Source organism: Tauraco erythrolophus, chromosome 12, assembly GCF_009769465.1.
Source record: "Tauraco erythrolophus isolate bTauEry1 chromosome 12, bTauEry1.pri, whole genome shotgun sequence".
Lineage (NCBI taxonomy): Eukaryota > Metazoa > Chordata > Aves > Musophagiformes > Musophagidae > Tauraco > Tauraco erythrolophus.
In genome coordinates this window covers 823,075-956,883 of record NC_141476.1, presented here as the reverse complement: position 1 = coordinate 956,883, position 133,809 = coordinate 823,075, and the positions used below count along the sequence as shown (strand labels likewise).

The window sequence follows — 133,809 nt, the reverse complement described above, 5'->3', positions numbered from 1 at the left end:
GTGCCATGCCATGCCAGCCGTGCCGTGCCTGGCACGGGGCAGGCAGCCGTCTGGTGCAGTATCAGGTGTGCTGGGTGGTAGCTGGGAGCACTGGCACAGGGAGCAGCCCCGCTGCCCGCAGACACGCGGCGGCACAGCTTCGGCAGCACTTCCTTAGCCGGTCCCGGTGGCACGACGCCTCGTTCCCCGTGGTGAGTAACTGGCAATTAAGATGCCAGTCTCGTGGTCCCACGTGTTCCCCTCCAGCCAGCGCTGCCGGGCCAGTGGGGCCGTCAGCAGCCACTGCCTGTGGCGCTCCGTGGGTGGGACAGGGAGAGAAAACCCCAGTGGGTGCTCTGGTGAGGCTGGGGACGGTTTGATGCCGTACCTGGGGATTATTCAGTGAGTAACGGAGTTTGGGGGGAGCAGGATTTACCTGCGAGCTGTGAAACCAGTTTATTGTTATTCTGAGGGAAAAAGATGTCTGGCATGTACCGGAGGAAATAACACCTCTAATTTACAGCAGAGCTGCCACCAATTTACTTGGTCTCATCACCAGCAAATATTAGTGCCAGGCCGGCCGAGCCGCAGGGCGGGCAGGGAGAGGAGAACTGGCTCCATGGAAAAGCCCAGGTGGCTGCAGCCCACGGAGCTGGTGCCGACCCATCGCCCGGCGCTGCCATGGGATGGTGGCACTTACATGGTGCCCAAGCCCTGCACGTGCTCTGGGACACGCCGTGTCTGACGGCGATACGTGTACGAGGGGACTCGGGGGGTGGCTCGGGGCAGATTTTCGTTTAAGCAGTGCCCAGGTGCCCGGGCAGGATTGGGCACACTCGCCAGGTGCCAGCAGCGCAGCCCCTGTGCACCCCAGTCCCTGTGCTGGGGAGGGAGCTCCCTTCAAACGCAGCCCCCCCGGCTGCTCGGGGCATGTTTGGGGCTCGGGGCCCCGCCGTGCCCCAGTCCCCATGGGACGGGACGCCGGGCTCCCCCCGCACTGCTGCTCCGAGAGCCGCTTGGATCGATGCTTGGGGGGTGATGTCACCGGAATCGCAGAGAGGAAAAGGCCAAATAAGGCAGCATTTTAGTAAAAATATGTCCTAAAATGGGAGTTTTACTGATGATTAGCAAGCCCAAAACGCAGATATGATATAACCATGTTGAGAGCCCAGAGCTGGAAAAACCGCTGCAGCCCCAAGGCAGAGCAGCGTTCTGCAGCAGAGTGGGCGGTGGCAGGAGGTCGGCGTGTGAAGGGTCCCAGTGCTAAGACAGACGGACAGATCAATGCAGGGAGAACTGCTTTTCCTGGGAAGATATTGTTTTTTGAAGAGTTCCTTCAGTGTGCTTTCGACTTTTCAACTTAAAGCAACGAACCTTCTCTAGCGGATTGAATAAATGTTATTTTAAAGGTGCTAGAAGCAAAAACACACGGGGGGGGGCTGAGCTGAGCAAGAAGCAGGGAATGGGAGCACACAGCTCCTTCCCCCCTGGATCCCACGCTGCTGCCTGCAGCTCCCACAGCCGGACCAGGCACCGGTGGCCCTGGTGGCCTCAGGGGACCTGGGCAGGACAGGGGGGGCTGGCTGGGACCCGGTAGCTTCCGTCCCAGACTTCACCCCTCCTGGCACAGAGCAGGTGTTTGGGTTATCCCGGTGTGCTTGGGGCTCTGGGGGAGGATGGAGATGCGGAGAGGGGCTGGAGGGAAGGGGGCCATGGGGGGAGCCCTGCCAAACCTGCCGGGAATCCATCATCCTGCCTTCTGCCAGGGCGGCGTGAGCTGAAAGCATGGCCTCTGCGACCAATTTATCACATTGATTGGACAAAATTGCATTTAGGGGCTGTTGTGGCAGAAGATGGGACTTGTTTGATGAACCCTCAAAGACTTGGGGAGTGAGGGGGGGCCTCTGGACTCACCCAGCAGAGTGTGCTCCCATCACAGCCGCTGAAAGAACGGTCAGTTTTAGCAAACCTCCAGCTGTGCCAGAGCTGCAGCCCACATCCACGGCGTGCGTAACCCGGGCGGCTGCGTGGGCACACGGGGGGATGCTCGGGGCAGGGTTGGGGGAATCCTGGGCAGCAAGTCCATAAAGAGACACCGAGAGACTCGCCAAGGCCCTGAACATCCCTGGTTATGGGGCTGGGGAACACGAGGGAGAGAGATGGCAGAAAATGGCCACGCTCAGGTACCGTCCCCAACAGCATCTCTGAGGGTCCCGCCAGGCCAGGGAGCCCCCGTGCCCACCCAAGGGCCTCACAGAGCATCACTGTCTCTGACACAGCTTAAGGAGCTCAGCAGCGTCCCGTTGCTTTCCTGGTTCCCATGCAGCGTTAATAACAAACATAGTGATGCCGTTATTAATAACAGCAATGACCAGTCCTCCCTGCTGGCGAGGGCGTCGAGCACGGGCGGGCAGGCGGAGCGGGAGCGCAGCGCTCCGCTTCCCTTCGCCCCGGGGAGCCGAGCCGTCACCCCGGGGATTTTACAGTTTCCTGTGAAAGAGGTCCTGCTCATTCATCAGGCACTGAGAAGTGTGCTCGAGCCAGGAATGTATTTATTTTTGATCTAAATATAGTTGAAGTTCTATTAAAAAACTCGCCAGGAATGGCAGGAGTCCCACGCCCAGGCTGTCCCGGGGGCGGTGGCACCCGGCGCTGGGTGTCAGCGCCCGTTCCCACCTGTGCCTTCAGCCAGGGATGCTCGTCCCACCGGTTTGGCAGAGGGACAGAAGCCCGGGTCGTGCCCCTGGCTGCTCCCGCTGACCCCCATCCCGTGCCCAGGGAAGATGCTGGTGGCCGCAGCATTCCCCGGGCGCGGGGAGCGGGCAGTGCCGACAGCCCCATGGTCCCTCCCGCAGCCGGTGCCCCCGGCCCCGGGGCAGGGTGGGCACAGGGGTGCCGCGGGCAGGGGGTCCCGCTGCTTGTCACTGCCGTTGGGGCCATTTGGCCCTTGCCAGCCGCGGCGCAGGGGATGGAGCCCGTCTGGGGCTGCACGGGGGACTCGCAGAGAGCCCGGCGGGGCTCGTGTTTGTTTCTGAGCCGCCACCAGCGACTGCGCAGCCCCGCGGGAATCCGGCCAAGGATGATTTAGGCTGCTCGGAGCGATTCCAAAGCTTATCCAAACTGTCTGGGCCCTCTCTGTTGGTGGCTCAGAAGACAAACACCTGCCTGCCTTTCCGCTGCGCCGGCACGGTGCTGTGTGGGATCTTCCGTGGGAAGGGGGTCCCCACGGCCCCCGGCCCAGCCCTCCACAAAGGATGGGCTCCTGCCTGGGGGGGGAGCTGCTGGTCGCAGTTCACTGCTAGCCTGGGCACCGGGCTTCTAGCCAGCGGCCGCTCTGAGCCCCACACTCCCGTGTCCGTGGGGCTGAGCACCCCACCCCTCCCCCATCTCCCCCCCAGCCCTGACTGCCGGACATACGGGAGCTGTTTCCAGCTCCCCACGTGCTCTCTTTCCTTGTTGTTCTCAAGATTGGAGCACCTCTGCTCTGGAGACAGGGTGGCAGAGTTGGGGCTGTTCAGCCTGGAGAAGAGAAGGCTCCAGGGAGACCTTCCAGCACCTTCCAGTACCTAAAGGGGCTACAAGAAAGCTGGAGAGGGGCTTTGGACAAGGGGCATTGGCTTTAAACAAAAAGAGGGTCCATTTTGATTAGATCTAAGGAGGAAACTCTTCCCTCTGAGGGTGCTGAGGCACTGGCACAGGTTGCCCAGAGAAGCTGTGGCTGCCCCATCCCTGGAAGTGTTCCAGGCCAGGTTGGATGGGGCTTTGGGCAACCTGGTGTAGTGGAGGGTGACCCTGCCCATGGCAGGGGGGTTGGAACTAGATGACCTTTGAGGTCCCTTCCAACCCAAACCATTCTAGGATTCTGTGATTTACCTTCTGTTCTTAATTTACCTCCTGCTTCACACCAAGTCAGTCCCATTTCTATGCTGATACACGGCTCCAGGGGTGCTGGAGCAGGGATGGGAGGAGGCGGTGACAGCTCAGCTCTCGCCCAGGTTTAACCCTTCAGAGAAGAGAAAACTAACCCCAGAGACTGCAGCGGAGCTCCGGCACGGCAGCTCTGCACAGCCACGGCCAGCGGCTCCTCGAGTCCTGCAGCTCTTCCCAAGTGACCCCAGCACCCACCCGCCCAGTGCTGCAGGGGCCACCTGGTACGGTGAGCCGTGGGACCAGCCCCTCGGGCCATTTTTCAGCCTTACACAGATCAGGGACTGGTTTAACCCCAGTAAGGCCAGACTAAAACTGCATAAGATGCATCTGCCAAAAACAATCTGTCACTGCCAGGCTCGATTTATGTGCCCCACTGCTCTGCTCCACTGCGCCTGGCTGCAGAAAATGCATCTCTATCTATAGGTAAGTACACACACACTCTTCTGTGCACATATGGGAAGGAACAACTCTGCACGTGCATCCTGCAGTGCTGTCGAGGGAAACCTGCTCTTACCCTCTCTGTGCGTGGGAGCCTCGACGCTCTGAAGGGTTTGCTGAAAAGAGGCAGTGACAGCTTCACGGGTTTTTTTAAAAGTTGAACAAACTTTTGTTAGGAACAGTTTGGGTGTTGTTCTAGGGCACACGTACATGGGCATGCACAGGGTAAAGAGCCACTCCAGCATCAGCCACCAAAAACCCCCTTTAAATGTGCGGTTTGACAAGGCAGTGGTTCAGGGCTGTGTTCCCTGTGGCTGCAGTGCGCTCGACAGCACCAGGGAGCATCACCCTGTGCCAGGGCCGGCACTGGGGAGCATCACCCTGTGCTGGGCTGACACCACGGAGCATCACCCTGTGCTGGGCTGACACCACGGAGCATCACCCTGTGCTGGGCTGACACCATGGAGCATCACTCTGTGCCAGGCTGACACCATTGAGCATCACCCTGTGCCAAGGCCAACTCCGGGGAGCATCACCCTGTGCCAGGACAGCGTCTGGTGCCCATGTCTCTCCTCCCATGACAAAACCAGGAAAGCTCCTCATTCCCTCCCATCCTCTTGGCTTACACATTAGCAGAAACCACGTGAGTTCTTTCATTTCAGAAACAGCATCGGAAAACACTTCGTTTACAAAGTAATTTTCAAATCACTTGTTTAGAATTTGTTGGCTGCTAAATGTACTTCCCTAGTCGCTTTTTCCTTACTCTCACCCCTCACAGTCCCCGTTCAAGCCAAAGTAGGACTCTTCATCCTTTAAAACTTTCCCAGCCCCCTGAGCTGTGTTTCTCCCACGTGGATTTTGCTGCGATAACCCCCCAGCTCCTGACACTTCTCCGACAGGAGTGCCAGGCTGCAGGCAAGCACAGCCCCGTTGGGTGTAGCGTTCTGCTGGGGGCTGCCAGTGCCACCCTGCAAAACCCCTCTGCCAGGCCCCAGGCAGCACAAGAACCAGGTGAAAATTCACAGGGGAGGAGAGGAGACTGATTTGGTTTGGTTTGAAATAGGAGTGTTGGTGCCTTTCTGTTTGCTTGCACATTTCTGAACTTTTTAGAGTCTGTTTGCTTCGTCTCCTCAAGCTCTACAGAGCAAACACCAGTGTTTGCACTTAAATTAAATTAGCCCTAAACCCAAAGTGAGCCCAGGTTCTCCTGCCAGTGCTTCCGAGATAAACGTTGTGAGATTGGTGATAAAAAAGAGGAGGAGGAGGAGGAGATGGCAGAGCTGCCTCCTGCACTTGAGCCAATGCCCCTTGTCTGGCTGGGGCACAGGAGCAGGTGCTGTCCCGAGGGCAGAGCTTGTCCCCCCCCAGCATAGGGGCACAGGGGTGACGCCACATCCCCCCCTCCCCATCCCTGCAGCAGCGAGGGCTTCGCACGCTGCACGAACTGCACGAGCCTTTTATTCTTAGACAATAATTTTCATGTTGGTAAAACCACCCTTCCACTGGTGTTACTGGGTGCTTCAAAATGAAATCCTGTAAAGTTCCATTTGCTGATTGGATAGACTGTGAAACATATCGTTAGAGATTGTGCAGTAACTCAGGAAAACTGGCGAGGCAAGGCAGGCACCGGTCAGAAACCGCAGAGCTGCACCGAGAATGCAGCAATTCCTGCCTTTCCTTGCACCACCCACACCCACCTTTGGGGAGTTTTTGGTCTGTGATCAGCCACGACTGCCGCCCGCTCCAGCCCAGCATCACGCTCCAGCCCCTCGGGGGCTCAGTGGGATGGGCTGGGATGGGAGCAGGAAGGGAGCAGCGCAGAGCCCTGCAGCTGCTCAGGTCTCCAGAGCAGCCGGTGCAGCCCCGGCAGCAGCCCCGCACGGAGCCGAGGGGCAGGTGCCCCCCAGGGCTGGGGCTGCAGCCCCCCAAGCCCCAGAGGGTACCCATGGCCCTGCTATTTACCCCCAGTGTCACGAGAAGCCAGAATAGCATCAGCCAAGCAAAGAAGAAGAGTTTTCACCCCCAGCTTTCTCCAAAAGATGCCGATTATTAAGCGGAAGAACTTCAGCCAACGACAAATTCAATGGTGGGGAACACGCTGGCAGAAGGCAGCCAGGATGGGCATAAATGCCACGTGGTGCCCGGGGTTGGCAGGCCGGGGGTTTTCAGCACCTGCTCTCCCATGCAGCTAGAGGATGCTTTGGCTGCTGCGCAGCACTCGAGTGAACAAACTGCCTTTGAAGCTGAGACGTGGAAATTACAGGCTGGAATTCAGTTGGAAGGCAGAAACTTGCCAAAGAGCTGGTTTTGACAGCCCACATGGAAAATCAAAGCATCTCCCTCTTAAGTTTATTTTGGTCTTTCAGTTTACTTGCATTTTTAATGTGAAACCTTCCCTTTCCTGTGGGTGAAAAGACAGTATGTTCTAGCTAAACTTTTGCATTTGCAATCACATTTATAACAGCGACAACAGCGATTACAACACTCTAGCGAGAATCAGATGGAGTGGAGTCCTAATGTTTATTCAAAATTAGCTTCAAAGACAAAAATAGTGGTAATAAATAGTGCTTGCCAGGGCTTTGAAAAGGTGAAAGGAACAATAATAACCCACAGTTGCCTACATCTTTCAATAAATTTCTGAAAAATTATTTCCCTGGTATTTCACCCGATAATTAAGATTTCTTTGATGATTAGAATTTATTTTTCATTTCCTAAAGATCACCTCTAAATAAAAAATGAAATTGCTTGCTATTCTCAACATCTTACTGTGTCTAACCAAGCTCAATCAACCATCAGCAGCTGAGTCCCCAGGCTGGTGGATGTGCAGGTGGCTCTGCTCTGTGTTCCCCATTACCTGCCGGAGGACGCGGCACACGCGGCACACGCGGCACCGTGCTCCACGATGGCTCGCTGCCAGGGCAGGGAGATCTCGGCATCGGGAGCGTTGATGATGGGGTACACCTGCAAGAAATAAACCCAATCACGCAGAAGAGAGACCCTATTTGTCTGGCACAAACATACTCATTTCACCTGTTACTGGCCCGTGCAAGGAAAGACCTGGGCATAGAATGGAAAAATACAGAATAAATACTGAGCTCAAAGTCCCCGCTGGCAGTCTGGTTACGAACGGGCACTGGGTGGGTCTGTGACTCTGTGCCCCACCAGGATTCACTGGCGCCTTTGTCCAGCAGCGCAGCACGGTTCAATCTGGAAGGTTTTTTAAAGCCTCCCTGCTTTCCCCAGCACGTGGACAATTAACGGAAGAATTACCGGGCTGGTGGGCAGCGCAGAACTAGCTGTGAGCACAGCCAGGAGCAGCAGCCGTTCTTGGGAGGCCCGCGGGCTTTAACGCGCCCGGGACGTCAGATGGGAAGCACTGGTTGGGGGGTGACTCAGATGCTAAAGCACCATCCCGATCCCAAAGGGATCCTGCAGCACCAGATGCCAAGTTGTCACTACAGATGCAGACACTAACAGCTCTCCGGGGGGAGAGCCAGGCCGTGCCTCCATGGTGCCCGTCTCTCTGTCTCAGGACACCACTAAAGTTTCTACAGATTACTGCAAAACTACTAATAAATAACAAAGGCACAGTCAGACCCTCACTTGTTTGTATTTGCATTAAAAAACCACCCGAGCTGAGGGCTGAGCGGGGCAGACATGGCACTGGTGGTAGGACAGCGCTGAGCATCAGCCGTGTCAGGCTGTTCTGCCTGATGGCTGCCAGTGCACGGAGGCAGGTTCCCTCTGAGGGCTGTGCCACAGGAGTGGGAGGAGAAGGGATGGTTGGCACCAATGAACATCTCGTGTAAGGGCCCTGCACCCGCAGGCAGCCCGGCACCTCTGCACGGGCGCCCGGCTCCGAAGCTGGCAGGATCAGCTTCTGCCTGTGGGATGAGCTGTGGGCAGCTCTGCAGGCAGGTGGGTTTGCTGGTGGATGACGATGCCACGCTGGCTCTCCGGCAAGGGGCACGAGCTGCTGTCCCATGCCCTCTCCCTGCAAAGCCTGCAGCCAACGGCGCTGAAAAACAAGCAAGGGGCAAGATAAAAAGCCCCAGGGATGGATGTGCTGCTGGATGTCTCCTGCTATTGCTGGAGAGCCCTGGAGAATGGTGCTGGGGTGGGATTTCTGCTGGTCTGGCAACAGCCACCACAAGCGACCTGCTGCGGCTGAGTGCCACGTGCTGCGGCACAGGTTGGTCGCGCTTTGTCGGGCAGAAAACCCAACAGCTCTCTGCTCCTCAGGGGAAGCCACGGATGCTCTGCACTACCCGTGGGTTCCCCCGCTCCTGCCAAAGCATTTCTGTCCCACCCTGAGCTCCCTGGCCCCAGGGACCCCGCAGGGAGGAGAAAAGTCCCAATATCCCACTGGCTGCTGATGGAAGAAGACCCACTTTTGCTGGATTTCAAAATCTCATTGCTCCCTACTTTTCTCCTGACTGTAGAAACGGGAAAAGCTGTGTCCTGGGAACAGGAAATTGGCAGCTCCGCTGCAGGAGAGGGCACCGGCTATCGCCGTGCCCAGAGCAGCCGCTGGCACTGCAGCAGAGACGCGCAGCTGGAAGCCATTCCACATCCCTCCCTTTTGCAGCCCCCCGGGGGGATCCCCTCTGGCCCCCAGAGTCACACTCACCACCACATTTTCATCTTTAAACATATTTTCTCCGCTGACTTTGCTGAGCAGCTCTCCTGGGAAGTTCCGATGATGCTCAGAAACAAACTCAAAGACATTGTTCGTCCTGCAAGAGAGAGGGGAACAGCAGAACGCTCCGAGGCTGGTTGTAGGGCACTGAGCCATCTCCTGGCTCTTTCTAAATGCCCAAGCAATGCTTGGATGCTCCCTGATTTCCGAGGACAGTCATCATGCCCACCTAATCTGTGCACTCCCACATTAGCTTCATACCCTTGTATATGCAGCAACCGTGGATGAGTCTGGCGTAAATAATCCTGAAATCAGACCTTCATGGTGGTCACCTTCCCCTGTGGCTTTCAGAGCTCCTACGCCTATTAACTCCTCGCAGCAGGAGAGGGCTCCCGTTCCCTTTCCAAAGCCACGGCTCCCGTTACAGTGAACCATTGTGCTCTGTTACTTGCAGGGCCCGGGCATGGTCAGTGGCCAACGGTGCCTCCGAAGGAGCTGAAGGTCCCATCCGGGAGAGATGTGCTTGTCTGGGGCAGTGCAGCCCGGGGCTGGGGCCATTTCCAAGTGCAAGTTACTGAAAAAGACGGTGTTCTGAAAAATGAAGGTCTTCCCACAGGGTAATTGGGGGCATTTTGTGCAGAAACGGGGCAGAGCTCAGGCAGTGCCCAGCAGGGCAGGTAATGCCTTGGTGCGAAACCTCACGAGGTCAGATCTGCTTCAGTCCCATCTGTTCTCTCCGGCACCAGAGCTGCCAGAGCCACGTCACGACCAGCAGCCGTGGGCCGTCACGGAGCCACGACAAAGGAGCTCGGCCACAGCCCCACCTCACCCCAGATGCGGGGCTGTGGGTCTGGGCTGCACCAGCCCCTACCAGGCTCAGCTGCTCCATCTCCATCTCTGACTTTTTGTGTCACCTTGGACCACCCTTTACCTCCATGAACCCCCTTCAGCTCCCACCACACCCCGTGGACGAGACTGCCATCGCTAGGGACTGAAGCTGCCCCCCAAGCCCCCAGTTCTGCCTGGCCAAGGGCAAGAAACACTGGCCCAGGTTCCCCTTCGGGAGCCCAGCCGAGCTCCCAAGCCTTGCGGAAAATAAGGAATAAAAGTCACAGCTCTGCCCCTGTGCCCGCGCTGCTCGCCAGGTGACCACCGGCTGCTCGAAGTGTCGGAGCTGCTTCCCTCCCTGCTGGGTCTCGCAGCCCGGCCAGAGCGGGTACGGCACCTTCGGCTGCGACGGAAAGGGTCGTACCCGGGATGTGAAACGCTGGCCGTGCCGCAGCGTGGGGGTCAGCGACCGCCCGGGCACCGACACGTCCTCCCCGGCCACTGACTCGAGGGACACGGCCCGTTTGCTGGGAAAAACAAATGACTAACGCCGGCCTCAAATCTATTTGTAAACGCAGAATTAATCAAAGAATGTATTTGTACATCCAATTAAGGATAACCACCATTTCCCCACCGGGGCAGGAAGGCGAGTGCCGCTCTGCAGCCGGTGCTGCCGGTGCTCCGGCAGATGCAGGAGGCATATGCTGATGCACGGAGCATTCTGATTGCATCAGTGCAACACAGATTAGCAGCAGTTAACAACTGATTCATTAAGGCTCTTCAAGCCATCATTAGCCCCAGTGGATTCATGCTTTAAAATGACTGCCGTGATTATGCACGATACCATCTCTGTTATTTTAAACTTAATGGAGCCGCATAAACAAAACAGTTTTAGAGCACTGCCTTCTTTTTTTGTCACTTAAAGATCATTTTTAAGCCTGTTAAGTTTCATGTTTGGAAAAAAACAGAGGGTGGTAATAATTCTCCGGGCTGCGCTGGCTGTGGAACCTGCCAAATCCCAGCTGTGCACTGCGGGAGCCGGACCTCGGAGCAGCTCTGGAGTCTGCTGCTGCCATCCTGGGCGGCTCCTTCCAGCCCCATCCTGCCACCCGCCCCCCCATGCTCCAAGCTGAGCTGAGCCCACCCAGACCTGGGGTGGGAGGTACAGGTCCCCGTGGACCTGGGGAGACTCAAAGCCTCTTTTCTGCAGCAGCTCCTGAAGGTCTGAGAAACTCTGCCCTCCTTGGAAAACCCAAAGCTTTCTCCAGTTTCCCAGAGATGCTGGGAGATGCAACAGTCTGTAATGGAAAGGCAAAAAATATGGAACAAAGTGCCAAAACATCATTATTTTCCAAAAGCTTAAGAGTTTATCCCATGAGTTTGGGGTACCAGCCTGGTTTCTGAACACTGAGGATGGGCCACACAGAACAAGTAATAGATGTTAAAATGGAAGTTCATTTAAAAATCAGAAGGGCAAAAGGCTATTTCTAACCTTTTTTCCCCGAGAATAAAGCTACTGCTGTTCTGCTTCACCTGTCAGGCCATCTTCACAGTAGAAAACAGAAAAAAGCACACATGCCTGCAGAGCATGTCCCAGCTCCGCACCGTAACCTCTGCCAGCAGCAGGCAAGCGGAGATGGTTTGGCTCAGACCTACCAGATTAAGGGCTTTTTTTCCCCCTACCAGCTTTCCAGTGTCTTCTTCCTACCAGACAACCCTCAGCTGATAACCTCCACCAAGCCGGTGGGACTGGGATGACCGGTTCCCGCTAATGGTACCATGCAATGAGTCAACACCCGCACGGGGCAGAGGAGCCCATCGTACCTTCTGTGATCCGGACAATGCTGACGCCTCTTGCTGCATCAGCTCCCACCACGATCCCTCGCACGATCCAGGGTGAAGTGTCTTTTTCCTTACACACGTATTTTTCCACGTATTCTTGTAGTTCGCAGTATACTTTAAGTGTTCATATTTAATCAGATCAACTTTAATTAAGCAGCAAGTTTGTGCAATAACAATGCATCTTTTGGCTGCCTGGGAATATCTGTGCAGAAGAACAAATAGAGGGAGGAGGCCAGGTTTGTATCTGCGCTCCCAGCCCTGGATTCAGCCTGTTCTCCCGTTCCGACCCCCCAAACACAGAACTGGGCATATCTGAAAGCCGGCCAAGGGCTGGCGGTGCTTCATGCCCAAGATGCGGCCTCAGTCCAACAGTGCAGAAGCAAATTCTCCTTTTCCTCTCCCTGTCGTAACACGCAGGCTGTGGGCTGAGGACAGGATAAGGCATCTTTGTTACTTGGGTGGGATTTTGACAACCTCATCTCTGCGGAGACCCCGGGAACATCAGCTGGAAACCGGACTGAACACGAGTGGGTTTGGGATACGGGGTGGCAAAGGAGGAATAAACCAGAACTTGCCCTCAGGTTTCCAACCCTCATAACAAGTACAGCAATAAGACAGCACGTGCTGTAACATGCCCATGAACCTCACCGCAGGCTGCCCAGGGAAGGCTTCCCAGCTCCTTACCCGCCCTGCCCCATGGCACACCCCGGCTGGGACTGGCCATGACCGTGGCATCTGTGACAGTCCTGAAATCAGAAGATTATTCATGCACAGAGCTGCCCAGGGATTTCGGATCTCTCATATTATGCACATGCACTCTTCCTGCATCTAAATTCAGTGATAAAATTCTGGTCCCAGCAGGCCAGAATCCAACACCATAAAATTGTGCTGTACGACCATTAAAGGAGTCATAAATAATAATTATTTAACAAAGGCAAATGTCTATGTAGTGCTGGCAAAAGAAAGTAATTTTTTTTCTTTATTCATCATTTCACTCAAAAAGTAAAATAAATTGACCAGCTATAGAGCTTGTCAAAAGCTAAATGGGAACTGTCATGCAAACAAATGTACTGCTAATGTTGAAAAAAAATTTAACAAAAGAGGAAAGATTATCCAGTGCTGTTTCTTGAAAAGGCTGCAGCAAGATTTGTCCCCAAACTTCTAGAGGAAGAAAACAGCGGGAAGAAGCAATCTCTGGCTGTTTTCCCAGGCATTTAATGAGGAAAAACCCAAGAAAACGAGAACCATAGTGAGGTGCCCATCACCATCCCGAGGAGCTGAGGGTGCCAGGGAAGGGACACAGCCCCAGCTGGGGGGTGCTCCCCAAGCCCCGATAAGCCCATCGGGCAGGGAAGGGGGTCCTGTGACAGCGAGCGAGGACTCCTCCCAACCAGCACTGCGTCTGGCGCTGGAAGAGCCGGGGAGCCTCGATCTCCACACTCCAGGGGTCCAGGGGGGTGTCCCAGGGGGTCTGGCCGCTCCAGGCTCTGCAGGAGACGACAGCATCTTACCTACCTTGCTGAGGTGGTGCTCGGATGCTGGCCAGTGCCTGGTGCTCCTGGGGACCAGTCGACATTGCTCCCCATCCCCATGGGGGGGTCGCACCTGTGTGGTCCATGCCATGGGCACCCCGGGGTGCTGAGCATCCATCCTCGGCCACCACAGCACAGCCGCCGTCTCCCCCCAGCCCGCCCATCAGACCTCTTGGACCCGTGTGGGCACCTGGAACCCACTGTCACCCAAAAAGCAGGGGTGGGGGTCCCCCGCCACCTCTCAACAGATGGGTAAAGAGCTCCACTGTGTGCAGGTGCCCATCCCAAATCAAACCTTGAGTATAACTGGCACTTGGCAGGAAAATAACAGCCCCTGCTCCAGGGCACGCTGCAAAACCCCCAATGTGGGGTAAGCAAACGAAGGGGGCAGAGGAAGGTGCTCCTATGGGAAAGGGCAACTGAGGAATTCAAGCCTCGGTCAAAGCCAAGGCAGGTTTTGCTCACAACTGCAGGAGGATTCAGCAGCAGCAGCTAAAGCTGCTCCTGGGTCAGTGGTTTGCTTTGCACCCAACACCCCCCACACCCCGGCCAGAAGCTGCTGCTGGTCCAGCTCTTCCCAGTGGTGTTCCAGCAAAGCACTGGGATGGCTCCCAGGTGAGTCGGCAGCAGTGGCTCAGGGCAGTGGTCCCTGCTCCCCACTCAGCAGAGGTCTGGATGACTTTCTGAGTAGAGAGGAGCGCAGCCAGATCAAAGCCAATTACTTCCCAGAACATATCCGTCTGCAAAAGCAGCGGGCCAGGAAGAGCAGCTCAGGAGGAAAAAAGGAGTCTGGGAGCTGGACGGGCACAAGCCCACTGTGTAGCCACAGCGTACAAGAGGGACCATTTCATGGGACCGTCCACTTCGCCCAGCACCTCCCTGGGTGAGGCAGCTGCTGTTGTTCCTCGCCATCAGAAGAGTAAAGCTACAGGAGTGCAAACTGTCAGGAAGACAAGAGGTCACTGCTGTGCACATACCTCTGCGCCGGATGCTCCATTCACAGTCATCCAGCTGTCCCAGGAGTGCAGAAGGCAGCAGGAGACATCCCAGCTCCAGGTCCAGGTCACCTATAGCCCAGGGAAACATCCGTGAGCGAGGAAGGCTTGAGGCCGGACAGCGTGTGTGGAGACCAAAGAGAGGTCACAGTGCCATGGTTTAGCCCGGCTAAATGCCACCCAGCTGCTCGCTCACCCTCTCCCCTCCCAGGGATGGGGAAGAGAATTAAAGGGAAAAAGGGAAAGAGACCCGTGGGTTGAGATAAGAACAGTTTAACAACAATAACAACAACAATAAAATAACAATAACATCAATAAATGAACATATATCTATATGATGATAATATATACAAGCAAGTGATGCACTGTGCAACTGCTCCACTTGGTGACCAACACCTGTCCCATCCTGGTAAACAATTCCGAAACAGGTAAGTCCCAACACCGCAATTCCAGACGAGTGAGAGGCCTGAAAATAGCATGAGAGGGAGTCAGTCCTCGGAACTGAGTCCTGGAACAGCAAAGGCCCTTCTTCCCAGTCAGCCTTCATCTATATACTGGGCATGACCTTGCACGATAAGGAATATTCCATTGGCCAATTTAACCCTCAATCCTAAACCTAAATTCAAATCCTAAGGAGACTTGTGGGCTCTTTGTCCCAGCCACGCCCCCCCCAGCCCGTTGTGCCCCTGCCACACCGGCAAAAACACGGCAAGCTCCAAAGTCCTTGATGTCTCAGCACCAACTACAACCATCAGCGCTATCAACGTTCTTCTCATAACAATTCCCAGACTGAATCCAAACAACAGAGCTCTTCCAGCTGCTAAAAGAAAAACTAACTCTGTCCCAGTCAGGCCGGCAGATAGTCGGGGATTTTCCATCCTTCTCCACTGCCGCTTTCCATGAGCTCGGTCCTTGCGCTGAGATGGATCAACACTGACCCCCTGTGTAGGTGACAGAGCCCTGCAGGTCCCCAGCTCCCACCGCAGGCAGAGCCTGGGCTGGGTGGCCAGGAGCCCAGCTGGGCAACTGGATCTACGGGCTGGGGAGGCACATGGAGGTGGAAAGGGGAGAAGGCACTGGGAAGTCTTCAAAACCCAGAAACGTTCTCTGGTAAGCAGAGATACGAGCACCTGCTCGTATCTTTTAACGAGAGTCAGTCATTAAGTCTTTTATCCGGTGACTTTCCACATCGCAGCAGTTGATTATGAGAATTCAGGCTTGGTGAGAAAAAGAGAGCACGGAGGAGCCAGGAAACGCCGGCCTGGCAACAACCCACGTTGAGGGGGATCATCCATCAACTTGATTTACCAGACTTTTCTTCTGCGAGCACGCTCCTTCCTTCCAGGAAGCTAAATTAGTCTCATTGTTATTTCTTCCTATGAAAATACGAAGCTACATGCTTCATTTGAAAAGTCACAGTCTTCGTGCAGGAGAAGACAAGACTGTCCTTGAGCTGATGGAGCACAGGGTTCCAAGTAATGGTGAGTGATCAGCACTACGGAGAACTTACTTGTGAAAAATAAATCGGTAAGATGCCTTCAGTGTGATTATCTCCAGTGTGATTATGATTTGCCCCATCCCTGGAGGTGTTCAAGGCCAGGTTGGATGAGGCTTTGAGCAACCTGGTGTAGTGGAGGGTGTCTCTGCCCATGGCAGGGGGGTTGGAACTGGGTGATCTTTGAGGTCCCTTCCAAGCCAAACCATTCCATGATCTCAGTCACATCTAGACCAAACAGAAACATCTTCCTCAAGTGGTGGGTAAAGTATCTCAAACAATTTTGGATTCACTGGCCAATTCCTTCTCAGACAACACGAGTCACCGGGCCTTCAGCCATGATAAAGTTCGAGCTTCCCCTTCCATGCCGCAGGGTGGGAAACCACACTGGAGCAGTGTCGTTCCTGCCCTCCGTTGTGATGCTGCACTGCTGGTTGTTGGCCGTGCTGGTTTGACATGTTTGTTTGCACCAGTTTACTCGGAGGAAAAGGACACACAACTGTGATTGAAAACATTGTGGATTTCCTCCTTCAGAAAAAGCAGCGTTTACAAACCTCGAAGGACTGAAAGGTTTGTAACAGCCTTTCTGCAAACCTCTAGCCAGGGCTGCCCTTCCTGCGCCCACCCAGACCCCGCAGCCCCGCTCGGGGGGGCGTGCATGGGGGGAGACGGGCTGAGGGAGGACACGTGCCTCCCCTTGGCGTGCTGCAGAGAAATGCTCCAGGAGCATGAGCTCCCAGGTTCTCATTTTAACTATCATATCACAAAAAATCCTTTCCTTTCATTCCAAAATATGACGGATTTCTGTACACGTCACCAAGAGAGCCGAGCGCCTATTTTTGATGTGCAAATGTTAAACAAAAACCTGTTTACATCGAAAGATGGGGATAAGAGTAGGAGTACCAAATTCCACTCCAATGGAAATGATTTAAACGACCAGGTTAAAAATATCCCAAATTTGGAGTAAATAAACCAACCACACGGTTGTTGCTACGGTGATGTTGTCGGAAATCACAACAGCCTCTGACACGAGCACACAGCTCCGTTTGAAAACAACCGTGAGCCTGAGGGGGACTCTGACCCAAGCCAGGAAATCCTGAGCTTGTGCCGTTACTCATCCGATAGTTCATAGATTTCATAGATTTCATAGATTTCTAGGTTGGAAAAGACCTTAGAGATCATCAAGTCCAACCATCCCTAATCCCCATTAAACCATATCCTCAAGTAGCTCATCCACCCTATTCTTAAACACATCCAGGGATGGGGACTCAACCACCTCCCTGGGCAGCCTATTCCAGTGGTTGACAACCCTTTCAGAGAAGAAATACTTCTTAACATCCAACCTGAATCTCCCCTGACTAAGCTTATGCCCATTTCCTCTTGTTCTATCACCCAACACTAATGTAAAGAGCCCTTCCCCTACCTCCCCAACATCCCTTCTCAAGTATTTGTAGGCTGTAATCAGGTCTCCCCTCAGCCTCCTCTTCTCCAGGCTAAACAGCCCCAACTCCCTCAGCTGCTCCTCATAAGTTTTATTTTCCAGCCCCTTGACCAGTTTAGTCGCCCTTCTCTGGACCCGCTCCAGGAGCTCAATATCTCTCTTAAAGCGAGGGGCCCAAAACTGGGCACAATATTCCAGGTGCGGCCTCACCAGTGCTGAGTACAGGGGCAGGATCACTTCCCTGCTCCTGCTGGTCACACTATTCTTGATACACGCCAGTATCCCATTGGCCTTTTTGGCCACCTGGGCACACTGCTGGCTCATATCAAGCCGGTAGTTAACCAACACCCCCAGGTCCTTCTCCGCCAGGCAGCTCTCCAGCCACTCCTCCCCGAGCCTATAGCGATGCTTGGGGGTTTTATACCCCAAGTGAAGGACTCTGCACTTGGCCTTATTAGTTCAGGTCCTGTTCTGTCTCATCGAGACCCCCAGACATGGCCACCTCTCCCTGTCCCCTGATGACCCCCGGGCACTGCCACCTCTCCCTGTGCAGCGGGGCAGAAGGGCCGGGCTGCTGCTATCTCCACCCCACCAGTGGTCACGGAGGTGTGAGACCACGAGCTGAGCAAAGACCCTCATGGCTGGAAACCTGTTTGCGTTCCCGAGGTGCCCAAGACCCACAGGGCACACCTGCACTTAACATTGCCATTCCACGGCGTCAGCAGGAAGACCCCCACTTTCAGTGCATTTGGCATCAGACCCGTAGCCAAAAGTTTGGGAGAGTCCCAGTCTTTGGCAAACCCCAGCAGGTAACCTGCATTCTGTTCCCATCCGTCACTCCCCGTCCTGCTCCGCCGCCCGGCTGGCCGAGCTGAAGTTGGCACTCCCCACAGCACCTCCAGGACCACAAATCCCTTTTTTCCCTCCCATCTGATTAAACAGAAACTTCCTGTAGCATCATTATTTCTTCTTAAGCTAATCAAAGCTTTCCTCATTCATAAATTAAGGAACCTCAGAACTCAATTACTTTCCAGCAGCACCAGTGGCAGCGATATTTCACTGGGGCCCCACATAATTAGAGTTTCTTCTGGCACCATGTTCACATCTAATGAAAAAGATACAGTCAAGGGCATAAGATCAAAGCTCCATCAGGACAGGTATTTTGATTAAGCAGCATTTTGTTAAAAGCTAACAAACCCCAGTTTAATTTCTAACCCACATCAGGCAGCTTATAGTGGGCTCCAAGAATCCCATCTTAAAGGCAAAACTAGGAAACCTCCCAGGAGCAGAGACTAAGTTCACACCTTTAAGGACTAAGCCCCTGTTCCACTGGAATCCGTGGACTTTGCGTTGTGGCTCAAGGTACAGCAACACCTTTAGGTCAGAGACGTGGCACAACCGACGTGCTGCCCCTTTCCACTCCCTCCACCAACACCGGCTGGACGAGCGCAGGCGCTGACGTTTGGTGGAAGAGAGTTCAGTTCTGGAAACAGTTATTTTTAACATACTGCTTGAAAACACAGTTTATGGGTGTCTTAATCAAGAAGTACAACTGCATAAAAATAGCAGAGAAACTCGTCAGCACGGCATGCCATGTATTTCTTTGAGTTTTACTTACTGTCTGCTTTCGTGTCTCGTTCCATTTTCAAAGTCAAGGAGCAGAGACGATCCCGTCCCAGCACTCTCCTCTGGAATACATTGTTCTCTGCAAATTCTGTGCTTACAGCTACGAAACCCAGTCCCCACGAGCCACTCCCCTCCGCCAAACAATGCAGATGCTGGGAATTAATGAATTAATGTCAAAGCTGGACGAAGCAGAAGCTTGCCAGCAAGGGAAGTGCCAGACAGGCCATGCACACCATGCTGGCTTCCCAAAGGGACACCCCCACTGGAGAGGAAGATGGTCAGAAATCATAGAAACTGCACGTAGGACCGAGCCAGAGGGGTGTAAAGGGACCATAAGATCCTTCAGACCCCTTCAGTGTGGTTGCCATCCAGTAGCATGAGGCACGAGATCTACTCGCCCCAGCTCTCGGCTCATGCGGAGGGAGATGCTGGCACGGTGCGCACTGCCGGGGCCTCTGGGGCATCACAGGAACACTCCACGTAGTCCTTGGTGCTATTTTTTTTCCCAGTCTCCAGTATAATTACTAAACACCTGGTAACTTAAGCACGGATGCTAGAGAAGACGTTATCAATGCTTCACTCGGTGCCTTTCCTTGGCAGCGTGAGCCCTGTGCGTTGCCAAAGCCAAGTCCCTGGGAGCGTGATAGCTGTGCGATGAACGAGGGACCACACAGCAGCCAGGTCATCCTCAGATTTTCTCCTTCCTTGCACATTTGTGCGTTCTCCACCTGCTCTCCCCAAGGCCACGGTCAGCCTGTGAGCACAGAGAGGGAGCATAAGTTCATAAGCTGATGACCATGGCCTCAGAAACCAGCTAACGGGAGGCTTTGCCGGTGAGCTGACGATCGTAGGTTATGGAAAGAACATGTCTTTAAGAGCTGTCCCCACTCCCCAGGCCCTTGGAGCCTCCCACAGCCATCACAAGCTGCTATCCACGGGAATGCTCAGAAGAGGTTTGCTGCACCGATACGCCGGGGTGCCACGCAGGTGACTTCCTTAGAACTTAGTGCATTGTTCACTGAAAGGACCAACTTCTGACCCAACATGCTGGTCTGCAAGAGCCTGAGCTTTCACTCCAAAGCATTTCTGTGCATGGGCTTTAATGGGGAGAAGGATTTGCTTCTCTGCAGAGCTTTGTCCACCCCGATTGCTGTCTGAACAACTTGGTGAATGCTGCAGGGTGACTGTGCCATCAGCAGCACACTGGGGTCATAGATCATAGACTGGTTTAGGCTGGAAGGGACCTCAAAGATCATCCAGTTCCAACCCCCCTGCCATGGGCAGGGACACCCCCCACTACACCAGGTTGCTCAAAGCCCCATCCAACCTGGCCTGGAACACCTCCAGGGATGGGACAGCCACAGCTTCTCTGGGCAACGTACTGTTACTTGCCCCAGGCAGGGAGCACACACACAATCTGTGCCAGGACTGACCTTCAGTGCTTCAGGACCCTCCCCCCAGCCCTCTGCCCTACCTGAATCTCGTGCCTCAATTCCACCTTCGCGTTAAGTCTCCTACATCCAGTCAAGCACTAATTGCTGGCAGCGGGGAGCCGCGTGCCCTTGGCAGCACCACTCCGAATGCTGTCCACGTTGCTCTGCAGGACATTCATAAACGTGGTTAACAGGAAGAAGATGTTTATACCCCGGTACCCTCTGCACCAGCTTCCCCATGCTGAGTGCTCCCCACCGTCCCCCTTTGCTCGTGCCGCAGCCGTGGGCACAGCTCAGTCCCACCACCTGTGCTGCCGTGCGGGTGCCAGTGTCCGGCACGGGGCAAGAGCTTCTCGTGCTCTGCAGGGCCCCTGGGACCTGCCCGGCACCCCACCACCCCTCCTCACCAGCAAGGGCAATGTCACATGTATAGTTTGACCCAGGGAATCAGATCTGGCCAGCACGTGCCACCCAGGGGCTATATTTGGGTGAGCTTAGGCAGTTCTCCAAGAGGAACCAGCCCAAACCCATCCTGTCACCAGGGTGACCAATCACCCATGGCACTACAGCACCCGTTCAGGCACACTTCCTTTAAAACCAGCTAGCCCAGGGAACATTTCGGCGTTACCAATCCTGGATGGACGAATCATTTCCATCGCCAGACGTCACCTCCTCGCTGGCACTGACACCTGCCCCTCCAAACAGCTGAAAAACAGCTTCTCATCCAAACTCAGCACTAAAAAAAAACCCAAGATGACCTTTCTGGATGCTTATTTACACTAAAAAACTAAAAGCTGAGCTGACTACAGATGGACAGTTGACTAAAATAATATTTGCAGATATAAGAGAAGCACTTTCAGTGGGAAACTGATTCCTATTAGTCCTTATCAACACCTCAGCATCACACTCACATGACGGACCTTCAGGCACGTCCTGACACCTTCCACTCCCGCCGTCAGCACTATAACCCCACCGTTGACGTTGTTGCTTTATCTTTCCATCTCGGTGCAACCCCTAGAGGGGCACTGGCACAGCAACCAGTCTGTCCAAAACTCCCAGGAAAGCCTAACTGCATTTCTATCTTTATTAAGGTGCTTTTATTTGATGTTTCCAAATGCTCTGTGTTTCCTGGAGTAGCCATGTGGAATGGTTTTCCTACCCAATCAGGTTTTCAATTTAGGGTGTTAGTTTTGACTCAATTCAAAATAAATTGGGGTCTTGTTTTTCCCAAAGATGAGGCCTGATTTAACTCCAGCTGACAAAATTTTCCAGATATTTATAGGTTTTGAATCAACCCCATAATCTCCAATTCTTAAACTGCTGAATAATGATGTATGTCTCTTTCCTCACACTTTCCTCTTCATTCTGAGAGACCTGTCAGAGATGTAACAGTAGCTTCCTCCTCTCAGCAACCAGAGGAAACTTGTTTCACCATTCCATATCAGACTCCCAGTTTTGCATACCCCCTCCTCCTGGGAGAACGATTGCAAAGGCAACATCCAAGAGACCCGGAGGAGGGATCCTGCCTTGCCATGTAACAACGTTCTGTGCTCATCCCACAGCTCAGAAGAAAGGAGATGACAAGGGGGGTTCGCTGGCACCAGGCACTTTTCCAAAGTATTTTTAAATTACACGTTTTGTTCTCCCTCACCTGGAGATGACATCCAGCGCGATCCCGCAGGGGTGCCAGGCCAGTGCACCGTGCCAGGTCCTCCACATGGGCACAACGGGCTCCGGAGCAGCAGGGCAGCCCTGGAAGGCAAGTGGGAGAGCAGGGAGGTCGTGGCCAGGCACGAAGCCAGGAGATGCCCGGGACATCCCTTGCTGCTGCTCCCAGCGCCCACCACACCATAACCTCGCTCTGCAGATCATCTCGGGTCAAGAAGACCCAAAGCACCAGGTGTGGAGGGCTGAGGGCTGCTGGGTGACCCCCCACACTTGCTCAGATCCAGCACAGGCATGGGAAGAAGCAGGGCTGTACCCACCTGGAAGAGTCTCTTCTGTACGGGTGTCTGCTGGAATACCGGCCCAAGGATGCTCCGGGCCATGGGAACCAGTATGGAATGGGAAAAGGCAGAGCTGGCCAGGCGTTCCCCCAGACCCCAGTGCTCACCCACACCCCCGTTAGGACAGGCTTTGCTGCCTGATTTTGTTTGGTTTATCCCAGGAGTAAAAATAGTTGGGCTGTGTTCTTTTGGGTGGGTAAAAATAATTTTTGATGGTAACTTGCCCGTTGAAAACGCACACTCCAGACTATGCCAAGCAGTTCTGTGCCAAAGCCCAGCGCTAATCCTTTATCCGACACTATTAAAATACTGGCATTAGTTCGAGCAGAAAAACAATGCTTCCTGCCAGAACCAGAGTTACCTTTCCTTATCATTAAGTCATGAAGGGAAGAAGCAATAAATACAGCAGTTCACCGAAAAATGGTTGTTCTAATGAGTAAAAATAACTCTGTCAAAATAGGTACACGTAGCAGATACTTATCCCAAAATACAGAACTGAATGTAATAGTCCAGTGGTTTTAAAATGAATGTGTGCTCTGGCATTTGCCATTGGAATACCAGGACGCTGGGGGCCCCTGGTCCCGCAGGGGCGTCAGGGGGCCGTGGGCTGCAGGATGAGGCCACAAAGGCTTGGAGCTGCCCACCGCCCTGGGCACCAGCCCTGACCCCCCGTGCAGCCCCTTGCAGGGTGTTCCAGGCAGATCAGGGACACGCATCGGCGTCACCGCCCTGTGCCAGGGCAGATGCTGCAGAAGAGCAGCCATGGGGAGCTCACCTGGACCCCGGAGGGGTGAGGTACCAGCAGATGCATGTTGCAGTCGAACAGAGGAGGGGGGTCTGTGGGCACATCCCAGGGCCCCAGGGGCTCCGCCACCTCCGGAGAGCAGGCGGGCGCAGGGATGGAGGAGCTCGCTGGCTCGTGCAATCCCCACGCACCACATCTTTGACTTTTTCTCTGGAGAAAGCCTCACTGAGCGGCCCAACGTGGGGCAGAGGGGCGGCTTTGCCCTGTCCTGCCTGGCCCCAGGACACTCAGCTGCCGAGGACGCTGAGCCGTGTAACCCCATGGGGCTCGCTGGCTGGGAGAGCGCTCCTGCTCTTGGGGCACGTTCGCAGCTGGTACTGGCAAAACCAAAGGAGAATGAGCGGTGACAGAGAGCCCACCGGGAGGGGACAGAGCCCCGCTCCCCGCCAACACTGGCACACACAGGACTGGAACCCGCTCCTGTGCCACAATCACCAACCTCCCGCTGCGAGAGCGGCAGCCGGGAAAGAACAAAACTCAGAACTGGCTCCTGCTTTGAGGGCACTGCCTCCAGGCAGCCGGTGCGTGGCCGAACCTGGCACAAAGGGGTGGCAGCGGGTGCCCTGTATCCCCAGCACCGCGGGCTCCTGGCACGTGTGCCCAGTCCCATGACAAATCTGCAATCCCTCTTGGTTTTGTTTTACATCAGAAACACAACACAAGCTGAAAGTTCGAGAACTTTTCATTCTATGTGACACACCTCAAAACCATATCTGAAGTCATTTCGTGGTGCAGCGGGCCGGGGCACAAACCATCGCACAGCCGTGGGCACCAGCGCCACCTCCGTACTCGATACGTGCCCAACGCAGTCGGCTCCGCGCCACCACGTGCTTCGCTGGGACAGTCCCATTGCAGCGCTTGCTGCTGCAAACTGTACAAAGGCATCTTTGGCTTCATCCTCAGAAATATATAAGATGCTGGGGGAAAAAAAAAAAAAAGAATAAAAACAGGTATTTTGAAATGCATAGTTGATGTGAGCTCCTGAAAGTTTTTTTGTCACAAGGGAAAAAAATACTAAAAGACCAGGCAAGATTCATTAGCAATTTCCGTGCTTCATTTAGGGCTGTCCACATGGAGATTGGGTTTTTTTACAGGCTAAATGGTCATGATTTTCCCTAGGAGCAGGGTCCCCGGGCTCAGCAAAGCGCTGGTTTAAAGGTCTGTCACTAAGCAACCAAAATTGAGCACACTTGAGCGCCCGTTTGGTCGTCACCACCTACTACGGCCCCCGGCGTAAGCAGGACTGATCTCCCCCTCCGGCTTTAACGAGCAGGTCAGCGGGGGCCGCACGGGCACCCTGCCGCGGTGCCCAGTGCCCCGCTGCTGTGCCCAGTGCCGGTGCTGGGACCACCACGGCTCTATGGCCATCAGTTCGCTTCCCGTAGGAGGCAGAAATGGCCTCATCGTAGTTTTGAACATGTTTCAACAACAGATGAAAAAGAGAAAGACAATTTACCTCTCTTCTGCCTGAAATACAGCAGTTTCTGGAGGAAACCGAGCGGAAAGCGTTCATCTCCAGGAAGGAAACAGGAAGGCAAGACTGCTGTTGACTTGCAACCCTACGGTTGAAGGTCATGACAAGGCACCAGGGTCCCTGTCCCAGAGAGGGCGATTTGCTCCCTTTCTCTCACCCGCCTTGCCCCTTCCGCCGGCGGGCAGCTGGAGAGCAGAGCAGCACCACGGCAAGTCCCAGGCTGCCTTCCCAGCTTCTTCATCTCATCTGCTGCTTTGAAATATTGGATAGATGAGAAAGAGATGGATCTGAAAACAACCTTCCAGGGGAATTTGCTCGGGCAGATTTGTCCAGCTCAGTGCTCTTTTATCAAAACCAGCTGCCACACGCAGTTACTTCGGTGGTGAGCAATCTCGTCGCCGATTTCGGACTCGCTCAGAAAACAGTCTGCTGCGAATCAGCCCTCTCCTTCCCATCATCTGGGATAAGGGCGCTGCTTTATCCTGTGTCCTGCTTTGCCTCCCAGCTCACCCTGCGCCGCAGCATCCTTTGCTCCAACGTGACGGGGCAGAGCCCGGCGCCAACGGCATGTGGTGGGAAACGGCAGCACCAAAACCTCTTGCTTTTAGAGGAAACTTGCAGTTTACACAAGGTCTGCAGCACCCACCCAGCAAACTCTTGGTGCTTCACAGCAGTGGATCACACTGTCAGACTTTTCCCAGTCCCCACTGTTGCACTCCATGTCCCCTCCTGCCTGGGCACCAGCCCGGCCCTCGTCCTCCCTGAGGACACAGTGTTTTGAGGCACCCAGGGCACCAGCTGCCACCCTGAACCACAGACAGGTTCAGCCCTTGCTGGAATCAAACCCACAAATGTTCATCGCCTCCCCTTTAAGGTGAATGATTTGACCCAGTATGCAGACACATGTGTCCATACTGTGTTTTACTGTTGAAATAAACCTCTTAGTTGCCCTCTAACAGCCTCCCTCCCTGCTCTCCAGGCTGAAGATGCTTCGTTCTCTCCCTGGTATTTTCAGCTGCACACTTTTCTCAAAAGGTAAAGTCTCACCTGATCAATTCTTCTTTCTCCATCGCTGTTGAAGGACACAGCTAACTTTTGCTTGAGAAATGAATGAAATTATCATAGAATCCTAGAATGGTTTGGGTTGGAAGGGACCTTCAAGACCATCTAGTTTCAACCCTCCCTGCCACCTTCCACTACACCAGGTTGCTCAAAGCCTCATCTAACCTGGTCTTGAACACTTCCAGATCTGTTCCGGAGCCTCCTCTTCCTCCTCCTAAGCCCAGGTGCCGAGGAGGAGGAGGAAGAGGCTGCCCCGGGTGCTGCTTCACTAGATGGTGCTGTCGGTCCACGGACGGCCGCCACCACCCTCCAGCTCCGGAGCGATTTGTTTCCCTCCAGGTCAATCTCGATGCCCCCCCAGACCCCTGGAGTCGGTCCGTACCTCAGGTCCTCATGGCTGTCTTGGAAAATACGATGAAGGATTTGTAAATTTGACTTTTCGAAACCAAAACAAGCCCTCTAGATTCCACAAAAAGAGAGTCAGTCAAATGTTTAGGCTTCTCACTTTGTGTTATTTGTTACATCAAGCATGAAACACTGTACTTTGAAGTGGAAAATCATTTCGAAATCAAAGTTTGAAATGTTTTGATAGCATCAAAATCCCCCATGGCCAGCTCCTATGGTCTCCCGTACTATATTGATCCAAAACAAAACTATAGTTAAATAATTCCAGTTTGATAAAAGATTTAAGGCTGGCGTATTTATTACCAACATCTATTTTATATTCAAAGCTCCCAGGAGCACATCTATTCTTCAAGTCACCTTCATGAAATATTCCTTTCACCCACTTTAAAGAGTATATCCAAAGCTTTTTAAAAATCAAGACTATTTCATAAGAGTTCTACACAGGAGAAAGTTTAAACTCAGTCCTCACTCTGCACACATGCAATGAGATTTTCCAGAGCTCCTGCACCAACCACCACTGTGTTTAAACCAACCAAAATAAAGTCAGGAGTGCTCACGTCTGGGTTTTCCCCCACCTCTCTATTTTCTAAGCCAAGTAGCAAACACCTGATCGTTAGTTTTAGGAGGGATTCAACACTGCGGTCACATCAGTTCATTTGTAGAATGTCACAGTTCACTAATGACATCTTGAAGAGAGAAGAGCTGTAGCCGTGTCCATGCGACAGTCTCGGGGGAAGGAGAAATAGGCTCCAGACACCGGCGGTGCTGAGGCTCCCAAGGTCTTTCCTGGAAGGTGGCAGTGGTGCAGCCCAGCTCCGGAAGGTGCAAACCATGGTCACTTCTGCCTCTGGTCAGGATTCGATCGCTCAGCAGCTCCGGTAACAGTGCCAACAATGCTGATTGACACAAAAAAAAAAGCAGAATTTGGCCCCAAGTCCCTCTGATATTTGTTTTTACTATAAAAGGAGAATTGGGCCGTAGATGACACATGGGTTAGCTGATTTAGTTACACAAGTAACTGGGAAAGCAGAGTGTTATGTTTTCAAACGCTCTTTTCTGCTTTTGACAGCTCAAATTCTTTTGAAACTTCACCTCAGGCTACACGAGTTGCTGTGTCCAGACCTGCACCGATGCTATTTTAAGCACTAATGAGCGCGGTCTCACTTCCAGGAGCTGCTTGTCTTGGAGCATCTCCATCCAACAACCACCTTGAAGGGCTTGTCAGTAAAGTCAGCTCTTTGGTCTTCTGCTTACTCAAAGGTATTTTTCTTCCTAAAGGAACGGAGCCATACTTGTGGCCGCCCAGGTTTGGAAAGGAAACCCAGCAGGGTCCAACTCAGGATTTCCTTCATCGCTCTCGTGCTGCGAGAACACCACCCACCCCAGCAGCCCATGTTAGCACCTTTCTCCTCCTCCTCTCCTGGATTTCCCAGAGTAGACACTTTGCCATCATAAGTTTCTGCTTCCTAATGACAACCCAGTGCTGAAGAGCAAACTGGACGCAGTGCAGCAGATTCCAGCTCTGCTTCCAGCAGGTGTTAGGCTCCAAGCCTCAGAGGGTTACTGTTAATATTTTCATTTTACAGCCATTTTACAGAAACTACCAAACAAGAAAGAAAATGCAGCCTCAAAACCAAGAAGAGAAGGATGGCTGGGAGCTTAATCCAAAGCAGCACAGAGCAATCTGGGAGCTTTGCCTCAGCTCCAGTGGCTTTATGGACTGGAGATTGGAGCCAAACTGCAAAATGTGTAATGTGGATTCCCAAACCAGAAACCTGAAGCTGCCAGAGCTGCAGGGGCTGTTTGAGCCCATCTCTAATGGCAGGGTGAGGGACAAACATCCTTGTTACAGTAAAAGAAACAGGAGGATGGTGGTGCAGCACGCGGAGCGAAAACTCCTGCGATTTAACATTTGTTCCCAGCCTTGCCTTCGTACCCACAGGCTGGCGCAGCCCAGCAGCCACCCTCATCCTTCACGGGAGGAGGAGATGTTCCTGCCATGTCCAGAACAGGGGCTGTGTCTGTCATCAAAGAAAAAAAATAACGTCAGCGTTGGTGAGAAAGCCTCGGAAGGGCGATCTCACACACGTGTACCTGCGTTTCAGCTCGCTCAGCACAGCGAGGAGGCTCCCGTTCGGCCACACAACCCAACCCCTCGCTCATCACAGGGAGGACTGTCACCACCACCAGCCTCCCCGCCGGACACGTGCCTCCCGACGCCTGAGCCCGTGATGTTCTGCCCTGCTCATACTGGGCACGCAAACAAAGCGATCCCTCTCGCCGCGCATCTGTCCTCAACGCATTCGCACAACATCCTTGGGAAAAATTGAGCTGAAAATTGAGCAAAACGGGACTTTTGATTGCTCTGCTTAGGTGGGGGAAGGGCCTTTGCAACCAAGAACGTGGCAAAGCAGATGCAAGCACGCGAAATGTTCATGTGCATTTATATTTGTCTGGGAAAACACTGTTGGAAAATGTTGCCCTTCTGCTTATAACCACTGTGTCCTGAGGATGAATAATTTTGGCTTTTTCCAAGAAAGGGCTCCAAACAGCAGGGCTTCAGGCTACTTCTTGTCACCAAGGGACAGGGGTGGTTGATCTTGCCATCTACTCCTGTGACGCTTCTTCAGGATGGGCTGGGCAGCCGTGGCTGTGCACACCCCCAGCCTTCTTGGCTCTCCACCTCCGCTGTCAGGATGAGCTGGTGAATCCCAGGTCACCCTCTGGCCTTCACTGGAGCAGGGACCCACCTGCCCATCTCCGCAAGGAGACCCAGCATCGTCCCCGCAGCGCAGGAGCCCCAGCTCCGAGGTTCTGCAGGGTCTCCGCCAGCTTCACGGCACGTCACAGGCTCTGGCACACTTTGCTTGTTTTCTTCAGGGATGTGCAACTTTCCCCTCTCCATATCTAAGTAGCAGGGCTTCAGTGATGGAAGATGTCAGTCTGTAAAGTGATAAAGCTTTCTCATCGAATTCTTTTTCTTATTATCAAAACAGGGGAAAGAATAACATTTTTTCAATCACATGGCTATTAGAGTATCTATTTTTCTGGACTCTGGCACTGCTTTCCCTAAAGACTGAGCATTTTCTTCACAAAATACCAGCAAGTCTTGTGCATGACTTTAGAGAGCACCCGAAATAGAGTGTGGAAGGAGAAAAGCAGTATTGCTTTCTTCCACATATGGACACCAGTTCCAACGAGGGATTTACACACACAAATATAATCCCTTTTGATTATGACATTGCTGGGATCTTGTTAGACCCTCTTCTACTTTTTCCTTCCATCTATTACGTTGTTGTCAGTTCATTTCTTGTACTTTTTTATTTCGCCTCAACTTCTGCGTGGCTCAGTCACAGTTTCTCCACCAGCCCCCCTGAACCCCGCCAGTCACTCCATCCTCACCCAGTGCAGACAGGGCCATCAGGGCACTGCCTCCACCCAGCTCTGCAGCCCCAGAACAAGGTGGACACGTCTCCATGTCCCTGCAACCCGGTCACAGCCAGGTGTCACAGCTGCTCTTGGACATCCCATGAAGAAACAGCTCTTCTGCCTCGGGCTCGGACCTGCTGAACAGCACTCCTGTCCTGCTTACACCTGCCCTGAGCACTATGGTGAAGGCAATTACACCGTCCTGGAAAGCTGCTCAGCTCCAGGTCTGGGTTCCACAGCCCAGAGCCACTTGCCCATGGACATGTCCCCATAGCCCAGCTGCCACCACAGCTCAAGGGACAAAGAGACACCCTAATTGCCAAGGTGCACACCGAGGGCTGCACCACCGCGGCCGGCACGGACCCGCTCCCGCGGTGCCGAAGGCGACGGCGAGGCTCTTGCAAGACAGCTTAAATCTGTGCACAAAGACAGCCCAGCGGCATCAAAGCAGCCGCCGTGCTGCGGTTTGAACACGGGCACACTGTCACAGCCATTCCTGATCTATACTGTCCAGTCAGGGGGAGTCTATGAATATTAATTCATTTAGTTCTGCTGTCATAAATAGCCCTCGTCAGCCAACACCCATAAAAACACAAATAGTCCGGTGTTAACTCTTGGAAAACTCCAGCATAAAACTAGAACAAGCTCACAGATCACCAGCGTGGGCCAAACCCCAGCTGGGGTTACTACTGCAAGCAGCTTTAGCCATGGCAGATACACCAGCACCTCACCGGATTTGGCTCTTGAATACTTAAAGGCAAAGAAAAATCTATTAAGGTCTTGTTGTGCAGCTAAAACGTTTCATTTATTAGAGCACAGCTGGCTGTGTCAAGCAGCTCTCCGTCTCGGAGACTCAGGGAAGCATCCCAGGCTCTGAAGCAAAATTAAAGCTCAGACCCAGGAAAATAAGCCCTGGAAGCTTTAGCAGCTACAAGCCCATCAGGTGCCCGACCACATCCAGCAGCCACACTTCGGACCACAAGGATCTCTGTGCCAGGCTCCATGCCCAGCCCAGCGAGCAGGAGGCTGCCTGGAGAGCCGTGCCAGCTGAGCGTGGAGAAGGGGAAATGCCTGTCTCTGTGCCAACAGCACATTGGGAGGGACCAGGCTCCTGCCACGGCCTCACACAGGGGCTGTGGGCAGCCCAAGCCCAAATCCCAAAAAGCTGTCTGTAAGGTAAAGGCAATGGAACAAAGCAAAGTGTTTCTTCTATTCCTCCCTTTTGTCCTGAGCATAGCATTAAATAATTCTAAGCACTGAAGAAATGGAATCTTAAATGGAATTTCCCTTCTCCGTTTAAAGGTCTCTGGTATCTGCCTTCCACTTTTCAGCTCTTCTTAGACACCAGTGAAATCACCTGGTTCCCAAAACATGTTACGAGCAGTTTTGGGTGCCCTGTTTACATTAAAACACCACAAACAAGGTACTAGGTACCGGCTGTGCTCCAGCAGACGTGAGAGCATCCGCATTCCTCCGGAGTTACAATGCTTCCTCCAAAGATTGGATTTATATCCACATCCAAGCTAAATAAATCATGTACCACGGTCCCTAAAACAGCTCGCTTATCATGCCCAGTGCGAATAATGAAATGTCATAACATTTGTCTAAGACACGTGGTTTATTTTGCTTTCAATAAATAAGGTCTAGCAGGAAAAAAAAAATAAATGGAGGTAATGCTTCCTCTCGGGGTTGTTCTGCATCTGCCACTGGAAATGGACCTTGTATTGGCAGGGGCTGGAGGGGAGGAGGGTACCTGGGACTTCCCCGGGGCAGAACCCCGCTCTGTAAGGCACCACCTCCTGCCCAGCAGATCCGGGCTCAGGGCAGCTCTCCAGGTGATGCTGCAAAACTAAAGCCAAGCAAAGCCCTGGCACGGGCAGCCCAGGAGCAGCCCCTGCGCTCAGAGCAGCCGGCACTGGTGGTCACACTTCAGCACAGCCCCAGAGTTACCTGCAGGGATACATCTGGAGCCCAGGTCCCATTTTTTGTGCTGTGCAAACGTGCCTCTGGCTGCATCTTTGGAAGCAGGGACCCACTGCCAGCAGCAGCCAAGGGGAAAGATGGCAGTGCCAGGGGGTTTTAGACAGTCTTCAAAGCCAGAGTGGGGGCAGCACCAGAAACATCCATGCTTCCCCATTGGAAAACAACCCACCATGAGGTGTGCCCACAGAGGCTTTGCCCACCTGTCTTATAACCTCATGAAGCCACGGCGAGAGCCTGCCCAGCCCAGAGGGGTCCTGACCTGTCCCCTGCACCCACGCAGCGATCTTCTCAGCCTCTACACACGCTGCCACAGGAACATTGGAAAGGGTGAATTCCTCAGTTATCATTATTTTTGGCACAAAAACCTCTCGGAGCACCTGCTGTGCAGGGCTCCCACGCCAGTCCAGTGCCGTGGCACGGGGAAGAGCGGAGCCATCAGCACAGCCAAGGGCAGCTGCAAACACGGGCTCGCTGCTGCGGCAGCCAGAGCCCCCAGCACACCCCGAGCAGTAACCGCCGCTGCCCAAACCCCCCCTGCCCTCCTGCCATGCCCAGGAGCTCCATCTGCTCCCCCTACCTGCACCCACCATCCTCAGCATGGGGAGGATTCGGGGCAAATCAGCCGTTACTCTTTCAATTGCAAGACCACAGGCAGGTTGCAAGGACATCCGCTGCATTTAGACTGATGGATGAAATGGCAAAATCACAGGAAAACACCTGTAATGCCATCATTTATCAAGGGCAAAAATTAGAATAAAACTGACAGGAAGTTCTAGCAATAGCCACCAAGTTTTCATTTCTGCTCTGAAACCCATCTTCCTGAGCCGTAAACCCCACTGGGAGCCACGAGCTGTATGGGAGCTCTGAAGCCCTGGCTCGGGGGGGGTGAGGTCTATGCCCAGGTCTCTTGCTGCAGCATCCTCCCCTTCGCAGGGCAGCAAAGAAGTCCCGAGTGGCAACAGCAGCTTAAAGCACATGGGAACGACTCTGCTTGATCCCAGACCCGCAGTCGGTAACGGGCAAGGAGCGGCCGGAGGGGCTCAGCGCTGCCCAAGCCACCCGCTGCTTTCCAGGGCACTGTTTGTGCCAGTGGCTGCAGCCCGCGGTCAGGGCCCCCGGAGAGCGGCACACCGGCTCCAGGCATCCACGCTGGGTGTCTGTGCCAAAGAAAATCCAACACATTTCCCTGCCAAAGCCCAGGAGGGGACAGCAAAGTGACTCGGGCCAGCGTGCCACCAAACAGCGATCGTTCTGACAGCCTGATCTTCCACGGAATAGAAAGTCTTTTCATGTTTAACAAAGACTTCACGGGTTGAGGGATCACTCTGGCTTTACAGATCGTGGCCACGGCTTCTATCCACGCTTTATCTGAGCAGTGTTTTCCAACTGCACTCTGCCACGTGCCCTGCTATGGATGAAACACTCGCCTGGAGGAGAGGGAGATGGGAAACTCTTTTCATGTTACTATATTTGCCAGTCTCTTCAGCACTGTTTTTTAGCAGCTGTCAGCACACTAAGCTGGGATATTAGGTGCTCACAAGCTTGTCATCTTTTCTTCTGGCTTAAAGTAACCCCACTGTCACTTTAGGGCTCACAGCACCTGCGGGGACCCCCTGAGCTATGCCAGCCATACCACCAGCACCACAGGAGCACCACCAGGACATCAACCTTAGCTCCAAGATGTCTATTTAGGGGGGAAAACAGTCAGTAGTCACACTGGAGCCTGGTCTGCCCCAGTATTTAGCTTTTAGACAGCCACTGCCAGGCAGAGGAGGACGACAATAGGTCAGAACAGAACAGGGAAGAGCAGCTGAAGCCTTTCACGTGCAAAGCTCCCAGTGCTAGAAATAGGCATCTGCATTCTGCACTGGGTTATTAAGAGACTAACCCCCCCCCCTTCCAGCACTTGAAAGGATTTTATTTGCAGGCATTGGGAGCCTCCTGGACATGCCACAGCCAAGCAGTATCGATCAACACTGCAAAAATCCCTCTGCACATCTTTGCCATGACATCATCCGAAGAGCAGCGTCTTTTCTTATTTATGAGCAGTAACAGGCACTGCTCTCTGCAGCTCAGCTTCGGCTGCCTCGCACAAACACTCCATGAAGCCTTTTACTGGGACAAAGCCCAACTTAGCCTAGTTCCTTTCAAAGGCGGGCTGGGCTTCTGAGCACCAGTCTTTAAACCACGTTCTCTCTGCTGCACTGGAGCGTATCACGAGAGCGCACTGCAAAACCTCCCAGCAGGAACAGGGAAAACACATCAGCCATTCCTTGTGGGGAAGCAAAGAGCTTCCCAGATGCTACTGGCACTGCTGGGCCAACCCCCCGGATGGCCAGGTCAGAGAACCCCAGCACCCCCCACCCACGCACCCCACTTGTGTCAGTGCACCAGGGCCAATTTTCCCCTCATCCAAAGGATAAACCCTTTGTTCTCCTTCCTCTCAAATCTGTTGTATGTTATCAAAAAACGCCAGTCTGGAGGATGAAAGTGCAGTCCTGAGACCATTGGTAAGACCTTCTCTTTAACTGGAACAGGTTTGCTGCACATGGCGCAGGCTACAGGGAAACACGCTCCGCTTCTGCTCTGCCAGCCTCTTCCATCGAGCCCAGGACAGTCGGTATGGTCCTTCTGCTGCGGTGTGGCACGTGCTCATGAAGGACCAGAACCAAAAGTGCATTAATGGTCCGTCCTTACAGCACAACTGGGGCTCCTCTGCGCTGCAGCAGCTCTGGGCTGCAGAAAGAGAGGAGCCCAGGGCATGGACATCACTGCAGCCACCGCAGGCAGCCTCTGCTGTCCCCTCAAGGTTGACACGCCGAGTGGTATCGACTGTTGTATGTACACACCCGCTGAACACTCTTCCCACTTCGACTGATGGAGCTGGAAACCCACGTTTGACTTGGCCTTGCTGTCCCCCAGTGCCACCTTGTGCCAGTGGCCAGCCAGCTCCTGCCGAATGGCTGCCCCCAGCTGCCTCGCAAGGATTTGTCTGTTGTTACAACTGCAGCTCTGGTTGAGCTCTGCATAATTTTGGCAATAGATGCTGCACGAAGCTAAACAGTACAGGGAACCCAGACAGCAAAATTAGCCATTTCTGAAAATATAGCAATGAAGTAGCAGGGCTGGCAGGTAACTGGTGACTTGGCTATGCCTGGTAGCGCCAGGACAACTAATAGCCAAAGGCAAGTTTGGACCCTGGTTCTAATCAGCAGCACACTGACTAGTTAAATCTGATTACCAGGCTGCCCAACTGGTAATGTCACAAGCAACAAATCAAGAGAAGACTCTTGCTTGATAAGGAAGAGCCAAGCGAGGCTGTTCTGAAATGAAAGTCCAAAGGAATTTAGAGTGCTGGTGTGAGAGAAGAGAGCTGAGATTAAGAGGAGACAGAAACACAAGCTGAAAAGGGCCGCGCTGAAGCTGTCCTCCTGTGCCTTCAGTGGAGGAGGCACATCCCACAAATTCCTCGGAGCTGCTTTTCTCAGGGCAGCATGGCACCGTTGCGAAGAGCCCGGCTCGGTGGGGGCTGCAGGGACCCCACTGCAGCACCCTGGCCACACTGCTCAGCCTCGGCGACACCACCGACCCCTTGGCACCACATCCCCGAGGCGGGCAGGGTGCAGCCAGGGCAGCCCCGCAGCACGGATGGGCCCTGGCCGGGGCTGCAGGTGCCCGTGACAGCGTGCGAAGCCATCGCAGAGTGGTGGCTGCTGCGCTGGGACATCCCAGCTGCACCAGCACCTAACGTGCTACTACCTAATGCACTATTTCCCCTTTAATCTGACACCAGACAGTCATTTGTTCAACATTTTAAATGTAGCTTTGCCCACAGCCATGAGAATGTGATTAAGAGGGAATCAGGAAATAGCCAGCAGTTACTTACAGGCTCCATTAGCGCCCCACGAGCTGCATAACAAAGGCAGTTGTAGATGTTTTGTGTGATACCCAGCACTTGTATGGTTAACTACAGCATTAAAAGTGGGAACTCTTCAGTACCTGGGGTGTCTTATCACAATACCATCTCCTCAGGTCACCCACCCTCCCGCTACATCCTGCGGAAGGGCAGCCCTGTCTCCCTCAGCCGTCGGGGACCAACAGCCCAGACCACAGCTGGTGCAAGTGTCCAAAGCAAAAAGCAGCTCATAACTCAAAAGTTAAAGACAAAAAGAAGAATTGTCAGTCATAGACCACAGGATGAAATGCAGCTCTACATGGTTTGTGCCACAGCTGAGCTCCCCTCCCTGCTCTACACTGACGAGCTCCACCACCAATACAGAGAAGGATTTCCACCAGGACAGTCCAGCTTCTGCTTTGTGTGCCCCCAAACCGACCCCTCCTGCTCATGCCCACAGAAGGGGCAGCACCTGCCTGCCCTGAGCACTTGCCCTCCGGCCTGGCGCTGCATCCACAGCCCACCGCATCCTGCTGGGGAGAAGGTCTCAAGCTCCAGTCCCAGCATTTACCACAGACACAAGAACACAAAAAGATTGGGTGGTCGTGTATCCATAGGGGCATGAATTTGATATTCATAGACTTTCTCTCTCTTTTAAAGGGCAAAACACTTTGAATTCAAACCAACTAAAGAGAAGACTTGAATGATAAATGAATGTTTTTCTGTACTCGGTGAAATTTAATTTTAATTGATATTAAACATGACAGAGCTCCTACTCAAGCCTTGATTTGCCAGCCACCTATTCCAGCTGCCTCGGAAACGGTAACGCAGTTACATCCCCATGCCCTGAACCCTCTGTGCTCATTAGCACTGGAGGAATGCGGAGCAAGGACCAGCATCCACGCAAGACACCCCGTGCCAGCAGCAGGACACAGGGCACTGGTCACCAGCCCAGCCCTGTGGGGCCAGGTTCTCCACCCCAGGGCTCTGACAGTGATAACCCAGCAGGTCTGGGCTCCTCTTCCACACTAACAGAGAGGAAAAGGGCAAGGGGCTGTTTGTGATCAAGGAGAGATCTGGCTTGTGCTCCCTGGGAGAGGGGAGGGACCAGGAACAAAGAGAGGGAACTCGAGGCAGATGGAGAAGACTGGTCCCACTCACCTGGAAGCACACACAATTCCCTCAAGCGTTTGAGTTGGCCAGTACAAGCGTGCGTTCGTACCCGGGGCTTTGGCTCCTGCTGTGCGTTTCGATCCAACTCATTTCCTTCCGTAGTTCCACTCTGCACGTGGAACTGGAGGTGCTGCACGGTGCAAACCTCACGTGGCACAAAGGCACTGCCCATGCTCCATCCTGGTGCTCCTTCAAGCCAGCAGAGGAAGGCAAGGAGAGGAGGGGGTGTTTGCAGACCCATTGGCCGTGTTTGCAGATTTGTACCCAAAAGAGCAGCTCACCCCCAGCACTGCCGCGCGGCACACGAGTCCTGCTGCCACCGGAGGAGACCCAGCCTCCGGCTCCCGACTTACAGCACCGTGCTGGGAACATGCAGGAGAAACCCAAGACAGGATCACACCTCAGCAGTACCGCTCACGGGCTCCCGTTCTTGGGGAGAAGTAACACTGGGGAACGGATCCTTAAAGCCGAGCTTTAACCTGCAGCGGAGAGTCAGGAAAAGCTAAAAGATGCTCATGGGCAGGAGACACGAAAGGAAGCTTTGTTTTTCTTTTTAAAAAGAGATGAAAGGAGAGCTGTGCTCCAAGCACTGAAGGCCTAGCTGATCCCTCACCCTCGCTCCCATCAGGATTAAAAGCCCCTGAGGTCAGGACTTACACCCCGAGTCGTTCCTCCGGCTTTAACCCCAGACTTCCCTTCCAGCATCCCTCTGTCCCTGGCTCTCCTCTCCCCCACAGCACACTGCGTGCGCTCAGGACTTGACAGCAAAAGCTCCCACTTTCTTCTCCTCCTTTACTATTCCTTCACTGCAATTCTGGCCTATTTATTTTCATCAGAGCTTTGATTTCTGTGGGCTTTATTTCTGCTTTGGTCTTTTCTGCTCAAGAGAAATATATTTTACTCGCTGGGACGGAGCAGCAGGTTATTCATCTGACCTCTAGAAAGCTTCTAAGTTCACAGCACCAGTCGTGGCCCACAGCCAGCCCAGGTTCTGATAATCTGTTCACAAAAAGAAACACTCCCCTTGAGACCCCACGTAAGGCTAGTCGGGGGAAACGGTAACTATTTGGTTCTGCAGAAGTTGTCACACGTTTTCCTAACAAATGTTCTCAAAATGAAGGATCTGAAGGTCCGTGCAGCCGGGCTTCATCTCCTGCAGGTGCCCATGGACACCAGCTCTAACACCCAGCTGGGGGGTGAAGGCAGCAGCATCCGCTCCGAGCACCCGGGGCGAAGCACGTGTTTCACGGCAGCTGCTCTGGGAAGGTCCATCCGGCACGGAACGAGCAGTGACTGGAGCAGCACCGCGCAGGCACGTCCCCCATGCCCACCGCCAGCCCAGCCCCGCTCCTGCCGGGTTGCCTTGCCTGCCCAGCTCTGTGTGATCCTCTCCATTTTCCTGGGAGGGAAAAAAAGCCTTCAAAGCCTGGACACACGGGGAGCACGGGAAAACATTCCAAGCTGAACAGAAGCAGTGGAGCCCCCTCCGTGTCCTCAGCGGTGCCTGACAGCATGGGCAGGTTTCAGGACGAGGATGGAGCTGCACGCCCAAGCCCTGCTGCCTGGGTCAGCTCCACAGCCAAGTGGTGACCCCAGCAGCAGCAGAGCTGCACCTGCTCCTCCTCCTCCTCCTGCCAGTGCTGCTGCACAAAGCTTCAAGAGGAGCTTTCACAGAACGGGAAAGAAAGCGTGGCAACACCAAAGCACTGAGCAAAAGAGGCTTCTTGGTGCAGCAGCCATCAGCAATATCGTATTTAGAGGGAAGGAGCCATCCTCTGGCAATGGGCACACCCCGGGCTCCGCAGCAGGGTGGGGAGCTGGGTTTTAACACACCCAAATGTGCTCCATGGATGAAGGAACGCTCCATCTGCCCAGTCTTTTGCAGGAGCCTGAATCCCCTTCCTCCGCACGCGGAGCTGGGCAGGCATACGGGCAAGGGCTGGCTGAGGGCGGCTGTGCTCAGGGGACAAGAGGACCAGCTGAAGCTTAGGACCTGCCTGAAGCCTGGGCAGGGTGGTGCAAGAAAACCTCTGCAAGGAGAAGCCCCCGATTTGGAAGGAGGAATGCATTTGCTATATGAAAACCGGACTTTACATTGAAAGACAGGACGACGTTATTGCTGTGCAGCTGGAGCGTGAGTTGGCACTAGCAAAGGGCACTGCCAAGAAATTAAAGGCTACATGAGCCCCTTGCACGATCAGGTTGGGAGAGGATCTCTGCAAGTCAAGCCATGGCCAGCAAATTCATTCAATGCATCTCAGCTATAGCCATCCCCAGGGGAGCATTAATATTTGCTAAAACTGCTATCATTTTATCATCTATGCTTAGCAATTAAACTTCTGGTTGTTATTAGTTACCAACAAACTAATATTACTGTTAGCCCGCTGTAGCCTCTGCACGCCATGGTGCCCCATTCACAGTCTTCAAGTACCCAAAAATAGATTTATTTATAGCATCTCCAGTGCAACAGAACACTCCTCCCCTCTCTCATTGCTACTCGAGACGGTCACTAACTGCACGTTAACCACTACGTGGGCTCACATTTTCCTACTCCCACGCCTGGGACACCGAAGCCACGTGCCAGGGTGCGGGCAGCCAGGAGCAGCCCAGCCCCAGCCTAAAGGCAGCAAGTGACTCACATCGTCAGAAATCCCATCCAGGAGGTGGGGCAGGACTCAGTGAGGCCACACTGTGCCCCACGACCGTGCCACTGTCCCCCCGCACAGCCCAGGGCTCGGGGCCACCAGCTGAGCCCCCCTGGATCCCAGGGAGGTGACCAAACCGCTCCTGCCCCAGTGGGAAGCCTCCCACCCGGGATGGGTCGATGAAACAGCAGAGCCAACCCCTCGTGTCGCACGGCTCCATCTGCCAGCGACGGCACCGCCGGCAGCAGCTGCACCACCTAAATTCGGCGCTGGTCCGCGGCCAAGCGAGCGCTGCTCTTCCATCAGACGGCAGTCGCCCACGCACGCCGCCCCCGCAGCGCGTTCCTTTGGCCCGGAGTAAGGGGAAAACAGCTGATTTTGCAAAAACACCCTTGACAATCTGTCTTGAGGTGCTCGGCTGTCACAGCAATGGTGCTGCAAAGCTTTGTCAGAGAGGGATTTGGCCAAGACAGAGCCGGTCCGGCCTGAAAGCTGCTGCTCAGCCGGGCCCTCGCCAGCACAAATCCTCGGGAAAAAATGGACACGCTGGAGAGACCTGCGACACCTCCGCCAAAGGAAAGGGCACGATCCCATTTTTGCACCGTATCACATCAGCTCAAAGGGCTGGGACAAAACCGTCGCAGCACTGGAAGCTGCAGGCACCACGCCACGTGGCTTTGACAAAGGTGGCACTGCACGGGCACGGATGGGTTCGCAAGGCAGCACCTTTTGCAGTTTGAATACCTTCCCCCCATGCCAGCCAAGCACCCAGCTCTGGAGTGGCCTCTTCCGTGCTCAGCAGTCGCACAGGCACCACTGGGGCACCGATCCCCCCTGCTTGGGGAGCCATCCCTCCCTCCCTCTGCATCCCTCCTCACCCTTGCTGTGTTGTACCAGCACAGAAGGGGTGCAGATGGGCTGCCCGCACAAAGGAGGGGACGGGCACGTACCCACAGCCCCCTTTGCGGTGGGTGCTGCCCGTGGGCCATTGTCCAGGCTCATTCCGGTGCTCCCACCACCCCCTCTCCTGCAAAGCCACACGGGTGTCACCACCGGCCTTCGCCGGAGGCAGTTTCATCTCAACAGCAAAACCCAAAGCACTCCCTGGCAAATCAACTGGTTTGACAGAGGTGTGGGTGGGTGGGTTGTTGGTTTTGGTGGTTTTTTTCACAAAGACATTAGTTTTAAACAAATCTTCAGTTCACAAAAACCAAGAGAGCACTGAAGAGATTGATGAGGATTATTGGAATACAGCACAAGACAAATAAATCTTCATTAACACGCGAAACGTCACCGTGCCCAGTGTTCACGGAGGAGGGACCCCAACCGACATCGATCCGTGGGTCGGTCTGTTGGATTTCCTCGAGCTTCTCAGTATGAAAAAGCTGGAATCCAAGGAATCCACACTGACACCGTGAGCTGCCTCCTGGGCTGCCAGAGGGACCCCACGGCTTGCCAGCCGTCCCAGGACAACATGGCTTCTCTGGGTGGAATTTATAGACACGACTCCTGTCTCCCCTGAGCCACTTCATTCACAGATTCATAAACACAATTTCTCTCGTAAGCGACTATCTCTCAGGCTTTTGAGGAGTTTTTCCCCAATTTAGGCATCGTTTCTGCCACACTGCCGCCCTACAAGAGCAGAAAATCCCACCCACGCAGCTGGGCTGGGGGCTGTGCACCCACCCCTGTGCCACCCTCGCCCTGGCTCAAGGGCCACTAGCCACCCACAAACATGCTCCCTCCCCAGAAGTGACACTGCTGGGGCTGTCCCCAACAAAGCCCCTTTAAGGGACACTTCAGGGCAGCCACGGGAGGCTTGACATTAATTTTAGCCTGGAGCACTGCCAGGGGTGCAGGGCAGCTGCTGCGGGCTGCGGGGGGGCCGGCACCTCCGCACCCTGCCCTCCCCCGGTCCTCCCCCAGCACAGCCCCAGGTCCCAGATCCGCAGCCATCCAGAGCCAAGCTGGCAGCAGAGCAGCCATGGCAGAGGAACGGACTGAGCTGGAGGAGAGGATCATCATCAAAGACCAGCACATCAAGGAGATCGACCTGGTGAACAGAGACCCAAAGCGCATAAACGAGGACGTCGTAAAGGTAGGACCCTCCTGGCACCGTGTTTCAGAAGCGTCACTGCCTCCTTCGTCCAACTGCTCCGTTGGTGCTGTCGTTCTGCTTTTGCCTTGACCTCGTTGGGGCTGTGAGCCCCTGGCACACGTGCCTCCAGCAGTGGCATTACCCTGGGCTGCGGGAGATCCGAGTGCCAACCGCGCTGCCGGGGTGTCCAGACTCCGGCTGGGTGCGCGCGGCTCCGGATAACGCAATATTTCCCATTCCTTGAATGCGCTCGCCAACTTCACGGGCTGTAGCTTGGAAATTTATGGAGACGGTCTCCTTTGCAGCGTACGCGGGGAGCCAAAAATAAACCAGGGTCAGCCCGTATCACTGATTCAAAGGCAGTCTTGGAAAAAGACTGCTAATCTTCAAGACCTGACAATCTGAGCACCGGAGCATTTAGATACGCGTTGTCCTGTTGGGAAGGAGGTTGTTCCTCCTCCGGCAGCCTCCCCGAGCCCCCAGCCAACCGAACGGGGAACACTCCCCAGAATGCTGACCGCTGAGCCGTGGTTGCTCTCAGCTTTGTTAGCATTACGCCAAAGATAATTTTGGCCCAAAGGGGAACAGGAGGAGATGGGAGGGTTTTGTTAAAACCGCGTTTGAGAGATCAAAGCAGATGACCCGGCGGAGGGACCACGCGTGCCGAGCCTGCTCACAAAGGCTTTGTAACGGGCCGTGACCTTGATGGCAGCGGTGAGATGCAAGCCTGCCTTCGGGCACCGAAACGCTATTGCGGCTAAAACCCTGGCACGGCCAGACTAAAGCCCCCCAGACGAGCTGTGACAGTGACGGCCGTAGATGGGCACCTTCCGGCACAGCGAGAGTGCCCGTGACAGCTGCCAGGCACATCGGTATCTTGAACACGTTCCCAGCGGCGCGTCTCGCATCTGCACCGCACCAGCACGTCCCAACAGCCTTGGCCCAGGAAGGCACTGGGCTGCAGGCGGCACAACCCCCCTGCCATCCGGCAAGGATTGGCACAGCCTTCAGTCTGCTCACCCGCAGAGCCAGGCAGCACAACCACCTGCTCCCCACCTGGGGGTGTCACCAGCTGACAGAGGGGACAATGCCAGCACCTCCCAGGCCACCCGTAGCCCCTCACACCAGCCCCATTCCCCCACCCTTTCCCTGCCTCTTCCCACTCAGGGATCCCCAAAGCCTCTAGGAGGATTTCCAAGCTCCCCCTCTCACATGGCCACACTGCCATCTGTCAGCTTTGGAAGCGTTCAGAGCATTTGCTCAAGCAACCCAGTGCCCCTCCAGCCCTGCCAGTGGCACAGCCAGTGAGGCTGGGGAGGGCAGAGAGCACAGCCCACCCTGTCGTGAACAGGAAAAGCCAAAGCCCCCCCGCCACTGGGTGCAACACACTTGGAAACACCCGGGGCACTCAAACACATGATGCCCTGAGAGCACAGCGGGTAGAGGGGCATCCCACGGGGCAGCAGAGCAGTTTGCAGGCTGAAAGGTCCACATGGATGTACGTAAACCCAGCCTGGGCATTGCAGCACAGTGGCCAGAATTTGAGACCACGTTACAGTCAGAGCAGTGGTGCCAGCCACGGGGGCTTTGCACAGCTTTAAATCCTCCCCCCAGCAGAAGAATAGAGCAACTGAGCAGTACCTGCACTTGCTGGACCTGGAGCACTCCAGGGCTGTGCCCAGGTCAGGATTTGGCTCCTGCCTCCACCGTTGCTCCAGACCAGCTTCTGGTGTGATCAGCAGAAGCAGGGCAGAGACTGCTGTCTTGTAGCCTGCTGCTCCCTTCATTAATTGGTGCCCTGATTAGCTCAGCGCGCTCCAGCAGCTGCACCGGCACCTGCTGCTGGGTTCCCAGCACACCTGGGCTCTCCCAGTGCTGCAGGACCAGCTCACCTGTCTGCCCGTTCCTAACCCCAGTCGGCATTTGTCCCGGTGCCTCCTGCCCACTCCAGGAAATTAAATGGATTATTTTATGATCAAAGTGCTTCCCAAACCAGAACAAATACTGCAATTTAACATGAAAGTACGGACACATTAGCTGCCCAAGGAAAGGCCATGCTGGACTCCCGTATTCCCTAGAAACGGGTCACACCACAGTGAGACCCTGTGAGTAGTTCAGAGGCTGAAATGAGAATATTTGTCCTTCCGAGACACTCCCAGCGCCCGCGCACAGCAGCACCATCCTGCAAGGGCACGGCCGAGCCCGTCGCTCCCGCTCTCCGGACAGCGCAGGCAGACGGGACGGAGCACCTCGCCTCCGTGCACCTAAATAAACAAATCGTAAATCAAGGGGCTGGTGGGCTGTTGTTAGCACAAACAGCCTTCTTGCCCAGCAGGCAGCCCATGAATGCTAAAAAAGGGCAGGAACGAGCTCTGGCCTCCTCCGGAATAAACAGTCCCACGCGCAGCTCCTGTTCCAACGGCTCGTCCCTGGCCCCAGCACCTGGAAACACCATCTACAGCTCAGGGTTTGGGATCAGGGTTTGGGATCAGGGAATGTGTCCCGGGGCGGCCAAGCCCACGCTTCTGTGCCGCAGGTTGAGCCCGCGTGTGGCATCTCCCCCTCGGACCTCGGCAAGGCGGGGGTCTCCTGCTGCACCAGGGTTTGTCCTTGCCCGGGGGGTGCCGGGGACCCGTGTCCCCTCGCGCAGCCCTGGCGTCCCCAGCCCCCTCCATTCGGGCTCGGCTCTCACGCTGCAGCGGATCCTCGTCCTCGCCCTGAGCCCCTGCCAGCCCCCCACCCCTTACCTCCCCCTTCTCTCCCCCCAGGTGGATTTTGAGGATGTGATAGCTGAGCCTGTGGGAACGTACAGCTTTGACGGCGTCTGGAAAACCAGCTACACCACCTTCACCGTCAGCAAGTACTGGTGCTACCGGCTGCTCTCTGCCATCCTGGGCATCCCCCTGGCCGTCGTCTGGGGCTTCCTCTTTGCCCTCATCTCCTTCTGCCACATCTGGGCAGTGGTGCCCTGCATCAAGAGCTACCTGATAGAGATCCAGTGCGTCAGCCGGATCTACTCCCTCTGCATCCACACCTTCTGCGACCCGCTCTTCGAGGCGCTCTCCAAGATCTGCGGCAACATCAGAGTCGCTCTCCGGAAGGAGGTCTAGGTCCCTCCAGCCACCCCGACCAGCCCTGGCACAACCACCCACCCTGTGCAGGTTTCCCCAGCTCCTGCGGCGTGCCCTGCCCTCGGGCACATGGACACCGTGCCCAGGGACCTGTGCGGTGTGGCGGGGCCCCGCGGCAGAGCTGGCTGTGGGATGCTCCCCGCAGAGGGAGGCGCTTTGGGCTGCTCCTTACTCCATCCCAAAGCCAGCAGCTTTAGGAGGAGAGAAGCCCCTCAGGGCTCGGTGAGCAGCCCAGGGAGAGTCCGCTGCTCTCCGGGACCCCCGGCACCGTGCCCTGCTCCTGCAGGAGGGACCGACCGCAGCATCTCCTGGACCACAGCCCGGGGCCACCACCTGCAGGTGCAGTGAGGAGTGAGGGTGCAGAGATGCTGCTGGACAACAGACCAAACCCTGCCTGCTTCTCCCTCCCTTGGCCCTAGCATGACGCCAAGGGAAATACTCGCATACAAATTCTTATTTCGTGCGAAATAGTTGTTGTTGTGGAAGCTTCTGTATTAAATCACCGCGCAAAAGTTTTGTGGACAGAATAGCGAAAACGAACTTTCTTCTTCACCTGTGTTTGCATTGCAGCAAAGTTTTGAAATCCAGACCAACCAGGCTGCCTCCTGAGAGCACGTGCTGGTCCGGGGCCGCCAGCAACTGCAAAACCACTTGCCACATCGTGACGGGGCACGGTCACAGTGCGTGGCCAGGAACCACCCGGCTGCCCTGCGCCTCACCCACGGGCAGCACCACGGGGGGCAACAACACAAAGGGCTCCGGGCAACCTCGCTGGAGAAACGGCAAGCTTGGCTTTAAGCAAAGCTCTGCCTTGTTCTCAGGGAGAATATTTACCACTCACTTGGCGCTGGGCAAGCTCTAGCCTACAGCACCGGGCTTACCCGACATGGCAAGGGGAGTCCCCCTGCCCGCTCCCAGTGCTCCAGGGAAACCCAGGGATGAGGGAAGGAATCCGATCAGGAGCTATTTCCTCCCCTGTATCATCAATTAATTTTAGCCCACCTCCCGTGAAGCCACACTTTAACTCTGAGGCACTTAAATGCTTTATTGGCTCCGGCCGTAAGTGTTGTGCTGAACCAGCGCCCAGGAGGTCCCACTGGTCAGAGGTTACTCTCCACTGCACTGGTGTGCTTTCTTCCCCTGGCTCCCAACAAAGGCTTGGAGCCAAAGTCTCTCGTAGCACCATGCCAAGGACAAGAGCAAGCCAGATTTTCTACTGGTCCTCTTCCAACGCCTTGGGATTGTGAACTTTCATTGTCCCATGGCCACGCAGCACGTGTGCTCTAGCAACACCGGGCCTCGAGGTGGACCGAGCGATACGCAAAAAAAAAAAAAGTATTTAGGTATTTGTAGGGGGAAAAAAAAAGTCTCCAAAAACATTTCATCATTTTTTAAAGCTTTTTGTGGGAATAAAAATAATTAAAAAAAAACAAACCTGGGATTATATTCTTTTTAATGGCATTTCGTTCTAAATTGTTCACAGCCTGAACCCAAAACCCCCCAGAGTTCTGGTCTCCCCAAGCAGTGATCTATGGGTTCCCCACATGTGGAGCACACACAGCTCGGTCATCACCACCTCTGTTTTGCTTTCGAGCCTTTGGCACCGCATTCGATACCCTTCCACCGCAACAAACCCGGGGCTCCTCTCCCAGTCCCCGTTCTGCCGCAGCCCGGGGATGGCGCAGGGAGCTCGGCCGGGGGCTGCGGCGCCGCTCGGCTGGAGACCGCAGCGTCTGTAATTAATCTGTAATTAATTACAGCCAGTAATGAACGTCCTGCCTCTCCTACAGCCCCCACCTCGCGCTGCGTGTCCATCCCAGTAAAATCTACCACCACTCTGCGTCTCCTTCCTGGCAGACGGAGGATGCCCCAGGCCCCCCCCCCAAGTTCATGATCAAATGGGACCCCCACCTCGTTTTGTGCAGGAGCCAATTACTCGCAAGGAGAAAGAAGGTGAATGTGGGAGGAAAATGCTCTCTGTTTTCCAAAGGATTTAAATCAGTCTGGTAAAATATGCTGAGGCTGAATCTGCTGGGATGCATTCAGCAAACGTGCTGAGCGCTCACTTGAAGGTACCAGAAAAAAAAAACAAGGGAATGCCGGGACATGAGAGGTGAAAATGTACCTGTTGATGATGGTGAAAAAATAAAAGTACACACTTAAATGCATTTTTCATATCCATTCCCAACATATTACCATTGGCTGCATGCAGGTCCTGCTCCTGCACATCCCCCCGGCTGCAGACCCGGAGGCAGCAGGAGCAAAGGCCGGAGCGCCCGTCCGCAGTCGCCGGATCCCACGGCCACGGAATTCGGGGGAAAGCTCCCGCCACCTTCAGCCAGAGCTGCACTTCAGCACAGCCCCCCCGGCTGCGGCACAGTCCCCCAGACCCCCCGGCTGTGGGGCAGAGCTGCACAGACCCCCAGCGCCTGCCGCAGCACCCCGCAACCAAAGCATCGTCACGCTGAGGATACTTGGGTCTTGTGTTTCAAGAGTTGTTTCCCATCAATTTCCTTCATTTTTATAAATCTAGTGCTCCTTCCGCACTTCCCCTCCCGCTTTCCATGAAGACACAGTCAGAAAACTTTATTTACAGGTATTTCTTAACAATAAAAACTCCATGCCATCAGCATGACCTTGTGCGTTACAGAGCAAGAAAACTGCATTGGTGTAAAAGACTAAATGCTATCTGTGCTAAACCCAGAGCAAAAGCTTGGCCTTGGGGGACTCAATGGGAGTTTTTCCGTTAAACCCCACGGAGTCCAGCTGCGATCCCACACATCTGCCTTCGGAGCAGCTTGTGAGCAGGCTCAGCAAACGTGTTATTGCACAGATCCCCGACCCTGCAGTCAGGCCCGCTCCCGTCCCCCGCTGACCCACGTGCACAGCCTCACACAGCACACGGAGCCGAGCTGGGGAGGGATGCCCGGGCATCAGCATTGTCCCCCCGGGAGGCTTGTCTCCAGCCCTGTCCTCGCTCTGTGCCAGCAGTGTCACCGGTGGGTCTGGGCTGGGGGGAGCAGGGCTGGCATCGAGCAGGGATGGGGCCGCTCTGCCCCACAGCGCTTCAAGCGAAGCAAACAGACCCACGTTGAGAGCAGTGCCCGTGGCTCTGCCCCAGCCAGGTGTCGCCATCCCGCGGGATTCCTGCTGCGGGCGGAGGTGGGGCCGGGTGCCCCATGCCCGCATGCCCGGGGTGGCACCTGTCACCCAGCGCGGCACCCAACGGGGCCGTAGCACACCTGCCCCAGCAGCCCCAGATTGTCTGGGGCATCTACAAGCTGCCAACGTCAGTGGCCTGGGGGCTCAGAAGCGGGTCCCCAACATCCCATCCCGGGCGGCACTGGCACTTGGCCCACAGAATTCCCCCCCCGGATGCCCACCTCAGTTAAATAACGACCGCTGCACATGCTTGCACGCGCACAGACATATATACACCGATTTACACAGAGCCCCCTCGCCAGCCCGAGTCCCAGCCTTTCCCAGGGAAGCGCTGGAGGCAGGCGGCACGGCGGCACAGCTGGGTCCCGGCCGGCGATGCCCTCACGTCATGGACGGATGCGTGAAGCTCCTCTGGCTCGTGCTCTTGCAGCTGAGGACGAAGGAGGAGGAGTTGCTCTTCTTGCCCACGCTCAGGTCGCACGCCGGCCGCGACTTCAGGTAGCGCGTGGAGCAGCAGAGGAAGCGCCGCATCAGGTCGTGGAAGAGGTGCCCCGTGTACAGCATGTAGATCCAGGGGTTGCAGCAGCTGTTGAGGCTGGCCAGGAGCATGGCGATGATGAAGGGAGAGGCTGCAAGGCAGAAAGCATGGCAGTGTCATGGCACGGCGAGAACCACCGTGCTGGGGAGGCGGGCACGGGGCACACGCCAAGAGCCCCGAGCTCTGCCAGCACCACGCCACCTCCTCCCACGCCAGGGACAGGCTGCACTGCCCACAGGGACATCTCAGTTGGCACATCAGCAAAGAAGAGCTGGAGAATACAAAGGGGGGAAGCGAGTCTGGGTTTAAGCAACTTGGGGTTAGGGTTTTTCCCCCAGAAGAGCTGCATTTCCCCCACTCAGCTCCTGCACTGCTGCCTGCCCGGCGTAACCCTCGAAATGCCTCACCAAGAGGCAGAGCTGCCCCCAGCATCGGCTGCACGATTTGCCTTTGTCGTGCCCAAAGCGGGGAGGAGGCAGCGCAGCCCCTTGGAGTTGCCATGGCAAAGAGCACGACCGGGAACAAAAAGAGCCGAGTGGCTCAGTTTCCCCACCAGTGGCCAATGCGGGGTGGACCAGTGCTTCCATCCGCTCGGGCTGTAGGGATGCCACAGCCCCTGCGGGCAGCACCTCCATGAAGCAGCTGCAGGTGGGGACGGAGCTTTTACTCTGCTGCCCTGTTCTCAGCCCAGCTCCTCGGCTCCCGGGGGACGCGCGGCAGCGGCAGGATGCGTACGTGGGCTGGGCTGTTTCTGGTCCCTTTCTGCCTCCGCAAAAATCCGCTCGCGGTTTTTAAACTAGACGAGAAGTGTGGATAACGAATACCAGTTTCCAAATTCACCTTTAGCCAACTCATGCATAATTCCTGCTCTACTGATGTCTGGTCCAACCACTTTTAATTTCAAGCATACGCTAAAAGAAATCCTCGGGGAATGGCTTACAAATCCTAGGCACAAGACCTGAAATACATCACAGCATTTCTACCCACTTAAAAAAATCCAGCCACGGCTGACTCAGCTCTTCTCTCTCTGCGGGAGATAAATTGAATTTCATGGAGCTTACTGCAGGGCAGGTCTTAAGTGTGGATCTGTCCCCTCCCTGGCCAGAGATCCCTGAGAGGTGCTGCCAAGAGCAAGCTCTGCCCCTCACCGACGCTCCCCCTGCCCAGGCTCTGAACGTGCCCCCACACCGCAGAGGGCTGGGGACGCTGCACTCCCAGAGGGATGGGCAGAGCCGGAGCTGTGCCCGGGGAAGGGCTCTGGGACCCACTGCAAACGCTGCGACAGCGAAACGAAACGAGGACCGCTCGCCAGTTCCTGCACGGACAGATGCCATCGCTCACAGCCCACGTTCAGGGCATCAGCTCCCAAGATGAAGGGACCGATACAACAGCTGCGCTGCTTCGCAGCCTCACCGTTACCTTCACAGATGCTTTGAGACAACTTTACTCAAAGCTCAAAATGCCACATGTAGCGTACATTATCTGTGAAGTGTGTGCAGCAGAAACCTCATTCTACCCGACGGTGTGCAAAGGATCCCTCATGCTTAAGCCAACATCTGGATCACGACCTGTAGCTCCCACCCGCGCTGACGGCACCGTGGGAGCCCAGTCCCGTCCTGCCGCTCCACCGGGCACTGCTCAGGGCAGGGGTGCAGCTTCTGCACTTCACTTGTCTTATTTTATTTGAGTTGGTTTTATGAAGTGAGGAAGACCGTGTAGAAAGCTACTAAAGTGGATGAGTAATAGTAGGGTGAGATCTCTCCAATTATCACTTCACCAGCTAGGAAAGGAGGGCTGCTTCATTTTGTTTGCTTTACAGCCTTGTATTTTACCCCTGACAAACGCCAAACCGCCGCAGACTGCGAAGGTGAAAGCACGGCCCATGGCACGGGAGGGAGCAGTTATGGAAGTTTCACCCGCGGCAGACCCAGCGCTGTGCGTCCCTCTGCTAACGCCGAGGTCTGCGTCTCACCCCGCTCCGGGATGCAATGCACGGGCAGGAAACTGCAGGGTGCCTGCTCAGCATTAATAAGGATTCAATTAGGTTTAAACAGGCTGTCTCTTGCCAGGGACACTCTTTATGACATCCTACGTGGAGAAAACTAAACATTTTCTAAGTAAGCGCCCCTCCACCCCACAGCCTTTGGGATCCGCTCGTCGCCTCGCAGGGTGCAGCCCATCAGCGTTGCAGCCGTGCCGGGGCCCCGGTGCTGCTGGGCTGCACAGTGAGCACCCTGCCTGCCTGCGCCGCTTCCTCCTCTGACCGTCTGCCCATGCAGACTGCAAAGCCTGCGAGATGAGAAACAGCCCAATTCCCTTTCCATTGCGGGTACACCCCTGCCAGGCACCCCATGATGCTGCCTGGCCCAGGCAGCCCAAGCCTCGGTGCAAAGAGAAGAGGTTGGGGATGCAGGACAACACTGCCCGGAACACAGTAGGCAAAGCCCATCCCTTCTGCAGAGACTCTGACCCTGCCACCCCTCTCATGCCTCTGGGCAGCCAGCGAGGAGGAGAGGGGGCCCGGGAGGAAGGGCTGGGCTCTCCCAGCATTTGCTATCCACAGTAACCCACCCAAGGCTTTTCCTCCCTGTGCCATGAAAGCCTCTAGCAAACGCTCTGGCAAAACTCCCACCCTTCACTGCAGACACGGGCCCCTGAGCAAGAAAAACGTGCAGGAAAGGGGAGTTTGCTGCAACTCGGCACGGCTGGAGCGTTCCTCATCACAGAAAAGCAAAGCGAAGCAGAAAAGGCGAGGTGTTGCAGGGCCAACGGCACCGGGTGGGCAGGGGAGATGCTCTCTGCACAGCCGGGAGGCTGCGATCACCGAACACCCCGCCATCCCCCCGCGCCTTGCCCCAGGAACCAGCAGAGCGGCAGAGGTTCGTTTGCTGACGAGTCAGGTGGGAGCCCTCGAGATTGCAGGTCTGAAATACAGCAAAAGGCAGAGACGCTGCTTCCTCCCAGGGCAGCATCTGAAAACCAGAAGTTTCAACCAGCCTGAATCAGGTGGAAAACCAAGAGCCGGCTGCGTGGAGCCCCGAGGGAGGTTTAAAAAGCTGTGCTTCCCTTCTCCACCTGAAATAAAGGGAGAATCGAGAAGCAATAAGGCACGTTAGGAGAGCTGGAGCCAGGCTGTCAGCTCCCATCTATGGGAGGACGGATGTGCGCGGGCGGCAGGAGACAGCAGGTTTTCCCAGCGCACGGAACAGCTGGAACAGGGTAAAAGCAGCGCGCACGGTGTAAGCGAGCCGTGCCCTCCGCTGCGGAGCCCCTGCCAGGGCAGCCGGGACTGTGTGGCAGCTCCTCGTCGGTCTTTGACATCCCCAGACTCGGCATTTCTGTTGAGTTGGGTCAGTCTGTCCAAGGAAGACCTGTCCCTGGAAGCAGTTTTTTGCCCCTTCTCCCACCTCGCAAACTTGTGCAGAGTTTTTCTTTTAAGCTTTCCGGGCCAGTTCTCGCTGGGGGTGCAGAGGGGCCATCGGCCACCTCCGCCGGGGACAGCACAGACACGAGCGTGTGAAACCAAGGAGGTTTCACATATTCTACTCTGTCTGCAACCTTAGTGTTGACAGGAGCAGCCAGTGCCAAGTATAGAAAACGGTAGATCAGCAACACCACATCCTTTAGGAAAAACCTTTGCTCATAAATCAGTGGCTTTCTGCAAGAACCGTGCTCCAGGCAGAGAGAAAATAACAGCAGCACAGTCCTGGGGTGGAGGAGAGGGGAAAGAGGGCAAAGGAGTAGAAAGCAAAGTCAGCAAGGGCAAAGCGACACAGCAAAAGAAGTCGGGCACTAACGCTGCGCAGTTTTCTCCTGCAGTCGCTCCAGCCCTGGGCTGAGCTCCCACGCAGCCCTCAGCACATCCCGGCACCCGGGACGGGCAACCAGACCACCGGAGACCCCAGCGCAGCCCCGGGAGGGCTGAGCTTACGCACCCGGGGACAGTGCAAGGAGTCGTCACCCCCACAGCCCGAGCCCCGAGCTGCGGTGGCCCTGAGTTTGCCAGGGGCTGAGCCAGCCCTCATCGGCACCTGGGAAGCTCAGGTGCAGCCACCACTGCCTGTCGGGTGGTTTTTCCGTGTTCAGGACTTTTTCTTGTCTCCCTCCCAGCCCCACGAGACCCAGCTCGGAGCAGAGTTTCTGGCTGTCGCTCGTGGCCCGCGAGTCTGCTGTCGGTGTCCCTGCGCTGCAGAGCTAAGTAGTCCATGCAAACGTAGGGCTACGGGAGGGGAGAGGACATACCTTCCTGCGGAGCGTTCGTGTCCCACACAGACCACATCTGCACAAAGAAAAAGGGAGTCCAGCACACTATGAAAGCTAACACTATGATGAAGGTCATTTTGACTGTCCGGATCTTGGCTTTGGAGATGAGCCTGGTGCTGCTGACCCTGGCAAATGCTGTCCCACTGCGGGAGCCGGAGCTCAGACCCACGTTGGGCCCGTGGGCTGTCTTAAGCTTCACGTTCTGCCAGATTTTGAAGCTGATTAAGCCATAGCAGATGCTTAGGATCAACACGGGGATGATGTAGACCATGAGGGTTATCCAGGTGACATAGGCTTTAGGTCCCCAGGGCTGGATGAAATCTGCCCAGCAGTCGTAAACCCCATTCCCCACATCCCTCAGAGAAAATATGTGGATCTGTGGGATGCTGACCAGCAGGCACAGCAGCCAGGTGAGGAGGACAGAGACCCGGTCCGCTCTCCTGTGCAGAGACCTTAGCGGCTGACAGATGGCCAAGCAGCGGTCCAGGGACATCAGCAAGAGCATGTAGGTGGAAGCAAACATCCCCACTACCTGCAAGTACTTGATCAACCGGCAAAGGAAATCCGGCCCGTAAAACCTGAAGGTGATGTCCCAGATGAGCTGGGGCAGCACCTGGAAGATGGCCACGACCAGGTCAGCGATGCTCAAGTGCTTCATGAAGAAGTACATGCGGGAGTGCTTCTGCCGGGTGGTGTGGATGGCCAGCAGCACGCACAGGTTGCCGGTCAGGGCCAGGAACAGGATGAGGCAGAGGACGGTCACCTCCACCTTGGCCATGTCCTCGTTCCTCTTCAGGGGGTCGGCGGTGCTGTTCCTCCCGGAGGTCCGGTTCTCCAGGCGGAGGCTGCCGTTCCCCAGCGAGCTGTTGATCGTCCATAGGCTGCTCCCCGCGAAGTACAACTTCTCCATGGCCAGCTCGGTCCCGCATAGAGCCTGCTGGCAGAGGGGGTGCGTGGAAGGTCCCCCACGAACGCGTCCCCGGGCGAGGCGGCCGTGGCCCCGCTGCGGCTCCGCTCCCCCGGCGCTGCCCTCCCCGGGCTCTGCTGCTCCGTCCCCGTCGCCCTCCGCGGAGCTGCCCGCCCGTCCCCGGGCCCGCAGGGCTCTCCGGCGGCTCCACCCTGTCCCCTCCCAGGGCACCCGACGTTTCCGCAGGCTCCTGCCCCCCGACAAAACCGAAGCGCGGGAGGAGGATGAGGGGAAAGGGCCGGCGGAGACGCGCTGTGCCCGTCCCAGCCCTCCCAGCTCCGCCGGGGCCCCCCCAGCGCGGCCGTACCCCGCACCCACACCCCGCTTCTGCAGCCGCCCCCCGCGCCCTGCCAGCCCGGGGAGCTCACCCACCCACCGACCCACCTACCCACCCACCGGCCCGGTGCCCGCCGCCCCGCTCCCACCCGCGGCGGTGCCCGGGGCAGCGCCGGGGCCCCGCTCCTACCTCCGGCCCGGCCCGCGGCAGCCCCCGCCGCCCCGCGCCCCGGCGGGCAGCGTTCCGGCGGGGCGGGGCGGGGGCCGGATCCTGCCCGCCCGGGCGGGGAGGGGGGCCCGGGGCCGGATCCTGCCCGCCGGCGGCTGCCTGCGCTCGGAGCGGCCGCCGCGAGAGGGAGCGGCAGACCGGAGCGTGCCGCCGGGTCCCACCGTGACGGGCGGGGGCTGCGAAGCCCCGGTGGCCGCAGCGGCGCCCTTAGCCCGGAGCCCCCCCGGCCACCGCGCCCCGCCGGGCTCACCTCCTCCCCAGCCCGGCCCCGGCGCTGGCTGCGCCTCCCGGTGCACCGGGGCGAGCGGAGCGCACCGGGGCAGGTGCGGCGCGACGAGGCGAGCTGCGGTTCCGCCGATGAACCGGCGCGGTGCGGCGGCGCGGCCCTGGAGCGCGGCCCCGGGCTCGGCAGCGGCGGGAGGAATCACAGAAACATGGAACGGTTCGGGCTGGAAGGGACCTCAAAGATCACCCAGTTCCACCCCCTGCCATGGGCAGGGACACCCCCCACTACACCAGGTTGCCCAAGTCTCATCCAACCTGGCCTTGAACACTTCCAGGGATGGGGCAGCCACAACTTCTCTGGGCAACCTGTGCCAGTGCCTCACCACCCACTGAGAGAAAAATTTCTTCCTTAGATCTAATCGAAATCTACCCTTTTTGTAGGGTAATACTCTTTTTATTACTCTTGTAATTTTATAACTCTTGTAACACTCTTTTTGTCTGAGGGATGCCATAAAAGAGAATGTCGGAGGACGGTGAGAATCGCCTTTCTGAGCTCAGGGATCTGCTCACGGAGGGGTGGGTGCCCGCTGGCCCTGGGGGCTTTGGGTGCCTCAGAGGAGATGGATTTCAGCTGCTGGAGCTACTGGTCCCAGGTGCTCTCAGCAAAGCTCCCACCGTCTCTACCAGCACAACCTCCCTCAACTAGAAGTCTCACACTCGCCTTACTGGGCATGTTTAAACAACCATCACCAAAGACTTTTTTTCTTTTATTATTTCAGATTATTTTAAAACCATTTCTATAAAATAAAAAAAAAAAATGTGGTTATGTTTGATGTTTGCCATCAGTGCCACTAGCTCAGCAGCACCTTTCACTGCGTTCCCCGGGATAAGGGAAGGAGGGACCCAAGGGCGCAGGTGGGAGCGCTCAGAAGAGCATCTGATCACCTCAGTGGCAGCACCCACCGAGTCACTCCCAGGCCTTCCACCCAAAAAGGTGGCTTCAGCAGGAACCTGCCTGGCCCGGCCACTGCCCTTAGCTCCAAGCAAAAGCCAACACGGTGGAGCTCGTTCCCCTGTGCTGCCTTGCCCCGAAAGCCACGTCTCAAACTCGGCTTCGCCTAGCCTTGGGCCCTGAATAAACATCTCTGCAGTTATTTTTAAAGATTTTTGGGAACCTTTAACTCCATGCAAGATGTAGAAATGTTAAATACTTTGGCAAGTTGTTCCCTCCAGGGTTCATGTTCTTCCTCCTTCAGGCAATAAAACGGCTGTGGGAATCGCTGAGGATAACAACTCACCATGTGCAATGCTTTTTTTTCATTGTCCTGCCTTTTTCGGGACCGTGGGTGAAATCCCGGCTCCAGTGGAGCCAAGGACAGGTTTGCCCTTGGCTTTTGTGCGGCTCCTTTAGCATCTTGCAGGGCACCGAGGGATGGTCACTCTGCTGGGGGACCCGGGGGGGACTGCAGCGCTGGTGACACACGTGCCCAGGTGGGACAGAGCAGCCGCTGCTCCTCTTTGTCCTCAGATGAGGACAAATGCATTTTTTTTCAACAGTGAATCATAAGCTAAGCTGTGGAAGAGCTCTCCTAGGATTCGTTCTGTTTGTCCCCTTGCCAATGCCAAGCTGTTCCCAGGGCTTTGCTTTCTGTCTGCTGTGACTCAGAAGCGCAGGGGCTCAGCGAGCTGCTCACTGTCGAGGTGAAGGATCATACGCCTTGAGGACTGAGCGTTGGGTTTAAAGGCTAAGTCGCGGAAGCTTTTCATTAGTCTTACTTTAAGCTTTTTGGCTACAGGCTCAGCTCTTTGCTCATGTCTCACTTGCAGAGGCAGGGTCCTGCCTCGCTGGTGGCAGAGTCTGGACCGGAGCGCTGCAGCTGCAGCCACGAGACAGGGGCTGGTTACCCTGAACAGGGGCTGGTTACCCAAGACAAGGGCTGGTTACCCAGGACAGGGGTTGGTCACCCAAGAGAGGGGCTGGTTACCTGGGACACGGCCAAGCCCCACATGGAGCCGAGCGAGAGGGAGCATCGCTGCTTCCTTGTGAAAGGGGGCTGCAGTGTTACCCCTCCCCATCCAAAGTGGGGATCAAATTTCGAGAGCGCCGCAGGCGCTGCTGCGTGCCTTGGGGTGCAGCTGCTGGCTGTGCTGGGGCAGCCCCCAGCCCCACACTGCTCCCAGCACACCGGCAGCTCCCCATGGCCGTCGCTTTCCTCTCCTGCCTCCTACCCAGCCTGCGACCCCCCCCAGCAGCCATTTCCCTCGGATTTGTGGCTGGACAAGTTTCAGCCAGAGCTTTGGCAGCTCCAACGGGTTTGCCACTTGCCAAGACAGCCAAAGTGCTGCCACTGCCCGGCCCTGAAGACATGCCCAGGGAAACCAGGACTGGCAGCATCCCCGTCCACACCAAGCTTTGGTTCTCTCCTGGGCAGCTCGGAGATGCAAATCGTTCACTGGGGTTTGGCATGACCTCGCCAGTTATGCAACATCCGACTCTTCCATGTATTTTCTCATCTGTGACCCTGTTTTTTGGCTGTCACAGTGTGGCAGTTAACGTGTTTGTTTTAATAAGCCCGAAAGATTCACCAAAGGGGAGAAATAAAAAAGAAACTTCTGTTTGAAAACAAATTCAAAAAACCATAATCAGGGTCTTGTCCCGACAGGGTGCAGGGGCAGCAGTTGTGCTTGGGGCATGGAAAGCAAAAAATGCACCAAGCAGAAAGCTCAGGCTGCTTTTTCTTTTCGACCTTCCCTTGCTTATTTTCCTCTTCCCAGTTTCTGTTACAGGAAAATTTCCAACCGGTTCTCAAAACCACTAAGTCCAGTCAAAATAAACTCGCGCTGCAACAGCCAGCTGCCGTAAGAGTTTGCTTCATTGCACCTATAAACGTTAATTTGAGCAAATAACGACAGCACTGAAGAGCAGCTCCGTGCCGCGCAGCCGGTACCCGCGGACGCAGCCCACGGCGGTGCCAGTGACCGCGTCCTGCGGCACCGGGTGCCTGGATCGGGCCCGCCGGGGGCGGCTGCGGTTCCCGGGCTGGCTGGCGAGTTCAGCCTCCTGACCCGTGAAGACAATAACGCTGTCACTGTGTGGAATTAAAATGCTTTACTGTTCATTGCGCGGGGCTGCCGCCTGCCGCGTGCCCGCGCCGCGGAGGCATGGTCGTGGCTCTGCAGCTGGAAGCTGTGTCACTGGCAGACCCGCCGGTGGGGGGTTCCCCTTCACAGAGGCGTGAGAGTCAAACGGGAGATTTCATCATTCCTCCCAGACATCAGTTTTCTCACAGGAATTACCAAGTATCACGTCCCTGGGGGGGTCAGGAAAGAGGCACTTGCTGAAAGCATGGTTGGTGCTGCGCTGGCAGCGCTGGGGCACCGCCGTGACGGGGGAGCAGCCCCACAGCCGGAGCTGAGCCCCACGGACCGTCCCCAAGCCCCATGGACCATCCCTGAGCCCCATGGACCGTCCCCAAGCCCCAGGGACCGTCCCCAAGCCCCAGGGACCATCCCTGAGCCCCACGGACCATCCCCGAGCCCCGCGGACCGTCCCCGAGCCCCACGGACCATCCCCACGGGCTTTGAACGACCACGGCCAGGGTGCCCTGCATGCAGCCGTGAGGTTTTAATTGCCACTCCTTTTGTCTGCAGCGGGAAGAAAACGAAGGGAACTGCCGTAGCAGAACGTCCCACCATCGCCGAGCGGGACGGAGGGGGCTCGGGCCCGCATCCAGCTCCTGGTGCTGTTCCCTGCGCTGCCCCGTGGCAGCAGGAGATGCTTGTGGCCCCTCGGTCCTTATTCAGGCAAAGCTGCAACTGCCCCACCAGTGAAAAACAAACACACGTGATTTTTAAGCGAAGAATCCTGTGAGAATGAAAGGGTTTTCTGAGTCACCCCCAGCTCCTTCCAGCTCTAAAAATCCAATGATGCCATAGAGCTGGAAACATTTTTATTTTAAAAATACATTCTTTGGAATAATCAAAAGCACAAATGCTACACAAAGCTAAATTTAATTGCATTTCAGTTTACTGCTGCATCTGAAATAGCTGTTTTTCCAATAGCTATCTTGAATCCCAACTTTACAGTCCCCAAGACACAAGAGGTCTGGCAAAACTTCAAGTCCAGGCCACTGGTTTACAGATGGAGTTGCGGCCGCTCATGAACTCTGGTGCATGGATGTGGCCCACAGCAGGCACTGCAAGCTAGAGAGCCAGGTTATTTTATCTGGCTACTTTTGCATGGGAAATTCTCTTTATCCTAGAATTTTCTCCCAGTCCTCATGCCCTGCGCTCAGTCTGCAAGAGGCCCAACTTTGGTAAATTCACAAAAAACACAGAGACGTGCAGTCCCGTGCACGCACCCCCCTGGAAAAGGCGTGTTAGTGCTTCAGTAAAAAGCTGCTGAATGTCATGGGCTCTAGATAAGGCTTGGGAATATCCTAAGGCTAGAGAGAATGATGAGTGATTCCTCTGTGCTCCTTAAATGTGCACGAGTAAATCCCCAAGCGTCACATAAAATTCCCACATCGCCATCCGTTTGGTGTACTGGTACAATACACGCCGAGAGTAAATATCGTAAAACGTACCACACTAAAGTCAACAAGTCTTTGGAGACAAAACATGGAAGTACAAGCGATGCACAAAATTATTTGGTGCTGAGCACTTATTCAAAATTCATTGCATTGATGAGGTCACCGATTAGCGGTAACATACTACAGCGCTACGCATCTTTTTTAAGATGCAGGTAAAATACTGTTACACTCTTAGGTAACGTCCTACCACCAGTTACATCATCTGACTGCCTAAACCATGCTCTTGGCCACAGTATTTGCATTAGTTAAAAAACAAAACAAAACAAAACAAAACAAAACAAAACAAAACAAAACAAAACAAAACAAAACAAAACCCCAAACAACCCAAAAACTAGTCCTCAGATTGACTGTAATCCATCAACTCATGGAAAAATGCCGCTGAAGCCCATTGTCACTTCAAGTGTTCCAGCTCTGCCAGTGCACAGAGTGGCTTGTTGGGGCTCCACCCAGAGCTGTCCTGGTACCTGTTGGTTTGGTTTGGAAACTACCCCATCAAAGCATGACTGGGAGGGAAAAAGGAGCCAGAAGAGCTGGGGTGCACACAGGCAAACGGAGAAGGGAGGAACGACGTGGATGCTGCAGTCTCAAGCTTTAGAAAGTATTTGCAGTAGAACAAGAGAATTTGCATGAGGTCATGCCACGTATCAAGACCATTTCTTCTTTTCCCTTCTTTTTGTTTATCTAGGAACACTGAGCTTACTCAAAAAACTCAATGTTAGGAGCCTTCTACATCGTGTTGCTGTAAGGTTCACGGGATTCAAACTGTTTCCTTCAAAGAAATCCTCTACCTACTGGAAACTGGCAGCCTCTGCTCCCGTGGCCTCCCGCTTCTGGCCGTGCGGAAGCCCAAGCCACACTCATCCAACTTTTGTCGTAAAGTCTGGGAAACGAGCCTGAATTTGTTGGCGTTAAACCAGCACCCATTTCCCTAATCATCACCATGAATACTGCAGCACTGCAAGTGAAAGCCCCCACCAGAGCCTCTGAAGCCGCCCCAGCGCTTTGCTCGGTGCCCAGGAAGGCGGCAGGATGCCATGTCCTGCTCCCCGCTCTCCCCGGGGGTACAGCAGCAACGCTCCACTCAAATCAATGAGCTTAAACCCATTTGAACTAGAGCGGGCTATGGATCACGCTGATCCTATAATCCAGAAAGTCCTCTTTAGGCTGTGGCAGACCGTCACAAGGCAGGTGCCCGTGGTTTCTACAGGGAAACCCACACACCCATCTTCTGCCCGTCAGACGCAACGTGGGGGTACCTGCCGCGGGCAGGGAGGGACGGGAGCCGCGGGCACCGAGGAGCCACGGCTGCACCGGGTCGCTCAGGTGCTGCAGAGCCCCGGGATGCACAGTGCCATGCACCAGAGCCCGGGGACAGCTGCCCTGAGGTCCCTCCCCAGCCACGCCAGCCGTGCCAGGCTGCAGGGACCACGGGGCGCTTCAGCGGGGAGAGAGGACGGGGGGTTACGCGTGTGGTGCCCAGGGAGTGTAACCTCTGCAAAGGGCAGCAGCCACCCTCTGCACACACCTCCGTGCAGAAGCGGAACCCGCCCGGCCGAGGGGTCTGTGCTCAGCTCCACACTGGCACAGCGCGTGCCAAAATGTTTCCCGCTTCATCCCATTACGGCCTCAAAACCCATAAAAATCAATGGAGCCTGCACAGACCCTGGGAATAACAAGCTGGGCTAACGCAGGAGGGTGGAAATATATATAGACATGTTTTTTAACAAAGAGACTTCAGTTTCAAGCTTTTGGGAGATTATATAAAAATTTTACTACTTGTTCTGTTTGTTTTTTACTGTACTTCTATGTAACATGCTATTTATTTCAGTTGCCCTGAGCGCTCACTTGTCAACAAGGAGAAATAAAAAGCAAAACAAAACCAGTGAGAACTGATATCCTTCCTCCATCCCCCCTGCAGCCACCCCAGCCCAGGAGGGCACCGCTGTACCCGCAGGGACAGGGCTGCAGCCCATGGCAGGCGATCGGACCCTGGCACAACGCTGGTGGACAGCAGTCAGAAAAACACATGTGCAGCAATAACGCATGCTATGGCACCTGCAAAAACCACAGTACAAACTGGTATGTTGCTGAGCATCACCTCCCAGCACCTCCCAGTAACAGGTTACATCCATACATGTGGTGAATCATTCATTTAAGGCCAGGTTCCCGGCATGCCAGCTCTGGCCCCGCTCCGCAGGCTTCGATTTGCACACGCAAAGAGCTGCAGGGGGATGCTTGTGTCTGCTAAAATGAGGCGCACTTGTGTTTGAGCGTAACACCTTACCCGGCCACGGTAAAGACAGAGGAGCCAGAACAAAAAAGAAACAGATATGGCTGTTTATTTTAATATGTATTCATATGTAAATGATATAATTTAAATATACATAAAAAAAAGTGAGTCACCTGTGCTGCCCATCACTACTTCAACAAAACCTTTGCTGAGTGATGCGAGAGGCTGCAGGTAATTCGGTGTGTGTGTGTGTGCGAGTGTGCACGCAGGCGCACGTCCAGCGGTGCCGGAGCGGGGCGTGTGTTCGTACACCCCCGCCGGGACTCACGCCGTTCCTCCCACACCCGGTACCTGCCGTGCAGCCACCAGCCCAGGCTCCAGGAATGCATCTGTGGGACCAAGTAATTCACCTGGGCAGGCAGCTTTCGCTCCGCAAAAAAGCCCGGCTACATTTATACAAACTTCCCTGCCTCGCTAATTACTCCCCATGTGCAGTGATGTGCTTACCCTCTCCATCCCGAAATTAGTAATTTGCCCTTTATTTAATTTCAGGTGGGATGCTGGGCGCAGGGTGCAGGATGCTTTTTCACCGACTGGTGGAAGTGGCTCTGCAGCTGTTTCCCACACCGCACCCAGTGCTGGCTCTGCGGGACGGAGCGCGGCAGCTCCGCGGAACCCGCGCCAAGCCGTGGGCAGTGCCTGCGAGAGTCGAGCAGACACAGCTCAAACCTCCCAGAGGCCCTGCCGACAGATCAAGCTATGGGATCATGATCTGCTCACTCTGTTTTATGTGCTGTTTTTTTGTGTGGTTTTTTTTTTTTTTAATAAAGCCTCAAATTAAATTTTCTCATGTATGACCACCGCTTTAAAAGTCAACATGAGTACAAGATAGCAGCGATTTTTCTAAAAAGCCCTGATGTTACATGTACAGCAATTTTCACTTATGCAAACTAAGTCCAAGTGAAGTAATTCTTTTTTCTTCTGATTATTCCTTATGCATCTAGAGATACTCAGCTGGCTTTTGAATCAGGCTCTCTCCACCAGGGGCAGGGATGGGGCTGTCCCCAGGTGACTCCAGCCCATCCCTGGCCACGGGGCTGGCAGCCAAGGGTGTCTTCGTAGGCATGAATGAAAACTAAACAAACAGAGGAATTAATGAGCAAATCAGAAAGCCAAGCTGTGATTTGTTGTCTGTAAGGGACATCAGCCAGCTCGTTAATTAATTGTCACTAAGTGCTAACAGGAGCCCAGCACGTTGCCGTCCGCTGCGAAAGGCTTTCCAGAGTGCAGGGGATGAGGAATGGCCGATCCGCCGTGAAACATGGAAACTGGGAGCTTGACCAGCAGCGACAGACCCTGGGGGGAGCCATGGGTGGGTGTCACACGCAGGCTCGAGCCCCTGGAACCCTCCCACCGGGGTCAGCTGCCCTTCGAGATCCCGTCACAGCCCCGGTCGGACTCCCCGGAACGTCAGAAGCTGCTGCAGGCGGTGGGGACGCAGCGCCCGAGAAGATGCAACTCTGCAGCCGGTCGCCCTCACTGCCTGTTCTCGGGCAGCAGCAACTGGAGCTGCAGCCCTCGGCGCGGGCACGGCATGGCACAGCTGCGGCATGGCACGGGCTCAAGGCCGGCACGTGCTGGGCAGAGTGGGAGCCCGACTGCAGCCGGCAGCGAGGGCTGCTCATGGGGTCCCGATGGGAGAGCAGCGCCGGCGCACAGAGAGCATCCCCAGAGAGAGGCTCACTTCTCTGGGAAACAGGGAAAATATGTTCCCCGGTGCCCTGTGTGACGACGGTCGTTAACCCAAGCAGGCGCTGGGCTCGGGCTGGGAGCCGCAATCGCAGCAACGCGACCGCCTGGCTATAAAAAGAGACATGATTCACATGTCGACCTTAAAAAAAAAAAAAAGGTTCTGTCTAACCACAGTCGAGCTGCTCACAGCGGTACCAGAGCACTTCCAGATCCCCCCAGTGATGAGATGGGGGGAGGAGGGTGCCAGCCTGGTGACAGACCCCCAGCTCATAAGCAGCCAAAACTCATCTGGGCACTGTGCTCCCTGGGGATGCCAACAGCCCCCAGCCCGGGGCAGCATTCCACATCTGGGGATCCCGACATGCCCACGTCTGCGTGGATCGATGGGGATCACAGTCTGGTTTAGGGGTGCCAGGGCCAGTGTGCTCATTGCCACCTCCTGCCCTGACGCCCCTCCGCCTCCTCTGCCCCACAGAAATGTACCTGTGCCCTCCCCTGCCCCACAGCTGGCCAAGAATCAAAAAAGATTTTTGTTGCCATCATTTCTAATGGAAAATTACTTACTAACAGAGATGCTTCGCTGGAATTTCATCACGTCACTTCATGTGTGACGTGATGCCTGACACGTGCGGCCGAGGGGTCACCCAGAACGAGATGAAGCAGAGACAGAGACCACGTGTGTTTAAATGCCCAGTGCAGCGCCCCAGCACTGCCCGGCTGCTGCCCTTCCCCAGGGACAGCACTGGGCAACCAAAGGTTTTGCCCAAAAGCCTTCCTCCGTGCACAGCCTCCCCCGTCTCATCGCTTCATCGCCTCACGCTGGATCAGATATTCCAAAGCAAGGGAGGCCAAGGAGAGAATCCAGGTGCCCTTCCTAAAGGTCAGACCAACGGCGATTAGAAACCTTCGGAATTTCAGGGCAGAGTGTGCAATTAGAATCAACGTGACATCTCAAACGAGGAACAGCCAGCAGGGCAGGGCTGGGCTGGCTCCGTGTCCAGCCCCGGGGCGGGGGGACGGGCTGCGGGCACCTTCGCCCCTGCGCGTGGGCGAGGATGGGCTCTGTCCCTCAGACACACGCACAAAAGTGCTCCACGGGAACGATCCCTCCCGCTGCCAGCGTCGAAACCCTCCTTTTGGCTTCATCTGCTTCCTGCAGAGACACTGCTCTGAGCACAAAGCCCCTCTGCATGCCCAGAGTGCTGCCCACCCGGCACACGGGCACAGCTGGCACCTCGACTCCCCCACCCAAACCAGTGCTTTTCCTATTCCATCATCCATCCTCCTTCTTACCCCGACAGCAACGTTAGTGGTGCCCGTGCCCCACGTCCTGCTCTGGGCATTACGTTGGGCATTCGCTCTGTGCCACCCCCGTTCCCTCTGCCCCTACACCTGCCTTCCTGCAGTTTCGACCAACGCAGAATGGCACACATTGATCCAAAATACTTTTTTTTTTGTCATAAGAGTTAGTTTTGTTTGCTGAATTTTGATTTAACACAAGCTATGTTGTATTTAATGCCACAATTTATCCAGCCGGTTTCCTCATCAGCATTTTAACGTGGTGCCATCGCTTTCGGCGGCTTCCGCTGCGCGGGGAGGGCGGGGGGAGCCGTACCCACGCACGGGGGCACATCTGCCTCTCTGCAGTTCCTCCTCTCCGGGAACGTGCCGCTGGAGCCCCTTCCCTCCAGGTAAACCGTTTCTGCTTCGTTTGCAGATTTTATTTATTTTTCCTGGGAAACAAATGAAGGGTTTGGATTTTTAGCCCTCTGCCTGATGCCTCAGTTAAAGAGGAACCTGCGTTCAACCCAGCCTTGCCCCTTGAGCCAGCCGCAGGAAACGGGAAAAATCTTCACGGCTTTAACACTCAACTGAAGCATTTCAGGCCTTTGGCGAAAGGGCCACTGTCACACTGGTGAATAAATACGCTTTTGCCACAGAAAATATGGCCTTCTTGTCCTGAAAAAATGCGAACCACCGAAACATAAAAAATTCAACCAGACATACGAGCTGGAAAGTCAATGAAAAAAGAAAGTCAGCATTAGTTGAAGAAAGCAAATTCTTTCTGTAAAAGCTTTCATTAACTGGGAAAATGAATTTTCCTCTGCGACAAAAGTTGAGAGGGAAAATTTTCAAATCACCCAATCCTACAGCAATTTTCAGAAAATTAAATCATTTTTCACCTTGTTCAGACTCTCAAGTTTCTACAAAACACAGCTGCTCTTCTGTTATTTCTGACACAGACCATCAAAAAAAGGCAGGAGGAATGGGACCATCGGTGTCGTTCCCGCTCAAACCCAGACCTTCGAGGAAAGCCGCGGCCAGGGTGGCACATCGCCCGGCGCCGCCGTTTGGCCCGGCCCTGGCAGGGAGCGCGCCGTGGCCGGGGTGGAGCAAATTCCATATTATCTCACCCAAAACATGACCACTCCTGGGGCCAAGAGCAATATTAGAATAACCCCGTTGTTCTTTTCAGCATATAAAGTAGATGCAAATGGAACATTTGCATTTTCCCCAAGTCAGCTGGCGCTGGAGCATTTCGCCCCCATTTCCCAGGATGTCTGACCCCCGATTCCCCACCAGCCACTTGTGGGCACATGGAAACGGGTTTCGATAACAGCTACGGGTGTCCCAGTCTGTGACGATTCCCTGTTTCCGAAGACATTCCTGCCTGACAAAGACGATCCGATAGAAACTCCCTGTCATCTGCCAAGCAAAGGGAAATCAGAAAACCCTCACTCCCCCAAAACTCCATGCAGACCCCTCAGCTGTTGCCTTTGGAGAGGGCCGAGCAGCGGGAGCCGGGGGGAAACACGTGCCCCATCAGTGGCGACCTCGTCGCTGCTGCTCCAGCGTTCCTGGGAATCGCCGCCTTTCGCACGGCTCCTGGGGACGCTCGGGAGGCAGGGGGGCAGGGGGACATTTGTGCTGTCTCTGTGATTATTTGGTTTTAAGTTTTGCCCTCCTGCCCCAGCCTGAGGGACAGCCCCGTGACTAAATTAATTTCCTCCTGAATGGATTTTCTGCCCAAAGCAGCTGTTCCCAAAGCTTTCCGGTTGTGACCCGCCGCACAGCCCGGCACCACGACCCCCCGCGCAGCCTGGCATCCAGCCTGGCATCGCCGCTTCTGAGCGCTGCCTTTGCTCCTCTTTGCTGTGACTTTTGTCCCCAGCCCGGCTGCTCCCCCGGCGCCCCTTGGCGCGGTGACGGAGGAGCGGAGCTGCCCGAGGGAGTGAGGGGACAGGACAGCGTGGTGAGGACACGGCGTTTCCTTCCGCGCTGTTGTTTTTTCCCTTACGTTATCCAATTTATGTGAATTTAGGGCTGGTGAGAGATGTGCAGCCAACAGCCCCGGAGGAGTCATTTCTGGCACCCCAGGGAGCCGCAGACGCCGGCGGCAGGGCCGTGCCCGGCAGCGCTCAGCCGTGGCCGGAGCTGGCCATGTGCAGGCAGGGCTGGCACAGCCCCCGCGGGTCCTGCCCTGGCACCCTGCTCCATCGGGACAGGAACCGGGCCATCAAATCCATGTTTTTCCTAAGCATCCGTATTTCCAGGGATGTCTGCTCCGTGCAGCCTCCACCTGTACCACCCCAGACACCCTGCTTGGGCTTGCCATGTGCACAAACAAAACCACCAGCCCTTGGCACGTTGGAGGGGTGACGCACCGATCGCCTGCGACAGAGCCCAAACCAGTCCTTAAACTCACAGGTCCGGGAGCGCGTCAGGGGAGGCGCCTACAACAGACATGCCAAGTGAGTACGAAACCTCCATCTTCAGCAAAGATAACCATTTTAGACTTTAAATGGGGACTTCAGCAGTAAGCGATGTAAAAAAGGGCTCTCAACAGGTTGTCAGCAAACCAGTTTGATTTATGGCTGTATTTATCGTGTCAGAGCTGTTCTGTCTCTCTTCCATCACATCAAGTAATTGCTTCATTATCTTACCGCCCCAATCACTGTGTAGGGTGGCTCGTCAGCTTATTGTCAACGGAAACGTAATTACCTGCAGCCACACCAGTTCACCCATTAGAGACGATACGGAATTACAACCTGCTCCATCCCTGCACACCAACACCATCCCAAGTCGCTGCCCAGCAGCAGCTCGGCTCCTTCGCCATCGCTCCCAGAGCTCTCCGAACGCTGCTGCTCCTCCAACGCCAGAGGCTGAGAGCCGATTTCCGACTCACTTCTCCGCCCCCCCCCGGACTCAGGCACCCGGATGCCCGAGCTGACCCTCAGAGGGGGGCAGTCCTGCTCCTGCAGAAGCTGGCGGAGCAGCTCCGCCGTGCAAAGTCCTTGGAGAAAGCTGCTGGCGATGGTGTAAAAATGAAAGGTGGGCACAGAGGCTCTCTAACGTGACAGGGCAAGTTTAAACTCAGATGTCACACCTGCTGAAGGACATCATGAGGCAAAACCAACAATCAGCACCTGCAGCTGCTACGGGACCAAACGGTGCCAGCCCCGTTTCAGCGCCACCGGCCGCGCCGACGCGGGGGGCTGCGCGGAGCAGGCGTGGGGACACGCAGCCCCCGGCGTGGGGCAGGGCTGCCGGCGGCTCTGGGTGCTGCTCATCAGGCACACGGGGTGCTGGGCACCTTCACCTGCCTCCATCCTCCGCCTTGGGAAGGAGAAAGGGAAAAAGAGGCCGTCGTTATTCCAGCGTTTGAAACGACTCCCCGGGTTTGCTGGGTCGGGAGCTCGGCAGGTACAGGATGGATGTGCACAACCCCCCACCAGTTTTGCAGCAATTATCACCCGATTCATTTTTCTTTTGGAGTAATTACTCCTAATGGTTGGATTAGTTTCGTTCTCCCTCATTTCACTGCTGAGCAGAACGAGCCAGACCCCGGTTGGGAAAAGTCAGAGTAACCCAGTTCGCCCTTAATGGAATTAACTGGAGTTTGTTCCACTTGGGAAACACACCAAAACACCGCTACTTCCCAGTGCTTTAGCTGGATTTTCATACACATTAGTACACATCCCTCCTGCTCTCCGATGCCCCCGTGCACCCACTTGTACCCTCCTTGGGGATTTATTTACCACCCCCCAGGGTGGTAACCCCTTCGCAGTTATTCAGCGCTGATCTTGACTATCAATTTCTTCCTACAGTCTGAAAATTTGATTTCACTTAAAACCTTCTTGCTGTTCTTTGTTTTGTAGTTGAGCTTTCCTCACATACCTGCCTTCATGCAATTTTGTGCAAAGAATTTTCCTCGTTAGCAGCGCTGCCACTGACACGCTATCATCTGCTGCAAGTTTCAACTTCCAAAATCACCGGCGATAAAACCGTGGCACAATGAAGGATGCAGAGATTTTCCCAGGAAGACTCAAATCTGCAGCTTATCTCAAGAGAGGCCCTAAAAAGAGAGATTTCAAACCCAGCACCGCCCAGGCACCGCAGGCACCAGCTGCACGGCCACGCTGCCCATGCAAGGGCAGCCTTAAATGCCAAAATCAATATAAAAAAAATAAACACCCAAGGCTTGTACTTGCAGAGAAGGAAGTAGATGCACATAGGAAATAAACATCCTGGGTTTTATTTTGACTGAGAACAGCTCTTTGGGGAAAGCCCGGCAGGTCGCTCCGTGGTTCGCTGCAAACGACAACAGAAGGGTTTAAATTCCAAACATTTGCAAGAGTTTCCAGCCTTGCTGGGAAGGGGAACGTGTCTGCCCGGGCTGGCAGGAGGGAACCCTTCGACACGCGCACCGGAGCGGGGCCGAGCTCCGGCTTTCTGCTTGGAGAGAGAAGGATGTGATGGCGTGACGCAGGGAAGGCAGTCGTTTCCAGAGCTTACGGCTTCTTCAGAGCACAGCTTCATGGCAACGCTGCTTCTTGCCTTCCTCAGGCGTCAGGGCACGTATTCTACCAAGTATTTTACGAGGTGCTTTCTAGTCCGTACATACTTAATCAATTAGACTATTTCTCCTTATTTGAAATACATTTTCAGCCACATCAGCAGTTACTGTCATTCCGAACAAATTTAACTCTGCCAGTGGCACCTGGTTCCAGAGCCACACAAGATGTATCTGCTCTTCATATGATCATTTACTGCCCGTGGGCTGTAGGAAAAAGGTGAGCTCCAGGGTAGCCCAGCGCGGCACGGCGCAGCCCTCCCTGCCACCCCGGCACAGTGGGCACCCGCGCGGCACAGCCCAGCCCTCCCTGCCACCCCGGCACAGTGGGCACCCGCATGGCACAGCCCAGCCCTCCCTGCCACCCCGGCACAGCGGGCACCCGTGTGGCACAGCCCAGCCCTCCCTGCCGCCCCGGCACAGCGGGCACCCGCATGGCACAGTCCAGCCCTCCCTGCCGCCCCGGCACAGCGGGCACCCGCATGGCACAGTCCAGCCCTCCCTGCCACCCCAGCACAGTGGGCACCCGTGTGGCAGCTCCCAGATGGCCATTTCCAGGCTGACCTTTAGGACACTGGCCATCGCACAGCGGACCCGCTGCCCAGGGCTCCCATCCTCACCGCCCCAGGAAGGGCTGACTGTGCTCTAACCCATACAGTTTCCGACGCGGGGGGCGGTTTGTGACCCCTCACCGTGGCTCAGTCACCTCCCCTATGCACAACGGGGGCACCCTGAGCAAAACAGAGGCATTTATTCAGTATTAGAGAATATTCACAGCCCTCTCTATAGCTACATCTCATGTTTTCTATCCTAATAGCACTGGCAGAGTTTTCCGAAGCTATTTTCTGCGTATGACAGCAGACATCATTCCCACATTAAAGAAAACGAAGTGCTGCTCACTCAAGTATCATTAAAACACAACAATAAAACCCTCCGAGGGACACTGAGCAGCTGATGTAAAACGATCTACATGAATGTCATTGACCGTTACGCACGCAAACGTTTTTATTCTTCCCCGGCTAACTGCACAAAGTTTAAATCTGTCTTGTATTAATTGCTGTGATTAAAAGGCAGACCTAAAAGCAGAAGTCAGTAATTACTATCTTTCCAAAGGTTTACTTTTAGTAAAAAACAACAAACAAAATCCTGTTTTTCCTTGGCATCTACTTACCTCAGTGGGTTCTTACAGTTTACGTTCACCACAGATTTAGTCTGTTGTAAACAAAATATTGCTGGGAACCGTGCTTTGAGAAGCATTTTTGAAAGCAAAACGTCCAGTCCCAACTACAGCTATAGTCTGAAGTCAAAAGAAACACCACCCTCAATCTTAAACAGATTTTGTGACTTCTTTGCAAAGCTGCCGATGAAAGGCTACGGCCAAAGCTTCAGGGCTCAGTAATCCCAGAATGGTTTGGGTTGGAAGGGACCTGAAAGATCATCCAGTTCCAACCCCCCTGCCATGGGCAGGGACACCCTCCACTACACCAGGTTGCCCAAAGCCTCATCCAAGAGGACAAGAACATCTTTGAGTGTTTCGCATGGTATGGATTTCGCTTACAAGCTGCATTTTTAAAAACCTACCCTGTGGTTCAACTCCATCATCTTCTAAGAAATATAAGACTTTTTAATGCTAGTCTTTATTTTAAAGCTAGAATACTTGATGTACGACGACCATCCAATATCTTTCAAATTGAATGACTTCAAGGTGAAATAATGACACATACTAACGCGTGAATTTACACGGATGCATTGGAAAAAAGCCACATTCCTGCAGAACAGGCGGCTGCCCCGTCTCTCAGCTCCCCCCACGCCTCCCCCTCCCCAAGCCAGCAAACCAGCGTGTTGGCACCTGCCCGACCCGAAGCAAAACGCTCTCCCACCATCGCTTCCACGAGGGCCGGAGGAGTTTGCGAGCAGGAACGGTGGCCACACGCAGACCCACGTCCCTCCGACGCCCAGACCCACCAGTCCTGCCCCGGGGCAGCTCCAGGCTCCAGCAGGACGTGGCACCTTCTGCCCAACCTTAAACCGAACGGGCCCACGGTGCTGTACACAGGACACATCGGCACACCAGTCGGGGTATTGCAGGGCAGTCTGAATGACAGTTATGCAAAAATTCAGCCATTTATTAAGTACCCAGATACACTGAAAAGCGGAGAAAATAAGTATGTCTCAGCATTAAGCTTCTGCAGAGCCTTCGGCCTCCCGCCACCGCAGCACTAGCTCTTCTTCCGCTTACTCTTGGGAAGCTGTTGATCATTTTCTGGCATTCGGGGCCGACGTGACTTTCTTTTGTTCACTCTCAGACCCAGAACACTGCTGCTGGAAAAACAAAAAAAAAAGAAAAAGGAAAATATGGTTTTGAAGATGGTCTAAACACGGCAGACACCGAGGGCTGCATGAGAGCGCTGTGAGCAGCACGGGGGCACGCACGGCTGGTTTGAAGGAGACACCAGCACCCGCGACCATCCCGCTCGCCCCGTGCGTGATGGCCAGGCAGTCGCGGTGCCAGTGCTCCCATCACCGGGGACTGGCCCGGCCCAGCGAGGAGCAGCAGGGACCTTTCATGTTCCTTGTCCTTAAACGAGGAGAGCTCCTGACGAAACCTGGATGACGCCGTTATATCGGAGCAGGTCGGCGTGAAACAGCTGCCCGCAGCGGCACAGCCGCGCAGGCGAAGGACGAGCGGCCGTGGTCACGGCTGCCCAAGAAGGCAACGCCGGGGACTCCCATCGGAAACAGGCTGCCTTTGCCAGGCGTGTTTCTCATTTATGGACAAAGAATTCTCCACTGGAAACTCAAAGAAGTGTTTTCTTTTTAGTCATAGAGTTAATTTTGAAGAAAGAAGTTAAACTAGCCATATTTAAATTAAGCAACTAATTTCCATCATTCAGCCTCAGAGCTTAAAATTCCACATAGTGTTGACATGAAAGATGTCACCCATCCATCAATAGCTATTACTAATTAAACATTCCTTATAAATGCACTCTTTTCTTTTTACCATTTCCCAGGATTAATCCACCCTGCAAGGAATATTCATTTGGCTTAAACTGGGAATTCACAGCTGAAAATAACAACAGAAAACTCTCAAATGCCAAAGCCCGTGTCCCTGTTGGTTGCCCAAGATGTACACTGGAAGAGCTCGACGGGAACAACTCGTGCTTCAGAGCTCGGTTCAGCACCACGATGGCAACAGAGCTCCTGCATCTGAGACCAGCAACCATGTCAGGAGGATGGGAGCAAATCCCAGCGCCAGGACATCTGGTCTGCACCTCTGGAGACCACACTACGATTAAATGCACGTTCCTGCAGAGCACAGAAGGAAGAGATGACGCATAGACATGCCCCACCTGATCCCCCCCAACCCTCAGCGCTGCAAATCTCACAAGGGTGACTGCTGCAACGCACGGAGCCCGTGGGCGAAGGCCTTTCCCTCCAGCTCGCTCCACTCCCTGATTTCAATCCCCTGCATTCATTCAGTGGAGAGGATCACTCATTTTTTACTTAGAAGCAGCTAAGGTTTTAAAAGTTAATGAAATTAGACATTAACAAAACCTCTTTACATCCGCCAGCTTTCTCTCTGCTGCAGTTCACAATTGTGCATCGTTCTAATTCGATGCAGACGTTAAGGCTGAGCCCTGCGAGCTCCCCCAGCAGTGCTGCTCTGCCAAAGCAGTCCCACGCCCACCCAAAGCGCCCCGGCTAACCGACGGAAGTATTCCTAAACGTATACACAGATGTTTTAAGAGTGCCATGGCACAAATTACTTTTTTCCTTTAAATTAAGCTCCAAAGTAGCTATCTTCAACCAAACCTCATGGAGCTGTTGCTCTTTGTATCCATCGTCCCCAGCTCTTGTACACGGCTGTACCTGCCGTTCCAGGTCAAGGAGAACTTGCCCATCCCCATGCAGCTCTGCGGTGGCAGGGCAGAGCAAAGGACAACTGCCCTTGGTGGCGGGGTGGGTACGAGCCTCTGATGAACAACACCAGAGCAGCTCTTCAAGGACAGGGCGAGACAAAGAAGCGACACACTAACTCTTCTCCAGAGCACGTGGCTTTGGCCGGCGAGGAACCAAGGATCCCGAGCTGGATGGACGACTTGTCCGAAGCAGCGTATCGCCTGCTCATCACCTCTGCTCCTCCCACCCCAGCGTGAGTATGGCACACTGGTTTCCCCCATCACTCCCTCGTCCTCCAAAGGAGGCTAGAAAAGAAAAACAACCAGAGGGATGAGAGATCAACGCCTACATCGACCCATTCAACAAAGACCCAGCAGCCCTTTTCCCACCATCGCATGTACGGGATTTATGAAGACAGTGGACAAACCACTGGAAGCCCAGTAATTTAACAAAGCCCAGTTGTGTTCCCAAAGTCTGCCCGGTATTATTTTTACTATAGCTACAAGGAAAACAAATGACTGCACCTGCAAAACTTTAGAGAGAAAAATATTTTCTTATTCATCTGACACCTCTGTGGGTTTGTCTCGACCTGGACTTTGGCGTGCCAGACGTCAGCTAACACCTTCAGACCAGAACACACATATCCTGAAAGTCTGGGAAAAACAAGTAGTACTGCCAGTCCCAACTACTCTAGAAAGCATAATATAGACCCCAAAATGACATAGAAAATTAAGTTTTTCTTTCCCCAAATCAATCTCCAGCTAGTTTTCTCGATACATTCTCCACTCCAGAAGTGAGGGATGGTCACCCTCACTCAGGGGACACACTCCTCTCCCTGCCACAGCTCCCTGCCTCGGCTGGCATCTCCTCCGCTGCTCCCTGCGGAGCAGAGGGCCCTTCCCAGGGAGCAGGAGTTTTTGTGACTTGACTCCCTCTCCTGAAGTGTAGATGGTACAAGAGAAAAAACAAAATTCACTAAAAAGTCTCTTTTGATTACAAACATGTAATCATGTTCACAAATACATGATAGGGAGACTTGCATTTCTCCCCAGAACATCACGAAGCAGAGATACTGTCGTCTGCAGACACAAAAACGAGTTAAACAAGCAATTGCTGCCTGGAGGTTTTGTTTAATAAGGCAATTTCTGAACGCAGGGTCCGTGTCAGTGTAATACTAAATGCTTATCAGGCCATGAACCTGCAAAGTTGTTGGCATTTGTGTAATCCTGTATGCCAGCACCACCTGAAGTCACGGGAGCTATTCGGATATCCAACTGTTTGCAGGAGCAGGAGAGATGGGATTCAAAATTTCACGCCTCACCTAGTAGCACCTACCTGCACAAAGATGCTTGTGCAGAATCAGGAACTTAATTTATATTTGAAGGATTAAAACCCTACTTTGCTTCTGAACTTGAACTTCAAACCACTTGTCTGCCAGTAATTCTATAAACAAAAAATAAGTCACCAACAGCACAGACTAATGAATAACTGTGGCTCATGGGGAAAAAAGGCAATGGTTTGGGTACACCTGTTCAACTCGGGGAATGGGAGGCAGAGACCATAGAAACGAAAGATTCGGTTGAAATTTGGTTTGCGGAGCCGGGCAGCGCGGCGGTAACGGCATTCCGAAAGCAGCGAGTCGGCTGGCAGCCACGGATCGGGGGTCCTTCTAAACCGAGCCCGGTCAATACACAGTGCCTCCCCAACGTGGGGCTGCCGCTTCAACTGTCTCCAGGAAATTAAGAGTTAAAAGTGATCTTGACTGAGTTAGGCAAAGCAAAAGGACGTTGCCCATTTTAATGACTCCAACTACAGCAGAGCAAAGCAGCATTTAACTCCAGACCGTCTTAGAGCGGCGGGTTTGAAAAGCACATGGAAAAAGCGTCTCTCACTGCCTGAAAAGACACTCTGGACTAGGACAAAAATGAAGGTGTTCCGATCTTTGACAGGCTTTCCATGCCCAAGAGTTTGCTTTTTAACAACTGAGGCAGTATTCTGAAGTCTTCACGGCGTGGTTAAGCATTTCAGAAGGTCTGAGCACCTACAAGCAGAGGAAGGTGCTGGGTGATGCTCGGTACCTGCCGTGGAGACTCCGACACCGCACAGCGAGTGCCCAGACCCAACCGGGATGCCCGTGCGTAGGGGAAGGCACCAGGACAGCGTGCCCGGCAACTGGGAGCTCCCGGGAGCCCACGGCCCCCCCAGCACACCTCCTCGCGCGGCACGGACAGGGGGCTGATCGCTTCGGGGGGTTTAAGGGAGATTCAAATTTGGTTTACGTCCGTTTTAATTAGGGTAAGAACATTTTTGTACTCCTAGGCTTTGATCCACTGGTCGCACGGCACAGTGCCACCAACGTTAAAAACGCAAAGCAAACATACTTGATCTACAGAAATGTGCAAATCTACTTGGTAGTAAGTACCAGTACTTACTAAGTACTTAGGACTTGGGTAAGTCAGATCCCTTCCCGTATCTTATGGTGCACTTCGTAATAACAAGGTTACTACTATTATTTTGTCCACAAAACAAAGTCATATAGAAAATATATCCACCGGCCACCATTTCTGGAATTTCACTAAAAGCTCTACGGAAAAGTTGCAACTGTATTTAGGAGCATAACTGGGCTATGACTGAATGGCAGAGTCACTAGAAAAGCCTTTCGTCAAACCCCACATTAATTTTCAGGCATCCAGATCTGATAGTGGCCGAGGAACTGCCCCAAACCCGCAGTTAGCTGACATCACCAACGACCTACGTGACATCACCAACGACCTACGTGACATCACCAACGACCTACGTGACATCCGCATCGCGGAACCCTGAGACTTTCAGTAAGGGCTCACCAAGAGGTTACTGAGAGCCTGACATGCTGCCTCAGTTTCATCCATACAGGGTAATACGAACTTGTGTCATCCCAGTAGGATCCACAGCAGGTGGATTTGTTACTTAACAGAGGATGAAAAAAGCAAGAAAAAAATTCCTTTTGAAAGCTCAGAGAACATTGAAATTGTGCTTAAGTTTCAGGAAAGGTATGAAGTTTTGCTAAAAATATTCTCCCAACTGCCACAAAAATATCCCTACACTGCTCCATTTGTGCACTTCTACAAATAAATAGCAAGGATGTCACATACAAAAACTTGGGTTTATTTTTGAGCACTAACTTCTAATCTCTTTGTGTCAAAACAAGACAATTAGTAGAAATGAAAGGAGACTCTAGGGAATTTGTGCAATGTCTCCATGTTCATTAAAAGCTTCAAAAAAATAGACAATTTATTCTAAATGCAGAATATGAACGTTTATTGCTTCTTTATTAGATCTGTCATGTAAATTAAAAAGCTCAACAAAACACCATTCCTGCTGAAAAAGGCACAACATCCTGGTCCAGGACTTCATCTGTCACACCAGTCTCCCACCATCTGCTAAGGCACAACTGCACCCGGAGAAGCTGCCGTGGTCAGACCAACGTCAGCTCAACACCTCGACGGACGAGGCTTCGTTCAGAAACCAAAGCTACAGATTTCCACCGAGACCCAACCGTTCCATCCCACTTTGGCCATTTTTACCATCTCCTTCGGGAAAACAAAGCATCAGCATGAATTTCTTTGTACAACACTGTGCACAGCCAGACCCAAATTTTAAATATTATCACTATATAACAGAAGGGCATTTTTGGTTTTAAGAAATAAGATGTTAAGATTTTAAAAAGAAGCAAGTGCTCTTCTCTCTTTGAACAGAAGTAAAACAAAACAGACGGTGCAATTCCAGCATGCTCAGCTTGACAGAGATGTAGGTAAGGCTGACAAGAACATAACTTTAAATACAATATAAGATCAGATTATCCTAATTTTCCACAAAAGTAAGTTCCTTCATTATTTTTTTCTTTTTAAAAATGTATATCCATGCTCAAATACACTTTAAAACACCGATTTTCAACTAGTCGTCTGTGGATCCTTGGATCACCCAGATATTATTTTCCAAGGATCCAAAGACACTGAGCAAATTGTATCTCCCACAACTGTGGAGATTCTCCAAGCTCCTGACTTTTCAGAGGCATTTCTCTCTCCTGCAGAAAACACACAGGATTCCACAAACTGGAAATTGCTGACCTATATCAGTCCCAAGGGCTTTTCCACCCGTACATCCTACTTACTTGTCAGAGGACTCTGAACATGTCTCGGGCCCCTGCAGATCTCTCAAAATGTCTGAACAGGAGCTGAAAGGGAAAATCAAACAGATGTAAATTATTTTAGCAACACCTACAGCAAAGCAGGGCTCTGCTTCGCAAGGGCAGCAGAATCCGCAGATGAGACCGTCTCCTCGCAGCACCGGCGACGAGAAGTAGTTTCAACTAACGAGAAATAATTTCAACCAACAGCACAGTCCAGAAAGTTCTGGCTCTGCATCCCACCATTTTCAGAGTTATTACTGGGTCTCGTTTTCATTATTTAACACACAAGACAATTCTTTTTCTTCATACCTGCTTGTTGGTTTACCTACAACAGCTTTATACTCACAGACACCAGACAATTTCTCTGGAGAGGATTTGCAAGATACTTTGGTGGGTAAAGTACAACATTTCAAAGAGTAAAGGTGCTTTCAGCTTCAAAGCTCAGGGCTTAGGTGTAAGCTTACATTTTGATCATAACAAGAAACAGTAAAAATTCATCAACATCAAAGAAAAAACCTCAATATTGAAACTGTTAGCGACAAAACTGCCAGCACATCCAGATAAAAGCCAAGAGACACGTGCTTTGCCAGCCTCAAAGTAACTCATCACACGAACAGAAGTGGCTCGTTTTGAGCTGCTCGAAGCACGTTCTCCTTCTCAAACCAAGTTCTCCTTCTCAAACCCACCTTCTGGGGAAAAGGCACAGCCTGGAAAAGAGACAAGAGCACATGCGACAGTCACCGCAGCCTGCAGCTGCCACCTGCCTCTGAAGCAAAATGTTTTGGCTCTGTGGTTCGATCACACATTCTGAAAAGAACACAACTGACCGTTGAAAGATGTATTTCATAAAGCTACTTATTTCTTAATTAAAATAATTAATTTTAAACTTTAATGGGTGCTTTTCTTAGACAAAGGAAGAAAAGCATCTCGGTGCCTTGGATACTGCAAATGGAGGTGAGGACTGAATCAAGCCAGGTGCGTGACAACTTTTTTCTTAACCTACTTGAAAAGATTATTTAGTTTTTCATCTTCACACATAAATATACATTCTAACAGGACAAGGAAAAGAAACTATTTATTTTCTAAGTCAGTATTCACACATTTACAATACAGAACACATCAGGTCAAACTCAGTACCAGTGCTGGACAGGTGAGAAGCTTCAACATAAAGGATTTAAGATGGTAAATCTAAATAAATAAATAAATAAATAAGGACAACTTTACATCACAAGTTTTATGGCAATAAGCTTAACTCTACCAACCTGGCTCCCGCTGCAGCAATGAGTGGTTCACCTGTGCTCCCAAAGGAACCTGCCCAACGGAGCTCCTCGAGGTGCCAACGTGACACGGCTGCCCACCAGCCATGCCCTCCACAGCGATGGAGCTGAATTTCACTTGCCACGTTTGTATATGTCTTACAGTAGTCACAGAGGCCACTTAAACCAGGACATTATTAAATTCAACTATCACTGTTGCACTGACATTGGAAGAATCCACACGTGTGCAGATACATGCACATGTGTGCATACACGAGTATTTAATTAACAAGTATGAGCTCAGTGATGTCAGTCAGACCTCTTCCCACGCTCGAAATTTAAAAAAACCCAACTATACAGATGTTTCAGCTTGCATTTTAAATAAGAAGAAAATTTTGTCAAGCTTCAATAAAACCTGAAGCTTCTGTTCTACGTTCAGGCTCTGATAGAAACTACTGCGAAGTTCTCAAGCGTATGCCAAATTGGAGGGTTGCAGAAATCAACTAACAAGTTGGAAAATGTTGTTTTCTGGAAACTGTCTTTCAAAAAAGACGCCTGGCAGCTCAAACAGTCTGTATGTTATTGCAGAAATTACACAACAAACTATGTCCCACAAACAGTTGGGAGATTTTAGTGTAAACCACGGGGCAGCAGTTGGATACCAGTTCTCCTGGATTTACTTTAAAGGTTTTACAACCAAATTAATCCCGTTTGGTAGAAGACAGCAGACATAAGCTGTAAAAATACGTCCCCAGAGTCATAACTTTATACACAGATATCAGTGTGTTTATATGTTTGCTCGAAACACATATTAATGAAAACAGCCCAAAAATACTCATTCTCCCAGGACCGAGTCCAGCCTGGCAAAGTCCTGATAACACGGACAGTCGCTGAACTTTACAAAGGGTATTTCTGCCAAAAGCAAAGTTTTAACAAGTACCATGTCTCGTAGCAGAGAGGTGGTCTTTGGGCAGGAGACCCACGTACTGATCATACTGGGCACTTTTCAAAGATGGAGCCACTTTGGCCGTCCCTGGGACAGCTGCTGGCTGCCCATTTCAGCCCCTGCCCACCTCCCAGGGCACCTACCGTGGTCTGCTGCCCACTTTTACCATTTCAGGATCATTTTTTGCTGGATAAAGGCCGCTTTGTGCAAACAGCACTCCTTACCAAGAAGCACCGAGGACTGTTTTTGCACTTCCTCTGTTGGAGAGTCACAAACTCCCAAGCACGGACCGCGTGGTACGCACTGTCCGTGCGCCAGCTGCAGGACAGGAGTTGTCACAGATTTTCAAGAACAGGAGAGGGGAGTTAACCAAAACACTTAACATTCATAACACATTGCATCGTTAGAGAGAAGACAATAATTCAAGCACGAGAAGGAATTTAAACCCGAATAATGCCATCAGGCAGCTGACACAGCTCAGGGCACACTAAGAACGATGGGGCACACCCGACCGTTCCGAGAGCCCTCTGGGTACAAGAGCCACTGGGGGCAGGCGGGCACGTAGCTGGGCAGCTCCTGCTCAGCCGTACGGGTTTTCACTGGCACCACAGGCTCTCCTGACCACGCACACGCTGCCCGTGCTCCCACTGCCCACTGTGCCAGCACTGCCCGCACTGTGGGCTCTCTGTGCCCGTGGCTTCCCCCAAGCCTGGCTCTCTCCCAGAGACACCAGCCAGCGTGTCCTCGCAGCGGGAACACAGAGGACACCACCTCAACTTCCACCACGGCAACATGTCCTAAATTGAGCTTCGGAGACCTCTGCACCCTCAGCGTAATGCTTTAGAAAACACCAGCTCCGAGGACACACTGGAAGACTGGGAATCATGTGCAAACGTTTTTGTTTTTTGGTTTTTTTTCAGCTTTTCTTAAATATATCCATAAATGGCACGCAACTTTTTTAAAAGTGGCAGGACTTTTTTCATCCATTACCACGTTGTCTCCTGCTGTTGCCTGTCCTCCCCTCTGAAGCCAGATGCACCAGCTGTTACTGGGGCGATAACTACAGAACCACCAGCAGGATTCCATGGGGTTGGAGCAGGTCCAGAGGACGGCCCCGAACACGATCCGAGGGCCAGAGCACCCCTCCCATGGGGAAACACCAAGAGAGTTGGGCTTGTTCAGCCTGGAGGAGAGGAGGCTCCGGGAGACCTTCCTGTGGCCTTTCAACACCTACACGGGGCTGATAAGATGGGGACGGGCTGGGCTCAGGCAACCACTTACATTTCCTATTTCAGCACCAAACCTAATACAAATGTTCAAATGAAAAACATGGTAAACATGCTGTAAAAACAATGGTGGATGGGGAAGGTTTTGAAGTCCAGCATTTTCTTTTACTCTCAGAATTGCAAGTGCATCAAAACCTCATTTTCAGTACACAAACTGGATGTCCAAGGAATCAGTTATCATCATACTTCTAAATCCTGCCCCAATGTTCCAGTTACATTTAGAAAAAAAAAAAAAACAGAGTGGGGAGGACAAAGGGCTATTTGCATGCTTTTAGTCCCCTAAAATAGAAAAAGAACAGGTTTGATGCCTGAACATGATGTACTTCTTTGCCTGAAAAACGTAGTGTTATTATCATTTATCACCATGTTTGTCACAAGCAAAACAACAAAAGTGAAAAAATTTGGCTAATGCTCAGAACAATAATGCAAGTTTGTAATTTGCATGTATAATTCAGTCTATGCATTGACTCTCTCTTAAGCAGCAGTTTCTTTTACAAAGACTGAGCAATTGATTTTGAGTTGAAGCAATTCTACACCTTTTTTCCACACGCAGGGGAAAAAAAAACCTGTTTGCAAATTAAAAAAACTCCTTAAACAAGCCAAACAGTTGAAAAACAATTATCGAAAACCATTTTCAACTAAGCAAAAGAAGTTTTGACCACAACTGATTTCATATCTTAAAATAATTCTTTCTTTTCCCCCCCCGAAGAAAACTCCTAAGCTCTTCTCATCATTGAATGAATCCACTTAAACTGAAGAAAACAAATTAAATAAAAAAGAAACAGCTACCTCATTATGCATGTTGTTTCTGAAAGTTTTAGCCTAAGGGGCCCAAAGAGACCACAGAATTTTGAATAGATTTGTTCATGTCTTCAGCATTTGCTGCCTTTTCAATGCATCAGAGATATCTACCTATACTGGGGCCAGACCAAGCCAAACAGATCTTCAGACTTTATTCAGACTCCAAATCCCAGGCAACTCCCCACAAGAGGTTTTCTGTCTTCCTCTTTACTAAAGGTCACTATTTTATCCTGAAACTTTACGTATCAGCTCCAGAGGAGGAAATCTTTATATCAAAACCACTAAAGTTCTGAAACTGAACTGCTCAAGATGCACCAAGGTGACAGGGTGGGAAAAGGTTTCATCTCCTGGACTTACTCATGTCTCCAGGTCGGGAAAAGTGCAGCTCCAGTGACTCGGGCAGTTCCCCAACTCTGCCTCACTCTTCTGCAGGACTAGTTTCTTTTGGGCACTCATAGATAATCAACCAAGAGTAAACTAGTCCTTTCTTGACCATCATTTGGATTTGACTCCCCATCCTTAGCTTTTTTCTCTTTTTTTTCTTTTTTTTTTTTTAGATAAACACGGCACCTTAAAATAGCAGGAAAAAAGCTGACGTAAGTGTGAATAACATGTCTCATTCTAAAAACATCTCTTTGAATTTGTTTATTTTAAGGCAGATTAAGTTTCTTCTTGGCTTCACAGGGCACAGCCAGCGTCCTTTACTCAGTCCATCTCGCTGTGCATTATGTACTTAGCTCTGGCACGTGCATTGTGCGTCACCCTCAGTGCTGGCATGAGAAACGAGCTACAGGCTGTCCCATTTGATCAATGTCATTTGAAGGTGAACGCCCAGTTGCAAGGAGCGAGGGAAAATGGTTTTCTACACCTCGCAATCCTGCTTCCCCTGCGACCTGCCTGTGATGAACGGTACGAACTTGCTGCTGGAGTGGCCCTAAGTCCTGTCCAACATCCAAGGTTAACCATCCACCACAGAGTCTTCCCTGGCTTCCCAGTACCCCCTCCTCAAACCACGCACCCCTGGCACCACCGAGCACAGCTTCACCTTCCTGTCCACGGAGAAGAGCAGGTTTGTCAGCCTTGGACCTTCCCCGGGATTCTCCACGGAGGACTCTCGTCTATACTTAACCTTACATAGGTTCCACGGCTTCACTGTTTCTCTTGAGTCTTTCCAGGCTTTCTTGGCTTCCAGTGGCCTCCTCTGCAGCTCCAGAGGAGCTGCCTTCAGAACGGAAAAGATCTGCTGGATCTCTCTTAACAGCTTTCCTTCGGAGTCTGGCAGCAGTTGGGGCAGCTAAAGCATTAGATAGCTCTGGTGTAACATCACTGCTGCTTTCGGGGCTCAAAGATGTCCAAGCCCCATGGCTGGAGGCTGATGTCCTCCTGGATACGTGCCACATAGAACCTCTTTCCCCCACACACATCTGAGGCCGTCAGCTGCTACTGTTGAAAATGACTTCTCCACCATGCCTCATGGTTCTTGGCCAGTTGTTACAGCTCACAGTTTTTGGAAGAAAGTTATGAATCAACAACATAACAGAGAAGTATCATCATCCCTCCACAACGAACCTGTACTTGAGGCCAAAAACCAAAGATAAACCGCTCCTATCTAACACTGCAATACACATCATCTCTGAGCCAAAGTAGTTCAAGATTCATGAAGTCAAAACGTACTGAAGAACTGAAAAAAGCAGTTACCCCCCCGATCAACGCGTTTTCATACACTCCTGCCGTGTGCCAGCGATGCCAGCCTGGGGACCGGCACAACGCTCAGCTCAGGCCGAGCTGCCAGGGAAGAGCTGACGCGGCTTTTCCAGCCGTTCCGTCCTGTCACCCGTCTCCTTGACAAACCCACCCTACCGAGAACTTCTCGGAGGATTGCTGCCATCCAGCGAACTCCAGGCTAACTGAAGCACAGCTCCCTCTTCCCACCTCTTTTCAGCTGATCAGCCAAAGCCCAAACCCTGCAAAGCACGTAAATCCAAGAACAAGGGACCGGCTAAACGCAGATCTTCGATCCTGATCGACAGCTCCTAAACTCGAGGCCAAAAAGCCCCACCTAGTGCAAATGAGGCCCCTTGCTCGGGCACGGATCTCACCTGGCAGACGCTGCCGTTGCTCGGGGTATTCCGACGGCAGGGATTTACACAAGCTGCAGATACAACACTTTTCCACCAGGATTTCAAAATTAAGTCACTGTGTTTCAGTATATCTCAGATGAGGCCAACAATATATATTGTCTACTGTCTTTCTCTCTAGTCACCAAGAACTGACATTTTCTTCTAACACAAAGTTTTAAAGAGGAATAATTTGTTCAAAAAACTGAGTTTTATCCCCATTACACAAAATACTTTCAACAGAATATTTCCTCTACATAGTTCATTAACTGGCTTATGACTGTCCCACCTAGTTTCTTTTCTAATTTTCCTATTGTTTAAGTAGTTGCATAAAATTTGGCTTCAGTCCCAGAAAGTAGAAGAACGCAATGGGACTATTTATATGGAGCACTAAAGTTCTATGAAAGCTTTATGGATGACTTCATAGCTTTGAAAAATTATCCTTTAAAAGTCACGGCTTTGTCTTGCTGATTCTTTGCTCTCTTGGTGGGATCAGCAATTTATGAAAAGACCAAACGTGTTTGGGTCAATGCTACAACCCCTGTGCACGGCCTGTTATCTTTTTTCCAGCAGGTGTAAAATTTTCATTTTCTCAATTAACGTACCAACTTTTGAATAATATCAGTACATCAGTGATTATTGTACAATGTATGAATTTCTAATATTGACCAACTATTCCCTTAGCAAATATTGGTATGAGATTGACAAAAGGCAGAAGGTCTTAGGAAGGAGAAAACATAAGAATCATTAATTTACTTGCAGCATCTTTTTAGAGAGCAAATATTTAAACTCTCCGACTTTAAGATTGTTTTGTTATACTCTATATGCTGCTCAAAATCCTAATTTTCTTTTAACCTACCACAACATCAGCCCTCCTTTTAGAAGTGCTCTCTTCATAAAAAACACAGCACACAGACTTGGACTTCCAAATATATTTCAAGTTTTGACATTTCAATGTGAAAACCATTCACCCTTCTCAAAGGATATCCTCTTATTATCAGAAATAAAATGCAAGCCTCAGAAAAATCATTCCTTGGTACAATAGCACAATGCTACTTAAACCCTCCAAATCTAAATCATTCTTTTTTGATTTGTGGTATATTTATTTCACCACACTTAAAAAAAACGTTAACCCCATGGTAACCAGAGAGTGACAAAATACCTCACTATTTCATGCAGTTTACATGACTACACCTACTTTTTACAGCCCCTGAAAGCCTTGTCATAGTGCAGGTCCGTTTTGATTACACCAGAAAAGCGTGAGCAGCCTCCTGGGAGCACGAGCCACCGTCCAACGTGCAGAACTCCGCAGTCCAAAGCTCGTCTGCAGAATGGCACAACCTGACACGTCCCAAAAGGCCAAACGCCGAGCCGGGCACTGCCCTGGGACATGGGACCTGCTGCTTTTTCAGAGGAGCTATCGGAAATGGAAACAGGAGGGACAAAAAGTGCGTCTCCTGTGTCAGTATTTGGAGAGGGGGTGATCCCTGTAACCTTTGCTTGGATCCCAGAAAACACAGGAAAAGGCACCAGAGCGTTCTTCAGAAGGTGCAGTTTGGCACGAGGAACACTGGGGCCAAGCTGAGGGGCCTTCCCCGCGTCACACGGCTTCACGGGTCACCTCAGCTCAGCTTCGCTCTCATCATCATCATCATCACTGCTTTCACCTCCTTTTGAGCAGAGCGCAAGAACGGGGTTTAGATGTCACGGTGAGAGCCTGCGGTGTGTGATGCCCTAAGGCACACTGCCGAGGCCAAGTGCCCATCAGCTGAGTTTAATACACAAAATAACAGGGGAAAACAAAACAAAAAAACAACCACCCCAAAAACCCCACCACTTGGCTGAACTTCTTGACCAGCACAGTAGCTAGCTTTTAAGGTTACGCAAACTGCCCTGTATTTAAATAAAAATAAACAACCCCACCACACATACAAAGCAAGGGATCCGCACAAAGTAGGAAAGCAAAGGGAAAATCTCAGAGAGATTCTGAAAAAAACAATTCTGTGCAGACTCTGGTAATTCTGTTCCTGTTGCACAGGAGCTGAATTTAAGAGTAAACCACAGGGAGCTATTAAGCATGGATTGTTTGTTGGTTTTTTTGCGTTTTTTTTTTTTTTTTCTTTTTTTAAAAGGAAGATCCAAGTACCCGTGATGCAAACCCACTGGTCTGTGCAACGGAGAGATTGTGTGTTTGATTCAAGGAGTCCCTGGAAATATTTCATTTGGAGGGAGTGAATGCATAAAAAGAAGGAATAAACAACTGTTTGAGCCAGACATAACACAAACAAATGCACTTTCCAACAAAATCTGCCAACTTGGTTGATGAAAGCTCGCTCAGATCACTACTAACTGCCACAAGCCAATGCCCTTCAGCACTTTCTTACTCTCTCAGACACACTTTCATCCAGACTGTAAGTTCATATACACGAGCCTGCAGGCTCGTAAAAGGTAAAGAATAAAAGTTTAACTTTGATGCCAAAGGCCATGGGGAGAATCATTCATAATGTCATTCACACACCAAATTGGCAGCAAAACAAGAGATTTAATGATACCTTGGACGAGCTAATACAAACCCTTTCTACCTCCCAAGAACTCACTCTGCGAGATTAAAATTCCAAATTTTCCAAGGTCTTTAATGCCAAAAGGTTAATTTGCAATGAAAAAATAAATTAAGTAAAATAGGGAAGAACAGGAACAACTTGTTTAAATTCTGGATGAAGAGCCAAGCTGAAGGCATTTATTTTGTGGAACTAAAATAACAAGCAGAGCTCTAGGGCACCCGTGACGGCGGGCACGGTGAGCACGAGGCAGCTCCATCTATCACCCGCGCACCTGCCCAACGGGACATCGCGTACGAATCTGCACGAGTTGGCCTTGCACTGCCCTGGGGAGAGCTTCCAGTAGCTAAAGGGGGCCTACAGGAAAGCTGGAGAGGGACTTTTGACAAGGACGTGGAGTGATAGGACAAGGGGCGATGGATTTAAACTGAAAGAGGGGAGATTTCGATTAGATATAAGAAAGAAATTTTTCACTCAGAGGGTGGTGAGGCACTGGCACAGATTGCCCAGAGAAGCTGTGGCTGCCCCATCCCTGGAAGTGTTCAAGGCCAGGTTGGATGAGGCTTTGGGCAACCTGGTGTAGTGGAGGGTGTCCCTGCCCATGGCAGGGGGGTTGGAACTAGATGATCTTTGAGGTCCCTTCCAACCCAAACCGTTCTGTGATTCTATGATTCTGCCCGCATCCTGCCCGCCACGCTACACGAACCAAACGTCAGGTTCCTGCTGCCATGCGCGTCCCCAGAAACGCAGCCGTGGTCCAAGCTGCAAACTGGGAAGCTGAGGCTTCGGCCACATAAAACCAGTCCCTGAACAAAAGTCACAGGGCCAGTTTCTTCCCTTCTAAGTGCTGAAGAGTTGTTTTCCTTGACCCATTTCATCTTTCAGTACAATCCTGAGTGGAGCAGCTTCATGGAGAGACGGTCACAACCCAGAGCAGCACAAGCCTGCAAGAGCCTTTTAGGAGGGGCATCTCCCCCTCCAGTTCAGGGCTTAGTTCTCGGTTCATTTCTAAAAGGGCTTCAGTGCTTAAAACCAGGAGGGCTCTGGCTGTGAGCCACAAGGCAACACTGCTACGCCAGGCACCTGCCCACTGCCAAGGGTGGACTTCAGAGACACTCCAACCTGTGGTGCCCACGGCTCAGCCCCTGCGACCCACTGCTTGGCAGGCTGCTTCACACAAAGCTAGTTCTGAAGCCCTTAATTCTTCTTAACTCTTCATTCTTCTAAGATTTAAGAGGAGAGGCTGAACGAGCCAGGACTGTTTGGCCTTCAGAAGACAAGGCTCAAGGGAATGTTATCCACATGCAGCAACACCTGATGAGATGGAGCAAAGATGCCAGTCTATTCTCAGTGGCATCCAGAGATAGAACAAGAGACAACGGGCACAACCTGAAACACAGGAAAATCCCTTGAAACGTGAGAAAAAGCCTTTGTACTGTGGGGGTGGCCAAAGGCTGCAGCAGGTTGCCCAGAGAGCGTATGGAGTCTCCATCCCTGGAAACAATAAATCCCGACTGGAGAAGGCCCCGAGCAGTCTGCTCTAAAAACTCATCGTTTGCATGACATGCTGAGAAACTTAGAGAAAACTACTACATCACTCATCTTAATAGGTGTGTTACACACGGAACAGCAAATACAATGATACGCTACGTTTATCAATTCTGCAGCAACAATTCAGGCAGAAAGACACATCCAGTAAAGAGGGGAAAGACCACCGGGAGGGGAACATCTTTATTGGTATATAACACAAGTTTGAAGCCAAATAAAAATGTAATGATGTTTTGAAGCAGCAGCAGAGACTCCTTCTGCCTCCACGTAAGCGATCTGCCCAGTCAGCATATATTGCTGTTCAGAGACAAATATTTACTATGTGCTCCCAGTTAGCTCGAGCAAATGGAAACAGGCAGCAAAACCTGATCACGTACAGAAAAAGACATTTAACATCTGATGCTCTGATTCCCCACGTTGATCTCCTCTTTCCTGTCTTCTTAGGCTTTCATTCACCATTTAAAATTTACCTCTGAAAGGCAGCATCTTTAATGCCCATGCTGACTTTGTGAATCAAAATTCATTTAGAAAAATATGTTTCTGTTAAACTTTTCAACAACTAAACTGTTCTTTTAATAAACGATGATGAAGCCAAGCACTATATTATTCTTAATATTTGCAGAACAAGGAGGAAGAGGCACATACTATGGGTGTAATGGGTGGGAAATTAAGAAATGTTACTCCTAGCTCGACTGTTCATCTGCTGCCTGACCTTCAGCTACTTCCTCTGATTATCTCCCACTTCTAAACAGGAAACCTTTTTCTTCCTAGTAATGCAGACCTCCGAAGAGTGCCTTCTCCTCTCATTTCTGTTATCAACAAGATAGCAAAATTATTATCAAGATTAGCTCTCTTGCTTTTAGACACATACCAAAAACCCAGTTATTCTGTATTTGTTTTCAGTGACTATTTCACCTTTCCTCCAGAAACTGGGGCCACAGCAATCAGTATTGCAATAGGATATTTATCTAAGTATTCATTGTCATAATCTTGGAGAATTAATCAGTAGTAGATAGCAAATTATGATCCATGAAGTAAATATCTTGAACAGATACAAACGCCACCTTCGAAAACTAAATAGACCTTATCAGCAATGACAACTGAGTCTCCTTCCAATAAAGCTATCACTGAACTACCAAAAGCATAAAATCTTACATTATTTATAAAGCCTTCCTTGATCTTTTGTTTTCTGAAAACAAATAAGGCAATTTCAGGAAGCAAAACTAAATGCATGAAGAAAGCAAAGTGAACAGCTGTCAGGACTTCAAGGTTCAGTGGCACTCTACCACTGACTGCAAACAGTGGGTCATTTAAACTCCATTTCTTGCAGCAATACTCAAAGAGCTCTGAAAAGACTCAGGCTGTATCAATTTTCGGACCTCTCTAAACAAAACCTTAAGCAAAAGGGAAGATGATGCAGTGGAAGAGAAATACCAAACGTTCTCTGGTTTCACAGACTCTTTCTGTATCAAAAGGAACATTTACACTACCACCCCTCTATCAAGTCACTACAAAACTATTAAGGGAATTCTCAGTCTATTTCAGCTCCATCCCTCAAGCAACTGAACAGTCAGAAAGATAGAGGAGAATGAATCAGTATCCGCAGCTCAGGAACCCCTCCTGTGCAGCAGGATATACACACAGCTCGAGGTGACTGGCAATTTTCCCATGTTTGGGCTAATCTGGTACAAACCAGGGAGAACAGACTCTTCTTCACTAACCTGCTTGTTGATCCAGATGACAGTGAGAATGCAGGAGAGACTGATCTCCGGGCTTCCTCCAAGGACTCAGGTTCACTTCTTTTGCCATCAGGAGTTTCTGTTTTGAGTATCTGGGCTTTTGCAGGGACAATAGCTGTGCGATGCTCTTCTGCATGTTCTACCAAGAAGAAAGGCAGAGATTAGCAAGCATGACAAAGCAAAATACTATTGTTTAAGTTTTTGCAGCTTGGAGACAGATTTTAAGAAAAAACAAAGTTTTAAAACATGGAAATACCAGTGCTTCATTCCCACTTATTTGCTTCCCAAAACCCTCACAGTTTCAAAGGTTGAAATTTCTTTTCCTGCATAGTAAAACAACCCAAACCATCCTCTAAGAACCACAGACTGAAACAGGAACATTTTGTTGTTACAACTTTCAAACACAAACAAGGAGAGAAACAAAGGGTAAGGATATTTGTCACGTTTCGTAAGATGAAACTTTATTTCAGAAGTTAGTAAACACTCAACGAGGCAGCGCTGGTCTCTGCTTCTTGCTACCAACTCACTTCGTCCACTGCATGAGACAGCCTGAGAGCTTTAAAGTTTTACAGATTAAGTTAATAGGCTTGTTTTCAATAAGAGAAGCATTACATTTTTTTCCTTACGCATCTAAAAGACAATGTCAATCTAGATAACTGACATTTCCATTTTTTTTATAGAAAAAAATTTCTAGACAACACAGATACAAATTGTAAACAAAATACAAAACCATTGATACAAAACCATTGCATTATTTGTGTCAAATGTTTTTATCTACAAAAAGATAAACCTTTTCTGAAAAGAGATATCTTCTACCTCTTTAAAGAGAAGGCAAATACAGACCAGAAAGTATGGCACGTAAAGATAAACTACTCTTATGCCATAGCCACAAATGTTTTCAAGTGAGTTAACTGGAAAGTCGTACAGGACATTGGAACCATACTGAGACTCATCTCATTAATAATCCTTATTACAGCTGTTCACAGAAGTGTTCAGTCCACCCTCATGAACCAAGCTATAGTCCTGCCCAAACCACTTTGACGTTTCTACCCCTCCAGAAATTATTTTGACAGAAATGGCCAAACAGAACTGTAATTAGAGTACGGAAGAGCTACACAGTCTTTGAATCTGGTTACAGTTTGCCCTTTCCCTTCCACTAAAATGTGTAATTAAATATCAGGGGCATATTTTTATCTGTTGAAAACAACCAGCAGATTACAGTGAGTCAGTTGTGCGACTAATGAAACATAACTCTGAAATTATCAGGCTAAAAATAGCAAAGGTCCTGCGCAACAGCACCCCAGAAGAGGTGTATCACCAATGGTCATCAAATTCTTACGGTGCTTCCCATTAGGCAAAACAAACACCTAAGTTTAAAAGTTATAAAATATAAAGACTGGAAATCAAACATTTTAAATTTAAAGATGCAAAACAAGATGATGTAAGTCAGGAAAGGATGATTAAAACATCACTAAAACCAGAGTGAGATTTTCAGAGAGGTCTAAGTTACAACAACCAATACTACAGTAGAGGGCAATGGGAGATACAAAAGGTTTGGGTGGTGTGTTTTGGTTTTTTTTTTTTTTTAAAAAAGAAGTATGTTTTAATTCTGTACAATTTCACTACTTCCATGAGAATCCGAATAAAGGGGTAAGGAATGTATCCAAAGCCTTTGCTCTTCTCAGCAGTTATGCTTCCAAATGGCAAGTCATCAGGCCACTGCTGCTTTTCTTTCTTTCATGTATTATCATTTCCATTTTAATAAAAGCTAATTGCTGTTAATAAAGAACACCAAGGAGACAGGTTTTAGGCATTTGTTCCTTCAGTCATCCATCTTTTTGTTTTGTTTTGTTTTTTTTTTTTAAATGGTTTACCAACAGTCAACCAGGTGCAGATGTTTGGCATAAAACTAGAAACGGACCTTTCCAGATGATTGACTGCTCAGCGCACAAAAAGCACGATGACCATTTCGCAGGTTTGTCACAACCAGACGAGGTGGCATCGTGTACTTAAGCCAACACGACACAGGTTGATACACCTGAGATAAGTTATTTTCCACCTGAGCACTCTTTTGGAAAAACTACATGGCTTTGCTTCAGCTTCCCAAAGTCTGCAGTTCGGTGCACAAAGAAGACAGAAACGCAGCAATTCACAGCAGCCCATCTCTCCACTGATGTAGCTAGAAATTAATATTTCAGAGCCTGTGATCCCATTATCTAATAACACACTGCTGCTGTCTCTGCTGTAGAAGAGGAACATCACTGTAAATTATGTCAAACAAGATAAACATTATCCTTGAGATTCCTTAATTTTTACCCTTCACATGGAAAGGACAACGCACTCCATCAAGGTCTGCAGAAAACGATAAGGATAAAATTCATATTATTATATTGGTATTTTCATTTATTTTTATTCTTGAGAGCTCTGCGATAGGAGACAACGCAGGAGACAGACAAAGATTAATTCTGTTCAACTGAGGAAGAGGAGGGATTTGTGAGAGCTGATCCAAACTAAATTGCCTTATTTTCCCAAGGATACAGACAACAGCGCATCCAATTCTGGTCAATGCAATTCTCTCCAAAATTCAGTACCTTGACTAGATTATAACTCCACAAATTACCTTAGGTTGAGGAACGCTCTTCTAAATCCCACATGTGAAGATATATGTAGGCTGCCAAAGCACCCAGTGGCATAAAACAAACGAGACAGAATAAGCCTGTCCTAGAGGGAGCAAGTTAAAAGCACACAGGGGTGTTCCTCTGCTGGGCAGTGGGGATAACGAACACATGCTGGATGTTGTTCCTAGCCCATAAAGAGCTGTGAAAGCAAGCTGTGCCTTCCCACCTTTCACTGTGTTGAAGTGTATACAAAAAACTGAAATGAGTTAAAAAATGAGAGGCAACATGTTGTATAAACAGTCTAAAAAAAGCCAAACTATTTCACTGCTTCAATCTCAGGACAAACAAACGCTTGCTCCAATCCACACAAACATCTTTGCAGTTCCCAGTTACCCACTCCCCATCTTATTAATGATTCAGAAAAGCTGAACCACAGCAAGCAACACCCACCATCACCTTCATTTCAAAGATGCAGACTGTCTCGTGCTCACTCCCAGCAACTGCAGAAGATTTGAACTGGAACCTAAGATCCCATTTCAACCAATTAAAATATGCACCTAAATAAAGCACATCTGTGCACAATCCCACTAAAATCAAACAAATCATCTATTTATTACAGGTAGTGCTTATGTATCCCACTAAAATCAAGGGCAGTCAATGCTTCTAGGGTCTCTGATTTTTTTTTTCCCCCTTAAGGGCTGTAGGAGAAGGACAATGGGACAAAAGAACAGTTCTTCAGGCAACGCCTGGCTTAGCGTGGATCGAAGAGGGGGACTATATTACACAACACCACCAACCTGTGGCCGCTGGCAATTCTTCGGTGACAATTTCCTTGATTTGAGCACTTTCTCTTTTCCTCTCACCACTCTTCTTCCACCGATTATTTACTTGATTCACCAAAAACTGAAATTCACTTCTGTGTTTGTTTCCTGAAATGTAACAGTGCGTTACTGATCGTTGCCAAAGGACTCTTAAGGTACACCATAAAAAGTGAAAGGGATGTGAATAGAAATAAACAGAAAATACTGAATTAAAAAACCGTTTTTGTTACAGCAAATGTAAACCAACTCATCACTGCAGTACGTTTTTTATTCTGTTCGTGATCTAAACCCGTGTCTTTGTTTTTACAGAGCTACCCAGCAGTCAAGAACGTTTGCACAAATGAAAATTTAATTTTTGCACAGAACTGTGTTTGTTTCCTCTCTATCTTATCTGTCTTTTTTTCCCCCTAAACTTGTCAAGCATTGCAATTATCACTGGGACAACATTTAATACTGTGGTCATGGCACCAGCGTTAAAGGGGTGTCTGGACAACGCTCTTAGTCGGACGGTTTAGGTCCAGGCTGTCCTGCAAGGAGAGCAGGAGGGAAGTCTCACGACTGTTCCATGAACTGCTTTGAAGCTGCTTTGGGTTTTTCCTCGTTTCTGCAGCAAAGCAGCGTCGAAAGCCTTTGTGTCACGCTTATTACACTGCTTGGGTTCAGATCCTCTCATCACAATTAACTGCTCTTTGGCAAACTCTTTGTACTTTCAATCACTCTTTAAAGCAATCCTCTGCTATTCAGTCACAACAATGTCGGGTTTTAATCTAGATACTTCAAATTCTTTACTCAGAGGCTGGGAAAATACCCAGTGGATTACCTAACCCTCGCTGGGCATGAAGGGAACACATTGTTTTCCCTACAGAACACACTAATTTCTACCAAAACAGCGTATTTGATGGCAGCTACACGCAGCCAGCACAGCGTGAAATCTCAGTCTGTACACACAGCTTTATATTGACACAGCTGTGTATTGTGGCTGCCCCATCCCTGGAGGTGTTCAGGGCCAGGTTGGATGAGGCTTTGGGCAACCTGATGTAGTGGAAGGTGTCCCTGCCCATGGCAGGGGCGTTGGAACTGGATTCTACGATTCTATGACACGGTACAGTGAAGGCAGCAAGCATGAGTTTCCTTTATTTGGAAGGACTTTCAACAAAAAGTCACTCTGAGGAACAGATTTGTCCTTTTGAGACACAAAGTATTTCAGCTAAAACATTAATCCTACTTTTTAGCCTGTGGAAAACATTTTTCATGCCAGAGGCAGGAGAGCCTGACATACATCCAAAGCATCCCTGGGGCAAAGCAACTGCTGGTAACGGCAGCAGAAGGTGAAGCACACACAGCCCCTCCGCTGGGCTCCGCGCTGCCTCTCCCAACGCCGACCGGACAACTCGCTCACGGAGACGTCGGAGGTCCAACACACAAAAAAATCCCAGCTCCCAGCCGGAGTAATTCCGGGTCATCCTCGCAGGGAGCAGGACTCTGCGGGGCGGCAGGGGACACCGCGCTCCCCCTGCGCCGGCAGCACGCCCGTCGCCCGCACGGAGAGTCCCCCGGCAATCGCGATACAGCGACGGACTGGCAGCAGCTCCCGAGAAGAGAGCACGCCGTGTCCTGCACGCCCCACGGCGCACACAGTCTTTCCTCTTTCTTTGCACACACCGAACTGAACGTTTAAAGTCTCTGCTCTGCAAAAGCCACACGCGCTGCCCGAGTTCGACCGGCAGGAAAGACCAAAATAAACCCCAGCACAGGGGATGGTGGGCAGAAAAGCGAGGGGGAATCCTCAGGATGCACGAGGGCTAGCGATGGGCAAACTGGGCCATCTTCTGCTCAGCCTGCTGGCTCTGCAGAGCAGTGCCGTCCCACCGCGCACAGCCAGCCCACCCGGGCACCTGCTCACCCCGGGGAGCACACACAACCATCCCACCCACCCATCAGTGCCAAGAGCAACGTCCAATGGGTGACAGCAGAACAAACATCCTGCTGAATTACTGTACTTAGGGACCAAAAATATGCATATATAATATATTGCTTATATATATAATTATAGGGACCAAATGCAAGCCCGGCTGAGACACGGAACTCCCTCCCAACTTTTCTGGTTGGTTTGCTTTTATGTTCTTTCATCAAATCAGTCTCTGATCCACCTTTTTCCTCCGTGGGGTGGGGAGAGGCAGGAACAACCCCTGACCCTACCGCACTGCCCGCGGTTCCAAACCATCTTCTCCCAGCACCGCTCGGCCTCGGCGCCCCGCTCGGCACGGCCAGCGCCGGGACAGCGGACACCCCTCGCCGAGCGCGGCGTGGAGTACGGCACGTACAAATAATCGCCGCATCGAGCCCAGCTCCACGTCCTGCTGCAGTGACAGGACGGGGGAAAAGCCAAGATAAAATCCCATCGAGTTGTGTCCGACAGAGGGGAAACAGATCTAAGACCGACCCGCTCTCCCTGCGTAGCCGAAAACACCACTTAAGGGCAACAACAACTTTGAATAAAAAGAAAGTTCTTGTCCCAGGCGCTTGTGCTTGAGCCGCGGCACGTTCATTATGTAATCCCTTTGGCGCTTTGGTTTTTCCAGTATTACTATTTTTTGTTGTTTTGTTCTGCGAAGCTTTTCAAGTAAAAAAACAACACATCCTGGCCAAGCAAGGCACTATTGAGAGACACCGTAAATCACCGCCGCGCCGAAACGCCACGCGTGTTTCGTAGAACTACAGGCACTTCAACAACGACACAGCCCCAGAGAGAATGACAAATATTTAAAACACAAAACAAACCAGCAAGCCTCCGAATAACATGGCAAATTAAAAGATTTGTAAAAAGAAAAAGCAACAGAATACAACTTTTTGGAACAAATATATTTCTTTTCCTGTAGATTTTTTTTTTTTTTAACTCTTTAAATAGAGGTCTGACCACAGAAAGGCAGAACGGGGCTGACACCGGGTGGAGGGTGTCCCCGAGCTCCCGCGGAGCAGACGGCAGCTGTGGCAGGGGACAGGGTACCTAACTGCCCCTTCCAGGCAGTCTCTGGCTCTGCTCAGGCAGAGCTTCCAGCGAGCTTACAACCCATCCTCAGGTTCATCAAGCCAAAATATTAATTGGTATTTCAAAAGCACTTCACACACAAAAAAGTGAAAAAAAAAATACAAACACTATAATTTGCAATTTGCCGAGAGCACAGGAAATTGTAAAGGAGATCAAAAGGGAAAAAGAAGGAAAAAAATAGGGTTTTATCCCAGCTGGTTTATCTTGCTTTTCAACAAGGCTGATACACAGCTCCACTGTGTTGTGTTTCATGCAGAAATAGAGAACAAAAAGTATATGGTTGGGGTTCTTTATTCAGAACTTATGCCAGAGTTAATTAATTCATTAATTCAGCTGTGAACTAGGGACCTAGGGTGCAAATGCTGCACACTAAAAGGACTTTTAAAAGCTTTATTATACAATGAAGGTGGTGGGGTTTTTCTTCCATCTGTGCTACAGTGAAAAAAAGGCATTTGATAAAAGTTCTTTTAATCGCTGTCCTCTCATTTTAATGTATGATTCTTTTTTCATGCTTACGATTTCTTCCCTGTTGCCTTTAATGAGAAATAATTTGCTGACACTAGTTAACATTTACCTCTTTGGTCATCACTTTTTATTAATTTTAAAACCATACGCTCTCATTAAAATATTTCTCTTTTTTCCCCTCTCTTTTTTTTTTTAAATTGATTTTTAAATGTTCAGTTAAGCTACCTGTGGCTAATTTATTCACTTGGTGGCCTTGATAATTTGGAAGCCATATTCCTTCAACAATATAAACTCAATAAAACACCTGTTTTTTTGAAAATCAAGATGGTATTTAATATCTTCTTGTTCTAAAACGTGTACAACAGATCAAGACAACAGGAGGAAGCACCGGCAACACCGGTCCCCTGTGCCAGCGATGCCCAGCAGCCTGGTGCCCACACCCCACCCTGCTCACACAACACAGCTCTCTGCGAGGTTCCAACATGAACACAACCAGGGATCCGGCTTTACGAGGAATTTGTGCACATCCAAAGTTTTCTCTGGAGACAGCACCACCCTACAAAGAGCTGTGCAGGCACCGTGCCGGAGCGGCACGTCCTTCACTCCTGGGTTACTCTGTGCCAGCCCTGCCACATCTGGGGGTGAACACGCTCACAGCTGGCTGTGAATGCAGGTGCCTTCCTCCGACAGCTCGTGTTCACACTCACCTCCCACGTTCAGCAGAACACGACCAAGCAGAGAACCACGGGCGAGTTACACGGCATTTGCTCTGCTCTGGGGCCCTCCTGAAGTCACTAAACTTTGGATTTGTTCTTTACAGAGCTACTAAATCCATTTTGGGATTAATACTTTTAAAATGAATTCACTTCCCCCTCCACCCCACACTGTATTGCCAGAGATTTCTGCATGGCAAAAGAGTAATCATTAACCAGTTACTTGGAGTCAGAGGAAAACACTTAAGATTCAAAACCACAGACAGCACGTGTACGCTTAAAAAAATGTACTCTCAGGAACAGCAACAAAAAGCAAGGGAAAAAATTGCTAAAAAGATTTAAGACCTTATTTAGCCTGCACAGAAACCCAACTAAAATCAACAAGGCTCAATCTAGCTGCATTATGGAATAATTTATACGCCTGAAGAAACGCAAGACGACACAGGAAATATGACCAAATTGCAGATTTAAACACACCCTTAAGCATAATCAGAACAAGTTGTCCCCTCATTGCTTTGCTCCTCCGCGGCTGAAAGCAGCGTGGTTTAATGTTCATGGAATATTGTTTGAGCATCACGTGGCTACTACCACGTTTGAGCGTTCAAGCAGAGCGCAGGCGGAGAGGAGTGAGTGGGAAACAACGGGAAAGAATTTGTCAATAACAAAACACCACTAGGGACCCAAGTACAAAGTCATGTTCTGTGTGTACAAACACACAAAGAAGGGTCAGGAAATCACCTGCAAAAAAAAAATCAGTTTACAGTAGCCGTTTCTGTACTAAATTACTACAACAGGATGCAAGTCCTGCAGCCTGTAACTCTCACAAGAACGTTTGCTTCTAAACTAACATAGATGGTGCCGTGGTTCCATAGAGAGAGAAAACACTGTTCTCAAGTTCAAGCACGCAGTAAGGAGAAACAGTTTAAGATACTGTGCTTTCCCAGTTTCAAAGGGGAAGTTTCAGCCCAACCAGAGAATCTGCAGCTTTGATTTATTAAATGGGGGGCAGGGGAAGCCCATACACACGAAAAGCATCACTTCTGCATGTATATTTTAGTGCAAAGGAAAAGAAGGTGACTTTAAAAGCAAAACGAAGTGAAATTTGTGCATTACTTACGATAATCAGCGTGGATCTCATCTATTTCTTCCTCTGTCTGGTCCTTTGTGAAGGTCAAGCTCTACAGAAATCACACAAATGTTTATTTACAGAAACAAAAAGATGATAAAGCTGCATACTTTAAAACTAGACACTTAAAACTGGAAGAAGGATCAGCTGCCTGTTTTTCCCCCACCGGCTCTATCTATCTCATCTGCATACAGCAATATATATATTTAAAGTACGTATACATGCTGACTTGCTTTGCTTTCACAAAGTCAACAGGACTAAGCCAAGCCACCCCACATAACACCCAGCATGTGTGGACCATAAAATATTTCTTAATACTGTGCAACAAACATGCTCCAAAAGTCACAAAAGTATCATATGTCATGGGAAAAGAACAGGCACTATTGCTGATACGGAAGCAAGGAATTTGCTAGCTAAATCCTAGAGAATTCTAGGAAGCAAAATGTTCCCCACACTGCCATGGAGGGTCAAAATCCTCCAATATAACCAAGGGGAACATTTCTCAAGAATTTTCATTGCAATCATAAAAACGCTCCTACTTAAATGGTTTGGGCATAGAAACATCAGCAGTACACAAAGAACTGCCCACGACAAATGGGAGGTATGAGAAAATCGTGTTGATTACAAGATGGCAACATGGAACCTGGGAATCTGGGAATTCCCGTAACAAAGAGATAGACAAACATGTCACAGAGTGGGCACTGAACTTCTCCTGGCCATCCCCCTCTTTAAGAACAACGATAATTAGCTTACATTTTCACTGGTTTTATTACATTCAAGCTGAACCCGAATCTTCTCATTCTTTTCCAGCTCTTTAACAATCTCTGCAACTGTTTGAAAATACAAGAAAGGGATCACTAAAACAGGAGCTGGTAAATAAAAAGATGCAACAACACCAAGTGAAACTACCACGAACGTAAATCACAGAGACGAACTGGCACCAGCTCTCCAGCAGCCAAAGCCCAGACTCCAACACTGGCAGACCCAAGTGCCTCCGTACCAGTGCGCAGCGGGCGCTTGCTCGTGCAGCGGAGCGGTTCCCATCGCGGCAGCGGAGGCAGTGCCCAGCCTCGGGCCAGATGGCAGGTGGGCAGCCGCGGGCCCTGGCTCCCACCCACTGCTCTCATCTCCTTTGTATTACACATTCATTGGAAAATAGTCTTTTAAAATCATTTTTGAATCTTACTCGAGCATACTAGAGTGTTTCTGTGGTGCACAGGCATGTCTCTGATAAAGTTTGCATTTTATAACGCATCTTTCGATGGAAGATAAAATAACATCTACTGTTTTACCTTACTTTTCCCTCCAAGGACTGTCTCCCGAGGCAGCGCAGAGCTGTCTGCAGCCTTGTGTCCAAACCCCACAGCCCAGAGACGATTTACAACCTACTCTAAGGACAAAGTCCCACACCTCAAAAGCATCTAAACAGACAAACTGTTAACGAACACAGTTACAACTAAAACTACAGCTATGCAGGACCCTGCATGGTTAATTTTGACATTTGCTCTCACAAATCTGTTTCTACACATTCCCAGAGCTCCTAGGTAGCTACGGGTATTTACTAAAACAAACACTTTCACTAGACAGTAAAGTAGCCAGAGAGCAAACGCTTCGGCTGTGAAGGGATAAAACCTGCTCAGAACTGGTTTCAGCAAAATCCAGGAATTTGGCACCCAGGCTTCCTCCGGAGCTCAGCCGTTCGTGTTACGTAGAGACCCGAGGTTCCCGGCTCCCACTGAAAACACGCCTGCATTTAGGCGCCAGTTTAATAATTCACCATTTATAAACGGGTACTGGGCCAGAGCTCGGCACAGGTTTTGCATGACTTGGGGCAGCCCAGCTGAGCTGCAGCGTGACACACGTGCCACTCTCCGTGCGGCGAGCTCGGGCGAGCGGTGCCAGACGGGATGCTGCTCCATCGCCAGCACCGCGGGAAGAACTGCTCCGAGAGCCGAGCACCTCCCGGCACTAAAGGACCAACGTTGCTGAAGCCAAACACAATCTTAACGCTGTGTGCTGGTTCTCAGCCCAGAGACTTCCTCAACTCCTAGAAAACAATTTTTGAAGGCATTTATGTTTATTTTCAGAAATGCTCAGGCACAAATCAAGAGTGATGCTTGGCACCTAAACCACTCGGGCACTTAACCTTCTTAGTCAAGTTCTTAGAACAGCTAAAGGAGCAAAATGAAAAAGCAAATAGCGTCGGTTGCAAACTCGCTCCCACAATCCAAGCCAAGAGCTGGCAAGTGAAACCAAGATTTCAAAAAGCAGGAACCTAAAGTTTGGCTGCTAAATTCATATTTACAGTCCTCAGCGATTGACTTTATTTTTCAAAAAGCGCCACATCTGGTAGTTCTGCCTGTTTAATAAAGGAGTTAAACACTAAAAACACTTTATTTTTGAAATGTCACAGTAGAAGTTGTGGATATTCAGCACTTCTAATCATCTGATCACACATAAAACCACACGTGCACAGGGTTAACATACGAGCCTCTAACAGCCACTTGAAATAAATACTCCCCTACACCATCAGATTTGTTAAATGATAACTGACAAATTAAGTGGTTTCCACTGTGTTTGAATTTGGCAGCTTTCTCAAAGGGTAATTCTCACCCCTGGCCCAAATTATTCTTGTTGCAGATAAGCAACAAACAGCAAATGTAAAGCTTAGGTGTGCACCTGCAGTGGTACGTGACCTGACCCGCCACGATGCTGAACCCAGCTCCGCACGAGCAGCTCCTCATCCTCAGATCCCAGCACCCTGCCCTGTCCTGCCAGCCCTGCCCTGTGCTGCTCATTTGGTTCCAACAGACCCACTGCCAGCAAGACCAAAAATTTATCTGGTCCAAATAGTTTCTGAGCCTTTCAACACACACAAAAACATTCAGAACTGCTTACAACTTCTGGAAGAAATGGTGAACTTGTGCTTCAGGACTTAAGTCTCTCTGCAAACATGAAAATGAAAGAGATCAAACCGAGAGTGAGGAACATTTCCCATCTCTCTACCTTTGAAGAAACTGAGACCAGCTTTTGCCAGCCACAGGACTGACCCACGCTACATCCTGGGACCAGTGCAGAACATGCAATACCAGCTGTATGAGAATTTCCAGGACACTAACGGCTGTGCAGCTCCCAGGAGAGTAATATCAGAACGCGATCCTGCTAGAAATTCCTTTAAAAGGACTGTTTGCCATAAGCTTCTAATCAAATAAAAAAATACTATAACTATAAATCCGATGCCTGCCTCTCACCCACACACGTCAGTGTATTTGTGCTGGCATTGGCATCACTCAGGACTGAACAGAGAAATGACAAACGAGACAGCTTTAAAAAGGATGTATGTTTTCATCTTGTATAAAATAGAACATAACAAGATGAGCTGGGACAATTCTCCCTCTAGCTCATACGTGCTATTCAAAATTTAAAAACCGGCCGCACTGCCTACAAAACCAGGCAGCACAAACCCCCGACTCGGATCTCATCTCCCTGCTCCAGCCCCGGCATTTTCCAAGCATTAAGCCTGAGCACACACAAACAGCAGACGCTGTTGAAAGGAAGTCAACAGTGCACCCACATTGGAGACCAGAACACATTCTCCTTATCCCACGCAATTGTTTAATGCTGTATATAGTCTGAGTTTAATTGTATCAAATTGCTGCCAAACACCTAGATTCACATAAACTCCAGCAAAACATTAACACTTTTGCATTGATTCATTCTACCCTTACCTATCATCTCCAAAAATAAATTTGATTTTGAAATTAAATCCTATAAAAATATAAGTCTCACTGTGCATGAGGAAGAAAACAAATTCAGAACAAAAGATAAATTAATAATCCATTCACTTACTAAGAACCTCAAGTATTTCCAATTTTTTTATTAAAAGCCTCGGAGTCTAATTTGGAGGCAGTCATTAAAATGCAAAGTCAATAAAAACACAAAACATTTTTCAGAACAGGGTTAGTAAACCAGGAAGCATGAAAGAATTTCAACACAAATTTACATCCTTGCTGGATACTTCCCGAGTATAGCAACATGGATCTGGTTTTGATTAAGTTTCCTTTTTTTGCATTAATCTTTACTTACAGAAGATAAATTCTTCCAGCTCCGGTTTTCCCAAATACTCAAACCAGCCTTATTCCTACCCTGAGAACTAAGAGAAGGAGAAATGCATACAGGTAGTTTGCGACGGTGACAGCTCCGCTAGAATTTCTGACTTACCTGATTTGGGATTTAGAGAATCACACTGAGCATTATACATGTGCACAAATTCCTGGTGCCTTTTAACAAGCTGTTGTCGGGTCCCGTGGCTGGACAGACCATGTTCCTTTAGTTTCTTCTTCAAATCACGATCAGAGAGCAAGTTGTAAACAACTTTAGCCATAGGCTTCCTTTTGTGAGCTGAACTGGAAAAGGACACAAACTTTTTTGAATTAATGCTCCTATGAAAATCCAAACATTGACTTACATTTTTACAGGGTATTTCACTCACTCTGGGTAAGAAATACCTGAAAGAATCACTTCAGCCATGACACACAACCAGTTACACAGTGTATCACAGACGCAAGAGCGCTGGGAAGCTGGAACACTTTTTCCATCCACCCCAAAGAAAACTTCAAACGTGCAGAAAGCAATAGGTCCAGTCTGATTTTCCTTAAGAAACAGTTCAAACTCTACTCATGTAACAAGCACTGCAGCTTTTAATATCTCCAGCAAAGGCTTCAGAATCACATCGAACACAGCACTGCTCATCTTCATCAGGGCCAAGCCAGACATTCGCTCCGAATTCAAAAGGAAGTGTACTGAACCCAGACTGCTGAAACACAGGGTTTCCACCCCAGTACTCGCCATGTCTCACCTGAAGCAGATGGTGACGTTTTAAAAGCACTAAAACCACAAGCCAAAACTTGAGTCAGGAGATTTTTCAGCTTTCTGGGAAAATGGCTTTGAGAAAGACAGTCATGTACCTGAAAGCACGTCTGTAGTTCCCATCTAACAGAAGGGGAGTTTGGTAACACAGAAAGTGACACTGAAGAGAAGTAATAGTGTCCTCAGGTCAGTAACATCTAAACTCAAAATTTACTCCTCCACACTGCCTCATGTCAGAAGAGCTCAACGTTCCCAGTGTAGCTAGGGAAAACATCTTAATTACAGGAAACTGCCATAGAAAATTCAAGTCCTACTACAACTTTTGTCATCTAAAATTAGCAGAGCAGTTTCCTTCTGCACAAATTAGCTCAGTCTTCTCTACACCTCGTGGTGAAATACACTCAAATGAGCCAAAGGTACCAAAATCCATCTACTGCCTTGCTCGTCGTCTTCAACTTATATAATTTATTGGAAGAGCAGCATTTAGTCAGACCCTTTTCTTCCTGCAGCAAAATAAAGTTCAGCCGCGCTGCTCTGAATTACAGAGGAATTAACAGCTTTCCATTGTGAAAGCAAGAGACTTGCTGGAAAACTGTATTCAGCACTTTCAACTTCTCATGTTGAAAATAAATTTCAACTTTAACAAAAAAAAGTCTTACGCAAACATTTTCATTAATTTACTTACTCTCATATAGACCCTGTAGCACAGCTGGCAAAAAAAAAAACCAACGTATTACCACAATACACTCTTCAGGAAAAGACTTTTTTCCAGACTCTTTTGGGAAATATAAAATATTTCATTGAATAATTAAATCTTTGAAAGTCCTGAAAAAGCTTTGTATGTATTACAGTTCACCAGCAGCATGACCTAGAAGAGCGATGACAGCTTTGTGAGCAGACAGCTACATGAAAACAGTCCACAATAGTTTTGAATTTAGTGCTGGTGGGGTTTTTTCCCCCATCCTTGAAAAAATGCAGTGTTCTTTGTGAACACACACTTACCTGTTGCAATTCCTCCTGTGCAGGTTTTGGGGACTAAACTATCAGTTCCACTGAAATACTGCTTGACTGCTAACATGGCATGCCATGTGCTCCTGATCTGAGAATAAACAGAGCTAGAATTCCGCAGAGAAGAACTAGAGATGTGCAGTTACCGAAACCAAACAACATTGCCATAAAACAGACATCGCCGAGAAGCCGGCACGCAGCACGCAGTGCCAGTCCCTAAGGAGAAGCATCTTGCATGACACTTGCTTAAGATCCAAGCAGTCCAGATAAAATAAGCAAAATTTCAAGTTCTGTTGGGGACACGGGCTTGACACCAAAGAAAGATCTGGCTTTTATTTCCATTCATTAGGAACAGAGAAAACACTAAAAATTTCATGTTTTCATTTTCATTTGGGACATCAGATTTCAATATTAATTTACCATTTATTCATCTTCAAAGTCCTTTAGCTTATAGACTGCATTCTAAGCATGACTGGGCAAAATAAGAGCTTTAACATCAAATCACTGTCTAATTCAAGGTTCGGAGGAATTGGAAATACAAGCATGCAGTAAAAAAAGTCCCTCACAGTTCTTAAGTCTGATCAGTTAGAAATAATAACAGCCTAAATTTATGCTAGCAAGTAAAACAAACTGAAATCCACACTTCTGATGTGAATGTGGCAACCGTGACAAATTCCAGGGCGGAGGCGTAACGTCGAAGACACACGTTAATCTTACGGAAATTGAGGTCTTAAAGAAACAACCTTGACTGGGGCAACTGGAAAAGAACCCCAGAAAGTAGAGCAAGGTGCAGTTTTTATTTTCTAACTTGACAGCTAGTGAAGTAATTGTCTTTTGGCACATCTGAATTGAGGGAAGCAATTCATTCACCAAGTGAAAAATGGGAATAAGTGTTATCCGAATAGAATTTTAATGCCAGTGAGCAGAAACGTGATGAGAATAACGTACAGACTACGTTTTACTCCCTGCATTAAATTCTTTAAAACATTGTCCAGTGTTTTCTTGCCACTGAAAGCCAAAAAGTGATTCTGCTGGAGATTCACATACTTTCTTGAGAGAAGAAAATCACCACTATCATATTTATACAGTGATTCTAGAGTGATCTATACAGCAGGTTACCAAGAAACAAACACAACCCACTGTATTATAACCCATCAACTAATAATTCTTATTTCAGCACTGCAGAAAAACGGCTACGTGCATATCAAAGTTCTTAAAGCTGTTTCTTACCTTCTGAGGCTGTCCTTCTTCTCTTCTCTGGTCAAACAGCTATCCAGATGTTTGTTTATATATTGCTCTGGAATAGCAACCTCACAAACAGGACAATCCACTGGAAGTCAGGGAGAAGAAAGTTACTAATGTGTATATCACAGCAAAGAGCAAATGTTTTCATCTGAAAAAGTAATAGTTGACTGAAGAAAATGAAAATCCAGAAGTCCAGATTTCTTTTTTTAAAAAGATCTGGCACGTCTATCTGAGAGTCTTCATTTTTAGCTCTCGTTTTCATTCCAGAACATTTATTCCTCTCTCTATGTAATGTCAGAATGGCTCTCATCCTGCTTGCAGCCAGATGGAATGAAATTTCTAACAGAAATCTAGAATAACATACATACTACACAGAAACTAGGGGTTAGTACAAACACAAGCATATTTCCACGCTAATGTTTTTCACTTTTGCAGTATTTCACTCCTAAATAAAGGAAGCTGCTTCATTTTGATAAAGCAGTATAACACAAACTTTATTCATATTAACATAATGTTCTCAATCTGTGGCTCTCAACAGGATTGTCAACGCTGGAGTCAACCCATCCTCACATGAATCCTATGATCCAACTGTGCCTCAAACCCATTTCTCAGTACAGACAACGGGACTCTGTGACTTGGGCTCAGAGGCTCGCAAACACCCTACAGCACGGTCCCACCCAACTCAGGATTCTTCTTGCACCATACTTCCAAGAAGCACCTATAAACATTACCTCTAAAACCAGCCAAAAATCACAGATGTAAAATATTTGTCTTTAGCAATCACATGATGTCAAAACCAAAAGGCTAACTTTAAATGAACAGTATGAGAAAGAGATTCTTTAACTGACATCGTCTGTATTAGGATGAAGGAAGTCAGTTTAGATATAAAAGACAAAACAAAAAACAACCTACGAAAAACACTGTGAAATGTTGTGGGAATTGAGAGTTATCTGGTAACACTGCTTGCAGTTCCTGACTCCCATGACATCATATTCTAGTCAAAGGTTAAAAAAAAACAACACTAAAAAACCACCAAAACAAAAACCCATGATGGGACAGTAACACCACACCAGTTGTGAGCAGTCCAGTTTTGATTCTGAAGTTAACATTTCAATTCCACTAACACATACTCAAGCCACTTCAGCATTGCCTCATTTCAAGTCTTTCATTTATATTGTTTGACCAACTCGCATTTATGGAAATAATTTCAGCGTAAGGCATGCTCGAGGATTTAATAAGGTCATAAAATGGCAAGCAAATAAAAATTTCGGTTGCTCAAGAATAAACGAGCAGTAAAATTTCATATGAGTTTTAAATTACTAACGCAAGCAAGTCTGATACATAAAATTAGGAAATGTCACTTCTGGTTAAGTTGATGCTGTTTTCATATGGCTACTTTTCTGGCTGCATTACATCTTTAAGCAGTATTTACTCAGCTAATGAATAAATATGAAATTCAGAGTTCCAGCTGAATACATTGTTACACAAAAGAACAGATAAATATGAACTAATAAGAATCAGTGTTGTACTCCTACACGGTCTTTTATTTTAATTTAGGCTTTTAATTGGGTCAATAGGATGGCTGCCATCATGGCAAAACTAAGAGGATTCTGTCATTTTATTGTAGTTGATTCCTATAAAGGGGCATTTTTACGCTGCGAAATAAATTAATCTTAACACTGTAGAATTACAGAAGAATAAAGCAGATTACTTTCTTCTGGAGAGTGTAGGAACAGGAATATTAACAAATCTGAAGTCATGACCATTTTGATTGTGGGTGCACCCCTCGAATAACAAACACATTATAAAACACCTTGCTTCCGTTTAGTTACGGACACAAGAGCAGAATGAAAGCTGATGTTGTCTGTCTGGTCATTAAGGGGAAGGAGAAGAGAAAATTACTTCATTTTTTACTGAGCAAGTCTGTTGTGCAACTAGTGTTTTTTAGAGTTGTTACTCAAAGCAAAGGAACCTGTAAGCGTTGAACTCCATTTAATTACTTGGCATCAGCCCAAGCTTCCTCATCGGGCATATCCTTGTGGCAGAGCTATCCCACACAAGCAGCAACCTGAATGAAGCACGTTCTGGTTAAATGGGAAGCGTCTGAACACGCCAACGCAGAGAAACGAACGCCACAGACTGGAGGTTCTCTAATGCACACAGCCAACCACAACCACGGACCTGGGGTAGAGAACAGGGCAAAACCAGAAATTAAGCATCTCACCTTTCTTGACTACTTTTATTACAGATGTAGAAGGGTTTTCATGACTTTTGGTGCACTTGGGACTCTCTCGTGATCCCACTTCACTGTCTTTATCATCAACTTCTGCAGAACTGCTGTAAAGGTTATGGTGTTCCTCAGTTTTGAAAATCTTCTGATCTGTTCCTGCCACGCCGTCTGCGTTCGTCAAGGTGCAAACTTTGTCCTTTCTAAAGAAACTGTCAATCACTGGCACCTCTTCTTTTAGAGCTGGACAAGAAACAGGACTCCTAATGTGGCTTTTGCCAGCTGGACGCCTGCTACAGTCCAATGGAGATGAAACCAGTGGAGTATCCAAGACCAACTGGAACAGCTGTTGTCTAGAAGCATCCAGAAGACAACATGCAGTTAGCTACATTGGACAGTATTAGCTTTTTCTTTGAGAAGAAACCAGAATCAAAACAGATGGAGTTTTCCTCCATTCCTTCCTCCCGCTCCCCCTTGCTCACACACAGCACTCAGGAATTACAGCTAGCCCACACAAACCAGGAGCAGGAACACGCCAGCTGAGCCTCACCACGCTCTACAGAATCTGAGAATTATCTTCCTGATTTTCAAGCAAAATCAATTACAGTTTGCAGACGCACTAAAACGCCTCTCAAAACATCACACAGAACACAATAAAGACCAAAAGGCACCATGAGAGGTGTGAAGTGCAGCTACACTCTCAGATTTTGCAGTTGAAAACATTTCAGCGTTGGGTAACTACTTAGAAAACTTTCAGTCTTTTAAGGTAAAGATTTTTCACGTCTAAGAACAGCTAATGAAGAACTGCCTGTATGTGTAGCTTTTAAAGCCAAGTTCACAGAAGTCATGAGGTAGCCCACAATTCTACCAGTTTAAGATGAGTTCCCAGTGAACAACCACACCAACCAGCTCAGCACACCAAACATGCTGCAGTGGTTACATCCGAGCCAGATTCAGAAGCCTGATTTGGAGTTTTAAGTTTCTTGGATGAACTGGATGCAGTGACCACATCTGCCAGTGGCAACTCACATCTGTCCCAAGACTCTCTGACCTTCTGCAGTGCAAACAAGCGCAATTAAGCGTGGCAGCAAAACTATGTTATTCTGCCTGCTCATGCCTAGATATGGACTGGAAGTTTTTAAGGAGGTTAATTCCCCGCTGACACAGACACAGAGCAGCCTAGCTACTGTTGGCGTAGGATCAGCGCCACGGGGAACTCGCCGCCAGTTAATGGGAACGGGAGCAGCGTGCCCTCACGCTGCCCCGTCCCGCTCCTGCCCACCTTCGCCGTTCACAAGGGATGTGTCCCATCCAGAAGCACTGGGAAGGTCTGACAGCCCATCGCTGCTCAGCGCAGCCATTAGCAGCAGTAATTGGCAGATAAAGCATCTCATTTTATCGCAGGTAAATGCACAGTATTGTTCAACTTAAAGGTAACAAACTGCAGCCTCAGAATCATAGAATAGTTCGGGTTGGAAGGGACCTTAAAGATCATCTAGTTCCAACCCCTCTGCCATGGGCAGAGAAATCCTCTGCTACACCAGGTTGCCCAAAGCCTCATCTAACCTGGCCTTGAACACAGAAGACTTGTCACATCACAGATGGCTGTATTCTACAATCAGGTTCAAACACTAACAAAATAGTTACCTTTTATTTCTAAAACACTTAGGCAGAGTTTAATCCTCAAAAGGATGCAGCTGGGTGTTCTACCAAAGATATACCCTTTTAAAAAAAATTTTTCCCTTTTTTGAACAAGGAATTTATCTTTTGGTTATGCAAAAAAAAAGGCTATTTTTCAGACTCCCCCAGTTTTCCATACAGGCAGCCTACCATTAAAGTAGCTAATCAAAGTCAACACACTATCTTACCGTCTTTTTTTTTTGGCTGTTAAACAACCAGTTTTACACCAAAGCCCAGCATCCTATCTACAGCAAGCTAAATTCTGCGTGGTTCAGATAGCACAAAACAGATCCATAAACGCCAACACATCACAGTTTAGGCATCTTCCCATAAAATAAAGAATGGTAGAGCCCCGAAAGGCAAAAATATCTGAACGTGTAGCCACTTGTCTATATTCATTGTCCTCATCTAGAGAACGTGACTGATCTCCCTCATCTTTCCAGTGCATTTTCTGTTGCTTTTGAGAGCTCCCCTCTCGCCAAGGTAACACATTCTGCTATTTGCAACCTCCAGTTGCGCCTGTTCGCTTTTCCATAACACGTATTCACCAGCTCAAAGGTGCCTCCCCATGCGTTCACACCAGCTGACAACACTCCTAAAATTCAACCTTCACATCTTTTTCAGCTTCAAGACTGATTCATGTATCTTTTCCTCAACATTTCTTTCTCAGGAGATATCACAACAGCACAGCTGATAGTACCTCGAATTCTCCAAAGCAGAGACTTTAACAGCCAGATCCATCCCTCCAGAAGGCTACCGAGCCAAAACTCACATTTGGAGCTGGGCCCGGACCCGATATGGACTGCAAGCCCACGCCAGGGGCAACTGAGCAATTCTAATAAAGGCTGGAGGGAGGAGGGCAGCTGCGTGGCCGGCAGAAGCAGGCAGCAGACACACAGCAAAGTGCAAAGCTCAGCATTTTTGCAATGTGTCTGAACAAAAGGACAGACTTCTGAACTCGAGAGAGCTGCTCTGGAGCTGACAGGACGCACCACCCAAAGAGAAGACCATCTCACACCAAATGCACGTTGTTAACATTTGCAGGAAGGCAGCCAGAATAAGGAAACCTTCTGAACAGAAATGTCAGATTCTGCAATAACTGTTGTCTTGATAAGATACGGTCTGGTATAAAACAGAGAGGGGAACTGGAAAAAAATACAAACTCCAAAATCTATCTTAACAATAATTTGATAATAAAGGTTGCTTTAATTACACCATTGGTCTACAAATAATCACATGGAGTTTTTCCTCATATTGAAGGATAAAGACTTATGAATAGACTTTCCAAAGGGATCTGATTTTGGCACAGACTCAATGGAAAGAACACTAGGACGAGAATATGAAAACCTGTTTGCCAAAACACACATGAAATCTCTGTATGCTCTTTTTTTTGGTGGGAAAATACAGAAAATGCTAGTACTAAATTCAAAACAGGAGAGAAAAGTCCCAGACTGGCTTTTCCCAGAATGTGGTATTTTGGGACCGCTGAGCAGCTCCGCTGGCTGTGGGATGGCATCTAGTGACACCACCCCACTGCCCCCACCAATCCACTGCCCCAGGGATGGAAGAGCGATGCACCACGGAGGGAAGCATGGAGCAGCACGGCACTCCTCGCACAGCCTCGGGATCTCCGACAGCACCTTTATCTACTGCCACTCCCTTCCTTCAACACCAGAGTGAATTACTCAAATTTCTTGTTCTTCACAGAAATTCTGGTAGTAGTTGGAGTGATTTGTACCAGCCTGACTAGGGCAGAAGATTCGTCCCTCATTCGGAGACAGACAGCAGAGCCCAGGGAAAGCCGGCGGTGAATGGGGGAGCCCACCCTCTCCCATCACCAGACCGTCCCGCTCACCTGGAAACTGATGCTACTGGTAAACCTCAGGACAACACAATTTTCAAACACCTCTGCGTTTATGCATGCAGTTTGCAACGCTATCTATTCCACTCTTGAGAACTTAACGCAGACACCATCAGCTCTGAAAGGTTTCGGCAGACACAATTTTACCTTCCTGGCACCAAGCAATAAAGGCGCCAGAGCCAACAAGCCCCCGTTGAAGAGCACGGGAACCCACCAAAGGCTGAAAGATGAATCAACAGCATGTTAGGGAGTCCCAACACTCACTGCTACAGCCACTACCCAGATCCTCCTCCGAGGATCCTCTTTAACCGCTGCCTTGGGTTAGGGCAGGGAGTTACACTTATAGAATCATAGAATGATTAGGGCTGGAAGGGACCTTCAAAGGTCATCTAGTCCAACCCCCCTGCAAGGAACAGGGATATCTCCAACTAGATCAGGTTGCTCAGGGCCTCGTCCAACCTTTCAGTTTAACTAAAAATGGACAGTCATTAACGCGCTGTACACAGCACGCTCTCTCTGCCAGATATGATTTAAAAACAGTATAAACATCTCACTTTTTTTTTCTTCAGATCTGCAAGACCCATAAAAAAAATTTCAATGTTCTCCTCCATCGAGATCCTGGTTCCCATTTTATGGTCCATTTAATTCTCCCTCGCCAAAGCAGCTACGAAGCAGAGAAAGCAGGTGGGAAGCTAGTACTTCCACATAAATAAATTCCAGGGAAGTGATGGGGTTGTGAATCTTCCCAGGAACAGCTCACACAGGACAGTCCTAACTGTACTAAAGGATAATTTCTCTCCTTGAAATTCCTTCTGCACTCCTCCTGGCAGTTTAATCAGTGTATTAGAACTGACAGTACCTGCTCTCTCAAGCACTCACAGCAGATGTGTTTACTCCTCTGACTGTCAAGTAATCCTGATTAGGAAACCAAGATATAAACTTGTAAGTAAAAACGTATTTTTCTTCTCTAAGTATGAAAAAAAAAAAAGCAGAGATCATTTTCAGCGAGGACTAGTTTTGTACTTATGCAACTGTAATTCTCATTTCTATTGCTAAATTTTCTAACTAGGTGATGCAGAAACTGACAATTTTTATTAAAGTAATCTCTTTATTAGAGGACAGCGAAATAAATTTCAAAACAACCTCAAAACTTTGCACTTATTCTTTTCGAAGAGACTAGCCTCATTGCAACTGATAAAGACACTGCCCATGAAGGGCAGATGGCACTAGCAGCACTCCCTGCCTCGCTCTCCTGCCCTGGCCAGGGTGATGCTTCTGCCCACGAGCGTGGCACAGGCAGCTGGCAGTGGGCTGACCAAAGGCTGCTCTCACCCCACAGGAGCCCACGGGTGTCACTGATGGAGGCAACGCACTCCCGTGCCTCCTTCACCGCTCAGATCTTCCTGTGCACCTGAACACACGCGCGGGGCAACACGAATTCAGACCCAGTAAAGCCTGTTTGAAACTGCTCCTCAACCCTTTCCCACAGAATATAACGTTAATGGGCCATGACGAACACCACAACATCTTCACTGCTACTGGGAAACGTCAGAGTGGACGCCTCCGACGGGGAGGAAGCAGGACTCCCAGGACAACACTCGCTGAGCACAAATGATCACAAAGGTGCTAATTCTGCAAACACTTGGGCACGAGCGAAACGCTGAGCAGCAGCACACACAGGACCAGCACTCAGGTCTGTCTGGAACGATTTCCATTCCGTGCACACACTGACCTTGGGGCTCAGCTTTTACTTTACTCAGTATTACCAACATTAGCATTTGCTTTCCCTACAGGCCTGATTTAAGAAATGTGTTTGCGTTTTGTGAAATACTGAAAAGATTTAAGGCCCGATTTCGATAAACGCTAAACCTCTTGAGGCTCAAAGTCAAGTCAGGATGGACTCGGAAGAGCTTAGCACGCTTCAAAAATCAACCCCTGGACTTTGGATTGTTTTGGGGAGGGCCAAAAGGAAACAAAGCAGATAGGAAAGGAAGGGAGGAGACAGAAGATCCGTCCTGTACCAGCACGGCTAGGGCAGAAAGCAGCAGTGCTCTTACGCTTTAACGATGCTCGTGTCACACAACACTGCCCAGGCAAGACGTGCTCCCCTCAAACTCAGGGCCACCTGCAGGGCAATCGCAGTCCCAGGCAGAGGCAGGCACGAACGCGGGGCACCCAGCAGCTGAAGTGACACAGGATTTACTCGCTGTCTATGTTCTTCTTACGAGTCTTACTACAGCAATTATCTTGGAAAGCCGTGTGTTGTTGGGTCATCCTTACCGAGATGCAGACAGAAGCCTGCACTGGTTCTCCCCCACCCCACCCCGCACCCGCTGCGGAACAGGACACTAGAGTTTTTGTCTTACTGATTTAACTTTATGTTAAGAAATCGATTGAACTCCAAGTCACAAAAGGAAAGATTATTAAACTGTTCTGACTGGTAAGATTTATATTGATCCGTTAAAACAGTCCAAAAAAATGAATGTTTAAGATTCATTATCATAATGGATCCAAGTCAGCACTACTTGTTCCCTTCAAAATCAGATGTTACCAAAAAAAAAAATTATATAGTAACCCATTTATCACTAGGAAACACCAAAGACAGAGTTCAAGCTAAAATAATGGAACTGTAGAATTTCAATTCTTCAAATAAAAATCAGTTCAATCTAATAGTGGTCATACAGAAGATTAGATCTTCATCACAGAGAAACTCTCTCAAGAACCAAAGCCATAAACTGAACTATGCTTCCTATCACTTACAAAACCAAGAATCTCATTGACTTCAAGCTCCAAGTTCATTTCGGAGAAAAAGATGACAGGGTATTTGTCTCCCATAGATACAGGAAGTCACAGAGCTGCTTCTAACCAAAAGACAATAGAGACATAGTACAATAAATCTCATATCTACAGCGGAAAGCATTCACCAAGTTATGCTTATTCTGTTGTTTACGTCTTTCAAAGGGATGAGGAGATAAAAAAAGGAATTAAAAATGAACAGAAAAGTAGATAAGAAATCCAGGTGAAAGCACAATACTCCATTACTTTTCTTATCCAGGAAAACACACATTTGTAGGTCCCTTAATATCTAAATTTTTCCCATCCAATGACTTCACAAAGAGAATTCTCTTGCAAGTCAACCATTACCACTGGACAAAATCTTTCTGTTCAGAATTTCCCCTGCACACAGAGGAAGGATCTTAGATTAAAATCTTTATTACCATTATTTTCCTCGCAGAATCCTGACACATCTGCTTGACTTCCTACGTGATGGAAGAGACTGTAACTTACATGGCAGCTAACCAGAAGCAAACCAAAACAAGTTTATACAATCCCATCACCTGAGTGGACAGCAACTTTCTGCCAGAAAACTGTAGGATTTTCCAAAAGCATAAACATTTGTCTTTGACAACACTTCTGTCACACCACCGTTTTTTCGCTCGGTGGTCACGCTGCTCCTCTACCAGGACTCCTGCCTGGTCACACACGGTCAGCCACATCTGCCTTTCCAGCTGCCAAACCAGTGGTTGTGTTAATAAAATCGCAGTGTACCTTGCAGAATTAAAGCTCTTTACTAGTTCATCTAATGTCCGGTTATTTTTCAGGTCAGATTCCGAGACTGCCTATTAAAAAAAGAAAGAAAGAAAAAAGGAAAAAAAAATAAACATGCAAATGCAGTGAAAACAACAAGTACCCAGAAAACGTGCAAGTGATCAATAATTTGTTTCTTGGATCTATGCCTCAACGTCCCCCCTCCCAAATGGCTCTGTGAATGAAGGTGCATAAAGTGCAAACGTCTTTTCCTGAGAAATACAGCAAACAAAAATAGCTGCCTGAGAACTGCAAGTCTGGGAAATGACAGGTGATAGATAAAAACTGAAGCATAAAGCTCACAAAATCCAGTGTACCCGGTCTCCGACAATGTATTACTGTAGCCCAGTTCTAATTATTTTGAAAACCAAAACAAGGATCCCATGAATGCGATAAGCACCTTAAGCATGAAAATTGATGGAGGGGAATGTTAATCTTTTGAGTGATTCCGGAATGAAAATATGAATTATGAGGTGGCTTTGGGCACTCAATACATTCTTTTCAAACAATTTCTGACTTTTATCTCTCTGGCTGGCTGTCTCTGCTCTTCTTTTTTACAAAGCTTTTATTAGTCTTGCTCATATCAATACCTGTTATTTTTAAGGAGGCGGTAGTAAAACGTACTCCCCAGAAAGGTACATCAAGTAGTCTGCACTTGTGTGAGTGTTTAAAAACCAGCAAAGCTACAAATCGATCTGTTTGCCAGTCTTGAAAAGTCTGGTCTCGTTCACGCTTTAGAAACACAGAAGAAAATTACTTCCATTTTGCCAATATTCCTGCAGCGCCATCCATTGTCTTTAGGCAGCCTGCCATTTCCAGGAGTTCAATAAAGCCCCGCTGGCGTAAGATGAACGGTTAGATTAAGGTCTAGAATAACTTGTGTTCTGTGTTCTTTAATCAAAAAAGGCCTTCAAGACAGACCATAATAACCACCCACCTGCAGAGCAGGCAAACCCACCTCTGGCGCTTCCCACGTTTAACCCAGTTCGGGCAGATGCCGCCTCTCCCCAGTGCGTCCCAGGGTCCCTCGTCCCCAGAACGGCCGCCCCGCAGAGTCAGTGAGCTGTAGGTCTACGTGCTCTGCAGACGCTTCTACAGAGCCCTTGAAAGATGAAGTGAGGCCATTCCACCACGGGAAAGGCGCGTGCTTAAATTTCAGCACCCGTGTTTTAAGTGATGCTGTATTTTAACAACGCCAAACGTTTTGCGACAGGTTGTATCGCAGCTGCGAGCCAAAACCCGGGTCTGATGCTCCAGCTACTTCTGCCTACGCTGACAGAAGAGCAGCTCTGAGAGAGGGGAATTCTAGTTGTAGGAGCACCACGTTTTCCAAAAGGAAAGGTGGTAATATATGACCAGAATTAATCATTTAGCATAGTCCAAAGGGAAAAGATCCTGAGATTCACAAAAAAAAAACCAAAAACACACAAGTCGAGGAAAAGAAAAACACTTACCACACAGCATGTTGGACACTGAGTTTTGTAGGACAAAAACTTGCGTATACAAAGGGAACAATCTGCAAAAGGAAATACGTGATTTTTAAAAAGGCATTCTTCCAAATGCAGTTCAACATCTTTACTAGTATATTTTCTTTTGATACAATATACGCAAATCACTCCACGATACACCAATATTGAAAACACACCATTTTCCCACAGAATTAAGATTACCATTGTAGCAAAAAAAAAATTCAGTATTTTATGTGTCTTTCAACATTTAATCTCAGTTCCTCTATCCAAAGCAGATGTTTACTTTTGTTTCTTTAACACAAGACAATAAAACCTTAGTCTGCTGCCACCGAAAAAGCAGCGTGTTTGCACTGCTCGCTCCCCCACCACTGCTTTTTTACGACGTGACTCACGTTGGATCGCTTTCATCTTCCTGCATAGACCCAGACAAACTCTCTATCCTCTTTTTCCCAGGTGTTTCTCCCCCTTTCCAATACAGTAATGATCTGTTGTTGAGGGAAAAGGCTAAAAAGGATGGGAAACAACACTGGAATGCTGAGAGCTTAAATGTTTCCCAGGAAAAGCAAGTGGTGTCCTCATCACAGGATGCTTCAAGAGACTCTTTGGTGAAATATGGCATAAGCTTCACTTTGTCACAGTAAATTCCTGAAGTTATTCTACTTTCTCTCCTTATCTATGAGCTTTCATAACCACCCTCCAGCAACAGACGTTCACTTACCAGATCATTACAAGTCAGAGCCTCAGCACATAACACCCTTATCAGCAACAGTGACCCAAGCAGATATAGCTCAAAGACCCTCTGGGAAGGAGTCCGAAAAGCAGCAGAAGCATCAATGCACTAATTCAACACTTAAAACTGCAAACCCATCTAAATACCATATAATGTAATTTTTGAGTAAGATGTAATATTTGGGGGGGGGAGGAATCCATAAAAAAAAAAGAAATAAACTATAACTGGATGAATATGAATCAACTTATAGATCCAGCCTGCCAGCATCTGACAACCAGTCACCTCCAGTAAGCAATGGGACCGACCCATGTTTGCAGCCGTATGCCAACATGCAGAAGAGCATCCCAAAGTATGGATTTAAGCTGGCAACCATCGCTGGATGCTTAATGACAATGACAGAGTGAAAATAGACAAGTCACTGCCAGCAATTAACAATCCCTGGTGCATTTCAGCTGAAAGTGACAAGGTTGTGAGAAGAAAGTGAAATAAAATAAGCCAGGCATGAGAAAAGCCAGTAACGCCACAAGTTACACACCACACATAGGTGTTCTTTCAAGCGAGCAAACAATTCTGAAGCCTGCTTAGCTGGAAGCATAGTAGTGACTTCAACACAGATTTTAAAAAAAGGAAAATCCTGGACTGTTGCTCACCAGCCTGGGCTGCAGCTCCAAGGATGCCATTGCATCTTCCACAGCCAGGAGGAAATGGCCCACCTTTTGTAGGCAGGGTCTGTATCTTAGTTAATTAGTTCATTAGTTTCAATTCCTGCCAGCTGGGTAATAACAGGATACCATACTGGACAACAAAAGAGAGCTCCCTCCAACAGCTGTAGCCACTTCTATAGAGTAAGTGAAGCAGACCCAGGTTGCCCTGCCCACCTTACAAGCCACGCTGGCCCCAGGCCAGGGCTGCACTGGCACTGAGCTCTGCTTAGGATAACGGCTCCAACTGCGGCACACCGCTGGTTCCCCAGGGCTGGTGGATGCTCCCAGCGCCAGCTCCATCTCTTGCTGGAGCGCAGCGCCCTGACGGCGGAGGCAGCAGAATACAGAGCTGAGATACCCTCAGCCACCATCCCCTGGCTGGTTCCAGGAGAGCAGTACGTTTTAACAACCCTGTGCCAGCGATCATGCCCACCAGGCAGCATGAAGCAGACCCGGCAGTGATAGCATCTTACACCACCTCAGCTTGGACAGACTGTCCTCTTGGGCTGAAAGCGTAAGGAATCTCAGGGCCACAATTCATCCGCCCCTGGTGAAATGTCTGCGTTATGGATGATGTCCATCTTCAGATGTTTTCATTATGTGAAAGAAATACAAACGGCACAGCTATTCTGTCACTAAAGATACAACCCAAAGCACTCTGGAAGTTAAACAACTGCTGTCAAGAGAGGCACTGAATGCTCTCAGTCACCCACCAACAAGCAGAGGAGGAACTTTAAGTGGTTACAGGTGCAAACAGATTATAGAGATGTCTAGAAGCCCTGTAATGGATCTTTAAGAGAAACAGAAAAAATTTTGAAGCAAAGGTATTTCATTTCCATCTCCTCACAAATAGTTACTCATTAATGGTAGAGGGCTTTTTCCTCCAATCTCAGTGGACTGAAGAGATTACACAGGGACAAACGAGTAGAAAATACTTCAGGAAGCCTCTTATTGTAGAAAACTCAGGCTTGCTGCAATTTGCAGGGGGAAATTCAATGTGTAATCTGTGAAAAAAAGAAGGGAGACAGATTCTTTTCTGAAGTTAAGGGCCTGTGAACCCAGCCGTGTCGCAGGCAGGCTGCAACACCAGCTACTGCAGAGCATTTCCAGTGCCCCCACCACCAATGCGCTGTTTTCAATGGTGACAGTTTTGCCAAGCTAAACAAAACCTCATTGCCAAACTACGATGTCCTCCTTCAGGTAAGGAACAGGAACTGCTACAGTTTCTGAGCAAAACAATTATAAGCATTTATTGCAAGGTAAGAAAAGGCAACGTACTCTCCCCTAACCTGACCTTCAGCAAACCACATCGCTACCGCCTTCCAGCAGGTACCAGCCCGAGGCAGACAGAGCAGCACAGGAAATTTTAGCTCATAACACCTCATGTTCTCTGCCGTGCAGCTTCGTATTTCGTTCCACCCTCAAGGTGTTACAAAAGATACTTAAATGAAGAGCTGTGGGAACAGGCAGCGTTTAAGTGCATTAGCCCAGACAACATGTTTGTGTTCTCAGAAGGCTGCAACTGTAACTGCACGAGGAAAGGCTGCTGGCTGCTTCAGAGCTTTCACCCAAAAGAGCTCCTCAGAGGCACACGTCCTTGCTGGCTGTTGCTCACCAGCCTGGGCTGCAGCTCCAAGGATGTTGTTACATCTTCCACAGCCAGGAGGAAATAGCTTGCCTTTTGTAGGCAGGGTCTGTACCTTAGTTAATTATATTCAATTCAAGCCAGCTGGGTAATAATAATTGGATGCCATAATTCCCCTTTTTTGTTTTAGAGTTTTTCAAAGGTTTTTTCAAGAAGGCTTTACGGTGAGCAGAGACCCAGTCCATTCATTCCAACTCCAGCACGCTTCCCTCCCATGAATATCACGTCAGGGCTTGCGGCTTTACCTTCTTTACCGAAGAACTCTCGCTCCAGCTCTGGCTCCAGCTCTTTTGGCTCTCGGCTCGGGCTCTGGCTCCAGTGAGGGAGTCGGGGTCCTCAGGGTCTCTCAGATGTATCACGTTGGGGTCACCAGTTGTTGCTCACCAGCCCGGGCTGCGGCTCCAAGGATGTCGTTACATCTTCCACAGCCAGGAGGAAATGGCCCACCTTTTGTAGGCAGGGTCTATACCTTAGTTAATTATATTCAATTCAAGCCAGCTGGGTAATAATAATTGGATGCCATAGCTGGCTACGCCATGAGTAGAAGAGCTACACGCTTTCTAAAGGAAATAAAGGATGGGCAATCTCTGCTCTACATGCCAGCAAATATTAAATGGTAAAGTGATCACTTGCCTCAAACTCTAGAGAAAACTCTGTTTTGAGGATATTTTTCAATAGTTTCCTGGCACTCAGCTCAGGCGCAAGAGGATTATGCCAGCCCACAGGGCCCACGAGGTCATTCTCCAAGCCTGTGTTTCCGGGCAAAGATGTACGAAGACCAAAGGATTCACTCAAAATTTCTTTGAGTGCACGTTCTTCAGCCCTACCTGTCTGTCAACTGAACGACAAGCCAGGCTTAAATGGAGTCACAGCATCAAGACACACTCCCATCACAGCCACCTGGAACGTACGGCGAGGTGCACTCACGTGAAAAACATTAATTCTAAATTCCACAAAGTCACAGGATAGAGGCAAGCATGACCTCACCGCCCCTTTGTTGACTTGCCACAAACGCCCCACTTACCTTGGCTCCTACTGGAGCAACTTTTTATGAAAACTGCCGTTTCAGCGCAATTTTTACTAAAACTCAGGTAAATTTCAACTGCAACCACCAAGTCAAGAGCGATGCATTAACTGACCATCCATGGGAAGGAAGCCCAGCTTCCCAAGGAAAAGGCAGTCCCCGTTGCGCGTTGTCCTCCGTGACCTCGGCACTCACGGAGCCGGTGCAGGATGCAGGACGGGACGCGTCCCGCAGGATGGAGCCGCGGACACCGGAGAAGAAGCGGTCGCGCTCCCCCCCCCAACCCCGCGCCGTACTCACAGTTGTGCGAACACTGCGGGATGATCACGGCGATGCTGAAGTAGTCGAAGCATATCCCGCACCGCAGCAAGTCATCCACGGCCTGCAACGGAGAAGCCGCGGGCATCGTAACCCGCCCGCACCGCGCAGGGCGGAGCGGGGCGGACGGGGAGCGTCCAGCGGGGCGGCGGAGCCGCCCCGCAGGACGCTCCCCGTCCGCCCCGCTCCCCATCCACCCGCTGTCCCGCCACACGCACCTTCAGCGGGGACAGGCTCGCCGGCCAGGGCGGCTCGAGCACCGGCAGGGCCATGGCGGGGCGGCCCGACCCCCCCGTCCCGGCCGGCGGCGGGTCCGAATCCCCCGCGCGCCGCGACAGGGCCGCGCTTCCGGCGGCGCTGAGGCTGCCGGGAGCTGTAGTCCGCCCCGCCGGGCGCCGCGGCCCGCTGTGTGCCGGTGGTGCTGCTTGTCGGCGTGCTCCGCGTGCTGTGCCCGCTGTGCCCGGCTGTGCCCACTGTGCCTGGCTGTGCTCACTGTGCCCAGCTGTGCCCACTGTGCCCCACTGTGCCCGGCTGTGCCCGGCTATGCCTACTATGCCCAGCTGTGCCCACTGTGCCCACTGTGCCTGGCTGTGCCCAGCAGTTCCCCACTGTGCCCAGCTGTTCCCTGCTGTGCCTGACTGTGCCCAGCTGTGTCCCACTGTGCCCACTGTGCCCGGCTGTGTCCCACTGTGCCCCACTATGCCCAGCTGTGTCCACTGTGCCCAGCTGTGCCCACTGTGCCTGGCTGTGCTCAGCAGTTCCCCACTGTGCCCAGCTGTTCCCCGCAGTGCCTGGCTGTGCCCACTGTGCCTGGCTGTGCCCAGCAGTTCCCCACTGTGCCCAGCTGTTCCCCGCAGTGCCTGGCTGTGTCCCACTGTGCCTGGCTGTGTCCCACTGTGTCCAGCTGTGCCCAGCAGTTCTCCACTGTGCCCAGCTGTTCCCCACTGTGCCTGGCTATGCCCAGCTGTGTCCCACTGTGTCCAGCTGTGCCCAGCTGTGTCCCACTGTGCCCAGCTGTTCCCCGCTGTGCCTGGCTATGCCCAGCTGTGTCCCACTGTGTCCAGCTGTGCCCAGCTGTGTCCCACTGTGCCCCGCTGTGCCGAGCGTGCACCCGGGGAGCCGTGTCTGCCCACACCCCGGGCATGGCAGGAACTCAGTGCGGAGCCTCCGAGCTTTTCAAAGCCCCGAACTTGTGATGCCACGGCTGGAATACATTCCATTTTCATTTTCTAGCGATGTCTGATTAAACACGTGCTTGGGAAATTTTAAAATCCTGTGGATGAGTGTTAAGTGATGTAATTTTTCAGCACCAAATGTGTCACCTACAGGCATTTTCCGTACCTTGCTCTCCCCTTTTCACTGCACACGTGGAAGTTGCCTCAGGATACAGATGTCCCCAAAGGAGCTGAAATAGTGACACTGATTTCGGGGCATTCGCCGTGTTCGTTGAACTCCCGCGGACGCCGTACGGGTGCGGTACGGTTCTCGGCCACGGTGCTAAGTGCTTTGCTCGGGTGACAGATGAGATGTGTCACGGAGGGATCCCATAAGCTGGATGGGAGAGCTTTTCCACTCGTATCTTCCAGGAGATGTTAATTTAGAAAACATCTGAGACATTCTGTCAGTGAGATCTGGAAAAACAGTCCCCTGCCTGACGTCCCTTGTGCCACTAACCTGCTCCACCAACTCACGGCCCGTCCTGTTGCCTGTTACGTTTCTCCATGCAGGTGTACGTCAGCCCTTTGCTATGGGAACGACCTTCTGCACAGGGCTGTGCTGGGTTGCCATGGAAATGGGCATCACCACCACCACCGCCGCCCTGGGCATGGCCAGATCTGACTCTTTGAATTCCACAGAGGGGACATCACAAAGCCCACGCTAAAAAGACATGGCCTTATGGCTGAAAAACAGAACGATGGCAGGTAGCGATGGCCGTGGCTGAGCACTGCTGCTGCGGTTTCAAAAGGCTGAATATTGCCTGGGCGCTTGGGGGGACTCAGCACATTGCCCCAGTCACGTAGGATGAAATTGCCCAACAAATCGCCCTGTCTTGGTGCAATTCCCGTCGCGGAAGCCGGCCGTTTTCCGAGGTGTGCACCGTGGCTACGCCGCCGCCGCCGCTCGTGCAGGCCCCACGGCACGTGGTGCTCGCTGGAGGGGAACGATGCCATCCCCTTGCAGATGCTCCACTGCGGTGCTCTGACACACTTCTCTCCACGCTGCACACTGTTACAAATTTTCCTGTGGATTAAATTAGTTGTAGTAGAGGGTTTTACACACACAACATATATTTAACTATTTTATGTATCAGCCCACATAACAATAACGTCTCACTTTGCTTCCCTCCTTTCGCAGGTTTGTTTTAAGCACTTTACTTTTGCAGCTGCTGGTGACTCAGACGTGCTGTTATCTGAAAACCATGTGCACACATGCCTGATTTTCCTATGAGTTTTTCTAGCAGTGTGATTTCTCACTCCTGATTTGTGCTAGCCTGATTTTTGAATCAGATAAAATAAAGTCAAGCTTCATCAACTGGCACTCAATAATTCTCATATATATATATATATAAAGGGTACTCCATGACCCACATGATGAAGAAGGTCAGAGAAATGATCATAATGGTGTCCACTGGCCTTACAAATCTCTGAATTTATATATTTGAATGGATTTGATTACTGTCTGACACTTGCAAAGCTGCTAGAATTTACAGAATAATTTCATTGCCATTTAAGTGCCCATTCTTTTCACCTAAGGGATCCATTTCTTCTGCTTTCCCTGCAAGCTGGGAAAAATTAATGTATCAATCTCTTGCGGTTCTTTCTCCATCTTCTCTTCCCTCGCACACTCTGCAGATCCCGTTCCAGGTTCACAGACTTTCTTACATGAGCTTATTGGTTGGTAATTAACTCGTCCTCCCCAGGAGCAGACACAACGGCTTCGTTACGACAGCAACATGTTTATTTTGCTCTTTGAACAGCTGAATAGCAAAGGACAAGGAGTCTATAGCCACGTGCCATCCACACAGGCTGCTGCTGAATAAAAAGCAACTTCAACTATTTCCATGCTGAAAGCACCATACCAAAAAAACTAGAAAACCTGTGTTTTCATGTGAATCCTGCATGACTCAGAGACCATCCACCTTCTTGGGCAGCATGGCCAAATTACGCCCTGAGCCTGCAGCAAGGGGGTGAGCGCGGGGCTGGGGTCACTGCCTCACGGGTGGCATTCTGCAGAGCCACCCTGCAGTGCCTCTGGTCGGTGGTGGCTCTGTGCCGGGGGATCTGGAGAGGTGGGGGGGCAAGGCTGGAGCTGGGGGCCATCGCCCCCGGGGGCTCTCCCCACGGAGGGGCAGTCGTTGTTCAGAAACCAGCAAAACTCTCCCGCCTGCTCGGCTGGAGCCTGCTTGAACATGACGGGTCCCAGGGAGCAGATTCACACCAAGGACTCCTGCAGAGCAAGGACAGTTATCCTCCTCCGTAGGAATGCTTCCCGCTGTTTTAGTAGCACTTTGGACTCTGGTATAGCAGTACTAAACTGGTTAATTTTGCTGAAATACCAACTGTTATTACGCATAGAACACCAAAACAGAGAACATATACCCTCCTCCCAACCCCCTGAAATGTTCATTTAAATTAAAATACCAGTAGGTACCAACCTCCATTTCTGTAAGCTTATTGCCTTGTTCTCTTAGCAGAGAGAAACGTATGGAAAAGCTTAGTAGGAGGTGGAGTAACCTGACAAGAAGCAAATCTCCAAAAGCTACTTATTTTCATATGTACTGTTGAGACAAAGAAAATATTTAAGTGGAGTTTTACATGGTTCCCAGCTGGTTGCACACAACTTAATAATGTAAAAAGTGCTTGCTCCCAAACGGTGCTCCAGCTTCAGCACTGCTTACAGAACTGTTGTTTTTCTCCATGCTCCGACGGGCAAGCGGCTTGTCCGCAGCTGCCCTTAGTAGATTGTTCTTAAAACTAATACTCCACCAAGATCTGCCTCTCATATGTGTGTGTCACTGGACATGCTTTATGATGGAAATACAAATGCTCCATGGGAACAAGCCTCTGGGACACGAGCATGTAGATTGGATGAAAATCTGGAGAACATACTGTTCTTAACAAAAAAGAAAAAAAAAGATCAAAACCCAAACCATAGAACATTTTGAATTGATTGTTTCCAAATATTTTCAGAGATTCCTTAACATTTAAAGCAGTGGAAAGTTTCTCGTCATGTCATTCCCAACTAAAGAGGAGAAGAGCCTGAATACCATGAGTAAGATTGTTCGAAAACATTTAACATTGACCTAACTCTGCCCTCATGTTAAAGTCGGCAGTAATTTATTGATTTCTACATGACTAAATTTAGTCTGATGTTGAGAATTTTAGAACAAAAAAATCCCACCATGAAGTACTAACTCTTGAAATGGGACTATACAAAGCCCCTGTCAAAGCAATCCTTTCAGTAGCAATCAGAATTAAATATTCACCGTGCCAACCAAAATAACAGCATTTCAGATCCAACATCTGCCAGTGCAGATCGCCTGAACAGCCCATCAGGCCAACACAAGTTAACCAAGACAAGGTTTGGCCCAGAAGTGTAGCTCAGACCCAGCACTCATCCAGAGAGCTTTCCTCAGCCTGGACTGAACCGAACGCACGGCATCAATCCAAAGCCGGCGGCAACGCGGCACAGACGTGGCATGGAACAGCCTCGGGCTGAGCCACGGGCATGTGAGGTGGCTCAGCACTGCGGCAGGAGCTTAATATTTAGCATCAAAGGTTACTTATGTGACAGCTGGCACATCGGCTGGCATCATCTTTTTGTCACAGTTTCAGCTAAAAAACACCACCACCTGAACATATCGGTCATTTATATTTGGTCTTGTTGCCACTTTCCAAGTTTTGTAAGCAGTCGAGAAGATGAGCTACAAATACATACAGACAGATTTTAATCAATACCTGCAACCTTTGCCATTTAGCAAGTCACGAGGGTTCAAACAGAGTCCGTGCTGGAGGTAGCGGGGTGTATGTTCAATGCCCAGTAAGATGTTTCTACCCTGGTTTTATGCTTCAAGTGAAATGCAATTTAGCTGTGACATTTATTGTGTTAGTAACTGGTAGCACTAAACACTTTTTTTTCCCCCTTCAGGAATCTGTTTGCAGACTGTTTCCCTCTAAATCAGACCCTCCAGGACCACAGAAGTGAGAGAAATCACATCGTTTCCCTCTCTCCTCCATCAAACGCCCCGTGCAGCCTTCTTGAGCAGACAAGAGCCCCTGTCCAGGGGGGTCAGCTGAACGGGGTCCCTCCTGCTGCTCCGGGGACAGGCTGAGGAGCCACAGGACAGCTCCCAGGAAAAGCTCAGGGTGAACCAAGCATGAGAGGGACTTGCTGCTCATCATCATTTTTGGTGGTATTTGATGACACAGCGTCAGGATCCGAAGGAGTCAGCAGGGGAACGGGCTGAGAGCTGCAGTGATGCTGCAGACCCCCCCCCGTTGGAAGCACACTGTCAGGGCTGCTTAAAAGGGCTGCGGATAGAATTCTGTACGGACAGAAGTGCGTAAAGCTGAGATCAAAGGTCTCTCAAGTGTACTCAATTTGGCTGCCTTCATCTTCTACTAATAGCCACTATTACCCAGATCGTCGTTTAAGAACTTCTATTGACTATCAGAAAAAAAATGCAGACAGACTTCCCAGGCATGACGCTGAAGAGTTTAAACGGGATGTACAAATGACTTCACTGAAAAGTTCACTCTGGAAGCATGGCACTATTTTACAAAGCTAAAGCTCTCTCTTCTCCCACACACCACAGCAGGGCACTCGGCGCCAGGGCTGGCCTGGGCCGGGTAAGAACGAAACTCCGGCAAGCGCGGCGATGCTTCGTTCTTCCTTCGCGCATCCCTGAGGGTACCCGTGCTTTTCCGTGACCTTCCCAGGATCTGGTGCAGACCACAGCGCCTTAACACCTTGCAAGACCAGGATGTAAATATTTGAAGTACTGTGCTATTATCAATGTATCTATCCTCTTAATATTCCCACAACGGAGACAGCATTTTTCATTTTCACGGGATTTTGCAGGAAATCTGGGACATTCCAAAGCTCACTGTCAGCATCTAATTCCTAGCAAACGTCTAGTACTTGTGCCAAAGTTCTCTTTTCTGAGACAGAGAGAGTTATCAGGAGCAGGAAATTTTCTCTTTTTTCCTTTTCTTACTTCAAGGCACAATCTGAAACGGTTCATTAAAAATAACAGCGTTAGTCTAACAAGATTATGCAGAATTGTTTTCTGTCATACGCTTTGCAGAGGCAGGAGGCACTGAAGAAATTGTAACATTTCTGCTTCAAGGATTTTTCGTGGCAGCCAGATGATGCAGCTTTAGGGCTTGGACCAGACATTGTCAGTCAACCATCTCCGCCAAGCGCCGCTCAGCCGTTAGCAGCCCACGGGATCAGCGGGTAAAACACATGGAATGGGCCGGGTTGGACGGGCGGGCATTACGGCGGCGCTCGGCTCGCCAGCACCGTAAGAAAAGACTCGCTGCCCAGTATGTGCCATTTGGTTGTTGAGTATTTTAGCTGAGAACAGCATGTAGTGAAGAACAGCATGGAATTAAATGTGCCTACACTGGTATAAAAGACCCTGCTCAATCTTTTTAATTTAAAGAAAGCAAAGGCAAAAAAAAAAAAAGGAAGAAATACGTAAATAGCAAAAGCAGCGGTCGATGTACATTACTGGGAATTTGAGGTGCTTTGTCCTTAGCAAACAGAAAACGAGCTCATGTGGTGCTTTGCCCCTGGGAAAGTACACCAGTCCGCAGCACGACGGTGGCACAAGCAGCTGAATCCGGGACGGACTGGGCGGCACGGGGCTGTCAGACCTGCGGCGGTGGAGGTTCGTCTCAGAGGAGGCACTTGTGCTGGGCAGGAGAGAGCCAGGAACGTTTTCCAGTGCCAGCGTTTCTGGCAGCCCAGCGAAGGGCACGGAACACAGAAAGGGCTCCAGCTCTGCGGGCGTTTGGCAACTGGGGACCTGCTGGTTTTTAAACAAGCAGTACATGAAATGCCTGCAGGAACTAATAGAAGACTTGCAATGAGCTAGTGTGTGAGACCAAGAATTAGAAACCTTTTCACTAAACGTCGACAGCCTGTAACCATTGATTAAACAGTTTGGTTTTTCCTCCACCGCCCGCCTGGCAAAGGGGATATTGACCAAAGGGGCTGGTTAGTGGGGCAGAGACAGAGAAGGGGCTGTCCGGCTGGGAAAGCTAACGCTGCCGTCTGCTCCTGCCATCGATGCCGTGCCCTCTAAATGGTGCAATTAAGCTCTGGAGTAATGGGGCAGAATGGAAAGTTAAAGTTTGTGAATGCTACTTATTAGTCCTTGCAGTGGCTGTCAGGAAATACTTCCATCCTGCATCTGTGATGCTGTTTGGTTCATCACACCAACCTGATCGAAACTCACTGTGTTCTCTGGGCTTCACCCTCAGAGCGCCGCGCAAGCGGAGCCGGGCACCCCTGACACCGGGCGTTTGATTCCGCGTTCCCATCGTTTCCTCGGAGATCTGTGAACTGGGCAAACTAGAGCACCACAAGCAAACAGAACCACCAGACAGCAACGACCCACACCTCTGTCTGAAGCACACAGCGTCAGGGGCATTTTAGGAAGGAGATGGCATTGCGTGGCAAGATGTTTTGCGGCTGCTTTTACAAAATCCAATTTAAACTGCGATTCGTCTTTATTGGCAGTTTACGAATCGATGATGGGCATTTCCAGCTGACACTGGGGCCCTGTAAGACACCCGTGCACTTTGCAGCCTCTTTCCCTTCCCGGGGGTTTCTGCGCCACCCTCGGCAGCGATCACCCTCCTCCGCCGCAGGGACCGGCGCGCGGTGCGTCGCATCTCCCGGCCCTCCCCGGTGCTGCTGCGTGTCGTGCAGCTCCTTGTTCCTTGGCAGAGAACAGCGCTGGCTCTCTGGAGAGTCTGGGTCCATTCCCAGCTCTGAAATCCGCTCCTTCAACTCCAGACAAGGACACCTCTGCACCTGGCTCTCCTTAGGCTGATCAGGGGCTTTTCATGACAGCTGTAAAGCTTTAACATCTACAGCTGTGAACGTGAACGACTGCTTTAGTGTTTGCAACTTATATTGCCCTTTGTGCCGTGCCTGAACATGCAGCCAGAACAAAACCATTGCATTATACAACATTTGCTACATCATCCTCCTATGAAAAGTTCTCCTGATGTATATTTTCCAGTCTCAAAAGAAATAAAATTTATTGCACCTCCCCAAGCTTCATCAGGCTGAGCATCCATCATCAGACGGGATTTAAACGCACTGTTAATTAGGCTCAGGTGTTTGCAGCCTGCTCTTAACTTTGCTTTGATGACACAGGGGACCTGCGTCTGCTGAGCAGGGAAACCAGGAGCTCTTCCAAGAGCCATTACAAAAATAGACCTCAGCAGCCATGAAATAAGCTTTCATGAGGCAAAGAGTACCTCCCACTCAAAGCCCGGGCTCAACTTTTACATCTTAATCAATCTCTGCAATTAGACTGACTGTGCCATCAGGGACAACGTACGCACGCTCGGCAGCGGGCTGGCACGGAGCGGCACCGCACTCTGGCAGGTGGCAAGGCTGTGCCAGGACGATGTCCCAGGGAGGTGGTGGTGGGGCTGGACACGCTGGAGCCCTGAGCTCTCTTCCCAGCTGCTGTTGCTGCTCCTTGGGCACAGGATGGAAGCAGCCAGAGGAGGATTTCGCAGGGGTGGAGTATCGGAGTGTTTGTCAGGGGTGCTGGGTCAGCCCTGCAAGGTCTGTTAGGTTCTGAATATGCAGAAATCACGGTGAGATTCAAAGCCAACAGGCAGCAGAGGCTGATTCAGAGGTGCTATTTTTTTTTTTTATGTCATTAGTTACTGGCTAAAAACCTCCGGTTTAATGATGGTCCCACCACCCCGCTACCGTTTTCGTGGCGAGCCAAGTGGAGCAGCCTCGTGCGCAGCCGTGCAGCCAGAGACACCAAGAGCTTCAGTCGCTGCCTTCCAAGAACAAAAGACAACAGGGAAATGCTAATAGCCTTTCATTAGTCAAAATGTTCACAACTCGTGCGCGAAACATCTCTCTCTCCGCCGGCGGAGGTTACGCTGGCAGGTGACAGCGCCCCGAGCTGCACTCAGCTCCCTTCTGCTGCTGTTGGTCTGTGCCACCGGTCCAGGAGTATCTGATCATTTCATGCAGAAGTGCCATGAAAGCATAAACTAAATCCTTTCTGCTTTTCTTTTAATCTACTTCAATGTTTTGAGGCCAGTGTAAATCAGAGGGAAAAAAAAATAATCTTGCAGTTCTACAGAGCGGCATGGAAACTTCCATGAAAAAGCTGTTAGAGTTAGCAGCTGCAGGAGCCAGAAATAATATTTAAACTTTCTCTTGAACTGTTTTGAGACAGGCACGATGAGTAAAATCACTCTGGGCATTTCATAATAAACCGATGCCGATCGAGTTGGACCTGACCTCGGGGCAGCACGACATGGCAGCGAGTGCCTGACACGCAGCCCGGGGGGAGACGGCAGCGACAAACCCACCGCAGCCCCGACTCGGGACAGGGCCACAGAGTCGAATAACGAGCATGGATGAGGTTAGCCTCTGCTGGTTTTGGTCGTCTGCCACAGCAGAGCTTGTTGACGTTCGAGAGCCATTGTTCCAGCACAGGCAGACACCTCCCGTTTGGGCACTGATGCTGATCCAATAAATGCTACGAAAACCACGAGTAATCTCACCAGCTCTGAGTTATTCTAATATAAAAAAATACCAAACTGATAAGCTGCGCACAGTTAGATGCATTGGTAGGTCTGTAATATTTTCCATTCTGTTTGATCATCTCCAACAGCTTATTTTTTGCCAGCTCTTTGATTTAGAGTCCCTGTTTGGCTCCTTGGTTCTCAGCCTGGGTGCAATATCTTTTTTTCCCCCCCCAAGAAAAGCTGAACAAAATTAATTCAGCTACTTACAGAAAAGCAAGGATGCTGCGTGCTTTAGAGAAATAGTACCAGCAAAAAGACCCCATAATTAGCATCCAAGCACCAGGAAAGGGGCAGCGCTAAGACCCTTTGTTTCTCCATGTCAGATTACTTTCCTTTCCAGTGCTAAATTTCTTTTAGTGAGTCCCTACGCGGTTATTCCGTGTCTCTGGTGTGCACAACATTCAGTGCTCTGTATTCACCCCCAGCAAGGGCTGCAATTAAGGTAACAGAGAGCAGCTACCAAACAGGCAACAACATTTTGTGTTTCCATGCAGAGGAAAAATGGGTAGAATAGGTGAAGCACGAAGGCAAAATGTCAATACATTAATGGAAGTGTTTCTCAGGAGGCATTTCAGCCCTCCTGTGCAGGTTTAGCCTTTTTCAGCAGACAGACTTGGCAGCAGAGTTTGGGTACAAATCGCTCCTCGCCTCTTGTGCCATACGTCTGCTGATTTGCCACCAAAATGCTCATCACTGGGACATTTTTCTTGTGATAAAGATCATGTTTCGTTTATTCTGCTGCTGTATTTAATCATTTCATCAACGCTGTTCCTGAACATGAAGCAGATCCCAGCCTTTGCAGTGCTGGGGTAACCCAGCTCCCTCTGCTCCATCTCCAGTGCCTGGGGGGGGCTGCTCCCCCCAGCCAGGGGTCCCCGTGCTGCCACCAAGAGCAGCACAGGGAGCAGAAGGGGAAAAACACAGTGATGCTTTATGCTGTGGCTGGGAGGGGAGAACTGTGCCCAGGGGTCAGATTTACTGAAGGTCCTGTAAACCCCTGAGGTAAGATCCATGGAAATCAACCTCTACCTTGCAGCTACGCTTTAAATACTCACAGCATCCCCAAGAACATCCCTCTTGCCTTGGAAACACAGCACGTACCGTATCAGAGCAGAGCAGCATTTCATCCAGCTCAGTCTCATGTAGCCAAAATAAGATGTTCTGGAGGAAGACAAGACAAGGTCTAAATGGTGTATTGGGTGAACATACCAGAGTGGGGGAGAATCTTGTTTCCTGCACTTGACCTCAGCAGGAGCTGGGATTTCTGCTCCACAGAAGGTGCTGGCTGTAGCCAGGACGGGCTCCGTGTGATTCCGTGCAGAAGGAAGGGAGAAGCCGAAGGGCTGCAGAGCTCAGCCCCACCCGGGGATGCAGGGGCAGCAGCATCGCCAGCACCTGCTTCAGAACAGATTATCTAGGAAGGAAGAACAATTTGGGTAATTGAAAACACACTTGATTAGCACAGAGAGAGGGGTAAGGTGGGTCCCTGCACTGGCACCGAAGAGCCTTGGGTGGGCTCTGGCCTTCCACCACATCCTTTTTCACGAGCCAAAGTTACAGGGGGGTCACGGCTCTCCCCACTTCAGCGACACGGCTGGGATGTGCTCGGCACAGAAACCAGCCCAGAGCGGCCGCTCTGGGAGCAGAACTGCGCTGCTCCAGTATGCAGAACTGGAGGAGGCAGCCCCACTCATCGCCCGGCCCAACGGACCCGGCAAACCTCCGAGCGGGTGAGCGTGGGCAGCCGCCCGCCTGGCACTGCGCGTACGGCCGGAAAGTCACGAGGTCCTCCCCGCTCCGCAGGGTGTTCTGCATAAATCTTTTCCAAGCTGCTCTAGCTCTTGTGGCTTCCCTTTCCCTGAAGGCAATCGAAGGACACAGGGTGGCAGGCAGAGCCGCCCAACAGTAGGAAGGAGGTGACAGCATGGCCACTTGGAGTAACGCATCGTTCCCCAAACCTGCTGCTGCTCCCTAAGACTTTCATTTGTTTTTCCACCATTAATTACTCAGAAGTGCAAGAGGCGGTGAGAATCTTTTCACTGGCCTCTGGCTCCCTCAAGCCCTTTCCAACTTTGGTTTAATTAGGAATACAATTTTTGCCATCAAGCCCTCCAGCTGATTAAGGACCCTGCCTGGAGCCCCCATCCCTCCTGCCCAACCCCCTACCCTCCCCCCACCACCAGCTCACGCTGCCACCAGGAGCAGTTTGCCCCAGCGAAGCTCCTCGTTAGTAAACACCAGCGGTCCCCAGCGCTTTCAGCATCGTCTCGCCAAGATGCTGATGGGTCTCCGGCAGCTACGGAAGATGTATTTCCCTGACTCACAGCTTTGCTCACTGTGCCTCTCAAAGACGCTCGCGCTGCTGTGTGTGTCACCTACAACACATTTATCTCCTTGTTTTACTGGGTTAACTGCTGCTCATCAAATAAAAGGCTTGTAAAATAGCTAGAACAAGAGAACTATGAACAGGCAATTTTGGCTCCCAGTCAACTTAGCGTCTTTATGCTGGATTTATTTATTAGCAGCGAAACTAAGCAGGGAAAGAAAGAGCAATTTATAACCAGAGCACCTGCAGAAATAACAGCCCCAGCCACTTTGTGGTACCTGCAGCGCCGCGGCGAGCCTGCTCTCTGATGGGGATAAATAGGTACCAATAACTCAGCCTGCAAAGAAAACCCTGTTCCTGCCCAGGGCGAAGCTGAGATTCCAAGGCTGTTTCCAGACTCAAATTCAATGGGACTGAAATGTACAACTGGGGGAGGAGGAATATCTACAATTTTAAAAAAGGGTTGGTTCAGATTAACGAGACATTGCCACAATAATGTAAAGCACTTGTGCTGCTGCTGCTTTTGGTTCGCCTCTTTCCCTTTCTATAATTCAGTCTTCCAAATAATGACTCTTGCAAGAAAAAGTGAGGACATTTCATTTCGATAAATTCAAAATAAAGTGCTTTTCCAATTCAGTGTGCAATGAGAGAGACTCCCTTTCCTATAAAACATAATGGATGTTTAATACTTGCTTCCCCACCAAAACCAGCACTGAAAATTTTCATTCAGCTTTATCTGCAAAAATCAAGATACATGAACTTGTATGATATTTGCCCTTCTTTAATTTGCAATTTAATCACCCATCTCTGCTAATTAATTATCTATGAATCGACAAGCAGCAGGAAATATATTCATACATATGACCTAATAATTGTGAAGTGCTATAATTGATGTTGCTGTCCCCCGGCTTTTATGTGCTCCTCTCTAATTGTAGGAAAAAACTCTTTCCATGCATTGTTAAATTTATTAACCGTGAGCCGTGGGTGGCCCTGGCATGTCCTGCTCTCGCGGGGCACCCGTGCCCAGCCAGCCGTTCGACAGGGCACCCCTCCACCCGGGATCGCCAGGTCCCGCTGGGAGAAAGAAGGGTAAAAAAAAAAAAAAAAAAAAAGAGAGAAGTTGTAGGAAGCTGATATTTCTGAGCCTCAGGCAGTGTCGTAAACAGAGAAAATGAAAGAAACAAATTTTGAGGCGGTTTCTAAAGCAGGTGCTGTGTGTGCAGGGGGATCGGGTCACTCGGAGCCGGTGATCCCGCCGTGCGGACGAGCAGGGGGGCCACCACCTCCCTCCTCACCTCCCGCTGCACGTCCTGGCACGGCGCCTTCGGTGCCCCTGCCTGGTGCACCTTGTTCCCACCCGGAGCTCCACGCGCAGGGCTGAGCCGCTCGCCCGCAGCCGTGGCACCCTGCGGTACTCACCGCCAGCTGATGCTCTGCCGGGAATTACTGAAGAAAAAAGAAAGACGACAATGGTATTAATTAAAAATCTATTGGAAGCACAAATCAGTGGAAGTTCAGCGTGGCAGACGGTCACAGAGGTCATGCCCAAGTTTCCTTGTTCGTATAATAATTCACAACTAATTTGGGGCTGATAAACACTGATTCTGGGTGAAGGTGTTATTTGCTCACAAGACCCAAGCCCAGAAAACCCACATGTGTTTTTCTAATTCCTCAGTAAGTACTTGAAACTCTGGTTCTAAACACACCAGGGTCACTGCAGAGGCCACAGAAACGAGGACAGAAGAGGTGGTTTCAGCCAGTCCATCAGCCCCGGCTCCAGAGGAGATGAATGATCATCCCAACATGGAAAACTCCTGCATCACCTTCTG

The 133,809-nt window shown here is 50.6% G+C and overlaps 3 protein-coding genes across 3 annotated transcripts; 1 reads left to right on the top strand and 2 right to left on the bottom strand.

Annotated features, from left to right (window-relative positions):
- The first annotated feature begins 41,039 nt into the window (after nucleotides 1–41,039).
- Nucleotides 41,040–44,263, top strand: CAV3 (caveolin 3). The gene is made up of 2 exons (XM_086619102.1): nucleotides 41,040–41,153; nucleotides 43,922–44,263. The coding sequence occupies exons 1-2, from the start codon at nucleotides 41,040–41,042 to the stop codon at nucleotides 44,261–44,263; spliced, it is 456 nt and encodes a 151-aa protein (XP_086475228.1).
- A 3,564-nt stretch (nucleotides 44,264–47,827) lies between these two features.
- On the bottom strand, nucleotides 47,828–53,157 carry OXTR (oxytocin receptor). The gene is made up of 2 exons (XM_009983542.2): nucleotides 52,227–53,157; nucleotides 47,828–48,075 (listed from the first exon to the last, which is right to left on the bottom strand). The coding sequence occupies exons 1-2, from the start codon at nucleotides 53,155–53,157 to the stop codon at nucleotides 47,828–47,830; spliced, it is 1,179 nt and encodes a 392-aa protein (XP_009981844.2).
- Nucleotides 53,158–70,496: 17,339 nt separating this feature from the next.
- Nucleotides 70,497–120,123, bottom strand: RAD18 (RAD18 E3 ubiquitin protein ligase). Its single transcript, XM_086619023.1, has 13 exons — nucleotides 120,070–120,123; nucleotides 119,834–119,915; nucleotides 115,416–115,477; nucleotides 113,923–113,993; nucleotides 106,830–107,185; nucleotides 104,591–104,690; nucleotides 101,705–101,889; nucleotides 98,237–98,313; nucleotides 97,475–97,535; nucleotides 92,107–92,238; nucleotides 88,674–88,830; nucleotides 76,423–76,485; nucleotides 70,497–70,694 (listed from the first exon to the last, which is right to left on the bottom strand). The coding sequence occupies exons 1-13, from the start codon at nucleotides 120,121–120,123 to the stop codon at nucleotides 70,592–70,594; spliced, it is 1,503 nt and encodes a 500-aa protein (XP_086475149.1). The 3' UTR covers nucleotides 70,497–70,591.
- Nucleotides 120,124–133,809: the final 13,686 nt, after the last annotated feature.

What these genes read in the sequence shown, in the direction of transcription:
- RAD18 (XM_086619023.1), bottom strand. Translation starts at nt 120,123, where the DNA reads ATGGCCCTGCCGGTGCTCGAGCCGCCCTGGCCGGCGAGCCTGTCCCCG. An exon ending in GTAATAAAACCAGTGAAAAT is followed by an intron (nt 97,536 to 98,236) that starts GTAAGCTAATTA and finishes TGATTTCTGTAG; the next exon opens with AGCTTGACCTTCACAAAGGA. An exon ending in TGAGATCCACGCTGATTATC is followed by an intron (nt 92,239 to 97,474) that starts GTAAGTAATGCA and finishes GTTACATTTCAG; the next exon opens with GAAACAAACACAGAAGTGAA.
- OXTR (XM_009983542.2), bottom strand. Translation starts at nt 53,157, where the DNA reads ATGGAGAAGTTGTACTTCGCGGGGAGCAGCCTATGGACGATCAACAGC. An exon ending in CACGAACGCTCCGCAGGAAG is followed by an intron (nt 48,076 to 52,226) that starts GTATGTCCTCTC and finishes TCTGCCTTGCAG; the next exon opens with CCTCTCCCTTCATCATCGCC.
- CAV3 (XM_086619102.1), top strand. Translation starts at nt 41,040, where the DNA reads ATGGCAGAGGAACGGACTGAGCTGGAGGAGAGGATCATCATCAAAGAC. An exon ending in TAAACGAGGACGTCGTAAAG is followed by an intron (nt 41,154 to 43,921) that starts GTAGGACCCTCC and finishes CTCTCCCCCCAG; the next exon opens with GTGGATTTTGAGGATGTGAT.